This window comes from Danio aesculapii, chromosome 23, assembly GCF_903798145.1.
Source record: "Danio aesculapii chromosome 23, fDanAes4.1, whole genome shotgun sequence".
NCBI classification, from domain to species: domain Eukaryota; kingdom Metazoa; phylum Chordata; class Actinopteri; order Cypriniformes; family Danionidae; genus Danio; species Danio aesculapii.
The window spans coordinates 27,430,146-27,541,914 of NC_079457.1; the positions used below are offsets into that span (position 1 = coordinate 27,430,146).

At 35.2% G+C, this 111,769-nt stretch overlaps 2 protein-coding genes across 3 annotated transcripts; both read right to left on the reverse strand.

The window, feature by feature from the left end:
• Nucleotides 1-3,665: 3,665 nt before the first annotated feature.
• foxp1a (forkhead box P1a) lies at nucleotides 3,666-86,390 on the reverse strand. 2 transcript variants are annotated; one of them, XM_056448938.1, is made up of 17 exons: nucleotides 86,252-86,390; nucleotides 63,116-63,267; nucleotides 51,424-51,522; nucleotides 41,629-41,766; nucleotides 37,994-38,083; nucleotides 37,621-37,744; nucleotides 33,101-33,266; nucleotides 22,504-22,608; nucleotides 18,312-18,399; nucleotides 17,952-18,035; nucleotides 14,639-14,846; nucleotides 12,200-12,276; nucleotides 11,940-12,041; nucleotides 11,739-11,860; nucleotides 11,594-11,657; nucleotides 7,891-8,054; nucleotides 3,666-4,828 (listed from the first exon to the last, which is right to left on the reverse strand). In XM_056448938.1, exons 2-17 carry the CDS (start codon nucleotides 63,251-63,253, stop codon nucleotides 4,684-4,686), a joined length of 1,914 nt encoding a protein of 637 aa, XP_056304913.1. In that variant the 5' UTR covers nucleotides 63,254-63,267; nucleotides 86,252-86,390; the 3' UTR covers nucleotides 3,666-4,683. The 2 variants fall into 2 exon arrangements, with proteins under 2 accessions (XP_056304913.1, XP_056304912.1); XM_056448937.1 differs by having other exon boundaries at nucleotides 37,621-37,747.
• A 3,138-nt stretch (nucleotides 86,391-89,528) lies between these two features.
• Nucleotides 89,529-104,542, reverse strand: eif4e3 (eukaryotic translation initiation factor 4E family member 3). The gene is given in 10 exon segments (XM_056449413.1): nucleotides 89,529-89,575; nucleotides 94,021-94,128; nucleotides 94,131-94,175; nucleotides 94,269-94,335; nucleotides 94,484-94,544; nucleotides 96,861-96,955; nucleotides 99,203-99,244; nucleotides 99,246-99,263; nucleotides 99,265-99,277; nucleotides 104,194-104,542. Coding segments are annotated over 10 exon segments (672 nt in total). The 5' UTR covers nucleotides 104,370-104,542.
• Between the last annotated feature and the right edge of the window lie 7,227 nt (nucleotides 104,543-111,769).

Consider the following 111,769-nt stretch of genomic DNA (forward strand, 5'->3'; position numbering starts at 1 on the left):
AATTACAAGTGGGCGGGACTGCATGTGCAGCCCCGCCCCGATTTCCACTAACCAATGAAATTGCTGGTGGGCGGGACTGAATGTGCAGCTCCGCCCCATATTCAGCCCCGCCCCAATCTGCGGGCTGCAGATGGGTATAGTTGGGAAAAGGTTCCTAAAGGTACAGTATTTACTGTAGAACTGACACCTAGTGGTAGAGCTATGTTTTACTTAATTTATCCAATACCACAAGAACAAGGTGTTATATATATTCAAATAATTTATAGAAATATTTCACCTGGAACCTTCTTCTTAGACATGACCCACACGCTGGTTGCCAAACAAACAAATCGCGATCATGCAAAAAATCATTCAAAACACCTCCACAAATATGATTAATTCTAAAAGCTCAAATATGACAGATAAAAAAAACACAAAAAACGAAATATATAAACAAATTAAAATGTATAATAACCTGAATCACATACATTTAATGTATTGAATAACTGAATGTAATGAATAATATATATATATATATATATATATATATATATATATGAAACAAACTATTTTTTGAATGGTGTACTGTTTCATCGTTTAACAAAAACAGTAAGTTTGGAATATTATAAGTCACATACTTATTCTCATTTATACTTATGAAAATGCATTAAAGATGCTATAAAATGTATAGAAATAATTTGGTTTAAAAACACCCGTATATTCTAGTTTTTACATATATACATACTTATATATGTATATATACACAGACACACACACTATATTGCTGAAAGATTCCATCATCATAAGTGTTCTTTTCTCCAATAAACAAACATGTAGAATTTGTCAAATCTCTTAATACTTTGATTTAGAATTGAATGTGTAACCTTTCCACTATATAATACACATATACACACACATGCTACTGAATTCCTGGCATTGTTAAAAAGGCACCTAAATCTAAAAACAAGATACTTTTTAAATTCATTTCTACTTCAGGTTGTATTTTTTTAAACAAAATTAGAAACTAAATGTGTGTACTATCTGATGCCTTCCTTATTGTACTGTGAGTTGCTTTGAATAAAAGCATCAGTGAAATGACTAAAGGTAAAGGTGTGTGTGAGATATAAGATTTACAACTAATCTTAGAAACAGAAGTGTGTCATTTATTAAATTGTTTTGGTAAAAATATTGTTGAAAATACAGTTTCATCATTAATAAAAAATAAGTTTAGAAAAACACAATCACATCCTGTACTTATTCTCACTTGTCAGGGTTCAATGCTAAGGAGTTTTTTCTACTAGTCCGATCAGGCTAGTGGTTCAGATTTTTACTTGCCCTGCCAAATTTTCACTGGCCCCACAAAATAGCTATTTTTTTAGCCATGTTTTAATTATGTTATATAATATATCTGTGTCAAGGTCAGAACAAAGATCCTCTAAGATTTAAATATTTTTTCACCTTTGCAGATGAGTCTAGACTCTCAATCATTGCACCCAATGGTTTGGAAGTCTATTCAGATTTGGGCCCAAATTCGCAAATATTTCGGTTGGCAGAGAGCTTCAGTTTGTGCCCCAGTTGCCAATATTCATAGATTTTCTCAGCCATTGAATGAGCAGGCATTCTTGCTCTGGCAAGAAAAAGGCATCTTAACGTTTAAAGATCTCTTTGTTGATGGCTGTTTCTTGTCTTTCACCCAATTAGAATTCCGGTTTAAAATTCCCAAAGCCCACTTTTTCAGATTTCTGCAGGTGCGTGACTTTACACGCACCAATTTTCCCTCTTTTCCTGCCCTCCCTGAACATAATCCTATTGATCAACTTTTTACTGATGTTGCAGAACAAAGTGGAACCATTTCTGGTTTATATAGTAAGCTTACATCATTATCATCTACTTCTAGATCTACACAGAGACTCCTGGCAACTAGACCTTTTATTAGTTTGACAGATGAGGACTGGAATAAGGCTATATATAGAATCTATAGATCCTCTATTTGTGCTAGACATAGCCTTATTCAATTTAAAGTGGTACATAGACTTCATCTTTCCAAGGCCAAGCTGGCAAGGATGTATTCCTCTGTTAACCCCATCTGTACAAGATGCAAGCAGTCCCCTGCTACATTAGCCCATATGTTTTGGTCATGTCCCAGATTATCTGAATTTTGGTCAAATATTTTCTTTATCTTACTCCAGAATATTTTGTAAAGATGTTTGTGCAAATCCCTTAACTGCTGTCTTTGATATTGTATATTAAAATTACAATTTGTCAAAAGGTGAATTGGACTGCATTGCCTTCTCTCTTAGCAAGACGCTTGATTTTAATCAATTGGAAGCAATTATTTCCCCTTCTTATAAACAGTGGGCCAATGATGTGTTGCATTTTCTTAGTTTAGAAAAATAAGACTCAATTTAAATGGTTCCGGGTCCAAGTTCACTGCCATGTGGCGTCCTTTCCAAAATTATTTCCAAAGCCAAATGTAACTGTACGTGGACAAAATGATGCTGATGCTGTCAGATTTGCTTGTATTGTTCTGATGTTGTCTTAATTTTTATTTTTTTTTATTTTTCTTTGTTTATATGTGCACAATGTTAAAGCACTATGTTTATATTTATGTTGTGTTGTTAGTTATGTCGATTAATGTAGGTTTTTGACTATATAAATTAAAAAAAGTAAAAAAAAAAGATTTAAATATTTAAAAATTGGTAATAAATGCACTATTTAACATTTGCACATTTAAAGTTTGCACATATTCATTGCACTGATTCACTTATTTGAACTGTACATACCCGCTGCACATGGACATTTGTAATTATATTTATCTATCTGCACACTTCTGCTATTAATAGCATCCTGTACATATATTCATTTATTGTAAATCTGTTCATAGCTAATACAACCTGTATATAATGTTCATAGCACATCCATCTGTAAATATCACCATAGTTTTTCTATAACTGCACTTTATAACTTATACCTATATCCTGCACTTGCTGCTATTGCACTGCTGGTTAGACCGAAACTGCATTTCGTTGCCTTGTACTTGTACATGTGTAATGACAATAAAGTTGAATCTAATCTAAAAAAAAATAATGAGCAAAATTTAAAGTGGTAATGCGGAAATTGCTTGTTCCAAAGAAAAAGGCTCCCAACTTGTCTGCTTTTCCTGGAAACTGACAGCAAACTGTGCAAAACATCACTTCATTTGTGTTGTACCCATGTGAATGTCTGCTTCCAAGACAACAGAAACAGACGTCTTCTTTTAGCCTCAGAATTTGATGCCAAATCTTCATCTTAAAGGCTTAAAAGCACAAACTGGTTCTCAATTCTAAGATTGTATTTGCATGCAATTGACAAATAGTCACAGGCAAATTAAACTTCAGTGACAAGGCATTACCAATCAGACCAGTAACGATCCTGTCAACTGTCCCAAGCGTCTCGCACGCTGGCCCCGGGCCATTGGACAGTCCTTATAGTTGAGCCCTGCTTGTACTTAGGAAAATATATTCAAGATGCTAAACCTACTACGGAAAATGGATTTGTTTGAAAACCCCAATATATACACACTTTAGACAGACAGATGTGCCCTTTACATATGAAACATGTCTACATATCATAAATATATTCTAATAAAAAATATTTATATTTATACAATCTTAATATATTTAGAATAAAACAAAAGACAGCCCATATTTATACAAGAAGAATTTATTAATCATAAGGCCATTTATTCAGAATTATCGAACAAACTGACAGCTGATTTGAAATAGATGTCCCCCATTTTTTGGACATGTGTAATGCAAGTTATTCAGTCAACAATGACGCATTCTTTTCCTTGTCATCAACTATTTTCTCTGTAGCACAATAACAAGTTATCAGATCAAATGTTTTACGGTTTACAATGAAAACTGCTCAAATGTCACGAAGGCGACATTAAATGCATCCTATACTCATCTAGTGAAGACTTATCAAGCCTTGGCCATATCAAAAGCGAGAATGTAAACAGGGTACACAACGTTAAAAACAGCATTCACAATCTTTGGTAACTGTTGATTAATTCTACAACAGAGAAATCAAACCAAGACACAAACTAAAAATTATACTCAAATAAAAAAAGAGATAAATTTGGTTCAGCTTTTGGTGCTATAACTAAATGATTAGGACCTTTTTTGAGACTCTATTTTATAAATGCTTTTGGATAATGGAAATACAGTAACCTTCTGTACAAACGAGAAGAGAGAAAATAAAACTAATCAATTGAGAATAAAAACAAACATTCATCATCAAGTGCTGGTTATAAAAATGTTCCCCTTTGGTATTCGTTTTTATCATGGAAAAAAATAATAAACGAGGTAAAAAAAAATGACAAAGACATTCACGATTTTCCATTCTACCATTAAGCAGCCTGAATTTTAAGGCCACACGTTACCGTCATCAACTAACCCTACAGTATCTGAGGTCATGCGAACTCGCATTTGACTATAAAGAGCTTTTCATTCACAGCTGCGGTGAAGCGGTTTCGTGGAAAGCTGACAAAGAAACGTCTTCTCTTTCAGGTAAAGCGGTTGTTGTCTCGTAGTGTTTCATAAACTAACCTCAGATGACGTGAAGCTGCTGCAGGTCCTTCTCAAACGCGGAGGAGCCCTTTAGTACCAGTGTGCTCAAACGGGTCAATGGGACAATAAATAAGAAGAGCTTGTGTTGTGGAGATCAGCAGTGGAATGCGTGCGGTGATGTGGAGGTGTAGTCGCTGGTGTGGTTGGTGTCTGGACTCTGCTGCTCTTCTGCTTCTGGAGACATGGAGCCGCTGTAGTCCTCTGGCTCCATCTGCTCCTCTTTGATTTGAGAATGATGCCTGTGGAGAGAGACGCAACATGCATACATATGAACAAATTACAAATAAAAAAAAACGTTGTATTGTAAAATATCTACACACGCACAATATGTGTCAATATATTTAGAATACAGAAAACAAACACCATCCTTTTTTTTACATTAAAGGGTCAAAACACTTTTAGGACACATATTTCACTAAAAAGTGAAAATAGGTTGTTTTTGCGTTATTTTGAGCAAATTCGTTCTTGCGGTTTGAAACAAATTTTTGAAGCTGCGTCACGGCGATGAGATCCTTGCGTGTAATCCAGCATGGAGAGTGGATGTCTCTATCTGCGAGTACATCTTAACGTCTCTGAGTGTGCAGCATTAGTTCATGAGAAAGACTTGGTTTAAACCAATCAGTGCACTCTATTCTGAATGAGGTGCAACTTCATTAATATGCACGATAGCTTCTAAGACTGTTTTTACCTGTTACAGTGTTCAGACGGCAGAGAGACGCCACGTTGTGTTGCCAAAACAAGTGGAAGAAGAAGAATTGTCTGGAGACATGGGTCCTCAGTGTTTTGTTTATGAATGTGCTGCAACGAAGGTTTTTGTTTTCATTTTCCCGCTATGAGAGCGCAGCTGGACTCATGTGTGGATTACAGTACATGCCACAGAAATATGTTTGTAAGGAAGATTTTTTACCCGAGAGCTTTTTGCATCTGGAAATGGTGAAATCCGGATTTGCCGCACATCTTCTTTTAAAAATGACACGGCTCCAGTTTGTGTTGATTGTCCTGTCTCTACAGATTTGGTAAGTGTGTGTGATCGGTGGTCTTTGTTTATTCAGATGGCAAAGTTAGTTCGTATCGTCAGCAGTACTCTTTCAGTTTTTAAAGACATACCTTAGTCAAAATGATTTAGTTACTAAGTTAACAGTACGTTAATATCACTGCAATATTATAGTACGATATTATAGACTGAAAGATCCTCTGCAAATGCTGCTCTCCGAATGTAATCATGTAAACACTGCAAGCAAACTATTACCGTCGTGTAGGATTTTCGCTGCATTTTGTGACAGGATAGTCTAAACACACACAGCTTTTTGACACTAAATGCGGAGGTTTTTTTTCTCCCATTCGCCATGCGGTATCAAAGATTGCATTAAAATTACACTCTTGCAGCAATGCCTCGCATCCATCTTTATCACGTGGGGGGCAAGCATTAAGTGGCAATCTGCAGTTAAAAGTCGAAAAATTCATAATTTGGCAAATAATTCGATTACTGTAGTCCACTGTCTTCCCTGCGTCTGTGTTTGTTTTGCCTCTGTGAAAATCAGATCCGTGCTCAAACAGAAACTCCCATTTTTATGCAAAACCTTCCCTCCCCTGACACTCCCACCTAAACACAGCTAGACACACCCACTTTCCTGACCTCTCAAAAAAGGAACATCTCACAATGATATCACAAGCTCTGTGATTGGTCGGCTTGGTAGCGGTGCTTAAGAGCCGCAAGCCTAATGGAGCAAGTGTTTACAATTGTTGAGTCCTGTGAAGAGCTCCAGATGGAAACTTTTGTTTTGTGTTTACCTTATGATTAAAGTCGTTGAGCGTCCGCCGGTTCCTGCCTCATAAGCAAGTTTTAGCTACTTGTACATTAAAATAGCGTTCAGAAAAAATAAAGCACCCACAAAGAAACTTAACACAGAAGAACATAAAAACCTACTGCCAGCTAGCGCTTCAGAAGTGTTATTGCATCATGAGGCACAAGACAGGGGCCATGGGTCACACTGATTACTCGATGCAGATGTATAAATCAGCCTTTAGTGTTGAGTGTTAGAGCTGCCCCATAAGGGGCCGATCACACGAACGTGTTTTTTGCATTGAGAGGTGGCTTTTTTGAATGGTTTACTAACGGCCGTGAGCGCTTTGCTCGCTGCTTATGCGCCCTGTGCACCTCGCGTTTTAACCCCCTGCTGCACCTCACGTTTTTGTCCTTGTGCAACTTGCGCTCGCAGCTGAAAAAAAGTCAACTCTGAGCGCAAATAGTGCGTTACGTCACTCGACTTTTTTTTCATTCTCCAATCAAAGGAAAGCAGACCAAAACAGGCTTGGTCGACTAAGTTTTCAATAATCTATTAGTCGTAGAAAAAAAAAAGTAATTAAGTGGTGCAGTCCACCGGAGTGCACAAGCGCGAACTGAAGCAGCATCGTAGGTGGGCGCTGAGCATGCGTTTACACTCTGCGATGCGCTCGACTCATTTTAAAAGTTGACAGTTGGAAAATCTCAAAGGAAATCGAAAGTGTGTGATCATTATCACTCCATCCCTTCCACATTTACTTCATCAGAGCTTATTTACTTAAGGCCAGGTTCATTGGCAATAAGACAAAACTTCTTCCCAACAACGTAGAGGCAATCTTGTGTTGATTTCTCATAATGTGAAAAAATTCAATTGAAGGGAAAATGACAAATAGAGACGATCAGTTATAATTGGCCATATTTTTGTAACGTTTCTGTGTGGTCTCAGCCTGTATTTTATTTCATTGTTTTAATTAATGGTAGGCTTTTTTTTTGTTTGGCAACTTATTAAAACTAAAACGTATCTTCTATTTATGGTTTAATTTGAAGGTTCATGCCTCATGGCAGTTATTATTGTGCATAAACAGTTTTTTTACCAATGTATAACTTTAAGGTTCTAACATCTTTCCAGTTTTCAACATTATTTCTCTTAAGCCCTTTATGTTTGCTGTATATTAATTGTGTTTAACAAAATTTTCTTTACGTCTTTGACTAACACAAATATTTAATAGCTAAGGAAAGACTTTCCTAATAGCATTATAACCTCTTGGTTTAAGTTCGCTTAAATCTTACACGGTCACAGGTCTTTAAAACACATCCAATGAAAATCTTTCGCTCTGTTTTAGGTTTAAACTTTGCAATGACACCTCTCCAAAAAAAAAAAACCTCAATCAACTATAATCCCAACTTGACATTCCTGATCCTGCGATGTGATTATTGCAGATTCACACATTGCATTATCGATGCTGAAAGGACAAATTGTGCTGCCTTAGTTTGTGTGTTTACGTGCACTAGACTCACAGTGTGGGCAGAGGCGAAAGCTCTAGGCTGGAGTCGCTGTGTGAAGCCTCATCATGGTCGTGAGGGCTTAAGTCCCCAAGCAGAGCTCCAGACAGAGCCTTCAGACTGGACGCTCCCATAGACGCAGAGCCATACAGGGGCAGGCTGCTGTCCACCATCACCGCCTGAACACAAAAACTGGTTTAACATCACGGAGAAACAACAATGGATGCACAAACAATGCTTAAATACACTGTGATTCAAAACTGTGGGCTCAGAAAAGAGACTGATTCCTCCTTTCCACTAAGAGGCGCTGTTCAGTACAGGATGTTTCGATACGGCTCACATTTGCACTTCCAACTGTACCCTTACTTGGTAAACCTGGTGTTCGAGAGAAAGATGCGATCGACGTCATTCTCAGGAAATTGTTTATATATTACATCTTTTGTATGTGCAAGTTTATTATTTCAAATGTAGAAATAGAGAGGAAGTGGCGCTCCTCAAGCTTTCCACATGTTTAGATGCAATTTTTAAATGGCCATGTAAACAACAGTAAAGAACATGAAGCAGATCCTGCTCTTGTTTTTTTTTTGAGCATGGTTCATTGTTCCACTGAGTCATTGTATTATTACAGTGTATTTGACTGTGTATTTAAAAATGAAGCTTTCTGTGTTGTCGCTCTTCTGGCTTGTTGTACGCACAAGTGATGATTCTCTGTAAAACCAATCAGTGTTCAGCAGCGAATTTAGCTCGACCATTTTGAAGTGTTCTGTTGGGCTACAGTAGGTATCCTTACAAAAGGGTGACAAACTAGGGGTACCGTTCACTATTTTGATACTTCTGACGGTGGAAATGAAATAAATGTATATAGTACTCAGTGTTGGATGTAATTAGTTACAAAGTAACTAGTTACTGTAATTAAATGATTTATCCACTGAAAAACTAAAGTAAGGGATTACTTTTGTTTTAGGAAATTTAATTAGTTACTTATAATCAGGGGCAGACGGAATCTGTGGACGTGTTTTGCTATTTCTGTGGAGAATTTTGGTAAAAATCTGCAGAATTATTTTTATTTTTGGAGTATCATAACTAAAACCTAATATGTGAAATAAAAAAGAATATCTTTTTAACTTTTATTTAATGTTTAAAATGCAAATCCAATTAGACCCACTTTATTTGCTAAACAAAGCAAGTCTCTAGATATAATATCTCTACTAAAAGACAGAAAATATTACTGTACAAACTGCACTGTACATAAATCAGATGAACATTTTCATATTAGTCAATAATATTACTGTAATTAATTTAAAAACTGAATAAATATAGATTTACACACATTTACTCGAGTAAATAAACAGAACTTTTGATTTATTTATGGGCTGAAAATCTGCTGAATTCTGCACGCGCAGATTCCGTGTGGGTCTACTTATAATCAGAGATGTATAGTAACGAAGTAGAACTACTTCAGTACTGTACTTAAGTACTAAAAGGCTGTATCTGTACTCTACTGGAGTATTGTTTTTTCTCATACTTCCACTTTTACTTTAGTACATATTTTCGATGAGTTTAACACTTTTACTCCGATAGATTTTTTTTATATGTGTTGCATAGTTACTCGTTACAATTCTCAAAAATGTTACACCTGCATTGAGAGCACTCTAGTTTGTTTTAGACATTGGAAAACCCAGAAATTCCACCTTCAACTCCTTCACTTTTAACTGTTCATGGCAATGAGGAAGAAGACCACCCATGGCCCTATTTAAAGTCCATGTTTGTATTTATCGGAGTGAAAGACAATTCATACAGAATAAAGTGCATATTCTGCCTCCTGAAAGATTGCAAAATAATGGCCTCCAAAAATTCATCGTCGAATTTGAAGAAATAATACTATATAACATAATAATTCAAAATAATATAATACACAAAACACAGCAGTTTGAGCTATCCATAAGCGCTAGATAAGTTAACGTTAGCTACCCGCGGTTCATAGCATGCTGCGATGTTCACCTAAAGTTAACTAGCTGGCTTTGATAAAGGCTGTGACGCTGAATGGTGTTTTTGACCTATCATATAAGTATCTATATTAATCACGTAACCCAAACAAAGATATTTAAAATAAACAAAACAATATGATGCTTTTGACTGATTTCTTTAACAATTACATTACACAATACTTGTGCTTTTACTTTCAGTATTTGAGTAGTGTATTTTAAAATAAACGTCTTGCAATACTTAAGTACAAAAAATGTTGAATACTTTAGTACTTCCACTTAAGTTTGGTGCTTAAAGAGCACTTCTACTTCTCAAGTCTGGATCTCTAGTACTTTATACATCACAGCTTATAATGTGCTTGCCTTAAATACTGTATATAAATTGCTCTGTGTAAATCAATTCAGAGAAGCAGAGTCATTGCATTTTTTTATACAAACATTTGCAGGACAATTCAGTTTTTCAACTGAAGATTTGAATTATCAAGACGATTGCATATGCTTAAGAAATAATTAATTGAGTAGTAAGTGTCAATAGATGGTTTATGTGAAATATGGTATAAAGTAGATTTGAAAAAAAAGTCTGGTTTAACTCAGATTTAAATAATTTAATCTATAATCTAATCTAAACCTCTTCCTATTCAAACACACCTAAATCAAATCATCAGAACATTGGAAGACTCCAAAACCTGAAATGATTGTGTCAGAGAAGGCAGACATCCAAAATATGTACTGTTGGTATGCCTCCAGGAACAGGGTTAATAAACACTACTTTAATATATATGTGTTAAGATTTATAAGGATTTTAAGTAGTATTGAGTCAAGAAATTAAATTGCTTATTGAGTAATTAGGTAACTTTTCAGACAAATTAGAAAAGTAATTTAAATACTATTTTAATCACATAATTAGTAGTTAATTACTTTTTAAAGGTGCTTTTCCAACACTGACTGAACTGTACCCAACCGTACCACACAGTAGAAATGAGCGATGCTATGTTCATCCAGCAAACAGCCATTAAAGTGATCAAAAGAGAATGCTACAAAAGCCTCCATTACAAATAAATGATTTTCTCTTAACACTAGAGCCACCATTGGGTCAAATGTACCCATAGCTACTCTTCAGTTCTTTTTTTCAATGAAACATCCAAGTCCCGCAGCCATTGACTTTTACTAAAATTGTGCTATTTAAAACCTGTTGTTAAAATTAGTCTAGAATAAAATGTAGTAAAATGGAGCATTTATACCTACTAGTGTCAGCAGGTCAAATTTACCTATATTTTAGAAAGCCTTTATTTCCAATGGACGTCATATTAGTTGACAACATGAATTAGTGCCCCATCCTGGGTCGGGCTCAGCAAAACAGCTGACATCAAAAAATAATGATCTTTTGACTCTGGATATAACTTTGTGAAGACAGCGGTATAATACACTGACAAAATAAATGTTTAAGCCACAATAAAGTTACATTTTACCTGTTGGTAGTTTTAGGTATACGACAACTGATAATAAAAGTAGAATAATAGGATCTTATTATGATTTCTGAAGAATCAGGCTGAAATTTTAGCTTTACAACTGAGAAATAAAACATTTTAAAATATTTCACAAAGGGTAACAGTTATTTTATATTCCACAATATTATGAGTAATTTGATTGTATTATTTATTAAATAAATCAAATGATTTATTAACCATACCCTAAAGATCGAATAAGTTTGAGTAATTGAGATGAATCCAGACCTGTAGAGCAGATAGAGCAGGACTCTGACCCAGACTGGACTGGATGTTCTTCACCAGAGGAGAGCTGTAGAAACATCATTAGCATCACTGACTACACAGAAGAATCCCTTCAAATTAAAATTAACTTATGCAAATGTGCGCTTACCCAGTGATCTTCTGTGGCCGTCTTTTCTGAAACTCCAGCTCATCCACAGTCCAAACGGCCCCCTTCACATTCTCCACTCGTACGAAACACTTGTGGAGACTGAGGTTGTGGCGAACTGCATTCTGAGATCATAGGATTAATGAACAAACTGATGCAGGGCACAAAAAACAAAAACATTTCAGACAGGATCTCTTCAGTTACCTTCCACGTCGCTGCATTGCGTCTGAAATACGCAAAAGTTCGAGTAAACCAGTTGTAGATCTCGTTTAGTGTTAGCTGCTTTTCTGGAGACTCCAGAATGGCCTGGAAATAAAAAGAGAGCAAGATAAGCAATTTTTAATAAATGATCAGCTAGCATGTGCCACCTGATGAGAGGTAGAAGTAAATGTTTAGCTAAAATTAATTTCTAAACTCTTATTCTTTATAAAGGATGGTGCAGATATGAGGGATCAGTTTCTTACCTGTCTGATCAAAGCTGCATACGTGAATGGAGGCCTGACCTCAGCACTGAGGTAGAACTCTTTATTCTGAACAATATCTATGAGACACAGAAAAGATGTCAGTTACACACTTATTAAGACACATTTTTTTAAATGGTCTTGAAAATGGGTGAAACATTTTTGACATAATTTTTAGAAAAAAAAGGAAAAGGTTAGTTTGAAGAAATTGTTGACCCAATTATTCAGTCACAAATAAACCTAAAGGTTGCTTGTCATCAATAATTGGTATAACAGGCACAGATGTTACAACCTTCTTCTGAAGAATCAAATTGCTTTTGATCACAGAAATTGATGTTTCCCAAATATAAACTGTTGTGTCAATACTTCTGTGACGGTTTAAAAGTTTATTACAAAGAATGAAACCTTGTGCACACCATGACGATTTTGGCTAGCATACCTCAAGTGATTTACACAAAGAACAAATGTGCAAAATAACTCCGATATCAAAGGTCATCTATTGGTGTCTCCAGAATGTGTCTGTAAAGTTTCAACTTAAAATACACATCAGATAATTTATTATAGCCTCTAGAACATACCCATTTTGGTGTGGGAGTAGATTTACATGGACACCAATACTCTGATTTTAATATGATTAAGACAATACTCTGATCAAGAGTCTACCACGTAAACAGTGATTTTTGATTATCTTAAAGGACCACAGACACAAACTGCGGAGGAAACATTTGTAGGCTGGTGATGCAATGACGTTAATGGATCTATGTGCTATAACATGTAACTGGGAATCATTAATGTAACATTCAAAAAGCTCATGTAAAACTCATGTAAACACTTGAATCATATTATTGCCTTATTCGCCATGTGCGTGTCTGCGTCTCCTGTGTTACATCAGACGTCAGTGATAGAGACAGACACGGATGAAGCTGAAATACAGCTCACTACTCAAAAATACCAAGTAAGTTCATTTCATGAATTTGTGGTGGAGATTTTTCAAGCCTTTCTGATATGATGAGTCTCACACAAATGCCGTTGCAGTACACACACTCACACATTAGCATTTACTGACACCATGTGGCCGTGGTGATTATAGCAGTTAAGAAATACATAGCAATTTTACTGTCTTTATTACTAACATGCTCTGTTTTAAAAAACGTTTTAAACGTATAAAACGTATAATAATCACGGAGAGTTGTTACAAATATTTTAATCCCAGTTTATTTGCAAAAAAAAAAAAAGTTCTCTGGACATGTGTATACATGTTATTATAGAAACATGGCACCTGTCAATCAATTCAGAGGGCGGGGAAAACCGCATTCCTACATCACGTTGCGGTGGGCCTCAAAATCACTGGGATTTGGGTCCTATTTTAACATCAGGAAATTTTAACCTTTTAGACTTGTTGGGTTTATATCACTCCAATATGACTGTGGGCACACTATACATAGAGACAGTTCTGTCCAAATAGCTTACAAGAGTTTATTGTCATCATAGGTGCCCTTTAAATGAATTGACTCAATGAAAAATCAAAAAAGTCAACTTTATGCTTCTGACACACTCTTGTTGCACAGAACAAGAGTGTCACCCTCGTTTTTTTCCTTGTGTATTTACAGACTAAGTTTTCCCACTTCTGTTTAACCTACTCCATTACAGTGCACAAACAACACCTGCTCAAAACTCCTGTGTGCTCAGCTAGATCGTTTTGAGCTTGAGCTTCACCAAGGCTGCATCTGAAATCGCATACTTCCCAACTGTGTATTATGTGAAAAACAGTATGTGATCAGTATGTCTGAATTCAAGCATTTGAAAAACAGTAGGCGAATAGACCTACTACGTTCTGCGAGATTGTATAGTGCACATCCAATGGAGGCTACGCTATCCCATGATGCCACGCGAGAGACTTCATCAATGGGAGTGAAGGCTGCACAATATATCGTTTTAGCATCTGGCCGAATTCATGAAATCGGCCAGATTGGCGAGTACAGATCGAGTCATCAAATGTGATTATTGGCCGATCGAACGGAGCATCCCTATTTGTGCCCTTTGTTTAGTCACAAGGTACTGAAATTCAGTGATAAGTACAAGTCAAAACGTTCCTGGTGTGCACAGGCCCTGAATCGGTTTTATAAGCATGCATTATAAAGGCTCTTTCTGGGTCAAACACACATCTGAATGTAGTTTATCTTCAAACCTTTAATAAACATGTTATTCATGGTCACATTGATTACATTGATGTTTGAATCAATTAATCGTGCAGCTCTACTGCAAATATTTACCAAAATGCTTCTATCAAGTGCATTCAATTCAATAATACAAATCTGAATTATAAACCCATAAAGGTAAACAACTCAAACAGCTCTGCAATGTATTGACAGATAAATAATTAGTGTATGTTTGTTAACAACAGTAACAGTGACATTGACTGTAAGAGGTCAGCAGAGTCACCTTGGTCCATGGCTATGTTGAATTTGTCAGAGTAGCGCTTGCGTATGGGGCCCATGCTGTGCAGGCTGGTGGGGATGATGACGGAGGGCGTCTGAGGGAGCGACGTGAGTGGCGTGGATGGGGCAGTGGCACTCTGGGACAGGCTCATAGATGAAGTGCTCTTGGGAACGGTCGCCTTGGCAAGAGTGAGGTTGGACACCAGATTCACCTAAGAAAAACAAATGACTGTTTGTCACTTGGCCAGGGAAATATGCTGAGAACAGGGCTGTCAATTTAACACTTTAATTAGTTGTGGAAAATATTTAACGCAATTAAAGCATCCGCCTCCAGAGTTGTGCAAGTCATTTTACATTACATACAGTTCACTGTTTGATAAACATGATGCAGGACAACTTGAAGCTGCCTGTAGAATGCAGTTATACAGCTTTAAAATGTTATGATATTGCAGCCAAAATACCCTGTTTGTGTCTTATTTGTATGATATTAAAAAAAGGAATATACAGGGTTCCCACTCTTTCATGAACACCAAATTCAAGGACTTTTAAAATCACTAATAATTTCAAATCAAGCACCTTTGTTATTCACACCCCCAGAATATATGGTGCCATGAAAGTCCATACTGTACTAAACATTTCACTTACACTTAATATTTACATTAAAATGTCATAATGATGATGTCATTTTCAAAAACCTTGACTGTTTTTAAAGTCACATTCAAAGAACTTTAATACAATTAGCTGAATTCAATACTGGTGGTATTCAAATGAGGTTTCTGAAGTATTGATCAAATGCATTATTTGTCAGTAGTTCATTTGTAAGATTTAAATTTAAGACATTTAAAATAAGAATTCCTGTTTTTTTATTACAAATGTTTCAGTACAAATACCATAAACTTTAAATTTAAGCACTTTCAATGACCTATTTTTGTTTATAAGTATTTTCCAGCCCTTGAATTTATATGTCTGGAATTCAAGCACTTTCAAGACGTGTGGGAACACTGAATATAGCATAAGCAATGAGTTCAATATATAACACAAGGAATGTTTTTGTCATGTATACCATGAGTGCAAATGTACTATTTTCTAAACTGTTGAATAAATCCGTAATTTAACATTCTGATATATTAAAAACACGATGCTGTCTGCTTATAAAACATTACCTTTAAAGCCAGTGTTGTGTGTCTCCTTACTAAATGAATCTGCCTTTTAAACTAATCAAACTGTTGTTTACTTCATTGCTTTATGAATAGTCAACCTTCTCATTAGACATTAGCGCCCCCTGTTGGCAGTTTTAGTGTCTCATTTAAAGAATTAAGTTTTTTAAAGGTGCAGTAGGAGATTGTCTTCAGAAATATTTTTTGTTGTGCTGGTTAAAAAGTCTCTTCACAGTCCAATGGTAATAATTAAAGTAAATGATCTAAATGTATGTATATGTATTTTTATATTCTGGGTAAGGCATGAGACTAAAAAAATGTCAAAGAAAAATTAGACAAGCCGTTAATTCCCATTGTTCTGAAAAGTAGCCTAAACTGTCAACTAATGTAGATTTGTACATCTGCACACCCCTGTTCACGCACACAGATCCGCCGTTTGCGCATCTGAGAGAGATAGAGAGAGAGCGTGTGACAGCAGTAAAAACAAATGCTGAATCAACTTTTTAAAATCCTGAATAAATATTGGAGTTACTTTTGCACGCTGGAGGACAACACCATGGCTGAAGTGTTTCTTTTACTATTTTAACCAATCAAAGCTTGTGTAGATGTTGTTACGAATGGGTTAACTTATTTGCACAGAAGTGTTGTTCAGCCACTGAAACCTTCCAGCAAAAGGTCGATGTGACTATTTTCTGTTTCATAAGGGATCTTTTACAGCATTGATAATGTAGATCTTTATTTAGTTTAACAACAAAATGTAAGTAAATAGTGTTATTCCGCCTAGACTGCTTTACTGAGATGAAGTTGGTTTTATATTCACATTGGTTCATTTTTGAACAATGACAACCTGTGATGCTCTCCCTATATTGTTGACCATGCTACTCTGAATATTCGGTCAGAAATAGCATGTAAGTATGGCTTTAGTAGTAAGTGTAATTCCTGCACGCCACTGGCCAAGCACCACAGTCGCTTTAGAACAAAGCGTTTGAGAGAGCGAGACCAACGATTCTTGCATGCATGAAATATTACAAATTGACAAGTTTAGCTTGCTACACAACTAAAAATGTGTTGGATATAATACAGTTTTTAATTGGAAACTGTAGTATTATAAAAGTACTATAACGTTTTCTAAGTGGCCAATGACATGATCTAGTGGGTTATCTACTGTGATCTTTAGGGTGCGTGTTCGTGATTTTAGGAGCCGTTACTTTAGACGACAGGGGAGGGACTATGTTTGCAAAGCTATTATGCTAACGGTTAGCATTTGGGCAGATCACCTACTGTAGAGGTCTGTTGCGGGACCCGACCAGATTTCTTGCAGCGCAGGAATAAATTTCAGAATAAAGCACAGGAGCGGTCGGTAACTGGTGTCATTTTAATGGTAGCGGGCAGTCTAACAGTATTAATTCCGAGCGAGCACGCATCTGCCTGGATGCTGTGTATGTGTGTGTATATGTGTGAATAAAAGAGAGCGTGATGCTGTGTGTCGCTTGTTCGGTGCTGTCTATGTGTGTATGTGTGTAAATGAGAGAGAGAGAGAGAGAGCTTGATGCTGTGTGTCGCTTGCTTGCCTGGAATGCTATAAATCTGTTCATATGTTTCTAAACCCCCCACCCCCACCCCCGTTAGCGGGAACGGTCGCGTCGGGTAGAAAACGGGGCAGACAGCGGGTGAACAAATGCGAAATATATGCGGGAGCGGTCAGGTTCGGACTAAAACCTGGCGGGAGTGGGATTAAAAATTTAGTCCCGCGCAGATCTCTAACCTACTGCACCTTTAAACAAAAAATTATTTCACATTTTCGTATTACGACAGAAAAAAATATTTACTCATTCACTGAAATAAAGAGATAATTCATCCAAAAACCTTAACTTTCTTTTTTTTTAAATTAAAAAGCTATTTTGGAGCTGCAGTAAATGATCTGTAATACTGTATTTCAACATACCTATTAATTAACTCATTTAGTTATTTATACCTAATAAAATGTAATGCTTACTTTTGTAAATGTCCAATTGAAGCTTTTCACATTCATCACAATAATGACATTTTAATCTTGACAGAAGAAGCACAAAATATCTTAAGCTGAATTGAATTAAGTTTAATTTTTGAATAATTTACTACTTTATTTACTAATAACTTGAATGAAGTTTTTTTAATTACCGGTTGAGGGGCTGGTTTGGTCTCAGTAGACTTGACATGAAGGTGGGCCATCATGGCCTGAAGGCGTTCTTTGTCTTTAGCGAGCTGTTTGACAAACACAAACACAACAGAGATGGGCCATTGATAAACCTGGAGCTTTGTGTTGTCTAGTTTTCACGTGCTGGGTTATTTCTTCATGTGTACATACAGCACATACAGAGCAGGAAAAAGATTAGAGCTCAGATTAGAGCAGGATGTTCGACTACATGCAAAGCTGAAAACAAACATTTTTTAAGTCTAATCAGAAATAAATATCAGCAAGAGGAGAACCAGTTTGGGCTGGAGCGAAGGCCGTTGTGCTGAATGTTTGTGAGGCTTTACCTGCAGTTCCAGCTGCTGAACCACCTGCATCTGAACTCGGCACTGCGCAGTGCTCTTGTCGTCCAGAGCGTGTTCACTGTTCAAATGCCTGAACAACACAAGGATGCCGACAGTCAATATACAAAAACGCATAACATGAATGAATAAATCACATTACAAATCCTTTACCTCTTTAATTACCTTCACTACGTGTTCTTAAAGTGACAGTTCATAGGCCTAAAAGTTACATTTTGCTGCTAATCTGTTAACCCTGAAGCCATCTAAGATAACAAATACAGATGATTTTTAGCTGAAACTGTGGTACTTTGATTATAGAATTTAAAACAAGGCATATAAAAAACCTAACATACAAAAAAGGCTCTGGATTCAAGGTAATAAAATAAAAGGATTTATTTTCTTTACCAGATTGACTGATTCGTTTCTTATGACTTCAATGTATCATCAGAAGCCACAGGTAATAATTCTGTTTTGTTTGAATAAATGTTGTTTTCACATTACAATAATAATCAAGGACCAGTTTCAGCTAAACATTTTCTTTGATAATAAAAATATTAATTGAATGCAGATTAATAGATATTTGTTCCATTTTTCCATGAGCTATCCCTAAAGTTGAGTTGTGAGAATTGGAATCTTCTTATCTTGACTGAATCACCACTACACATGTAATGTTATATATACAAATAAACCTGTTCTGGCTTGCCTGAAGTTGACTCTGAAAATAAGTTTTATTTGCAAACACACAATTGGAACCAGGAGAATACAACGACTGCACTGTTAATAGTTTGATTCATTTAAGCAAGAAGGTGGTTTTTACTTCTACTTATTAGTTTAAAAGCTTAGTTCACCCAAAATTTTTCATTATTATTATTTGCTCAAGTTGTTCCAACCCCCTAAGACCTTTGTTCATCTTCAGAATGCAAATGAAGATATTTTAGAGGAAGAGCTCCCTCATCCTCCATAGACAGCAACCATCCCGGCTTGATCAAAACGTCCTCAAACAGACTGTATGCCTTCAATGGTTCAATTTTAAAATGATCAATCTATGAGAATACTGCTGTATATCCCGAATGTCTAACTTCCTCTATTTAAAAAACAAAACACAGGAGCATTTGAGGTACACGACTGCAGCCTGATGCACTCATCATAAACGCGCACCCTATACTGACACTGAGGAGAAAAAGCACTGTTGTATAAATATAAAGTAACCGTTCTTGTGTTATGTCAGCATAAGTGTTCACATAGTTTCACTATCCATTCGTTAAGTTGTAATGCATCCAGCCTCCGGCGCCTACTGCAGCTCCGCACAGGAAGTTTGGCCAGAGGAGAAATGGTCCTGTCCAACTGAGCCTGGTTTCTTATGAGTTTTTTTTTTTCTTCACTTCGTCAATTGGTGAAGTTTGTTCCTTGCCACTGGCTTGCTTGGTTTGGAACTTGTGGAGCTGCGCGTCGATGGATTTACTCTTCAGTGTTTGGACTTTCAGCAGTGAAATTTAAACCACACTGAACTAAACTGCTAAACTGAACATCGACTCTGAAAATGGAACAGACAGTTTAGTTTCAGTTAGCTAAAACTTCTATGTTAACCTATTTTGACACAATCTACATTGTAAAAGCGTTATAGAAATAAACAAACACAACAGCAACACTTATTAAATACTGTTTACGGGTCCAAGCCTCTACTCATTTAAATTGACATAATATTTGTTTTTGACCCCTTTTTGTCCCATCACACATTAAAGTGAATTTTCTATAAAATCATGGTCTCTGGACAAGCTGCATCACAAACACCAATATTTTAATTTATAAAAAATGAATCACTTTCTGGCCATGGGATATTAGGCATGGATATACAGTTGAGGTCAGAGTTATTACCCCCTCTTTGATTTTTTTTTTCTGATATTTTTTCTTCCGTAGAATGTCTTATTTGTTTTATTTCGGCTAGAATAAAAGCAGTTTTACATTTTTTAATAAACATTTTAAGGTAAAATTTTTAGCCCCTTTAAGCTATATATTTTTCGATAGTCTATAGAACAAGCCATCATTATACAATAACTTGCCTAATTACCCTAACCTGCCTAGTTAACCTAATTAACCTAGTTAAGCCTTTAAACGTCACTTTAAGCTGTATAGAAGTGTCTTGAAAAATATCTAGTCAAATATTATTAAACACCATTTAAAAAAATCAGTTATTAGAGATGAGTTATTAAAACTATTATGTTTAGAAATGTGTTGAAAAAAATCTCCCTGTTAAACAGAAATTGGGGAAAAATAAACAGGGAGACTAATAATTCAGGGGGGCTAATAATTCTGACTTCAACTGTATATAAAGCAATCGTGATTTTCGAAGTATTACATCGCTTTGTAAAAGCTTATTATCGCCATTTGTTGAGTCAACCCATACAGTTTGATAGAACACATGGTCCCGTAAGCAGCTTCTCGTGACGTCACACCTACAAAGCAGATATTATGAATGAACCACTGAAGGCATATGGCATGTTTTGATGGGTTTTTATATTTTCCATGACTCTTGCAACAAGTCGAGAATATTGCTGTCTATGAAGGATGGGCGAGCTCTCAAATCTCAGTTCAAATATCTTCATTTGTGTTCCCATGATGCAAGGTCTCAGTTGTTTGGAAAGACATGAGTAATTATTAATATAATAACAATTTTATTATAAAACAAACTGTAATGTACCCTACACCTCATGTGTTCAAAACTATTCTATGATGCTCAAGAAACTTTTTACATTATATTAAATATGGTCGTGCCGCTTAATACTCTTTGATGAATAAAAAACAGAAGAGAACTAAAGTATCAAACTTCAATAAAATTGCAAATGCTTTTTACTACAAATTTAAATCAATTTATATTTATTTATATATACTTTTGGCGATGCGGTGGCGCAGTAGGTAGTGCTGTCGCCTCACAGCAAAAAGGTCAGTGGTTCGAGCCTCAGCTGGGTCAGTTGCCATTTCTATGTGGAGTTTGCATGTTCTCCCCGTGTTCGCATGAGTTTCCTCCGGGTGCTCTGGTTTCCCCCATAGTCCAAAGACATGCGCTATAGGTGAATTGGGTATGCTAAATTGTCCATAGTGTATGTGTGTGAATGTGTGTATGGATGTTTTCCAGTGATGGGTTGCAGCTGGAAGGGCTTCCGCTGCATAAAACATATGCTGGATAAGTTGGCGGTTCATTCCGCTGTGGCAACCCCAGATTAATAAAGCGACTAAGCCGAAAAGAAAATGAATGAATGAATATATACTAATTGAATAAAGCTGATCATTTCTTTCGAACGGTGGTGTGTCAATACTGATCGCTACATTTATAAATTCACCACCACCAAAAATAAATAAATACGTATTTGAATCTGTTGAATAAACTTTTTAAAATTTTTTAAAAGAACCATTTGTAGTCAACAAGACCGTTTAGTACTGAAAACTAGAGGGCGCTGTATTCAAACAAAATCTGTGCAAGTCTTTCATTCAACCGATCAGCTTCTCCAACAAACAAAAACACTAACAATTAAACTGCTCCAATACTCTCCAGCCACTAGATCATGTTCAAGCGTACATCCATGAAATTAGCATTCAATAGTTTTGCATTAGCTATTCCATTATTTTCTTTTTATTGACATACTGGAGCAAAAGCATCATCTGAGGCTGAAAACAGTACACAAAGCCCATTATGAAGCAATAGTTATGAGCATGTTTTTAATAGTGGAGCTGTGACTGAGGCAGGGAACAAAGGCAGTGTTGTGGCAATACACAGGGCGGGGTCTGGGACGGGGAGCAGGGGTCAGGGTCAGTGGAAGGGGCACAGATAAACATCCTCCTGTTGTTTGTTTTGGGAGGGATGGCCAGGATCACCATGGGTACTCTGTTTATCAGTGCACTGAGCTCAACCCTGAGGGGCCCCACGGCTGCACCGCCACAGGGGAGAGAGAAATAGAGAAGGAAACCAAAAGAAAATAAAGAGACATGGGCGGTAGATGCATTTATACAAGGTAGAAAATGGACAACAACAACTAAAAAACATGAAACAAGTAAATAGAGTAAGAGCAACAGACACATAAAAGAAGCTGTAAAAAGGCAGCGGGCGCATTCAGAAATGATAATTAGATTAGGGTTGCATATGGCTGCAACCAGGACAAACAGCGTAATAAAACAAAAAGGATGAGAGCTGGAGACTCACTTGAGGAATGACTGGAAGTCGCCGAAAACAGCGTCGCAGCCTGGCCACTTGCACACGCCGTGGCTGTACAGAGGATGGCTGCTTTGAGGATGATTCTCCTGAGAACTGAAGCCAAAACAGACACTGTAAACACATGGAAATCAGTGATGCTGAGTACATTCTGAAGCTTTTTTTGTGACAACGAAATAATACAGGTTTGCACTGGACAATGTTACTGTCTTGCAGTATGTTGCAACATTGTTTGACCATATACCCCAGCTCAATCCACTCCAGACCAAATCACACTGATTTTTGATCACCAGTATTTGGGACATCTGGGATATAAAAAAAAATTGTCTACAACTATAATGTTTTACCTCAAAAACAACAAAATAGAACAAAAATTAGTAGAAATCTTGAATAAAGTACAGTTGAGGTCAGAATATCACCCGCCTGAATTATTAGCCCCCCTGTTTATTTTTCCCCAATTTCTGTTTAACGGAGAGAAGACTTTTTCAACACGTCTAATCATAATAGTTTTAATAACTCATTTCTAATAACTGATTTATTTGATCTTTGCCATGATGACAGTAAATAATATTTGACTAGATATTTTAAGACACTTCTATACAGCTTAATAGGACATTTAAAGGCTTAACTAGGTTAATTAGGTTAACCAGGCAGGTTAGGGTAATTAAACAAGTTATTGTATATCGATGGTTTGTTCTGTAGACTATCGAAAAAATAATATAGCTTAAAGGGGCTAATAATATTGACCTTAAAATTACTTTTAAAAATTAAACACTGCTTTTTACTCTAGCCGAAACAAAATAAATAAGACTTTCTCCAGAAGAAATAATATTATCAGACATACTGTGAAAATGTGCTTGCTCTGTTAAACATAATTTAGGAAATATTTAAAAAAAGAAAGGAAAATTCAAAGGGAGGCTAATAATTCTGACTTCAACTGTATGTATATTTCTTTAACAAAGTATAAATTTATCTATGATAACATATAGGTTATATGATATTAATTTCAATATTATAAATATACCTATTTTTCAGATTCTGAGTATTTCAAGGAGTGCTCTATAAAGGTTAAAAGTGGTATCACTTTACATTTGAATTTTGGCATTTGTATTCATTGATGTTACCTATAGTGCAACTAACAAAGACCAAAATTAGCGCAAAGCCCCAAAACCACCGTTTCTCAATGTGGTCAGAGATGCTTCTAGGAGATGTGTGATGGAAAACTAAGTTAAGCAAATGCTTGACAGAGATTGAAATTGATACAGCATATTTATACACTCCATTTAGTGTCTCTCACGCGATGATTCGGTTTCAGTTTCAATTCAATTTCAATATGAAGTTTCTTACGACAATATACAATTGAAGTCAAAAATTATTAGTCCCCCTTTGAATTTTTTTGGTCTTTTTTTAAATATTTCCCAAATGTTGTTTAACAGAGCAAAGACATTTTCACAGTATGTCTGATAATAGTTTTCTTCTGGAGAAAGTCTAATTTAATTTCAGCTAGAATAAAAGAAGTTTTGAATTTTTTTAAGTCAAAATTATTAGCCCCTTTAAGCTTTTTTTTTTTTTTTTTTTTGTTTGATAGTCTACAGAACAAACCATCGTTATACAATAACTTGCCTAATTACCCTAACCTGTCTAGTTAACCTAACTAACCTAGTTAAGCCTTTAAATGTCCCTTTAAGCTGTATAGAAGTGTCTTGAAAAATATCTAGTCAAATATTATTTACTGTCATCATGACAAAGATAAAATAAATCAGTTATTAGAAATTAGTTATTAAAACTGTTATGTTTAGAAACAGAAACTGAGGAAAAAAATAAACAGGGGGGCTAATAATTCTGACTTGAACTGTATATGTCGCAATTTATTTGTGAGCCGTTTGGTGATGCACAGCCCTATTCAAAATGGTTTCATAATACATTTTTATTAAAATTTTTATTATTATTTTAGAATTCTTATTACAATAATGCAGCACCACAACTGTAACATAAAAAATAAATTCAGGATTTCATACATGGCAGCATTTGTTGTATTATTCATGTTGAATAACGCAAAATGCTTCAATGTGATAGAAAGCGTTGGATTAAACAAAACTTAACACATTATTGAGTATGTTTACATGAACACCAATAATCCAATTTTAAATACGATTAAGACAATACACTGATGAAGAGTCTACCCTGTAAACAGTGATTTCTGATTATTTTAATTAGACTAAAGTCATAATCGAACTTAACAGAAATGGAATTAAGACATGTGGAGTATGCCGATTTTAGTCGCATTATTGAAGCGCAGTACAGACTTGTAAACATCTCAAATCAAACTATTACCGCTGTTTAGGATTTTGTGACAGGATAGTCTATACACACACGGCTGTTTGACACTAACGTCAGTGAAGGACCACAGATACCTGCATCTCGAAATGCTGAGGTTTTTTTTTTCATACGGCGTGCAGTATCAAATTCTATTAAAACAACACTCCTCTAGCAGTTCCTCGCATCTAATCTCTCGTTTGTCACGGGGGCATGCATAAAAATGTTCCTGAATGAAAGTGAAAGTGCCAAACTGCAGTTAAAGTTGACAAACTAAAAATGAAACACCCGAAATGACATGAAACTCCAGAGAAAATGTGGATAGCGTGGTGACGCAATGACGATAATCGAATTATGTGCTATAACATGTAAAACTGGATCATGAATGGAACATTAAAAAAGCAACTCATGTAAACACAATCATATTATTGTCTTATCAGATCGAGGCAAATAATTTGATTACTGATGTTCATGTAAACGTAGTCATTGTCACATTTTTAAAACCACTAACAGATTTGACAATTAAAGAGTTTTAGCCTAAACCAAACACCACATTGCATGTCTAAAACATTTTCATCATTTTGTTTTTAAAAGTGAATGAGAAAGTCACAATAACAAATAATGATTCTTCTGCTGGTGTATCCTAAACATTTTGTACAATTTAATGATAGCAGAATAATGACATGCCTCTGTTTCCTGCCAGAGGACGTGACATCACTTGAAGCAAGTCACATGAATCATCTATCAGGGCTTTAAAGATTGTTATACCTTTTTATAACCAGTGTAACAGAGTGGACCAGAATGCGGTGACAGACACAAAATCACAAATACTGCAGACACTAAGGGCCCTATCATACACCTGGCCAATATGGCGCAAGACATGTTTGGTGTGATTTGTTGCTATTTTCAGACCAACGCAACCCTAATTTTCCCGTTTTGCACCACGTTGTTTAAATAGCAAATCCATTTGCACCGTTTTGTGGACTCATGGATGTTCTGGTCTAGAAAAGAGGTGTTTTAAAGCGCATTGTTGGCGCGCTGCTATTTTGAGGAACTAAATGGTATAAAGTCCAGCACAGAGCGTATTAGTTGTGCGACTTAAATGCTTACACATTGCTTAATACACACAGGATGTACAACAATATGCAAATATCTTTACAAATGAAAAAGAATTAAAGGATTCAAATGTTACAAAATTATTATTTTCTACATAAATATATAAAAACCACTACCTCTGTGCCTTTTTCATGTCGGGGGGCTTTTTTCAGTTTATTCATGACAATTTGCTTATAATGTTTTTTTGTATTAGTAGTAGTATTATTTATTATATCCATATTTATATTTGTTTTATTAAAAACAAACTTAGATTTGTCTACCGGTCAGGTTTTGGACCATATGGGGCTTGTGTTTGGATATAACCAAGTTTTTTGACCATACTTCGTTATTATTGTTCATTTATTCATTGCTGGAAATTGAATTGGAAATTGAATTAGAATTGAATTTAGAAATAGTTTTGAAGCAAATCTTTGCGCTTAACAACCAAAATAATTACGTAGGCTGATGGATGTCTTCAGTGGAGTGCGTACAACACCGTTACCTTATCCACGAAAGTAAAAGGAGTAAAGTAAAAAATAAAAGTAAAGTAAAAGGGAAAGTAATGAGGAGGAGGAGGCTCGTTCTTTATCCTCGCTGCAGATGGTCTGTTTAACTCATAGTGAAGCGTTCAAATTTGCCACTTACAAATTTCACAGTGTAAATAGCAAATGCACAACGGCGTAACGCAACTGAAGGGAATGTGAGATGAGACTCTGATTGGTTTAAATGCACTTTATCCTCAAAACACACCCATAACTCAATAAGAAAATAAGCACAACCTTGTTAGACCATGCACCGCGACCCAAACCGTATTTTTCCATCCTTAAAATAACAAAAGTAGATTCGGACATGCCCTTAAATGCTTTCGCACCCTGCGCTTTAGACTTTGCACCTAGATAATTAAAATAGAGCCCTAAAGAGAGCCCAAATATCTATTTAACATTGAGTTACAAATATTTCATGATAACTGATCCGGATGAAAGATTCAGAAGGCAGAGACGGTCAAAAATGTGTATGGCAAGAATGCTTTCAAGACCAAATGTCCCTGAATACACACACAGCCATTATTTTTAGAGATATTCAAAATCGCTTCATTATAGCTAAATACGAGTGCTGATTTTCTAATGAAATCTGCAACAAACAGTTTTCCTTTTTATCTTATTTTGGGGTGAAATGTAACCCTGGCAGGAATTTAATCAAATGTTTCTATAGAGGTCCATTCTTCACTTCAGTTCCTGTTGAGAAAGTATCTGAACATGTTTAGGACTTTGTATCAAACAGTGTACTGTTCGAGAAAGCCATGTATTTTTGCACGCTAAAAATGCCAAGAATGCTTTATTTGTTTGGGATCGTGAGAGGTTGTGTCCTTTGACCCATGACCCTCTTTTTTTTCCTCGCCTAAGAGAACCCTGTGTGCCTCTGCCAGCGGATTCCTTCCCTGAGAGAATGCATCGACAGCAGGCATCTTTTCCCTTTCACAGCTTCAACACAAGGCAGATGACTCACTCTCAGCAAATTAAACCAGACTTTGTCATTTCCTTCCTTACAACACCCTGAACAATCAAATAAGCCAGCGCGCAGACACAATACAACAAACATGCATAATGAACGGTTTGTTCTTGCAGATGAAGCTCTGAAGATCCCATCCCAATGTCAAAAACGCTCGCCTCGCAGGAATAAGAGCGCTACAGTAGCATATGGATCAAAATGGAGTGGCAGAGATTTTAAAGGATTGATTACATTTGATCCCTCACTCCATCAGCGTGAGAGTGTGTTTGCGTGTCACTCAGTAAGCCAGAAGGAGAGATGGCGAGACAATGCCCGCATGTTGTGGTCTTCTGGAAGGGGTGAAGGGTTTGTTCTCTGGTGCCAGTGGCTGCACTTAAGGTTTTAGTTGCAGGCGTCTCTCTGGCGGGCAGGAGTTTACATGACACATGAAACTGACCACACAGTCCTTGAGCTCTCACCCTCCACCAGTATCATGCAAACAATCACAGGCGGGCCATAAGAGGCCTGTGCTGACAATACAGACCACATCAATGCAACGCTAGGACACAATGGCACCTACTGTAACCGGAGCGTTTACGATTACCGCTGAAGTGTGGGGTAGTGGTTAAGACTCAGAGTTGGGGAACCAGAAAGTTGCAGGTTTTTGAACCCAAATGCTCTGGTACTGGGTTTACATTAGGGCTTCACGATTAATTGAAATGAAATGGAGATCTTGATTAAGCAATAGTTGCGATTCTCATGCACATCTTGTTGGGGAAACGTGGCTCTGTGATCAATAGTATATATCTCATGCTAAAACTGCAAATAAAAAGCGAATGAAAAATTATTAAAAGTGGTATTTTCACATGCTTTTAGATGTAGCAGCAACACTGAGCCAAAAATCACTGGGAATCGATGCACAGATGTCAAATCGCAAAACCTTTACCTTTGATTTCCAGATAACGTAGATCAAATCATCTGTATATTTTTTGCGTAGCTTGTCAGTGAACTATGGCTCTGTATAGTAAACAGTATAGTTTACTGAAAACAGAAGCAGCTTTACTGACAAAATGCACATGAACATTACCTTCAATTAATTATGCAGAACTAGTTCACACTAGTAATTAGTGTTATAATACTAGAATTGTGGTACCAATTGGTACTGAAATTTTAAAAACATCCATTTTCCCGCTAACACTAGAGCGCGTACTTAAACAATGCTGATTGGCCATTGTGTTTATGTGCTCAACAGAATTGACTGTAATTGGCCATAAAAAACATCAGTTCACTGCTGTTCACCAAGTACAAACACAGATATAAAGGCACTGGAGTTTTTCAAAGTCCCGAAGATCAGTCGACAAATCAATGAATTGCTTGTATGTCAGCTCATTGACAGAACAGCTGATTGACATGACTTGAAATGCTCAAGTGTTCCCGTATCTGTGTTCGCACTTAGTGGCCACAATGGCCAATTAATGGTGTTTAAGAGTGTACTCACACTAGGCATGGTTGACTTGAACAATGCAGAGGCACGATTGTCCCACCACCCCTCTCCCTGCACTCACACTGCATCATTGATGATGTGACTATTCAATTTTAAAGAGAAGCGCTCAGTAGAATGGAGATTGCTTTAGTTATTTACATTTACATTTTACATTTAGTCATTTAGCAGACGCTTTTATCCAAAGCGACTTACAAATGAGGACAAGGAAGCAATTTACACAACTATAAGAGCAGCAGTGAACAAGCGCTATAGACAAGTTTCAGGCGTGTAAAAGTCTAAGAAGCAAAACATTAGTAGAAAGTTTTTTTTTTTTTTTTTTTTTTTAGAGAGAGAGAGAGAGAGAGAAAGAGGGCTCAGTTAGTGGTATAGCCAGAGAGGCAATTGCAGATTAGGAGGAAAAGTGGAGACTAAACAGTTGCGTTTTTAGTCGTTTCTTGAAGACAGCAAGTGACTCGGCTGTTCTGATGTAGTTGGGGAGTTCATTCCACCAACTGGGCAGATTGAATGTGAGAGTTCGGGAAAGTGATTTCTTCCCTCTTTGGGATGGAACAACGAGGCGACGTTCATTCACAGAACGCAAGTTTCTGGAGGGCACATATATCTGCAGAAGTGAGAGCAGATACGAAGGAGCACAGCTAGAGGTCACTTTGTAAGCAAACATCAGAGCTTTGAATTTGATGCGGGCAGCAACTGGAAGCCAGTGCAAACGGGTGAGTAGCGGAGTGACATGTGCTCTTTTGGGTTCATCAAAGACCACTCGTGCAGCTGCGTTCTGAAGCAGCTGAAGAGGTTTGATAGAACTACCTGGTAGCCCGGCTAGCAGAGAGTTGCAATAGTCCAGTTTGGAGAGGACAAGAGCTTGAACAATGAGTTGAGCTGTATGTTCAGATAGGAAGGGTCGGACCTTTCTGATGTTGTAGAGTGCGAATCTGCAAGATCGGGCAGTTCTAGAAATGTGGTCAGAGAAGTTCAGTTGGTCATCAATCGTAACTCCAAGGCTTTTTACCATTATATAGTTATAATGTTTTATACCATTATATAGTTATAATGTTTTGCATTATTTAAAGTCGTTTAATATGCAGTGACACAGTCAAATATTTTGCTAAACAGATCTGCCTACTTTTGATGATTGAAAAATGTCATGGAAGTCATCGTGCTGCACATATCAGGAGGTTTGCTGAAGGTGGCAGCTGACGTGCAGCAGGGGGTTTACATAGATAATCAACTATGACAGTTCGCGTTCATTGAAAAGTAAGAATGATTAATAAATCCATATGAAACAGTCCCTTAAAAGTGACGTCACTTCTTCAGTTTCGCAATCAGGTGCGCTTTGCACTCACACTACAAACATACTGTGCCAAATCCCAACTAAACCGAGCTCTGGCACCTCTTCCAACCGGGCAAGGGCCGATCAACTAAACTCAACTGAGTCGGAGCACTCACACTTGTCAAATGAGCCAGGAAATGGGGGTCAAACATGCCTGGGCAGGGTTTGGATAAGCTAGTGTGAGTACACCCCAAGTATGTGCTCAACAGGGCTCAAATGTTAGCGGGAAATTGACGTTTTTAAAATTTCAGTACCGATTGGTACAGAAATTACAGTATCATGTCAACATTACTAGAGTATTGTTGTTTAAATTAACCATCAATTACTTAATTTGGTGCAAATTTGGTGGTTTTTTTCCCTCGTTGAGATGCTTTGGTTGCTAAGACAGAATATCACCAGTACTGATAACAGATTTCACAGATAATGCATCATCTTCTGAAAATGTTGGCACAGTGTAATGTAAAACTCTCCTCTATTTTTCCCCCATGTACAGTAGTCAACATTGGAATGGACCAAAAAAGTTCTAAGGCAAGAATCTATGTTGTTGAATAGTTTTAGGACAATTTTGATCCACTTCAAATGTTGGCTACTATAGAGTGACATGGCCACTGCGATACTTATTCTACCACTCCTCCACTGTGATTGGATGGCTGGCTCAAAAGTGACATTAATGTGATGTTTTTCTTAAAATGAACTGATCAGCTCCAGGCGCCTGTGAAAACACACCAAACGTGCAGAATGAACTATATGCTCTGAGCCTCCTCACGCTATTTACATTGCTTGCATTGACAACTGAAAAAATATGCTCGCCTGGGGAGAAAACACTTGACTGCATTACATGATGTGTTAAAGGCTCATGTCATTCAGCTATTAAGCCCACTTCATTGTACCTCTCACGGATAAGATTTATTTTTAAATATTTGTAACCTATATATTAGATTGTTACACTACGGTATATAGGTTTATATATTGTAATGTAACAATATAATAATGCTGTCTACAGCGAACAAAGAACAAAGAAGAACAACAACGTGGTTGATAAACTGATGCTCTGTTTCTCCAAGCACAGTTCTGGAGACTTTTTTAAATAAACTCAAGCATGCTCACTTTATATTTCCTCAGATCTGCTGAAAATGTTTTGCACATAAACTGCACATGGCTCAAAATACTGCACATTAATAATGTCCTTGCTTAACCGACCATTAAAAAGGTGTACAAATTGAAATCATCATCAACAGAATTAATCAATTGTCAACAAATCGCTTGCATCCATAGTTCACACATTTACGGAAACGAATTCAAAGCAGTCAACAAACAGCAGCATATTATATAGGCACTGTTCACACAGTCAGTGTTTGTTTGACTGACAACAGTCAAGTGTTTATGACAAACGAGCTCCAGGAACATATAGACAAACAGGTTTACACCTCCGCAAACACGGAGACCGAGGTGTGTTGATGAGTGTATAGGAAGAATGGCCCACAGGGCACACGTCAACATAGCCACAAATGCCTCTCATGACACCTGCCATTTGTCAACAGTTTTCTTTTAATACAATATATTAGGCAACCGCATACAACTCGACTGGTTTGACTGGTCATTACATACTAATGCTAAATTTCAAATATAGCCACAGTTCAGTCTGAAATAATTTCCACTTTTGTCGTAACTAACAGTGATAAGCGGTTTTACTCTAGATTTATGATGATTTTGTTCATTAATAAAACACGAATATAATATAATATAATATAATATAATATAATATAATATAATATAATATAATATAATATAATATAATATAATATAATATAATATAATATAATATAATATAATATAATGCAAAATTTGAAGTAGTAAAACAACATCTACCTATGTTGGACAAAAATGACTGTAAAGTAATAATATCAAATATGAAATGTTTTGTTTATTAGTAATATAATATATTGTAATACAATTTAATATAAAAGAATAATAAAACTAAATAAAACTAAAAATAAAATAAAATAAAATAAAATAAAAATAAAATAAAATAAAATAAAATAAAATAAAATAAAATAAAATAAAATAAAAATAAAATAAAATAAAATAAAATAAAATAAAATAAAATAAAATAAAATAAAATAAAATAAAATAAAATAAAATAAAATTAAATTAAATTAAATTAAATTAAATTAAATTAAATTAAATAAATAAAATAAAATAAAATAAAATAAAATAAAATTAAATGATTGCCAGGCTTTAAAGGATTTTCAATGAACGATATGGGGCAAAGAACCACCAGATGCAAAGCTTTAATGTCCATTGCAGGTTACTAATTTTAAAATTACAGCAACCAAACTGCTCCCACCAGCCCTGTTGCTTTTCTATGGAGGGAGATGTACTAAGAAGCTCATGCAGCTCAGCTTCCCTCGTCCATCTTTACCTTATAGTCTACATTACCCTCCAGCAGTTGTATGCCTACAAATTCATGCTGTTGCTTGATTTTTTTTCTGGGTGGGCTCGGAGGGCTGAGGAGTGGATCTTGTTTTGTTTATTGGAAAGAAAATGGTACAGATGCTGTGACCATTCACATGTAAAATCGATAAAAATTTAAATCACAAAAAAAAATCTGTTACAAAAATGTTTGTATCCATGTCTGTGTGTGTATTATATATCCATAATAAATATATATGATATACACACACACATTTTTTTTGATGTGATTAATTTTAGCTCAGCAATAAATATAATATAAGCATACTTCTTTACCATAATGTATTTTCTAATTACATTTGACAAGTTTTATAGTTACAAAACAGAGTAGAAATAGTAATATTGCAAAATATTACTTAAAATGAATGATTATGATGATGAAGCACCTGTCTCTCCGGATAGGTCTTTGCAGATGGTGCCCATTGGTGCTGGAGTGGTGGTTGAGGGTCTGAGTTTTAGGTGGCGAGGGGGATTTGTCTCCTCTGCTCTTCTCCTCCTGTCGCGCATCGGACGTCTCTTTCCAGAGCTGTTGAAGCTCAGCGGGGATCAGGCCTGAGAATGAGACACTGCCATCGTTAGATCGCTAGACAACTAATAAGAGCTTTATATCTACAATTATTGAGTCTATTTTTAACCAGCCACCAGCCATAATGAGCATTCAGGCCAGCAGTGGCCATCTTGAGAATTGGGGAAAACCCATTTGAGCTGCTCGTGAAATGGGGCAGCGGTACCACTAAAGGCATAACGCCAGCTTCACACAGGATGCATAAAGCAGAAGTGTCTAGTTTATTACCAATGAGTCAAACGCAGAGCAGAAAAATCACAGGCAGCCTTGAAAGTGATGTTTATAATAGTGTCACTTGCACAGGCACAGCTCTTTATAGCGGTTATTAATACTATATGGGATATATAAATATTAAGCACATTGTAAGGTGAGCCACATTAAATCTCTTCCTGCTTTCTTCTCCATTCAAGGATGAAAAAAACACGCGTGTTACATTACTGTGTGACTGTTCTCGATCTTACTCTCTTACACAAGTACCCAGACAGAAAGTGTCATAGGCACTGCATTATGTACAGTATAAATACTGCTGCAGAAAGTTAGCCTCTGGGATTAAATGAGCTTTCTTGATTTTTATTTTCTTTCAAAATGAATATCAGATATTCAGTCCATGTTTTTAAATGATTGTTACGCCTGTCTAACATAAGTGATAAATCATGATTTTATTTTAAGTATTGTTTTTATATTTATTTCAACAAGTTTAAGGAAATATTTTTATTTAGTTCAACTTAATACTAAAATAACAAAAAAAATTGGATTTAAAAGATTAAGAAGAACACAAATATTAACATTTTTAATTTTGTTTAAATAATTTTGAATTAATTTAATCGCATCCAAAATAAGTTTGATTCACATTACATATTTGTGTGTATTATATTTTTTGTAGGTAAAATTTATACACATCCAAAACTAAAATATTTGCATAGACATTTACATTTGTATATAATTTGTGTCATATACTTATATATTCATTTATTTTCTTTTCGGGTTAGTCCCGTTACTAATCCAGGGTCGCCACAGCGGAATGACCTGCCAACTTATCCAGCACATGTTTTGCGCAGAAGATGCCCTTCCAGCCGCAACCCATCTCTGGGAAACATGCATATATATTTTATATGTAAATATAAATATACATTTTCTCAAATATATGCACAAATGTTTTTATTTATACATAAACTAGGGCTGGGCGATTTGGCCTCAAATCAAAATCTCGATTACGATTAATGAACGATTTATTTATTTTTTGCTCTCATGGTTCACTGACAGGTTATGTACTTTACATATGCTCACGTATTACAAGTGAGAGGTATTTAAATGAAGGGTGAACAACAACATTGAACAACTGAAATTAAAACACACATTGCCTAAAAACAACAGTCACTTTTTTTTCTATAAAGAATGAAAATAAATCACTTGTTTTTCATATTAAAAGTAGTTTAAGAGTCTGTTGGGCCTTTTACACAGATCTACTAACTGCCTGTGCCGTTACTTCAATAACAAATGGTGTGAGCGCAGTATTAGAAGTTGAGAGCACATTTATGTAATAAGAGCATGTGAATCTCTTTGCTTGCACACCAATTTCCTCTGTTCGTGCACAAAACTTCTTGCGTGCCCTCAAATATACACTGCTCAAGTGCAGATTATGTTGTGCTCTCTCAAATAAACGCTGCTGAAGTGCGATTTAGTGTGTTTATGTAACAAGTATGTCTCCAACATTCATTAGATTTGCTAGGAATATTTATGTATTTCTCCAATAGACCTACCGAGCGGCATTAATGCGTCCTGAAGTAGAGTGAAACGGAAACCGTGTTCATCTTAACTGAAAGCTTCGCTGTGTTTGCTAGCGTCATGCACCTTACAGTCAGTCACCATGTCACCTTAAAGGGTAAACAAATGATGCACAGCACTACTATGATTACAGAAAAGGTCGCGCTGTTATAATTAACTTACCTTTTAACGCGTTTTGGTGAGATTACATCCCGCTATAAAAAAAAAACAACAACGACGACTGAATGTTTTGAATGAGAAGTAATGCAGCAGTGGCGGGGTGAATGTTGGTGTGGCGCCCCGCCATGGAAGAATGAATGTAGCGGAAACCATGTCCTGTAAATAATATTTTAAACACTGCACTTCTTGGATCTTCTGTAAGCAAATTTTAATGTAAATCATATTTTTACTGTAATGGAAAATATGCCGTCTCAAGGCATCTCTGGCACAGCTCCCAATCATTGTCAAAGTAGCCCAAATGTGACCGCACGAAGCCTGAGCCGGACCATATGTGTGCATTCAACACAGAAGTATAAATCAGCCTTAACCGAGCGAGGTCACATGACTGCACACGCAGTAGGGAAAATAACTGAAAAAATTGACCTGATAAAATGTATAGGTTCTGAGTGTTGATTTCGATAATTTTTCGATTAATTGCCCAGCCCAAACATAAACAATATACACAGTAAACACAAACATAAATATTATTTAACTACAAACTTTATTTTAAATGCGAATAATTTGTATATACAAAAATTAATTTAAAACCTTAATAACATGCACATGCAAAAAAAAACTTGTCACTTTGGCAGTCACCTCTTAAACCCAAGTGTTAGGCTGGGTCTGAAATCGCATACTTCCATACTTTAGTATGATAAAAAACAATATGTGGGCCAAACAGTATATTCGAATTCAAAGAATTGTAAAAACAGTATGCGAAAAGTACCCGGATGACCTACCACTTCCGGCGAGATTCTTAAGTGAGCATCGGCTAGACGCTATGCAGTGCTTCCCACACATAGCCTTCCAAATTAGTGCCACTTTTTTTCCTATTTTTATCATCCTTTTACACTTTTTTTATCCTCCTAATATGGACAAACATCTGCTAGTGATTAAATAGTGGATAATCTACTCTTCTTTACCCATTTCATAATGCTCATTCTGTGTACGCAGTCAACGCACAGACTCATGTCTCATGTGCTCTGCAGACACACAGAGACCCGCACCTTTTTGGGTCCGGCCGGGGTTTCTAAATCTACTAAATTGTCTGGGATTTGGTTTTACTTTCGTTTTCTAAACTGTCATTAATTTTATGCACCGAGTCGTGAGAGAGACATTAAATAATTAATTCTTTAAACTAAACGACTCAGCAAAACTTTACTAAATACTCGGAGAGGACGAAATTATATCTAAATTGGCTGCAGAATATTTGTACACCATAAGAAATGGGTAATTAACTCATTTGTCTTATTTAAGTAGTCTACACGTTTATTCTTGTAATTATGATGATTTTTAGACATATTGTCTGTTTTTATTCCTTTTTTCTGTCATTTATTTTTCATTTGCTGTATATTTTATTAATTTGATGATGTCAATATATTACATATTTTATACATCTAAAATGCTTTGGCAATATTGTACAAAATGTCATGCCAATAAAGCAGCAGATTTGACTTGTCAGTGGGTGCACATGCCTCCTGATTAGCATAAAAGAGAAACAGTGGATTTTTATTTATTTATTTCAACAGTCTTTTTTACTTTAAAAAAGTTTAAACAGATAATAATAAAAATAGTGTTAAAAATCCAATTATGTTTTGTTTGTCGCATCTAGTTAACTATTTATGTGCTGTGAGGAAAAGATGTGTTTCAATCCGGCTACCACTGCAATATATTTCAAAATACGCTACACCATGATGCCTCGCGAGTAAATTCATAAATGGGAGTGAAGCGGCGCAACTCACGTGGGTAGGTCACGTGATCATAACAAAATGGCGGATGTAGTACGTCCGAGTTCCATTCATACTGCTCACATTCATACTGTATAGAAGCTACTTTTCAAGGGGCGTATTCTTAAATTGAAATGCAGTACCTACCGAGTAGTAGGTTTCACACCCAGCCTTAAGTGTTTTTAAAGTTTCTAATGCTCACCAATTCGCTCTGAAATACAATAAACCCTTAAAATTGTGAAATACAATTTTAATTACGATTAAAATGACAAGAAATACGATTTAAATAAATTAATTTTGTATCATAATATATATTCAAATGTAGAACGTTCCTTTTCTATTTTATTAATCTATGCTTTGAAATTGATTCTTATGTTTTGTATAGATATAAGTAAAATTATGAATTCTTTCCAAGTAGAGTTAATTAGGTCATTGTTTAGGAACTTGTATTGATATTGCAATATTGTAATGTCAGTTTTTTTACAATATCATGCTGCCCTACATCTATCTAATCCAATCAAATAGAAACAAATTGTATTTCACAAAATAAAATCAGCCAATTCAAACATAATATCAAAATAAACACACAATTTCAAAACGCAAAACTCTAATAACCTGGATGTGTTCTTACCCTGAGGCAGTGCATTGGCCAGAGCTGACGGGACAGTCAGCAGGCCCTGTCTCTGCAGGTTGAGCAGGTGCTGCTGCTGAACGGAGAGTAACTGTTGCTGTATAGCCATCTGCTGGGCCATCATCTGCTGTGAGGGATACAGAGAGAGACAGACACTTGAGGCTCACAGTACAGTCCCTGCCGGAGCTTTCATTCACTCATAGTATCGTGGCGCAGCCGGCACTTTCACTCAAGTGTGTGAAGCTGCCGCCCCCACAGTGTCTTCACTTGCTCGCAGTCGTGTGAAGCCGTCAGAAGACAGAAATGTGGCATGTACAGACTGCGGAGGACATGGGTAGTGAATGGCTCATGTTGTATATTGTGATGCTGTTACCTCTTTACTTGGTTTCCCAGCATGCTGTTGCTGCAGGAGCTGCAGGTGGAGCTCCTCTTGCTGTTTCTTGTAGAACTCCTGAAGCTGTTGCTGAGGAGAGAAGGATTCAACAACATGTTAACACTAGAAAGCAACGTCAATGAAAGTTAGTTTAAGCATTAGTAAAGGATCATCACATAAGCTCAAAACGAGTTAGTTTAACAACATCTGGCGTCAGTTCTGCCATTACCTTAGTCAACGGATAATGTACGTTTGTCTATTAATCTATTAGAAAATAGACTCACTTTCCTTTCGGCGTCGTCCCTGATTTTATCAGGGGTCGCCACAGTGGAATGAACCACCAGTTATAAGGAAATCAAATAAATGTTTTGTCTAATAAACATTTGTTAAATGATAGCTCAACAAAAAATATTTTGACATCGTGTCCACCAGTGTTTCTCAACCATATTCCTGGAGGACCACCAACATTTTCGATGTCTCCTTAACCAAACACACCTGATTCAGATCATTAGATCATCAGCTCATTAGCAGAGACTGAAAGACCTGTAATGGGTGTGACAAAAGAGACATCCAAAACCTGCAGTGTTGGTGGTCCTCCAGAAACATGGAACTGCTAGTCATTGACTTCCATAGTATTTGTTTTTCCTCCAATGGATGTCAATGGTCATAGGCTTACAGTTCACTTCAAGATGTCTTCAAACTCAAAGGTTTGGAAACACTTATGGCTGTGTAAACTAAATACATTTTTTATTTTTGAAAATGAAATGTCATCACTTTAAGCTCCAAAACTTTATATGAGAACTCTCATGGGTCATGGGTATTGCCTTGGCCAACAGAACTTTTAGGTATAATGTGACACAACCAAACTCATACTGTTTGACGCGTTACTACAAGGTGTTTTATTTACTCCTGTGTTTACTTTTCTGACTTGAATGTGAAAAGAGGCATTGGGGAAAAATAAGGTTGGAAAGCAACAGCTTTTATTTCTGCTATAATAGCCGCAAAACAACATTGCACGCTAGTGATTTATATCAGAAGTGGTACTGTTAAGATGTGTGCTACTTTTTTATTATTTGCCTTTAAATCAAATTGACCCTAAGGACCGCTAAGCCCCACCCTCCTTAGTTACTGTTGATACACCTGTCAAGCTTTCGTGCCTGGCACGTCTATTACGATCTATTACAATATGAATGTGCTGGTGTCAGACATTGCCAGACATTACATTACCATATAATTGGTGATTTGTGGCGAACATATTGGTGAAATATCTGAGAAAGCCAGACAAAAAAAAAGACTGCAGTATGCGTTACAGGTGTATACTCACGACATAATAGGCAACCGATTAGAAAACAATTTAATCAAAATTAAAGCTAGGTTAGCCTAGCCGCCTCATACGCTGACCATTCAACAGCGAAGTTCATGCACAGCAGGAGAGGTGAAATGTAAAAATTATCTAATAATAACAAATTAAACCCTGATTTCAATTTTTTTTGCCAAAAAGCCTGATAGATTAAGTGTTTTGCAATGAAATACAGCATTACTAACCTATGAGGAAACATGCACGGACAGTGCTTCTACATAATTCATTCATAGAAAGAACAGCCAGAAAGGCGAAATTGATGGATTTGTGTCAAATATTAACATCATTGACACATAACAATGTACAGCACCTGTAACTGTCAGTATGTTTGTGTGCTTTTTATACCGTTTCTATTCTAATCTGCAGTTAAGTGGAAAACATAAATACACAGAAATGCAAATCAAAGTATGAATAGCAGAAGTAAACACATAGATTTTCCCTACCAGCAAATATTAATCAGACACCAAATATAAAAGAAGACACTAACCCGAAATAATGACTAAATCTCTAAACAAGGGACGAAAACATTAGTAAACTGTAGCTCTGACATGGCCATGAGGGTTATAAATGACTGAAAAACAGCTGCGGGTGAAGTATATTGATCGCAAGTGCTCAGTTGGTGATCATATCTCGGTTTTGTTCTGTGGATATGTAATTTCTAATATTCGTAGCTTGAAACAGATGGAAATATGACAGCTATTAGTATGACTACTATGGTGAGGGCTTAAACGGAGCAGTGCTCATAATATCGTGCAGAAAAAAAGTAAAAGACAGCTGGGAAACATACCCTGCTTTATATTTTTGTAAGAAACACAGTTTAGATCTGTTCGTCGTGTCGTCTATCACTGAATGTGTCTAGAATATCGAAAACAAAACCAACTTAACGCCGCTCTTTTAGCGCCCCTCACACAGCTAGATCCACGCTGGCATTTCTCCCCTTGGGTTTTAGGTTTTGGAAAGGGAATAAAACTCCACCACCCAGTCCAAACTTTTAGGATACCGGGTGTCAGATTTGCACAATCCACATGCACAACGCTTTGGCTTGTTTCCCTCGCTCGAAAGCTTGACAGACCTCCTGCACGTAGCTACGGTTGCTAAGCCACGATTGGTGTGTGGCAGTTTTCAGGTGTGGCTTAGCGAAGGGTCAATTGTGATTGGCAAAGTTTAAGTTTTGTCTGGCTTCATCACTTTAACAACATGGTCTGTAATATTTATGAATTGTTCTTGTAGCCTGATATGGTGCGTTCATACCAGACACGGATGAATCGTCAAGAGTGAGTGATTTACATGTTAAGTCAATGCAAAGACGCGAATAGACATCCAGCGGCGCATTTCACACGAATGAGGCAGCGCAAATGATGCAATTCACACAACTGAAGCGGTGCAAGTTAATCGTTTTGCAAGTATCGCTCAAGTTGGAAAATCTGAATTTCAGCGGACATTCGTGTTCCGTTAACCAATCATGAACTTGCTCTTGTAGGGGCATGATTACAACATAGTGCCTGTTGTTGGTGTCTTGAGGGGAAATTTCTCTAGAGGAGTTGATGAACTCACAGAGCTGGGTGCACCTCTGAAAGTATCTGGTGGACTCAGACACGGCGTCGAACAAATCTACTTTTTTTTAGCCTTCCTAAAGCACATAAGCACAGCTATTCTCTCAATAAAATCCATGTTAGCCATTTATCAACGAAGCTGGAGTCAGCAATCAAAAAGAAACCCTGTCCATGACGTAGATCCGCATCTATTGTGAAGTGAATTTGACGTGTGAATGAAGTAAACTCAAAATGTTCACGCTTCTATTTACGCACAGATAGCAGGATTTATTCACATGTGCCGCGTCTGGTGTGAACACAGCATTAGAATGCAGTTGATAATAAATGTCTACACCGTAAAAGCAATCTGGTGGAATACTGCACAGTTGTAAATGAGTAGACAAAACAAATTTTAACTTCAGGTGTAAATTGGGGCCACAAGCATCATTCCTTAATATAATAATTTGAAGCAACGTGATGATGATGATGAAATGAAGAAGGTTTCATCCATATTAAACACAGAATCACAATATTAATTGCAGTTCATTTAATATCAATAATTACATGTCAACATCTCATATTCTGTCAATACAATGCAAAATCAAAACAGTCAACTAAATAACTTGTATTGCTACTGTAAAAAGTCTTTTTGAGTAAAAAAAAGAGATTAAAACCACTGCCCTAAGTCCTGCACCAGCCTGCACCAGCCCTGAATAGGAAAACATTGGTGTGTTTGTGTTTACCTGCTGTATCATGAGGGCCTGCTGTTGCTGCAGTAGCAGTTGGAGCTGCTGAGGGCTCAGGACCTGCTGTTGGAGGATCTGCTGCATCTGCTGAGGGGTGATGGCCTGAGGAGTGATCATCCCCGCTGATACAGGCACCTACAGACACACACACACACACGAGCACACACACACACACATACACAATGCTTACATCACTTATCACATCCTACTGGTTTATTAGGTTTGTCATAATGCCAAACCTGTAGTAGGCAACACTAGTGTAACTGAAGGACATCAATGAGATTTATTACATTTAAATCAATTAAATATTTATCAAATAAAAAGTTTTTTTCAATTATTCCGTCTGTACTCAAATAATGATCAAAGAAACAGATTACAAAGATATAAAGTCCCAGCTGATCTAACAGAATAAAATATTCAAATAAACATATACAAACTCAAAAAATATGTAAACACTGCTTGACTTGTTGCAACTGCTCATCATTATTCATTACTTGCAACACAAATATAAAAGTTGTTAAAAAAAATACATTAACACTTAAAGGAAATTTCTCAGACAATAAAATTCACAAAAAAGCTACAGAAAATAATACAAAAAGATAAACAACATTTTAAAGCAGAACGTCTGAGTTATATATTTTTTCAAGACGATATGTTAAAAAATCCTCCAATAATCAGCTTAATTTAAATATAAAAATATATAAACTTTCATAAATTTATAAAAATATATACTAAAATAAATCAAATGTTTTATACAAGATAAAATCTCAAAAAATCTGTAAACTTAAATACAAAATTAAATACAAATATAAAATAAATTAAAATGTTTTATACAAGATAAAAACTCTCATTTATAAACTGTAATCAAAGTTAAATACAAATCTTAATAATATATAATAAAATAAATAAAATAAAATGTTTTATACAAATCCCTAAAAATATATAAACTTTAATAAAAATGAAATACAAATTTAAATACAAAATATCTAATAAAATAAAATATTTAATCAAGAAAAAAATCTCTAAAAATATATAAACTAATAAAATAAAGACAAATTTAAATAAAAATATATAATAAGATAAATAAAATGATTTATACAAGATAAAACATCTAACATATCTAAACTAATAAAAATGTAAAAATTTATAATAAAATAAAATGTTTTATACAAGATAAAACCTCTAAAAATATATAAATTTTAATAAAATTTAAATACAAACAAATGAAAAATATATAATAAAATAAATAAAATCAAATGTTTTATACACGATAAAAATCTCTAAAATAAATTAACTTTAATTAAAAAAAATTTTTTTAAACAAAGATAAAATAAATAAAATAAAATGTTTTATACAAGATAAAATCTTAAGAAATATACAAACGTCAATAAAAATTAAATACAAATTTAAAGAAAATATATATATTCTAAAATAAAATGTTTTATACAAAATAAAATCTCTTTATATTGGAAAAAACAGAAAAGAAAAAAGAAAATCAGTAATGAAGTTTTTAAAGAGAAAAAAAAATTGCGATATAATATTGAAATATTTGCTGATCAAAAAAGTAAAAAAGAACTATTGTTGATGAATAACCAATTCAGTCTTGGCAGAATTTGACAGAAAAGCAGGTCTTAATGTCTCATCAAGCCAAGCCAAGTGCTGTCTATTATTCTTTAATAATGCTGCATATTAAAATTAGCAATACTAGCAACATACAGATTGTTTAAAGGATATTTTGTCAACTATTTTAAGGAGACCAACATAGTTCTTCTGGTTGATTTAATTAAGATGAACAAGACTTGAAACACTTCATCTGCACACCTTGCAACTTTAAAAAGAGAGAGAGAGAGCAAGAAAGAAATCGCAAACTCCAAGAACAAAGCACTTTCCACAAAACCCAATTTCAATTGTCATCCCCAAGGAGAGTAAACACTTTGAAAAACAAGTGAACAGCTAAAAAGAGATACCAGAGTAAGACTGTGCCAGACCTCTGTATATTTTATTGTTTAGACATTCGGGGAATAGTTTCCAAGTCCTCTGGGCCTCAACGGTCAACATCAACAAGACCACATAAACAAATACACAACCAATTTCAAAATAACAAGGCTTACAGTCTTCAATAAAATGCAAGGACGAACCCTTCTGCCTGCAATTGGAAAAACGTCTACGGCAGGCATTCATTTCAGTTATCTCGGTTTAATTTGCCCATAAACCGAGGCAAACAAGCAGTCAAGATTACGAAAGACAAATGCATTATTCATTTGTTGACAGCGGCTCAAAGACTGACATTAAAAATGCTACCGACGAAAACAGAAAAACAAAAATACCCACAACAGAGGCGAGCGTTTTAAATGTAAATGCAGCGGATTCACAATGAGTTAGTCCATGCATCACTTGGCCTCTAGCAATTACCACATCTCAAGCCCAAAACACACACACACACTCACACACAAACACACTGTGGCTGCTTTTAAGATGTTTACAATAAACATAAACAGAATAATTAAAGTCACATTTACGGATTCGTATAAATAATACATGCTGGGAGTACACAGCAACTGTAAAAACAAAACTGGAGATTGCATTTTAATTAAGTCTGCGAAACACAAACAAACACACATTTCCAGTAAAGAAGTCTGTGTTCAGTCTCATATAAACACACTGCTGGACTGAGATACTGACTCTATGAGAGAACAATAACAGCTGACGCTTGTGCTCTCAAGCCTTTCCCATACAATGGGTGTGCGTGTCTGTTGATCATGGCACTAATCCTGAACCAAAGAAGGAAAAAAGCTTCACCCAGAAATGTTCATTTAGACATCTATTTGTATGACTTTCTCTTTTAAGGAACACAAAAAGGAAATATTTCATAGAATATTTGCAGCTTTTTTCCCCCTCGCTCCTGATTACAATACATCAAACCTGGTTCAACACTCGCCTCGTTGGTATTTTTCATTTCAGTGCTTGAATGTCTGTCTTCAAAGTAATTGCTTATGATTTTAAAACAGATGAAAATGCAACTTACTTTACTGCTGAAAGCCACAAAATCAGGCAAAATAGGGATAATAATAATAATTCAAAAGTATGTTTGTAGTACAACTACTCAAACATGATACATCTAAAGCTAGTTTTCACCATCACGCCGAACAGAAAATGGTCACAAATGCATAAATACATTGTTTTTGTTATTTCAATAATCAAGTATGAGAAAAATCCAAAATCTCTAAAAATATATAAACTTTAATCAAAATTAAATACAATTTTAAATATTAAATATTTAATATAACAAATAAAATATAATATTTTATACACAATAAAATCTCTAAAAATAAGTAAACTTTAATAAATAAAATGAAATATTTTATACAAGATAAAATCTCTAAAAATAAGTAAACTTTAATAAATAAAATGAAATATTTAATACAAGATAAAATCTCTAAAAATATATAAACTTTATTAAAAATTAAATACAATTTTAAATATTAAATATTTAATATAACAAATAAAATGAAATATTCTATACACAAAATCTCTAAAAATAAGTAAACTTTAATAAATAAAATGAAATATTTTATACAAGATAAAATCTCTAAAAATAAGTAAACTTTAATCAAAATTAAATACACATTTAAATATAAAATGTATATAATAAAATACAATGTTTTATACAAGATAAAATCTCTAAAAATAAGTAAACTTTAATAAATAAAATGAAATATTTAATACAAGATAAAATCTCTAAAAATATATAAACTTTATTAAAAATTAAATACAATTTTAAATATTAAATATTTAATATAACAAATAAAATGAAATATTTTATACACAATAAAATCTCTAAAAATAAGTAAACTTTAATAAATAAAATGAAATATTTTATACAAGATAAAATCTCTAAAAATAAGTAAACTTTAATCAAAATTAAATACACATTTAAATATAAAATATGCATAATAAAATACAATGTTTTATACAAGATAAAATCTCTTTAAATTGGAAGAAAATAAGAAAAGAAAAAAGAAAATCAGTTATGAAGTTTAAATAGAAAATAGCGATATAATATCGGCATCGGGTTGCCACGGCGGAATGAACCACCAACTTATCCAGCATATTTTAACGTAGCGAATGCCCTTCCAGCTGCAACCCATCTCTGGGAAACATCTCATTCACACTCATACACGATGGACAATTTAGGCTACTCAATTCACCTGTACCGCATGTCTTTGGACTGTGGGGAAAACCGGCGCACCCGGAGGAAACCCATGTAAACGCAGGGAGAACATGTAAACTCCACATAGAAATGCCAACTGACCCAGCCAAGGCTCGAACCAGCGACCTTCTTGCTGTGTAGTGACAGCACTACCTACCGCGCCACTGCATCGCCTATTAAAGATTTCTTTTATACAAATGATGACCATGTTACTTTACATTTTATTGTTCAATTTCTGTACTATTAGATTGCCCAGAAATCCGTAAGAACTGTTTTAACTATTTAACTTTTATTTTTGATTGGTCGTATTTATATAAGCTTGCAATTTGTTATATTTTATGCAGATGCACTGCATATTGATCATCCCAGTCGATCTGAAAGAATAAATCTTTCCAAATAGAGACATTTCAATCAACTGGTGAAATTAGATTCATTTCACAATATATATCGCAGCAAAACAAAATATTGCAATGTCAGATTTTTCCAACATTGTGCAACCTTAATCTTTCATTCATTCATTCATTCATTCATTTTTCTTCGGCTTAGTCTCTTTGTCTCATCAGGGGTCGCAACGGCGGAATGAACTGCCAACTTATCCAGCATGTTTTACAAAGGGGATGCCTTTCCAGTTGCAAACCAGTATGGGAAACACCCATACACTCTCACATGCACAAACATACACTATGGCCAATTCAGTATATGAAATTCGCCTATACCCCATGTCTTTGGAATCGAACAAGCAACATTCTTGCTGTGAGGCAACAGTGCTAATCACTGAGCCACCGTGTCGCCCCCTAATCTTAGAGAAGGACTATTTCAAACACTGGCCTAAAGTTATGAAGTGGTTTGAGAGTGAAAACATGCCGCATAAGCGAACAGCTGTCATCATCACAAAACAATTATCTTAACTCCATTATAGTCTGATTAAATCCATTTGGGTTTTGAACGTGATTTTGCATGGCTTGTCAAGTATACTACGACTCTGTGTAGTAAAGGCTGCTCTATCTAAAAGGCATGTGCTGAAGATATACTAGAACTGGCTTTACTGACAAAATGCGCATTGAAATCACCTAGAAATCACCTAAAATCGCCCAGTCCTAAAGTTGGTTCATCCCGGTAGTAGAAAAGCGGCTTAAGTGCCTGTGAAAATTACACAATATAACATTATTATGTAATTCTACTAAAATATAGAGAATTCTTTATATATATATATATATATATATATATATATATATATATATATATATATATATATATATATATATATATATATATATATATATATATATATATAAAATAGGATATTTATAAAATAGGATATTTGCATAGGATAGCAAGGCGGGAATTGAACTCGGGTCGCCGTGAGCACCGGAGTACATCTGTTGACTCACTAACTACTAGACATAGGACGATAACTGTTTTCAAGGTATATCGTGGTTTGCAAAAGTCAAGGTTTTAAATTTTTCTGCTATACCATTCCTAAGGTGTATGCAAGTTTTTTTTTTAACGTTTTTTTGTTTTTGTTTTTTTTTGGACAACAGTATCTTCAGCAGAAAAGATATCCAAAGACGCCGTTTTAATTCGCAAAGAAATCTATGAAACTAATGAAGACAGCAGAAGTCAAAATGATTCATTTGAATTATTTACCCTGACATATTTATGGTTCCACAATATTATAAATGTTTCTCAAAATGAAATATATTGTTTTCAAAGGGTAAAAAGGGGTTTTGCTTTTTACCCAGACATTTAAAAAGAATATATTTAGAGCAGTAATCACAATACTGTGAAACAGTGATATTTTTATCCAAGGTTATCATCCCGTCAGAATCTTACATCGGCCCATGCCTACTAACCACTACAACACTGGCGCCAACAAAATATAGAGAATTCTAACACTTAATTTATGTCTTTTTTTTTGTCTTCAAAACTATTCTGATGTCAAATTATGAGATAATTATAAAAAAATAATGCAATTCTAACAAGAGGTGTACTTAAGAGACTTTAATACACACAGAAGTGTCATGAATTGCAATTCAAAAAGTGGTAGAAAAATAAATAAATAAAAGGGTTTTGCAACCTAATTTTAATTATACAATTTATTCTTTTTATTTATCTACATTGCAAGAAAAAAAACGTAGTGTTGTTTTCAGTGATGTTGTTCTCATTAAAACCCAAACCCCAGTAAAGCCCTACCGGCTCTTGATTCATTTAGTGTGGGACATGACTGAAATTAATCACTTGTAGTTCAGTAAGTGAGTCAGATTAATTCAGTAAATGTTCCAATTGATTCATTGTCGCTTTCCTGGTTGACTGGGTTTATTTTTGTTTGTTTATTGTTGTTATTATATTTCATTTTGCAAGCTGACAACTCCGCTAAAATATTCTTCTGGCGTAGTACTTTGGATTTAACAACAACACACTGCAAGCCTCCTAAAGTGGTGTAGAAAGCCAGTCCAGTGTATGTAAATTTCTGTTAGTATCATTTGAAGAATATCCATATAAAATTGACTACTGGAGGCTGTGTTTGCTTCCCAATTCTATATCCTGTTGTGTATACATGACCACACCTCAAAAGGAACGATTTTCCATGAAAAATAATGTTTCCTCACAATAATGGTTGACGAATAATAATGTATTCATTATTTAGAATTATTTCAATAAAATCACACTGCATTTTGTCAGACTGTGTCTAAATATGAAAGTATAGATGATTAAGTCTTTGCTTGAAATTATCAGGAACATATAATCTAAGAATGACCATAATTAATAACCCAAATTAAATAAATGGGTAATAACTTATGATAGATGATTATTCAAAAACAGTACAAAATTATGAAATCTACATAAGAAAACAACATCAAAACCAAAATAAATGAATTTACAATGTTTTGCCAATATATGTAAATACATTTTTCAATAGATCTTTAGTGGCAAATCTGGGTGAGGTAGAGGAAAACTGACTGAGTAGTTTTTTTGACCCTAATATAACCTCATACATACTTTTGATAAGACGACCCACTAGTACAGTGATTTTCAACCACTGTGCCGCGGCACACTAGTGTGCCGTGAGAGATCGTCAGGTGTGCCGTGAGAAATAATCCAATGTCACTTTTTTAAAATATAAAATTTTATAAAACATTTATTAATCATTTTCTGCAAATATTATGTCATTGACCGGTGTCCATGCGGTAAAGACTGGGAGGGTAATTTAATATTCGTCCATGTGGCAACACGTAGCTGATTGCCTCGTTCCTCCGAGAGACTTAATGATGCACGTGAGAGGTCGTGGTGACAGTCATGGAAAAGTTTTTAAAAAGGACAACTGCAAACTCTGAATTGGGCTCTATACAAGATTCAGTGAGCTCAAGGCAATATAGTGAAAGCTTTCTTTTGTATGAAAGATTTCAGGTTCACACTGACTGAGTATAAATAAATTGAGAAATTATATTGTAAGTAAATATACTGTTCAGAGTGTAATTTTATAACATTTTTGGTTAGTGGTGTGCTGCAAAATTTTTCCAATGTAAAAAACGTGCCCTGGCTCAAAAAAGGTTGAAAAACACTGCACTAGTAAACATATTTGGGTCCAAAATATCTCTCTCTCACACACACACACACACACAAATCCGAAAAGATGAAAACATGTATTTTGAGGGTCTTAAAACGTGCAAAAATATGTGTCTGCTTGAATTAAAACAGACAAAATGCCTTTAAACTCAAAATTGAAAGATCTCTTCCTGGTTAAAACAGAACTGAATGCATTACGAGGGTAAAGTGTAAACTATACTGATTATATCTCTAAAATCAACACAAACTGCACTTAAATATAAAAAGACAAACATCAGCCTACCAGCGAATGAGATCTTTGCTTGTGCGAGAGTTCCAAAAAGACAAACTACTATGCCTTCGAGTCTCAACACAGAAATATTTGAAATGTCAAAGCCTGAGAAGAACATAAGCATGCCAGCAAATTAATGTAAATATTCTCTCTCGGGGGCATGGTAAGCGCTGATGAGTGTTGTCTCTATGACAACAGACAAGTCCAAACGTTGTTTTGTTGTTGTTATTGTTCTTGCCAGTGTGTCAGAGAACCAACTCCCCATGAGTGAGTACATGTCAACAAGCCATCGCTTCTGAAAACACAAGCCATAAATCAACAGGCTTCAGCAGCCCAAAAACAAATAGAGCCCGTTGTTATTCCCCTTCAATACCTTGAACAATTTTGGTGTGGTTCCCCGCCCAAAGTAAAAATAACATTCTTTCCTGCACTGTGCATCTGGGTAAATATAAATTGCAAAGGCAAGGGGGAAAACACACACACACACACACACACACACACACACACACACACACACACACAAGAGGGGAAATAGGCACAGTTCTGTGAACGTAGCCTTTAAAAGACAAAGAGAAGTAATTCAGGGAATAAAATTACAGCTCAAAGACAGTGAGCCACAAAAATAAGGTCCCAGTGACCATTCAAGGCTTTCAGCCTTATGTCAGATCAAATATCACAGACCTGATGGCCATTCACTTAGTCAGTCACTCCCTCTTTAAGATCAGAAATAGACAACAAAAAAACAAGAGTCAGGAACACTTCCGAAACACAATACTCTACAACAACATCAGCAAATAAACGACACAAAAATCATTTCATTAGAATGAAACCTTCAACAAATTTTTATATATATATGTGTGTGTGTGTGTGTGTGTGTGTGTGTGTGTGTGTGTGTGTGTGTGTGTGTGTGTGTGTGTGAAAAACATATTTAAGGGCAATTAAGGATTGCTCTAAACAACAATAAAAAAAGTTAATTATAAAACCACAGAAAAGGAACATACATGTAATAAACCTCTAACAGAAGTCAAACAGTTTTAAAAAAAACGCAAATATTACATCTCTTCCCCTCACTGACTAAACTACCAAAGCTGATCCCAGTACTCACAGACCTTGATAACTCCATGGGCAGCAGGAACAGAGAGCAGCGGAGAACGTTTGAAGACTAGTGAGAGTGTCAGTATCCTCCTCCTGTTCTTTCAACTAACCAACCCCCGCTGACCAATCCACCAGCCCCTCCAATAACACTCTCACTGGGACATCAAACCTAACAACCCATCCAGTCACGTGGCTCAGCCTGGTAATCCCGCCCAGTGCACTTGCCGTAAAGGCACGTTGACTTGAAGCGCTGATGATCTGAACTCTGGTTTCACCTCGCATTCACATGAGATGCACGTAATAAGCATTCAATTCATGATGAATAAATAAAGGCAGCTGTGCACTGGGTGGCATACAGCGTGTTTGTTTGCGGCTAAAGCTCTACAGCTGTCTAATTCCCCTCAGTAGTGAAGCCTTATCTGTTAACCGACAAGACGGAAAACAGTCGTTTTACAATAGGCTACACACACAATAAAACTAGACTTGTAATCTTCCATCGTAACAATATGTAATAATAAAACACGCCCTCATTGCCCCATCTGTTTATGATCTGTTGAAGGCAGCATAAACAAGTGGGTTTGTTTAATAGTGTAAACAACACTGTCCTCTGGAGGTGTGTGTGTGTGTGTGGTGCGGGTGGAGGCTCTACCTGCGTGTCTGCCTCCTTTTCTGTGCTCTTGGGGGACTTCTCACCACTTGCTTGCTGCTGCTGCCGCTTCTGTTGTTGTTGTTGAGCAACTTGTAGCGCCTGAAGATGCCAAAAAAACAATAACAAGTTCGTGATTGGTTTCTGAGCTGCTCAGCTCTCCCAGGACCACTAACGCTGTTTTCAAGAAGCGCAGATGCATAGGCAACATATTTTAGGGTCTAGATTGTTGATAATGAAATGAAAGCAGTTATTTTTTTGCCTGTTTTTAGTGTTAAACAAAAACAATGTACTCTACATGATGTCATTCCAAACTGTTGTGTGTATGCTTACGCTACCATTCAAACGTTTGGAACGTTATTCAGCAAGGGTGATGCTATATTGATAAAAAGAAATTTACAAAAGCCATTTAAAACAACTGTTATACTTTTTTTTTTTTACCTGTTACCACACAAAAATGAAACTGAACATCCATTTTCAACACTAGCTATGTTTCCATCCAAAGATGCAAATTAAATTGACGTGTAAACCTGGATTATTGCATAAAAGATTTGCGCATAAAGCAATGTTTCCATCTAATGAATCAAAGAAAAAAAATGGTCACTTCCTGATTAACTGGCGGCAAATATCAACAATAAAAAAGGAATTTACAGCGGTAGAAGAAGCTGCGTCAATCTTCTCTTATAACAAAATCACATGACTTTTTTAATGCGCAAACTGGAATTTGTTCGGTAAAAGTGTTTCCGTCGTAGTTTTTATGCGCATCTTTTCTTATCGAATAAAAAGTTTATCCTACTCAGTTATGCGCACATGGTTTTTCTGAGCATTTTTTTAAATTTATGCGCATCTTGGCATTTCCATCAACGATTTTATTAAGCGCATATCCAAAATACGCATAAAAATGTGTGGATGGAAACGTAGCTATTGACAGTACATATTTCTTGAGCATCAAATCAACATATTATTGCCATATGCCCTAAAGTGAAATTGTGCCCTTAAATAAAATTGCCCTTAAGTGAAATTGTATTGTTTACAATTTTTTTTTACGTATACTTTTAGATTACATTTTACGTACATTTTTAGATTACAATTTAAATATAATAGTATTTATTATAAATTCTTTCTAAAACTCTACTTTTTGTATTAGTATTGGGCACCTATAGGGTCTGAGAGTAACGGAATTTCGATTCTCTGTATGTCATGTACATGTGGTTGAATTGACAATAAAGCTGACTTTGACTTTGACATTAGAATAATTTGTAAAGAATTGTGTCACACTGAAGACTAAAGGCTGATTTATACTTCCGTGTCAAGCGCACACGGTGCAACCTTCCTGCGGCTGCATAGTCCTCGCTGACGCACACCTCTCAAAAAATGTAACTACACGTTGTAATGTCGCATATCGCAAGCTCTGTGATTAGTTGGCTTGGTAGCGGTGAATAGTGTGGGCAGGGGTGAGAACCGAGCAAGCCCTATGGAGCGAGTGTTTACAAGTGTCAAGTGCCATGAAGGAGCTCCAAATGGAAACTGTTGTTTTGTGTTTACCTAGCTAGTTTTAGCTACTTGTGCATTAAAGTAGCAGTCAGAAAAAACAACACTCAAAGTAACTCGACACAAGGAACATCATAACCTACTGCCAGCTAGCGTTTCAGAAGTGTTATTGCAGAGCAACAAAAACGTGTAAAGTATAAACGCATGACTACGCACAAGACAGGTGCAAGGCAGGCAGTGGGTCACACTGATTTCTCGACACAGAAGTAGAGACCAGCCTTAAAGTCTGGTACACACCAAGTCGACACCAAACAATTACCGCCAACAAAACTGTGGTTGTCTCTGATTGGCTTGTGTCAGGAAAAAATGCCAATGAACACACCAAACGGTCAAAAGCAGATTGAAACAAGAGTGCAAGTCCTGTGCCTACATGGGTGGATGTGTCTTTCCACACCCGCAGAGGGCAGTAACTGTTTTCTCATTCACAACAAGACCAGAACGCCCGACGCACACATGTAAAGCAGCGTTCAATCACAATAATTGCCACTTTTGAGAGATTCGCTCTGATAATCTAATAATTACAGCGAAATTACAGCTAGTCTATTTGTGTTTCTTCTTGACTTGAACTGTTTACTTGCTAAGTCACTTCACGTTGAATATCACTGCTGAATAACCAACGGTAATAACTGACGTTGTTTCGACATGTTGAATCAGACCAACAAGCACAGATGTTAACCCAACAAGAGGCGACATGTGACACACCAAACCAACTAGCCCAAACTGAGGCACCAACAAAGCTCAAATGATGATCATTAGCTTGGTGTGTCCTAGCCCTAATAGAGAAATGGCTTAAACTAGGGTCTGTGGGTCAAAGTTGGCCTATGGTAACCTTTGGTTTCAATTTTGGTTTCACATTAGATGAAATTAATCCGATTTTGTTTAAATGTACACTGTCACCTGACAATCCAGAGACCTTGGTGAGCAAATCAAGTCAAAAGGCATATTCTGGTTAATAGTATATTCAGCATTGAACTTCACTGTGTTATAAATTTGGTTATGTTTTTATTGCAATAGGTTCTACTGCATTAGGTAATACCATTTAAAGTAATGTTTTCTATTTATTTTAAAATATTATGAAGTAAATTAGGAAATTACCCATGGCAACTTTAATGTTGTATAGTGTGGTATATTTGGCTCTTCATACGAAAAAGTTACGGCCAAGTAAAGCATATGCAAAGTGCTAAGACCTGTGTCTTCCAAAATTTGATTGGTCTTTTATAACTTTTTTTAGCAATCATTCTGCTAGTTATTTAGTTAGTTAGTTAACTTTATTTGTCCCTGTAGAGAAATTTCATTTGCAGCACACACTCATTTCACATTTAGCACATATATAAATAAATCATTTAAAAAAACATTGTACCCCTACTCTAAATAAAAAATACAGTCTACCAGCCATCAACTGCTACTGAGGGAGGAGGAATTAAAAAACTTAATTGCTTACTGTAATATCATATGTATTATTATATGTAATATTATGTTAAAGGAGTTTGTGTTTTCTCCCCGTGTTCATGTGGGTTTCCTCTGGGTGCTCCGGTTTCCCCCACAGTCCAAAGAAATGCGCTATAAGAGAATTGGATGGATAAAATTGGCCATAGAATATGAGTGTCTGTGAATATGAGTGTGTAAGGGTGTTTCCCAGTACTGGGTTGTGGCCGGAAGGGCATCCGCTGCGTAAAACATATGCCCAAATAGTTAGCGGTTCATTCCATTGTGGTGACCCCCGATAAATAAGGGACTAATGAATGAAGATTATGTTAAACAAAAAAAAAAAAACATAATTATTTTGGTAAGTACTGTAGATGCCATTTCATACTAGCAGATTAAATAGTGAGTTACAGCACAAGGAACTCAAGAATCAAAATAATAGATCCCTATGTAGCATTTTTCATCCAGTACAATAAAAAAAGTGAGTTAATACATTTAGGCAAGTAACAATTTTAATTTAATGAACTATCCTTTTGTACAGCACTGCTAAAAATATCAAAGGGAAAGATAGAATGGGCATCGATCTGCGTTTGATTGAAACAATGGTTAATTATTGCGCATGGACCGCAGCCAGAACGCAACTCTCTTGACAAGCCCTCGCAGAACAAATGATGATTGCACAACATTTTTATTTAACAATAACCTGCAAACATCCTGCTACAACAGTCACACACTGAGGATTCAACCTTTGACTCTGTTAACAGTCACAGTCCTATCTATAATGCTATCACACATTCCTCCAAAGACTATTACAAGGTAACATTTGAAAAAACAAAAAGCATAATTCTTGGCATAAGCCTACGGAGCCAGATCAGTCTCAAAAATAATATATTTACAAAATAAAATTCATACATGCACAGCACAATTTACATTTACAAAATCCCATTTGTTCAAAAGACAATTCATAAATTCAACACACAATTTGTGAATTCACAAGTAAAAATCATAAATATTTTTGAATTAATTGGATTCAAGTATATTATGAATTGTTTTGAACTTATGAATTTATATGAACTTATGGATGTGTATTTTTACATCGTGTTTTGAATTTAAGAATTTGTGTATTTATGAAGTATGTTTTGAATTTATTAATTGAATTTGTGTATTTATAAATCATGATTTGAATTTACAATTTGGGTTTGTGTATTCATGAATCGTGTTTTGAATTTACGAATTGGTTTTGTGTATTTATGAATCGTGTTTTGAATTTATGAATTGGATTTGTGTATTTATAAATCTTGATTTGAATTTACAATTTGGGTTTGTGTATTCATGAATCGTGTTTTGAATTTACGAATTCGATTAGTGCATTTTTAAATCGCGTTTTAAATGTAAGAATTGGATTTGTGTATTATTAAATTGTGTTTTGAATTTCCGAATTGGTTTTGTGTATTTTTAAATCATGTTTTGAATTTACAATTTGGGTTTGTGTATTCATGAATCGTGTTTTGAATTTCCGAATTGGTTTTGTGTATTTTTAAATCATGTTTTGAATTTACGAATTTGATTAGTGCATTTTTAAATCGCGTTTTAAATTTAAGAATTGGATTTGTGTATTTTTAAATCGTGTTTTGAATTTACGAATTGGATTTGTGTATTTTTGAATTGTGTTTTGAATTTATGAATTGGATTTGTGTATTTTTAAATCGTGTTTTGAATTTACGAATTGGATTTGTGTATTTTTGAATTGTGTTTTGAATTTATGAATTGGATGTGTATTTAAGAGTTGTGTTTTGAATTTACTAATTGAATTTTTGTATTTTTAAATAGCGTTTTAAATTTACGAATTGGATTTGTGTATTTTTGAATCGTGTTTTGAACTTACGAATTGGATTTTGTAAATGTGACGTGTTGTGAATGTATAAATAATATTTTGTAAATGTATTATTTTTGAGACTGATCTGGCTCCATATGAGTCACTATAAACCAGCTCTTTATTTAATCCAGAACATTATACACCTTCTCAAATGGAAAATACAGTTGTCGGGAAATGCTGACAAAGTAAATACATCAGCTTTGCCAAAGCAACGAGAATTCTCCAAAAGTTGATGAAAGGATGTCTCTCTCACTCTCTGCTGCTTTTGTCTTTTTTTCCCCATTGTGAACTGCTCCAGATAGAAATCAAGGAAAGAAAAATGCAAATAGTGCATGCGAACAATGCGCACAGTGGTGGGGCCATCCTCTCAGATCTGACCTCTTACACCTCTGAAGGGGTCAAACATCTGGCCCTGTGGAACTCCCCTTCTCAAAAAAAGGGTGGAGAGGCGAGCAAACGGATATGGAGGACTTCAATACGAGTGTAAATAGAAAAAGGGAAAGCGGACACATCATGACAGACTAATCCTTGGGAGATGAAAATAACATGGGAAAGCATTTACAGGAGCTTTTTAGAGCCATTGTTGTAATACAGGAACGGTGCACTGAACCCGCAGCTGTCTGGCCAATATTACGCTAATGACATCATACATCTGGAATCTAAACATGGCGCATTTGGGTGATGTGTGGGTACATCTGCATTACTTAGTCATGATTTAGTTTATGTATCTATTTTGTGCACACACAAAGCGCACAGCATAAACAAGTGCAAACTAGGTATGCTCCATTCAATCGGCCGAAGATCGGTATCAGCTGATAATTACATTTAATGATCGATACTCTCCAATATGGGGTGCGTTTCCCAAACAACGACGTAACTCATGGCTGAACAATCATAATGCGGTGCATCATTTTGGAAAAGAACGATGTAGTGACGATGTAGCTGTAACGTAAAACGCCCACAATGATGCTCTAATCGGGGTGGACTAACACTTCTTTCGAAAAAAAAAAACCATAATTTTTTGATGCAAATTATATTGTTTTCCACGCACACGCATTTTAGAAAAATCCAATATTAGTTTTGGTAAATACATGCACTTGTTTTCTATATTAACGAAATGTATGTAAATGGCACATATAGTTTCATATAGGCCTATGTTTCCTTTACAAATATTATTGAGAATATTCCACATTCTATTCTTAAAATCGCTTACAAAAAGCTAGCGTATATATTCTAATCTCATATATAAATAAATAAATAAATAAATAATGAGGCTATTTATTAGGAAATGAAATGTAATATTTATTATTTATTAGGAATAGGCATGGGCCGGTATAAGATTCTGACGGTGAGATAACCTTGGATAAAAATATCACGGTTTCACGGTATTGTGATTACTGCTCTAAAATATGTTCATTTTAAATTTCTGGGTATAAAACAACAACCTTTTTCCCCCTTTGAAAACAATATATTTTATAAACAATATTTGAAAACAATTTATATTTTGGAACAGTAAACATGTCAGGCTAAATAATTCAAATGAATCATTGAATCATTCTGCTGTCTTCATTTGTTTCGAAAACAGATTTCTTTACAATTTAAAATGGCATCTTTGGATATTTTTTCTGCTGGAGATACTGTTGTCCTAAAAAACAAACAAAAAAATGTAAATAAAAAAATATTACACATACCTTAGGAACGGTACTACAGAAATTACTTTGGTATTTTATTACTTTGGCAGTTTTAAAACCTTGACTTTTCCAAACCACGATATACCTTGAAAACTTGAATACTTTAATAATAATAATAATAATAAAAATAAAAATAAAATAATAATAATAATAATAACAATAATGATTATGATGATGATTATTAATAATAATAATAATAATAATAATCAGGATGATGATGACGATCAACATTAATATTAATATTAATATTAAAATTAATATTAATATTAATATTAATATTAATATTAATATTAATATTAATAATGATGATGACGATTATTATTATTAATAATAATCATAATAATAATAATTATAATAATAATGATTATGATGATGATGATGATTATTAATAATAGTAATAATAATAATAATAAAAATAATAACAATAATAATAATAATAAAAATAATAATAGTAACAACAATAATAATAATAATAATAATAATAGTAATAATAATAATAGTAATAATAATAAGGATGATGATGATGATGACGATTATTATTATTATTAATAATAATAATAATAGTAATAATAATAATAATAATAATAATAAGGATGATGATGATGATGACGATTATTATTATTATTAATAATAATAATAATAGTAATAATAATAATAATAATAATAATAAGGATGATGATGATGACAATTTTTATTATTATTATTATTATTATTATTATTAATAATAATAATAATAATAATAGTAATAATAATAATAATAATAATAAGGATGATGATGATGACAATTTTTATTATTATTATTATTATTATTATTATTATTATTATTATTATTAATAATAATAATAATAATAATAGTAATAATAATAATAATAATAATAATAATAATAATAAGGATGATGATGATGACAATTTTTATTATTATTATTATTATTATTATTATTATTATTAATAATAATAATAATAATAATAATAATAATAATAATAATAATAATAATAATAATAAGTAGGCTATTGTTTATTTATTTTTTTATTTATTTTAATAGTTTACTTTTACAATCTGAAACATGGAAACCACTACAAAAATTTGCTAACCAACAGGCCCATGGCATATACAGTATAGATACTTAATAAATAACCAACTATAAATTAAAAGCATTAATGTATGCTATGTTTTTTGTTTTCACAAGCTTTAGAGACAAAGTAAATTCCGCTTTTAAATAATAGGTCACCAATAACTTTTATCATGAGCCACGGCTGTGTTCAAAATGTCATAAGCGCACTGTGAAGGGAGCGCAATTGTCAACATGAAGATCGCTAAAGCTGAACTGTAAAAATACTTTGAAAGCAAATTACATCTAAGAGAGCTGACTTTAATGTTGTTGTTTTTTTTATTATACTGAGTTCAAATGTTGGAACTTTTTAAATGAATAGGTAATGGGGGGATAACTGGGAATAGAATACAACCAGGAACTATGCTTTTAACTACAGCTTTAGAGGTGTAGTTGCTAGCGTACAAGTTTGCGAAGCAGTTTGCAAATGTACGTTGGAACGATGGATTTGAAAACACCAAATCAACGAACTATGTTTGTAAAGACGGAACTTGCGACCTTAGTTGGCTAACCATGGTTTTCGGAAACGCACCCCTGGCCGATCTGATCGCAAATGTTTGTTTATACCTTTACAAGCAGAAGAAGATGCATGTGTGCACCTGGGTTAAACATACAGCAGCTACTGCATGTAGTCATTCAGGCCTTTTTACATAAAAGAACGGGGAGTTCTGTGTTTTTGACAACATTCCAAGTTTACTAAAAACTGGCAGGAAATATTAGATGAATTAAAAAACCTTTAAAATGATCTTTTTTAACATTATCATTTTATAATATAAATCGTATAATTAATTTATTGCAATAAACAGTAGTTCATAAGCCTATGTCCTGTTAGTAAGTATGTAATGGATTTATAGGTGTGCATTTTCACTTTTACATCTGGTTTATACTTCTGCGTCGAGTGATTGGCGTGACCCAGGGTGCATGCAATGCGTGTAGTCGTGCATTTATGCTTCTGTGCGCTGTTTGTGTTGCTTTGCAATAACACATCCGAAACACTAACTGGTAGTAAGTATATGTTCCTCTGTGCCGAGTTTCTTCGTGGGTGTTTTGTTTTTTCTGAACGCTACCTTAAATGTACAAGTGGCTCAAACTCACTCATTTTGAGGCGGGAATTGGTGGACGTGCAACAACTTTTATCATAAAACATCAGTTTCCATTCAGAGCTCCTTCATGGGACTCCACACATTGTAAACACTCAATCCATCGGGCTCGCGCGGCTCTTACCTCCACCCACACTCATCAGTGCTACCAAGCCGACCAATCACAGAGCTTGCGGGTAGTCAAATTTTTTTGAGAGGTGCGCGTCAGCGACGCCGACAGCCACAGCGAGGGCTATGCGACCATGCATAGGCTGCGCCAGAACATACGCGTCTGCTTGACGCAAAAGTACGTTAAATCGTGATTCACATTTTAGTCAGAATTGTGCAGCCCTAGGAGGGGATACACTATGTCCCACCCTCTCTTCGTTTCTCAGTTGAGATTACCTCAAACAATGAATAAAAATGCATATTTCAAAGCACTTCATGGGACTTTTATTTTATTTTATTATAGTTATTTTCTTAGTTCCAGTTTTGGCTTTGGTACTGACCATTTTAATGAATATACACTTATTGTATAGCATCCTACAGAAAGTATTCATTTAAAAGAGAGATCTGCTAGATGTACTCATTTATGTTGGGCCATGTACATACATGAAGGCATGCATGAAGATTTTTAGTGACAATAAGACTTGAGAGATTGCTATTTTTGACTTGTCAATGATTTAAAGGAATAAGTCAGGGGTGTGACACACAATTGCTCAATTTTCCTAATAAGCAGCAAAGCTATTGTGTAACAAATGTTGACATACCAATAAAAACTGAGAATGCATTTCCTAGAACACTTTCAACACGTCAGACTCATGTGAGGCTTGGTCTCTGCACCGATTTCATCATTTGTTTCCGATTCAGTATCAATTTAATTCAATATATTTTCATCTGTGCATGATGACAGTGCATAAAAACGGCTCGCTGATTCAAAATTCTGTTAACTTTTTTGTCTTTCTAGATTTATCTTTAAGTCTTATTCATCTTCTGAAAAGGCAGATTTAATAGAATTTTTTTACACAATCAAAAGCACATACATAAAGCAGATCAGATGGTTTAAAGCGTTTTATTCCTCAAGTGATATGGATTAAACGGCTGGATTTTTAATGATTATTTTAATGATGTTATAATGAAGCTTTTTTCGATACTGTTATGAACAGGCTGGTAATTTCACATTCTAAGAGTTCACATGCCTCATAGAATTATAGTAATATTACATAACATCTTAGGCTCATTAAATTAACATTCATTTTCCTTCGGCTTAGTCCATTTTTTATGAGGGGTCACCACAGCGCAATGAACCGGCAACTACTCCGGCATATGTTTTACGCAGCGGATGCTCTTCCAGCTGCAACCCAGTACCAGGAAACACCTAGGCTTGCACAATTAATAAATTTTAAACCAAAATTGCGATTTGAAAAGCTCAGATTATTTTGATTATAATTATGGCGAGGGATGCGAGCACCTGCTTGCGGACCTTTGAACAGCTTGCGTGAGGTTTCCTCTCCTCTCTTGGCTGTTACAGTGATTCTTGTGGGATGTGTCCACACACACAAGCGTGTTACTCCACCGCGTCTACCACGGATCAGCTGTAATAATCGCACATTATAGACTGTATCTGCGTCACTCATCGGGTGAATAACGCCAGAGCTGTGCTAACCATTAGAGCCAATCGCAGCCCTTTCTGTTGAGTGCGGGGACACAATGACCAATCACAGGTGTTTATGAAATTATTTGGCAACGCTCAAAAAGCAAGCGGGATAATATTTACATTGATTTATTTGCTATAAATGCTCATGTTGTTCTTGAGCATGTACTTGCACTTAAGTTTTGTATTAAATATATAAAATATTATATAAATATATTTATAAATTATACATTTTAATACAAGAATTCTTGTGCTGTGAAGTAAAATCTAAAATTGTGTATGGAAAGCATGGTCAATGCACTGTGAATGTTATGAAAAATGCAACAATCTAAATGTAAATGTTTTAAAGGTTTTACACTGTATATCTATATCTAAGACTTTATATATAATTTATTTAATTGAATGGATAATACTGTAGTTATTGCCTTAATTTGTCATGACAACTAACAACTTTATTGGATGAAATGATTTTAAATAAACAGTAGCATAGTGTAGCGTACTTTGTGATTATGCTTGGTCTTTCTTTGGTGCTGTTAAAACCACCACATCAAACCTGTAACTTTCTATGAAATTATAGTAAATCGCATTTTAAATCGGAAATCTCCAGTTTGATCAGATAAATCGAAATTCGATCTTTTTCTCCAAATCATGCAGCCCTAGAAACACCCATACACCCCCGCACTCACACTCATACACTAAAGCCAATTTATTAATTCAGTTCACTTATAGTGCGTGTCTTTGGACTGTGGGGAAAACCGAAGCACCCAAATGAATCCCACTTGAACACACGAAGAACATGCAAATCACACAGAAATGCCCACTGGCCCAGCCGGGACTCGAACCAGCAACCTTCTTGCTAACAAGTGAGCCACGGTTAAAGTAACATTTGTTTACATTTAACATTGCAATTTCACAGACTTGATAAACCTGTAATGCTGTTCAAATTTAACTTTAAGCAAGGAGCCCAAGGAACTGAGAAGTTAAAATGCTGAAAATAAATAAGGAAAATTGTATCTTCATGAAACTGATGAACAATCAAATATTTCTGATGTTTTTTTATTTTTAAAAATCTAGATGTAGTCACAATGCACAAAAAAATCAGCTTATGGTACACTGCAAAAAAGCTGGGTTCCACACACTTGATATGTGTTGAGACAACATAAAGAAATTAGGTTAACTTATTCGTTTTTAACATTGGACGTAAAACAATTAAGTTCTCGCAATAAAACCCTCAAGAATTGTGTTGTTTCAGCTTATTTTATATAAGTAGTTTGAACAAACAGCAAACGTCACTTTTTAAGTGTACATACCTGTGTTTGTTGGGTCTGCGTTGTAGCTGACGGCGATGAAGACGTTTCACTGTTTAGTCTCTTCTCGTTTTCTGAGCTCTGACCTTCCTGCCCAGTTGGACTGCTATTGGTTGTTTGATCGGTCTTGGACTCCTGCATGTCGATATGACAACCTGCGATACAGTAGAGGAAAACTAAGACAGCTGCCAGCAAAACAAAATTACCCCTGACATTGAAGTGTATGCTTTGCAAAGCCTTTTCCTTTATCTTTTTTCCTTCTTCCCAAACATAAGCCCACAGACTAGATCATGACAAAACATGCGTGCCAGCAGAGTTGACATCATAACACAACATTTGTGTTTGTACTGCTCACAAACACGGTGGCTGCATTATAAACAAACCGTTCTGAGAATTAAGGATTTGATGCCAACAGGCATGTCGATAACTGACTTCGCTCAATAAAAGCAAATCGTACATTATGCTGCGCTGACACTAAATTAAGCTTCTTCTATTAGAGGATAATAACAATGTTCTATTTTTTTTTTTTGTTAGGGGTTTTCACCTTTATTTTGATAGGACAGTGGAGATTTACAGACAGGAAAGTATGGGGAGCAGAGAGAGGGGAAGGGCCGGTAAAGGACCTTGAGTCGGGAATTGAACTCGGGTCGCCGTGAGCACCTCAGTGCCATGTGTCGACGCTCTAACCAATAGACTATTGGTGCCAACGATCATGTTCTATTTATTTATTTTTTTAATAGAATATACAAAAGGTACACAATTTGAGATGATACAAATACAAAGAAAATGAAACAATAACAAAAATACAAAAAACAACAAAAATACAGTCAAATACTGGCAGGTGCATGTGTGTGTGTGTGTGTGTGCGCACATGTAAAGGTAACTTGGTAAACAGGTCCGAGTACATACAAAAGGAACAATAACAGTCACTAAATGAAGCAAGTAACATTATATATATATATATATATATATAATGTTACTTGCTTCATTTAGTGACTGTTATTGTTCCTTTTGTATATATATAAAAAAGGGGGAAAAAATCTGATAGAAAGAAACCAGTCAGTGATAAGGAGCGACAACAATGCTAGTGAAATAATGATAGTAATAATGACAGTAAACAAGCAAGAAAGGACAACAGTAATAATCATTAACAACAACCACTATAATAATAATAATAATAATAATAATAAAATAAATCCCAAGTACTACACCAACTACTACTACTACTACTACAGAGTGTTTTTAATGCTACAACTATTAATAGATCATGTTCTATTTTAAGAAAACAGCATTTGAGCAAGATCAGAAAGATATCATCAGAATATGCGGACAGAATAAAAAAAAACTACAATTTATGCACTTTGTATTTGGTAAAAAGCCTGATATCAGTTTTGCCTTGAACAATCAATATCCTACGTCTTCCTTAAAGCCAGCAAACATCTGTGTGAAACAGCCTGATCACATCAGCGTGTTTACAAAAAACTGACACGTACAAAGACAACATTCCTCACAGCCTGATACAATCAGCAAAGAGAAAGAGCATTAACTCTACTTCACTTTCAGTATCGGGGTGCTGATGCTACTTTATTAACTAGGGCTCCTAATGAGTTCACTTAAATGTTGTGATACACTGATTATTAATCTTATCATCTTGGCTTGAACTTAAAATTCAATTAAAAGGAATTTTTCTTTTGTAAATCTTTACGTATTTATGCCTTAAAACGTAAGGCTCAATGCATGAGGCAGTGAAAAAAAAATAGATACTATAGATAGTGCTACTACTACTGATTTGCCATCATAGTTATGACATTGTGCTGCATATGTGATACATCGCTACTTGTTTGAACTGCACACCTGACAGAGCATGTATCAGTGATATTCAAAAGCAAAGACAGCGCTGCGTGAGTTTTACATGACAACTATACAGCACAGTTTTTAGTTTGTTTTTGCAGCTCTTTGAAACAAACCACAAATTAAACTCCATTAAAGCCAAAGGAAACAGTGGTGTTAAACTTCACAATGCTAATGCACGGTAAATATAGGTAAAACATTGTGTAACCAGAATCAGGTCTAAAACCACAGGCGGAAAAAATAGGAATTTGATGTTATTAACGTACTGAATATGTTAAATGTGTAATATAACTGCTGTTTTTGTTAATAAGTCTTATTAGTTGTGCAGCTTTATTTGTACTAAATGTCTGTAGGTTTGTTTTTATTAAAAATGTGATAGAATGCATCAAGATAGGCTACCACTTTTTTACTATGGTAGTGAGGTTGTTACAAAGTGCTTGTGGATACCATGATTTACAAATGTAGACTATGAGATGAGACTGTTAAATCTTTTAACAATTTTTTAAAAATAATTTTTAACTGATTTTATTAAGAAAATACATTTATATACAGTTGAAGTCTGAATTATTAGCCCCTCTGTAATTATTATTTTTTTTCCCAAATGATGTTTAATAGAGCAAGGAAATGCTATGTCTGATAATATTTTTTCTTCTGTGGAAAGTCTTATTTGCTTTATTTCGGCTAGAATAAAAGTAGTTTTTAATTTATGACCCAAAATGATTAGCCCCTTTAACCAATTTTTTTTTCGACTGTCTTTATACAGACAAACCATCGTTATACAATAACTTGCCTAATTACCTTAACCTGCCTAGTTAACCTAATTAACCTAGTTAAGCCTTTAAATGACACTAAGCTGTATAGAAGTGTCTTAAAAATATCTAGTCAAATATTATTTACTGTCATCATGGCAAAGATAAAGTAAATCAGTTATTAGAAATGAGTTATTAAAACTATTATGTTTAGAAATGTGCTGAAAAAAATCTGACCTTTAAACAGAAATTAGGGAAAAATAAACAGGGGGGCTAATAATTCAGAGGGGCTAATAAATCTGAATTTAACTGTATGTCTCTCAGCCCACAATAATCTCAACACAAGCTAGGATTACGTTAATTTATAGGAGACAAAACTTATGATATTATTAAAACCAAATCAGGAATTGGTGCCACCGGCTCTAGAGCTGAAGTGCTTTCACACCTGCCTCATTTAGTTCAGTACCTTAGTTTGTTTGTCTTTTTGGTTCTTTTGGTTCTTTGGGCAGATGGGAAAGTGGAAATCGTTCTTAAAAAGGTGATCTCGGTACCCTTTCAAATAAACACTCTAGTGGTTTGTTTGGGGTGAGAACGTGAACCAACCTCAAACGGACTAGGGCTGCACGATATTAGAAAATCTAACATTGCAATATTTTTTATTTTTGTGATATATTTGAGTATATTGCGATATGAATACACTGTGACATGATATCTCTATTTGAAAAAAAAAAGTATAATGTTGGATCAATTGGGATGATTCTGCAGTGGGTGTGCATCTCCATAAAATTTTTCTGTATTTGCATGTGTTGCGAGTATTTTCATGCACAACAATCTATAAATGCAGTCAAGAAAAAGATACAATTGAAATTAAGTGTTTTATCATTTCTCGAGTCTATTAATATTCAAGTACAGCAACTGAATGATAAATGAATTATAAAAATAATTCAATAAAATTTATTCAAATGTAAGGTCGCAAATGGTACCGCTTCCTATACCTGAATGTTTTTATAATTATTATACAAACAGAGGCATCAAAAACACATGCAAATAAATTATAATACAAACTTAACATTGCATATCCTGCGATGTGACTAATGCCAATGATCACATTGCGATACCGATGCTTAAATGCTAGATTGTGCAGCCCCTACAACTGACCCAAATGCAAAAAGTACTTTGCTTTTCTGGACTAAATCAGCTGCTATAGTCAGCAACGACATGCACTCAGGGATAAGATTTTTTTTTGACAATTTACCGTAATAATGGCAGGTCGCAGACAAACGTGTTATGAGTAGGCCCACACGGAATCTGCGCGCGCAGAATTACACAGATTTCCGCTGATTTCTATAGCGGATTTCTATAGTGATTTCTATTTCTATGATGTCTTTTAGTAGATATATTATATAATGAGACTTGCTTTGCTTACCAAAAAAAGTGGATCTATTTGGATTTGCATTGTAAACATTAAATAAAAGTTAAAATGTATTACATTTTATTTCATATATTAAGGTTTTAGTTATGATACTCCAAAAATAATTCAGCATAAATCCGCAGATTTTTAACACAATTCTGCGCAAAAAAAAAGCAAAAAATGTCAGCAGATTCTGTCTGGCCCTAGTTATGAGGAAGTCCATACTGCCTGCTGACTTTTCCTCTGCTCTGTTTACGTTGCACACTTTTCTATCGCATTAATTCTGACCATTCAAAATGCAGTTCTGGAAATTCATCTAGCCAACGACTACTTTTTGGTTCGTTTTAACTAGTTCAGTTCAGAGCAGTCGGTCTAGTGTGAAACGGAACCAAAATGGCTGAAAAATGCTACAATATATCATTTTTTTATCTTAGCGGACCAAAGGAAACACTACAGGTGTGAAAGCCCCTAGGTGGCACAGGTACCAATCCTGTCAAATGTTAATCTGAAGCCAGTCCCCAGTATGTGTTCAGTGTTTACGCATGTGCATGACAGTAACACACATAAAAAAATTAAAATAAATGAATAAAATAATTAAAAACAATTCACAATATTAACTTTACACAGAGACAAAGACCTGCACTCTGAAATCCTTTTTCAGGCCTCTAAAATGAGGTTGTGTGTAAATAATTAGCTAAAAAATGCAAATAAATAAAAAAATTAATTACCCAGTTCTTAGCTTCATGTGCACACCCATCTATTTTTTAATATTCAATTGCTTTAAGCAAATATTTACATATGAAAATGGCATTAAGGAATAACTAAAACTGTACGTTATTTAAAATGTATCAAATAATATTCAAAATGAAAGCACATAATTGGTAGCGACAGGTTCAGCTTAAAATAAACCAATGCAGCTGTGTGGGCTATGCGTTTGAAAAATTATGTTTTCAGAGAGTTCTCTTATCCTTAGGATGGTAAGAAACCAATGCAAAGCACATTTTTGGTCGTATAAAAACTGAAGTCGCATAAAAATATAGATCTAAACTTTAGAAAACCTCATTTCTTTAAGCCCTAAGTGCTCATATAGCTCTCCCTATACAGGCTGCACATATTTTCTGGTTACTACATAGTTAAACTCTCTCCCACACAAGGAAGCAGGGGCCGATATTTGTTAAATAACTGATTGCCACCATGACTACAGTAAACACTGGGGCCCTGGGTTTGCTGTTTATTAACAAACACATCTTCCTTTTGGAGCAATTTAACATTAACCAGGTGGTACGATCTGCAGATCTGGCAGGTGCCATAATACACAGGGAGGGCCTTATGTAAACAGCTGGGAAGGGCGGGGGAACGGCTCAAAAAGCAACACAGCTAGAGTAAACAGCGAAGAAAATCTCTAGACAAACAAGCAACCCCTCTCCTGACATGAATGTGAACCAGAACAGAGCTCGTGGGATTTGAGTGCTTGTTATTTAGTGCTGCTAACACAGCCGCTGCCTGTTTCGGCTGGCAGAGACACTGTTTTATTTTCACTGAGAATGAAGGACAAATTTCTGATTGGTTTGAGCTTGTGTACAGTGTTGCGGTCCATGAAATTACTAGAATGGAAAATATGGACCAATCATGAATTGAGTGATAAGTAATCTTTTCTAAGAGTAAAACTAAAGGTGAACTGATGCAAAGAATTAAAAACAAATCATTGTCATATGCTGCCTAATGGGCGGAGTCACAATAGCAATAGCACAACATGCTTTGTGTGAACTACACTGTCACTCATTTAAATTAGGATTATCTAACAAGACATCCTAATTGGTCCAAAGGTTTATTTATGTTATAAAACATTAGAACGATACTGCACTGTAAACAAAAGCACACGACTTTGCTAGGGGAAAAATCCTTTAACCTTAAACGCCAAATTTAAAGAAAGTCCATTTTAATGTTTGTAAATTTGACAGATATGGAAATAAACCTTCTAGTGACATGGCAAGCTTAAATGCCTGATACATTATAAGGGCAGGGTTTCAGATTGGTTCAAAAATAGTTTTGTTTTGCTGGTTGCAAGCTTCTTCACATGTCAATAGCATTCCTTAAATTAAGTTGTATTCATATAAATGTATTCATATTGTCTGTAGAAGATAATTATTCAATAAAAATGTTTGGTTTCAATCGTTACAATAGGCTGTCCTATCTGCTTGTCAAGATGTAGATTTGCACACCTTTGCGCACCCTGTTCATGCAGACAGGTCACATCATTAGTGGATTCCCACTATGCTAATCGACGACCCAAGTCTCCATCGAAAAAGTTGAAAATGGCAGCAGTCTTCCAAAAATGCTCCCCTTAGCATTATTTTAAGGGGCTGATCACACCAAATGTCCTCTTCGGTTCTGAAAATGCAACATGTCACTCTCTTTGTGCTGGAGCGCATGACATCAGGAGTCTTTTCCTCATAGAGAAGGCTTTTTTTCCAATTGCAGCTGCACAGAGCACTCCATAAAAATAGGTATGGGATGATAACCGGTTTCATGGTTTACTGTGACTTGAAAAAGTTTAAAATTCTGTTATACCGTTCCTGCAGTGTATGCAAGTTATTGTAAAAGACAATTGGATTTATTTATTTTTTCAGGACAACAGTATCTCCAGCAGCAAAGGACCATCCACATCAAAAGCTACTGGTCAGCCCATAATTCAGCAAATATAAAAAAAAAAAACGCTTTTACTTTAATCGGTTTATTTCATATGCAACAAAAAGTTGTTGTTTTTAGCCAGACATTAAAAAAATAACATATTTTACAGTAGTAATCACAATATAATGATACCGTGATATTTTTATCCAAGGTTATCATATCATCAGAATCGTATCCCTAGTCAAAAACATGAGGCACAGCAAGTGATTTAAAATAAACAGTGCACAAAATGCTTGCGTTCTTTTGTTTTGGATGAGCTATGGGTTTGGCCAGTGATTATGAAGGGTAGGCAGGGTCTTTAGCTTTAGCAACTGCTAGCCTCACTAAAAATCACTTACCTTACCCTTTAAATGAAACCAAAGAACAAACTTTTTTTACAATGAAAATTTTGAAGAAATCAAGGACAAAACCATGTTTGGATTGAGTTTGCCTTTGTGAACTATTTGGAAAAGTTAGCTGGTAAACGCCTCTGAATTACTATTGGTCCAAGGCAATTAATTAAAATAGTTAGGTTCTATGATGCTCAGCCTGCTTTCACATGGAAATCATCTCAAATTACTGCCAAATGTCCATAAGAACAAATTCTGATTTAGACACATTTAAACCTGCTTTCACTGAAGTCATCTATTGTTAAAAGTGATAGAAACAAACATGTCATAGCAGGAGCTCATGCATGTTGAACATATGCATATCACTATGATCAGATGCTTTCTGAACAGTTCTTTTCTCAAAAATACCATTAAATACGAATTTCTAGTGAGCAAATTGTGCAACATGCCATATAAAAATTCATCTGTTGCTACTTTTGTTTCATTATGTCCTTAAATAAGTTGCTTACTGTGTTGCCTAAAGTCATGGAAGCTTAGCTCAACTGATCAATCAGCACACAAGGCCAGAACTACAATTCATTTCGGGGGGGAAAAAGGCACTTGTAGCAAAGTAAATGCACTTCATTGATCACAGAGAAGGAAATCTGGAGCAAAAAGGCATGTAATGTATATCGCTCAAATATCCGGCTTCGGATAAACAGCTGAAAGTACATTAGGGGCATGAAAAGCATGACAAATATGTACTGAAACTTACAGTGTACATACTTAGTGCATTACAATGTAATGCAACCTGTTCACAAATGTGGGAAAAAAGTGGCCTTCATATGAATCATGTGCAAATCTGAAAGTTGTCATTCTATCATAGTCCGCCAACAGGCATGTTTGCTGTAAATAGATGTGTTAGAAATAACTACAAAATGCCAATCCAAACCAGTATTGGCCTGTTTGCCTGTTTATAAAGAAACGCTAATGCAAGTTTGTTTGGGTTAAACGCTCGTACATTGTCAGACACATGAAAGAGAACAAAAGCTCGTCAACACTGTAACTGCTGAAGAATGTTTTGTGCGTGTTTATTTGACTTACACTGGCATCGCTCTATTTGCACAGATGATAAGCCTTCATCTCATGAACGTTCCTCTGCATTCCTAATGCCTCATTTTCCCATAGACACAAACTTTAGCCGACAAGCAACACAAACATGAGGATTTTAGGGGAGAGGTGAAGCCTCAGAGGACTTCAACTGTCAGGAAGAGAAAACATACACCAACCTGAAGGAATGCCTTTGAAGTCTCAACGAGGAGATATTGATACATAACACAAATAGAGAGGAAAGCAAAGCCATAAATGCACACTCGCAAGCTCTGAATGCAATGCTAGCTTTTAGACTCGGAGGTGCTTAATGTGATGCAGGATCAAGACGTGGCTCTTAAACTGAATTAGACTAATCGAGTTAGTATGAACGTCAACCAAAAAGGTTGTTTGTTGTGTAATTATGACCAGGTCTGTTTATTACCCATAATGCAATTGAACATTCAACCGGGCAATTAATATGCCCAGGCACGTCTGTCTAATGTTGTTTACTTCTAGGTATTGATCGCATATTAATCAATTCACTAGACCAAATAATGATATAAAGTAAACAAATTCATCAGACTCAGTCTACCTATTAATTCTCTATAATAGCACGTATCTGCGCGCTTTTCACCTTAGCAACAGAAAATGAAAACCAGCTCATCGATAGAAAGCCTCAGGCTACTCACTTACAGAAAATGACACCGAACATGAAAATAAAGTCTGATTTTAAAAACAAGTAAACACCTTGTGCACCGTCTAGCAATTTCAGTCAATAATAAATAAATATTTGAATAAGGGATGCAATATGTGCAAGAAAGAAGAGAGCTTGTATTACAGAAAGATTCCTACACTTGTATCCATCATCAAATTTCCTAAATAGGACACTATTAAATAGAACAGAAGTACACTGCTGTTCAAATGCAATTCATTTCATTAAGCTAAATATATCTTTCATGCTGATGGGTTGTCATTGTTTTTTGTGTATGTGAGATCACAATAGTTTCTCTCAAATAAAACCATAAAATGCTGAAGCTCATGTGTTCATGTCCCCATAACAAAACACAATCTATTTGTTTCTCACAGATTCACAGAACAGCTTAATATCTACATACACCAATTCATAGAACGATATTGGAAGAGCCCTGCCCACACTAGGCATGGGACGATAACCGTTTTCAAGGTATACCGTGGTTTGGAAAAATGAAGATTTTAAAACCGCCAAAATTTTCTACCGTTTTACGAATTATACTGTTCCTGTGGTACAGTACGAGTACGATTTTTTTTTTATGTTTTTTTTTTTTTTGTCTCCAGCAAAAGATATCCAAAGATTCCGTTTTAAATTGTAAGGAAGTCTGCTTTTGAAAATAATGAAGACAGCAGAAGTCAATGATTCTTTTGAATTATTTAGCATGACATGTTTACCGTCCCAAACTATTTTAAATGTTTTTCAAAATAAAATATATTGTGTTCAAAGGGGGAAAAGTTGTAGTTTTTTTACATTTAAAAAGAATATATTTTAGAGCAGTAATCACAATACTGTGAAGCCGTGTTATTTTTATCCAAGGTTATAATACCGTCAGAATCATATACCGGCTCATGTCTAGCCCATACTCATCACCGCTACCAAACCGACCAATCACAGATCTTGCAATATGTATTGTCACTATGTGTAGTTACATTATTTTTAGAGTTGCCAGACTTTGGATTGTGGACTTGATGCAGAAGTACATATTGGCCTTTATCAGCAATAATTTTGATTTATTAGTCCAAAATTTGCCAACTTCTATGACATTTTGCATTACACATAAATTTCCTTTCAAGATTGGATTAATTCATTCACATTCTCCACAGAAATCAAATAGTGACCAACCAAAAGTACCTTCCTATAAGGTCCACCAATATTTAGGGTGTACTCACACTAGGCTAGGCGAACCGTGCCCAGGCATGTTTGACCCCCATTATCCGGTTCGTTTGACAAGTGTGAGTGCTCCGAATTGGACCCAGGCGTGGTTCAGTTGTCCGACCCTGACCCGGTTGGAAGATATGTGCCAGAACATGGTTGGTAGGGCCTTGGCGAGGTACGCTTGTAGTGTGAGTGCAAAGCGCGCCTGAGCATGATACTGAAGACACGACATCACTTTTAAGGAACTGTTTCATGTGGATATATTAATCATTCTTACTTGTCAATGAATGCAAACTGTCATAGTTTACTAAAGATGCAAATCCCTCACTGCACATCAGCTGCCGCTGTTCAGTGGATCTGCTCAGCAAAAGATTTGACTGTGTGTCACTGCTAATCAAATGACTTAAAATAATACAAAACAATACAACTAAAGCAATCTTCACTGTACCAAGAGAGAGCGATTATCTTCTGTTAAACTGAGCAGTCACATCATCGATGACATAAGCGTGCTCAGGCTCGGAAGGTAAAATTGCTGGCTGAAGGGAGGAGGGACAATCACGCCCTGGCATGGTTCAAGACAACCGTGCATAGTGTGAGTACACCCTTAGTTATACCATAACTGAAAAAAAAAATTATTCCAAAGTATTAATATATTAGCAATTAAAAATAACTTTCCAAAAAACATATGGGTATAACTGATAAGGATAAACTTTTTATTTGATAAGAAAAAAATGAGCATAAACTACGACGGAAACACTTTTACCGAACAAATTCCAGGATGCGCATTAAAAAAAGTCATGTGATTTTGTTATAAGAGATCATGTGATTATAAAAATGTATAAGAATGGACAAACAGCAGGCTGAGCACATTGTAAAACATGTGAAATGTTGTTTTGGTCATTCTAAAACGCCTTAACTGTTTCAGCATTAGTGTTATTATATTAAAAATTACCTCCAGAACTGTCGAGAGCGTCTGTGCCTCACATTGACATTGTCTTTTATTAAATGACGAAAGGATTCACTCAGCTTCTTCTACCACAGCAAATTCCATTTTTACTCTTGATATTTGGTGCCAGTTAATCAGGAAGGGACGATTTTTTCTCTTTGACTCATAGGATGGAAACACTGCTTTGTTCGCATGTCTTTTATGCGATAATACAGTTTTGCGCATGAATTTAGTTTGCATCTTTAGATGGAAACATGACTACTGGCATTCAATGTTTGACTGTTTGACTTTTAAAAATTATTTTTTTAATATTCTGTTTCCGCAGTAAAAAGTCTGTCAGGCCTGGTCTGGAACAACATGAGGATGAATAAATGATGACAATTTATCATTTTGGGTGAACTTTATTCCTTAAAGAAAAGCAAGCAAATAAACAACAAAATCCTTACCAGCAACATCATGAAGCAACAGCTTATTGTGCCTGTACAAACCTGTTTTGCAGGGCTAAATAAACACCGCTCATCATGATGTTTATTATAATTATGTACGTTGTGTACTCCATTCACAACAGACACTTCATTACAACTAATCCGGTTTAAAGGTGATTACTGAACATCAAACTGTGTAAATGGCTAAAAAAGCCCATCGGAAGTTCATTCAACTGAGTTTTGGCATCCAGACAGGGCTGATAGCAGAAAGAAGAGGCTAATGGCACTTTGTAGTAGGCTATAGCATGGTGTCTGGATGCATGGGTCTATTTTTAGAGAGGTTTCTGAGATAATGGAAGAGACAGCCCTCATAGAATATCACATTTCATAGCTGGGCTGCGAACACATGACAAATTATGCAGATACACAAAACCACACTGTACGGATGCGAGCCAAGTAAAAGATAGGCAGGCTGCATCAGTGAAATTACAGGGCTAGACAATATTATCTTGAAAATGTGTGACATGCTTAGTACAGAGCAGTTTGCTATAGTGCCTGCTTTCCATTCAGGTGTACTACTATGTAAATACACTTTACTGAGATGGAAATGATGCGGTTTCTACTGAGAGACTGAACATGAGGACGATGAGAAGCCTTGTCAAATATTAGACTGAGTTCATTCAAAGTTTTTAAACTTTACTAACTGTGTGCAAAGCCAAGGCTGCAAAGCAAATGTTTTGGAAGAGGACTCAAGAAGATGAGCAGTTAAGATCTTGTGTTTAATTAGATTATTCTACTTTTGGCTTGTAGTTTTAAAGTTGACTTATTTTAAATAATGCATTAGAGAAGAGCTGTGAATGAGAAAACCTATCCTTGTTTTTGCAAAACAATATTATGAATGAGCACAACTGAATATCCAAAAATGAACAAAATTAAAGAATACACAACCATAAAAACAAAGAGAACATTGCATTGTTTTAACATGTTTAACAAAGAAATGTCTTGAAAACAACAGTGTTCTGTAAAAATGTTATTTGGAAATTATATTGGAATTGCTTTAAATTCAGGGCTAGAGAGAGATCTAGCTTTAAAACAGTTCACAGTGCTTCATTGGTTTGCAGTATTGTGCAGAAGTTCACTTTCATTCCTAGTCCAGGTTTGCAGAACTCAAACCTCGAGCTTCCATGTATCTTGTAATGGTGACATATGATTTTGTTGTGATAAGTGGCTATACATCACATTACTGCCACCATGTCTTTATTTCTTAGTGATTCTCAAGCCTCGGTCACACTGCACTTTTTGCCCCAGAGACTTCCATTCATAAACATGCGAATACGGCAGACTGAAAACACAAGCTTGTGCGACAACTTTCACATGTCACTGCTAGGCATGAGCCGGTATATGATTCTGACGGTATTATAACCTTGGATAAAAATATCACGGCTTCACAGTATTGTGATTACTGCTCTAAAATATATTCTTTTTAAATGTAAAAAAAACTACAACTTTTCCCCCTTTGAACACAATATATTTTATTTTGAAAAACATTTAAAATAGTTTGGGACAGTAAACATGTCAGGCTAAATAATTCAAAAGAATCATTGACTTCTGCTGTCTTCATTATTTTCAAAAGCAGACTTCCTTACAATTTAAAACGGAATCTTTGGATATCTTTTGCTGGAGACAAAAAAAAAAAAAAAACAATCGTACACATACTGTACCTTAGGAACGAGTTAAATTATTTTGAACCAGTAAACATGTCAGGCTAAACAATGAAAAGTCTTACTTAGTTTCAAAAACACTGATTTCTTTACAGATTAAAATTGTCCTAAAAAAACAACAAAAAAATATATATAAATTAAAAAAAATAATAATTAAAAAAAAAAAAGTAAATAAAAACTCTTACACATACCTTAGAAACGGTATTACAGAAAATTTTGGCGGTTTTAAAACCTCGACTTTTCCAAATTGCGCTATACCTTGAAAACAGTTATCATCCCATGCCTAGTCACTGCATTACAAATTTCAAGTTTGGTGAACTCTGACCTGCAAAATCGCATCATGTGATTGCATGAGACCAATAGATCAAAGCATGACCTCTCTTTACAGAAATTTTAAATATGGAGCAATCGCTTGCTTTATTAATAAATAATCATATTGTAATATCACGCACCTTTTCACAGCGCCATACAACAGAATTTTGAATGCTCAAACTCTAGTGTGACCTCAGCTTATAGCCATTGGAATCTTTTTGGCTTAAGACTTCTGGTCTCATTCACTTTTAGATGTTAAAAACGGCTCATTATGCTGCTTGATTTTCTTATTGCATTATATTGTTTGTAGAGTAACCAGTGTGTATATTGTTTGTAGAGTAAGTAGTTTGAACGTTGTCTACCGTTTTTTATTTCTAGTCATTTCCCATAGGCAACTGAATCAGAAGTTCTAAAACAATCACAAAAACAAGCACATTTCAGCACTGAAGAATAAGGTCAATACACCAGACGAAAAGTGCAGTGCAGCATCTATGACAACTCAAGGTATTGATTTGTGGTGCAATACCATAAATTTGAACAGCGTCCTGAAACCAGTAACACAACGGACAAGAAGTGTACAGCTTTGTCACATCTTTAAAATTCTGTGCAATTGCAGTGCACTGCTCTCTGGGGTTTTGTGCTCAAAGCACCCGCTGACTGCCTGGAGCTCAGACACGTGCATATGCTGCAGCGCATGACAGAATGTGTGTGTGTGGTCACGTGATGTGCGTTTTCAGCGGTATCTTCCTAGTAGGGGTGTCAAAATTAATTGTTTCTTCGGTGCACCGTGATGCAGACACAGACGATTCGGTATCGGTTCAGTAATAATCATAACCGGTTATTATGTACTGATGTCATTTATCTCATATGCGCTCTGTTGCGAGGGAGGTGAGCGTGGGTATTTACAACACTACAGGCGCCGACTACTTAAAAATTTCACTGTGTGTGTTTTCTGGAAAGTCTTTCACTGGCACTTACAGCAGAAGCCCCTATTTCTCTGCGATTGAGGGAATGAAAGTGAACTCCATTTCTCTCTCTCACACACTGTGGCCCATTTCACCTGCTGGCGTGACTTCCTCTCGGCTGCTGGAGGGACTTTCTCCCCTCTCTTTTCCTCTCGGCTGTATGCATTCCCGCGGCTGTACCTATGCATTGTCGCGGGACCCGACCAGATTTCATGCGGCGCGGGAATAAATTTCCTAATAAAGCTCGCGAGCGGGCGGTAACTCTGGTGTAATTTTAACAGGAGTGGGCGGTCTCACAATATCGCTCCCGAGCGAGCGAGCAAGCATGTGTTTGTTTGGTGCTGTCTATGTTTGTGTATGTGTGTGAATGAGAGACAGTGTGGTGCTGTGTGTCCATGTGTGTGTGTGTTTATACAGACAGCTTGTTATAGCCACCCCCCAAAATACAACACTGTGTATGGAAAGCATCGTCAATGCACCGTGATGCACCGAAATATCGAATTGAACCGAATCGATGGCATGATAATCGGAACTGAACCGTGAGACCCTATTACTTCACACCTCTACCTCCTAGGGCTTGCGTGTGCACATATGTGGACAGCACATTTTAGCTCTTAAGTGGCTATTTAATATACTTTGAATGTTTTATATTTTGTTACAGACATACAGTGTCATCCTGCAACTGTTTTGCAGCATACGTCCAAAACACTATTTTTAACTGTCCAAAATGGGAAAAAAAGTTTTTTACTCTGATAGAATTTTTTTTTACTTGCTTTGACTTTGTTAAATATGCATTAAAACTATTTTCAGGAAAAAGTGTTTTATGTAAATTTGGACCACAAGTTCACATATACGAACATCAATTTTTTCTAAAAGTACATCATATCACAACATGATACTTAGGTTTTTATTCCAATTAGGTTCTAATAAGGCCAAATAGCAAAGAGAAATAAAACATGCATGTAAAAAAACACCTTGGGCCTTAAGAGATTGAAGTGTAGAAAGAGGGTTTTTCAGAAATGCTAGATGAAACGGCAGTATGGATGTGGATCGTTTTCGTTCTAAAATTATGTTCTAAATAACTCAGACTTATTAGTGTAAACGGGCCCTAAGTGTGTATTTTTCACAAGGGGGTTGGTGACGGGGGTGGGGCTCAGCATTGTGATGTCTATCGGCCATCGGCGATGGAATCGTCTATTGACCCAACCCTAATTTTATATCACAGCCTCTTGCGATTAGCTAATCACAAAGTTTCAAATCACGATTGGGATTTGATTTCGACTAATCGCACAGCCCTAGTATACAGTTATGTTTGGCTTTTGAAACATTATTTAAAATATGTGACTAAAAAAATAGCTATTAACTTTTTTTTTTGGTGGGGCCAGTGACAATTTTAGCAGGGCAAGTAAAAATCTAAATCGGGCCAGTAAAAAAAATCCTTAACGTTGAACCCAGAGTATGAACAGATATTGTGAGACCTGATGCTCAACAGCAAAATGTAAAAACGAAAGAGCCAAAAAAACTCCTGACGAAACGTAATTCCAACATCAACCTCATGCAAACAATTCATAAACTAAAACAAGTCTGCAGCGTCCGCTTCTCTACAGATCACATCAGTGGTGCACAAAGTGCTCAAACTCTCCAGGATGGCAAACACAGATAGCACGACCACACTTTACTGTTCCGGAGTATTTGAATAGGTGTGCGAGTCAGTTGAGATAGGGCAGAAAAGTTATCACTATTTCCATATAGATTACACTGATAAAACAGTGAAGCCACTCTTTCTCCACTCTTCAGCAACACCTTTCCAGTCCGCAAAGTAAACTCGTGCTTATTTACCACTGATTACTATGCAGACGTTACGAGCTGATAGTTTCGTTTGCATAATAAAATAACCCACACAGACGACTAAGCTCATTCACTACGCCAAATGCTAACGGGAAACGACAGTGACTGCACAAAGCTAACCAAGAACAAACTTGTCACACTGGCCAAGCCGAGCAACCCAGCCATTACGTTTCCTCACCACAACAAAGTGAGCTCAGTGTTCACACACTCATCTGAAACCCCTTCACCTGAGGGGAAACCCTAGGTGATGCCAGAATTTAAGAAAGGGGAAATGGAATCTAAAACTCCCACCTAAAAAGGAAATATCTGTCACCTTCATCTATGCATCCAACGCCTCTTAGTGCCACACGTGCCGCTTCCTCGGAAAGAACAAACCTTTTTCGACTTACTCCTACATTGTCTCATGCTCGTGGCACTCCCTTCAACTATCACACCGTTTGTCTCACAAGCGCAATAGAGCAATTTAGGTACTATAGCTTGTTGTTTCTTCGGCAGACAGCCATCACTGTCTGAGTATGATGTGTCGTAAAGGTGTTTATCTTGACGTGTCTAGAAAAACGTTAATCATTAATCAGGTTATGGCATTGACATTAAAGGTTCCTGAGCATCTTGTTTACTGTATAACAGGAGGTGGGGGAGGTTATGTCATTAAGAATTCAGACATCAATTTTGCGCAAGTCATTAAGGGTGTTATTGCAGAAGCATGGTGAAACCTGTCAATTAAGGCTGGGAGACATGACAAAAATCTCATATCACAATAGTAGTCATTTCATACACTAATATCAGTATATGTTTCTGTCAATTTAATCAGTTAATATTGACCAGATGTTTTTTTTTTTGACATTTTAAATATCAAATATGTGTTCATTGCTCTCATTCATATTTGATTATTTTTCTCACTTTTATGTAGAAATTCTGGGCAAATGTTTGATTAATAATGCAGAAATACAAAATAAATATTATTGAAATATAAAATGCATTATTACAAGCCCAAAATACCACTAAATGAAATACAAAATGTAAACATAGTAAACAATTTTCAAATTTGCAACTTTCTCACCTGGGCTGAATGATATTGGAAAAATCTGATACTGCGATATTTTATTTTTCTGTGACATGGGATATTTAAAATATTTTTATTTATTAAATATTATGATATGGGATATTTTCATAAGATGAATAGAATAGAACTGTTTGATGGTTTTCTATGGAGTCTAACAGTATTCAGGTACAGAGAGTGAATAAACCCACTAGAAAAAAAGCTTTTCTTACCTTGATGATTTGTCTCGTTTCTAGTACAAATATCTAAACACTTTTACATCAAGTAAAAATATTGTTTTGTTTTCAACTTTTCTTTAAATGGTTCCTTTTCAAGTTTTTCCTTAAAACAACCAAAACTATTTGTCAGTGGGGCAAGTAAAATAATCTTGTTTTCCCTTTGAAATGTAGATATTTGGATAAGAAACAAGTCATAAATTCTAAATAAGAAAACCTTTTTTTTTTTTTTTTGCATAAATCATATAAATTCTGTATAAATACAATAATTAAATACAATTCTGTAGCTCATGGTCAAGTATAATTCAGATTCAACATTGCAAGTATTGCAATGTGATTATTGCAGATGCACACATTGTGATATCGATTAGGGCTGCACAATATATTGTTTCAGCATCGATATCGCAATGTGAGCATTTGCAATAGTCACATCGCAGGATCTGCAATGTTGAGTCTGGATTATAATAGATACATGCAACTATTTATTAAGGCCTATGACTGTATTTAGGCTTAAGAAATTGTTCCGTTTGTAACTTTAATAATGATTAATTTATCACTGTTTACACATACAACATTTGATTATTTAATTACTATATACCTGAATAGTGTTAAGACTCCATGGTAAACAATAAAATATTGTTTATTTTATTTTATTTATTTTATCTATAATTTTAGATTGTCGATTACAGAATCATACCAATCTAAAATAATAAATATCTCCAAATAGAGATATCTGAGTCATCTGGTGAAATTGTGATCATATCGAAATATATCGCAGAATAAAAAAATATCGCTGTTGGATTTTTCTAGTTTCGTGCAGACCTAATATCGATGCTGGAACGATATATTGCGCAGCCCTCTTCTCACCGTACTTTTATTCACAATTCTGCCTGCACCCAGACTGCGGTCATTCAAATGATAAACAGTTTAGGTAAAGGTTTTACTGGAAACAATGTATTTTGCAACACCACAAAATAAACGATAAAGCACAATATGAAATGATCCGACTTTTTATTTCATCCATGTGATGTGTATCATCATAATGCACAGCCCTATTGTCAATTGATGCCTCATTTAGTCAGACACAAAGAGATATGGATTGAAAAGGGCAGCGTGCTGTACATAAACACTACTTTGATGGACAGTAACTCTTTATCAATAATGCAGTTGTGAAACACAAGACAGGTCATCACAGGTTTGCCAGCAACATGACGAAAAATGCCTGGAGCAGAAAGATATGAAAGAACAACGTACTATGATACACGTGGTTTCCCAAACAGGGGGTTCCTGTGGTGTTAAAGGGGGGGTTGTGAGCTGACACAGCTAGAAAAAACTTTTTAAAAAATGATGCTGAACAAATAAAAGGCTAATGAAACAAACTATATTTGCTAACATTTTAACTGTGGTGTATGAAAGAAGACTATGTAATCTACCGTAAGTTTTAATTATGGATGAACAATATATTGTTTTAAGCATCGCAATGTGTGTTTTTGCAATATTCACATCGCAGGATTAGATTATTTATTAAAGCTTAAAAGATTAAGATTTTATTAAATATAATTATTTCTACAGCGATAACCATGCGTTTTTACATTTGATTGTACAATTTCTGTCCCTAAAAAACTATTAGACTCTGCAGAAAATCATAAAGCACTGTTTATTTATTTATTTTTGCTTAATAATTATTTATGCAGATGCACTGCATAGAAAAAGACAAAAAAAACACTAAACTAATGAAATCTTTTCAAATAGAGCCATTTAAATAATCTGGTGAAATTTTGTACATATTGTAATAATATATCACAGCAAAACAAAATATCACAATGTCAGATTTGTTCAATATCACGCAGTTCTAATTTTAATTGTAAGAAATCGGCTAATGGGGGTTTACCCATCTTCCAGGTTTTGATTTAACAAGTTGTGATGTGGCAAATGATGACATGTCTTTGTCTTATAACTATATATGAGGCTGTGTCCTTATTCTGTGAAGACATTTCACTTAATTATTAAAGACAGCATGCATTCATTCCTTATGAAACATTTTTTTAATTGATCGATTCATCAAGCCATAAATTTCCATCCAAATGCCAATGTCTTTAAGAAAAGACACAAATGTGTTTCATTCATTGTATGAGTGTAATTGGTCTTTATAGCTCCTTGACAGTTCAAAATATGCCACAAAAGTTTTAAAAAACAAAGCAGTGGGGTAAAACTTGATCATTTTCAGTGCAGTTATTAAACAGTTAACTTTACAAACAAAGGAGAATTTACATTCATTTTTTTGTGTGTGTGTTGGTCAACTGCAGTGTGCATTTGTGGGAAGCTTTGACGCTCTTAACTCAATGCACTCTCCTCCACTTTACATAATTGGCAATATGTACTTGTTTTTTAAACTTTTTTTAAAAAAGTTATTTAAAAAAGTTCTGGATCTTACAAACTAATGGCAACGCACAGGTGTTTCTCTTCAACAGTTCAAAACAAATGCAATAAATCACATCCATAATAAAGGTACCTGACGCATCTCAGGTCTCTTGAAGTGAATCGATTCAGTTTTGTAAGAAAAAAATCCATATTTTAAAGATGGAGCAGTATGTAAGTTTGACACCAAGTGGTTGAACTAGGTATTGCATCCCTGGTTCAAAAAAACAGCGCAGTTTGCCAGACTGAGGACCAACAGGAGCGAGTCTGACGATCAATCCTAAAGGCTAATTTAAACTATATTCTATATAAAAGCAACGGCACGCAATAGAGGGAAAACTTTTCATATTAAAATGAGTTTTTGTTCAAACCAACACCTAGAACTGATATATTAGAAACGGCTTCTATTTCTCACAGGTAAACAACAGAAAACTGACAATGATCACCTCAGGTACACCTCATGTGCTTTATTCAGTGTTAAATGTTAATAATGTGAGTTTGAATGCCATTTTACATGACATTCATTGCCATACTACTGAAAGCAGCCGCAGATAGTTCAACCTCAGATCTTGAAAAAAAAAAATATTAAACCATTTGAAATTGAACTTTGGAACCGTTCTTTAAACTTTAGACTCAAAACTAACACAGATCAAGGATTCAGTGTGTGCATTTAATAATGTTAAAGAGGTTTAATATGTATTAATTAGATTATAAACCTTACCATTTCATTGGAGTGCAGTAAGTGCACTATTCTGTGCTTCTGAATGGCTTTAATTTAAATTTAAATTTCTTTATTTTAATATCTGGTGCAAACAGCCAAATTGCTAATCTCTGCGTATCTCTTCACGAAGCATGTTGTCAGGACACGGGGTTACAATTTGACCTGCTCACCTAATGTTTACGCTCGTAATATTTGTATTATTTTCTAATTAATAACCCCATGTAAAACTCTGAATCTGCGTCTCATTTTGGAGTCTGCTACTGTCCACCAGAGGTCGCATTTCAGTCACAGATGCACACTTTGAGAGCCTTTCTGAATGAATTACGCAGTTTTCCACCAAGGCCAACCAGGGTGCTGAAAGTGGCTAAAGTGGCATTGGGCGAGCTAAAAGAACCAAAACAAAGACAGGCATTCCGGCACATAACTCATATTTTCAAAGCAGAATACCCAACTTCAGCATTATTTTTCAGATAAACAAGAACGTTCACTTAGCATGTTTCTTAAATATCTGCAAACATATTATGGTATTGTTATGCTTTAGAAGACTCAAGAACTTACATACAGCACATTTAAACATAAACAGTTTTGTGTAACGTCCACATACTGTCATACTTGTATTCGTGAGAGACTGGCTTTTTGGTGCATGACATGGCACATGCACTGTTGAGACTAACGTGGTTTATTCAGCCCCTGCACCCATGTGAGACACTTTATATTGTAGATGGATGTGCTTTATTGGACAAACCTAGACTTTGCCACTGTAGATCGCGAAAGAGCAGATTTTTTTTTATGACTCAGATTGGATTTGACTAAACTAGAAAGTTCTACAAGTCAAAAAAATGTTTAAAGTGAGAGTTCACCCAAAATGAAAATTCTGTCATCACTTACCCACCATTGACTCTTTCCAAACCTGTTTAACTTTCTTTTTTCAGTAAAACACAAAAGACGACATTCTGAAGAAAGCTGGAAACTTGTAACCACTGACTTCCATAGTATTTGTTCTTCCTGCTATCAAAGTCAATGGTTTTCAGCTTTCTTCAGAACGTCTTTTGCATTTATTTAAAAAATAAGGGTTTAGAACCACTAGAGGGGAAATATTAAACTTTCATTTTTGTCTTCATCTTTTATATAACCTTTAATTATCCCTTCAGATTTCAGGTGGCATCTCAAGGAGATATTTAAAGCTAAAGGCTGATTTAAAAAAAAGGTTTGTGACTCTACACTATTGAATACCTGTAGTGATGAATGGGCAGATATTTACAATGGAGCATAAACTGAGAAACCAGATCCCAAGGGCAGTAACACCTGGTTTAAGAACAGACGACTCGAGTCAAAAAGGCAAAATGGGATGCCTGTAAAGTGCTCCAACAAATGATTAACTGAGTTGTAAACGCTCAGAGGCAAAAAGGAGAAATGAAACCTGTCAAGAGGCGTTGCTTTGTTTTGTTTGTTGTTTCAACAACTTGGAAATCAAACAGTGAAGCTGAAGGAGAACTTTTTAACACTATAGTACACTCATGAAGATTAATGAAAGCATGTCTTGAAATAGTGGCTGTGAAAACCACAGATATATATATATATATATATATATATATATATATATATATATATATATATATATATATATATATAGTAGGCACTAGGATGTAAGACACAGTAACAGTAACATCTATATCAGACGATGAATGAGACACAACTCTTGTTTAAACCTGCTGACCAGAATCAAGACAGTTGAGATTTACACTCAATTGAATGGTGGTTAACTAATGGCAACAAATAAACAAACATAAATAAAGTGCTTGCAAAAAAATATGGTAAAAAGGTCAAGTGTATCCGGGCGGTTGAAAAAAAAATGTACCAAGATAGTAAATTTCAAAATTTGTATAAACTATTAAATTAATTATATAATTTATTTCTTATTTGTAGGCCTAAGATACATTTCAGCATCTGGTGAATTGTGTGTTTCTAATGTATTTTGAATTGATGTCTTATTTCTTATATGTAAAATATTAGTCTAATAATGTACATATTTGTGTGGATTGTATATGTGTGTGTATAGGTACAGTATGCATTTACGTCTTTAGCTTCGCATCATGTCAAATGGTTTAATAAAAGAATAGTGCAGTTATGTCTTTAGACGTGATTTACGACAGACTGCATGCAGTGTCCTGAAGTTACTCAGGCTGTTTTTGTTCTCCACATGAACTGAGCCAAAGGCACATGTTGGCCAGCTAACACTGCCATGAGAGGTTTAAATAGTATCTTACGGAAATTACTCGGTGTTATTAAAGCCACCGACTTTGTTCAAAACAAATTACCTGTAATAAAATTCCAAATAAATGCCGATAAAAGTGTGAAGACCTTTGAATTAGCTGCTCCTCCTGTCTGCTCCCCAGTGCTGCCGTTAGTTATGATAAGGCTAATAACTAGCAAATCTATCTCGCATGTAAATTAGGGATAAACACAGAGAAAGGAAATGTGATATACGCAATGAACTCACCTGGGATGAAGCGGTTTCTCAACAGACAGAAATGAAAACTTTAACAGCGACCGCGGAACGAACTTTCGCGAGCTGGAAGGCGCAGTGTGTCGGTCTCCCATGAAGCTCGCGCAGCACCGCGCTGGCCGCCACACCGCCGCGTGCAGCACAATGTAAACAACAGTATCCGTCCGCGTTGCGCGTACCGGGAACTACTTTACAGACCGCGGGAATAGATAGCAATTATGCGCGATTGTTTACAGCAAGCGTTGAACTATAAATGATAAAGAAAATGAAATGTATTAAAGTCATACAGAATGACTAAAGTCATATCAAAACGACGTTTTGGGGAGAGTTTTTAGAGAACATCATATGCGAAGAAGTGACGTCACGTCCACCTGCTGAGGGCTGAAGTGATTCGTCGGAATACGCGCTGTTACTACGGCAAGCCTTTTTAACATTTAATCTGTAAATGAAACCGAACTAGTACCTTTTTATGTCACTAGTACCTTTTTAAGTTTACTTTAGAAATTGGTATAATTTCCAATAGGTAGTTTTTAATTACAAGCGCTTAATTTTAGTGTTTGCTTACTTTATAGACCAGTCATACAATAACGTTAAATTAATAAAAAAAACTGATTTGATTAGTGAGGCAGGCATTGTTGCTAGTCAAACATTTAGAAAATGTATAAGTTTCGTAATTTTTTGTACCGAATAAAAGGTATACAGAGGTTGTATTTGTCCCTATTCTATTTGGTTTGAAATGTAGTCGTAGTGGAGTCTAATCAGTATTTATTAGAAGCTATCAACAACAGAACTATTAACAACAATATAATAAACACGAGCAGCTTGAATAAACCACTTAAGACTCCAGAAAATAAAAATAAGAACTTATTTTAGAGGAAAAAGACAAGTGAATGCAGGATGCTAGAAATTAGGTTGAAATGAGCGCCATCTAGCGAAGAATAAATACTTCACTGAATGCAACTTCAAAAGGATAGTTCACCAAAAAACGAATATTTACTTACTATTACTATTTACTTTCCTCTGTTGAACACCAAAGAAAATAGTTTGAAGAAAGCTAATAGAAAAAAACAAATACTATATAAGTCAACGGTTACAGATTCCCATCTTTAAAATATCTTTAGTGTTCAACAGAAGAAAGAAACTAAATGTTTAGAAACACTTAAGCGTGAGTTAATAGGTGAGTAAACTTAAGGTTTTGGGTAAACTATCCCTTTAAACTTCATGAATCCATTTTAAACAGTAATATTAATGAAAGTAACCGCAACACTCATAATTTTGAATTCTGCTTCGTATTTATTCAATATTTCAAAACCTATAAGCAAAAGAAAAGAAAGAAAATTAATATTTTAACTGATTAAATACATTAAACATTCTATGAGTGAAACCCTGGGAGAACACAAGGCACCGTTCCAGAAGATTGACAATCAGTTTGAGGTTTCGGATCCTGATTGGGAGCCTGGAAAAACTGACACGAATGCTTCACAAACAAATAAATCCACCTCAGTACTCGCGTCTCAGTTACAGGTAGGAAAAGGCTGAAATATGAAAGGTCAGCTGCATGTACAGGTTACGTTGCACAATTCCTGCTCACATCAAGGACGAACTCATAATTGTGCTTCTTAGTGCATTAGACCTGGTTCATGATGCAGGTCATTGGGCTTAAGTTTCCGACTTGACAAACCACAACAAAATCCACACAGCATCAAGATGTGAGCTGCAAGTGAGACAAACTCGAATTTAACTCAGAAGCCATGTGCAGATCTCAGACGACGATGAATTACAACACAGGAGAACAGAAAAGATCTCTCTTTGGTACTGAAAAACTAAAAATATAAACGCTCTGATGATTACACAGATCATTTTCAGTTTCATATTTTGACAATATCTACACTAGCTCCCCTCGATGCACACATATATCCATCCATTCAAGCGCAACAAAACAAACTACAATAATGAGCACTCTGAAACAAGACACAGTGTGATTATAGCGAATAAAAAGGCAGTTAGGAGCAAATGCATAAGTTACAAAAATAATAATAATTCTGGCGATGATGAAAATATTAAGCTACTCTGACAAAGACAAGACACGCATGGGGTTACAGTTAATAACACATTAAACAGAATGCTGGATATCATTCACAACGCAGTAACCAAAACACAAAAGACGTTTGACAGTGCTGTGACGCCATTCTAAAACAGCTTTCATATATGTAAAACACTACAAGAGGAGGTCTGGATTAGCGCTGGGCAATGACTGTAGATTAAATGGCATCCAAAATAAAGGCTTGTATTTACATAATATATGTGTATTTTTTCACGTATACACGTACGTATATATTTTATAATTATTTAGACATAAAACATATGTTTATGTGATAAAAAATATATATAAATTTAAATATTTACGTAAATAATTTAGATTTGTTGTTGTATTTTGTATGCGTTTGTATTTATATACACATATATATTGTGTAAAAGCACATTTTTATTTTGGATGCGATTAAATCGTGATTGATCATTTCCCAGCACTAGTCTTCTAAAGCATAAAAGCAAAGCCGTTTTACCCTTGGGATTTTGTTTAAATTAAATATTCGATTTGGGTGAAAACAAGGAATTGCATATGCACTTTGCTGTATACTCGCGGTTCTAACCAAGATTGTGTTCCACCCACTTACATTTGCTCTGAAATTATTAATAACCTCCAAGCCAAAGAGATTTTTTTCTGAAGATGTGCAATACATTTGCATAAAAGTTAGTTCCTAGAAACAGATTAGACTTAGCCTTGAACTTCTTTTTGTCGCCTAAGGTTATGTCTAATGCGCGCCTAAGAAAAAAAAGAGCCCTAAGATTTTATTCCTAATGGACGTTCTAATTCTTTAAATGAAATTGTCTAACACAACGAGTATATACTTTGACAAGCAGCAACCGTCACTATACTGCACATTTGATCAGTAATCCTAGAAAAAGAGGAGAAAAACTAGAACAATTGGCAACATCGCTCTGTTGTGATGGTTTATATTACATATGCTACTTGCTAGTTCATTAATATTGCCTAATATCTGGTATGAACAAACTCCTCAGGAAAAAGCACGGAGGGATCATCTGCAATGCTTAAAACTTAAAAACAGGGCTGTAACATTCTCTACGATATGAAACAATTGCAAAACCCAAGAGTTCTGTTCGCCCAGGAGGGATTTTTCTGTTCCGCTTTCAGTCCATTTTCTAGGATCAGTCCAAAAACAGGGTAGATGCGGTAAATGTGCAAAGCTTGCTAATGTCTTGAGCGACCACCTTCAAATGCATGGTGCTCCTCGTGTGCTGAAAGAAAAACACAAAGCATTAAATCATTTTGAACAATTCTGTGATGTAAAACTGATAATATTCTTATATCCTCTTAAGGCCCAAGGTGTTTTTACATGCACTTTTTTTTCTCTGTGTTATTTGGGTTTATTGCAACCTAATAAGAATAAAATCTAAGTATCACCTTTTGATATGATGTACTTTTAGAGAAAAATGATGTCCATATATGTGGAACTCATAGTCCGAATTTACATAAAACACTTTTGACCTGAATGTTTTTAATGAATATACAACATAGAATTTTTTTTTGAACTTGCTTTGACTATCAGAGTAAAAACATTTTTTTTTCCTATTTTGGACAGTTAAAAATAGGGTTTGGGACACATTTCATATGCTGCAAAATAGTTGCAGGATGACACTATGTCTGTAACAAAATATAAAACATTCAAAGTATTTTAAAAAGCCACTTAAGAGCTAAAGCTCAAGCCCTAGGAGGATAAACTTGTTTAAAACTCAAATTGATGCATACATTTATTTCATTTCAAAGAAAGCCCCATTACGTCGGGTTCAGATTGCTACTGTATATACAGTATTGACATGATTTTCGCAAGATTCATTTGACGTAGAGTGTCATGGCAATTTGTACATAATGGCACTGGGACTAAAGTTGGGTACCTCAGTAGCTGGTGCTAATTAAAGGGAAAGTTCACCCAAAATGAAAAGTACCTCATAGTTTACTCTTCTGGTTTTAAACCTTTGAGTTTTTTTCTTCTGTTGAACACAAAAGAAGAATGTTGGTTTCTGGTACCCAACATTGACTTCCAGAGTAGGGAAAATGGCAATGGATGCCAGCTACCAGCAATCTTCAAAATATCTTCTTTTGTGTTCAATGTGAAGAAATAAACTTATAAAGATTTGAAACAAACAAGTAAAGGGTGAGTAAATAATGACCGTTTTCATTTTTGGGTGAACTATTCCTTTAAATGCCTGAGCTATTTGATTTATATATATATATATATATATATATATATATATATATATATATATATATATATATATATATATATATATATATATATATATATATATATATATATATATACACATTCAATCTGCCCAGTTGGTGGAATGAACTCCCTAACTACATCAGAACAGCAGAGTCACTTGCTGTCTTCAAGAAACGACTAAAAACGCAACTGTTTAGTCTCCACTTTCCTTCCTAATCTGCAACTGCCTCTCTGGCTATACCACTAACTGTGCCCTCTCTCTCTCTCCAAAAAAAAAAAAAAAAAAAAAAAAATTACTAATGCTTTGCTTCTTAGACTTTACACACCTGAAACTTGTCTATAGCACTTGTTCACTGCTGCTCTTATAGTTGTGTAAATTGCTTCCTTGTCCTCATTTGTAAGTCGCTTTGGATAAAAGCGTCTGCTAAATGACTAAATGTAAATGTATATATATATATATATATATATATATATATATATATATATATATATATATATATATATATATATATATATATATATATATATATATTATGATTTATATATATGAGCTGGAAGTAGAAGATTGGAAATACGCTTTTTATATATATATATATATATATATATATATATATATTTTTTTTTTTTTTTTTTTTTTTTTTTTTTTTTTAATTGATTTATTTTTTTTTATTTATGGACACCTTACATAGTCCATAAAACAGTGATTATACAATAAAATAAATATATTAATTAACATAAACATCTGCCTGAACAGCTACGTTTTTAGACAAGATTACAGGCATAACTGTAGCTAATCCTATGCATTTTAAAAAATAGGGTTAGTGTGTTGACATATAACACTGAGGTGCTCATGTCGACCTGAGTTCGCTTCCTAGATCAAGGTGCTTTGCCAATCCTTCCCCTTTATCAGCTCCTATTAGCATTTCCTCTCTGCACTCCACTGTCTAATCAATAAATTTCAAAAACCTAAAAGTGTAAACAGTGTAAACAGCACCGAAAAACATTAATTTGTAGGGTTCCCACTTTAAGCCAAATTCAAATTCCCCAATTTTCCCTGAATAAAAAGCAGAAATTCCGTGATCTAGAATTAAAAACAGGCAGCTGTTGTGTTGAGGAGTCCTTACAGAATTTTGAGATTCTACAATTGTTGAATTTAATTCAAAATTAAGTAAATGACTCAAAAAGAGCTTGCCAATTATCTGTGGATTTTTGGCCAGCATTGACACTTTCTTTATATCAAATAACATTATATTGAAGCAATAGTCCACACATTAGTTATATAGTTTTTTTGTCTAGTCCTCCATGATGATTTTCATTACATCTGTGATGCCCACCAAAAAGAGCACACTAGCTTTCAAACATGGTGAAACAAAAGACAGATGATGGTAGCTGGGGGACAGGCGACGCTAGGTGGAATTATACACTACCTGACAATAGTCTTGTCGCCTATCCAAGTTTTAGAAACTACATATAATAACTTGACTTCTAGTTGATTATTCTGAAATGGAAAAGAAAGCATTCTTGCAGGACTCCCAGAGTTCATCAAGATTTTGGATTCATCTTCCATGCCTCCTCCATCTTACCCCAGACATGCTCAACAATGTTCATTTCTGGTGACTGGGCTGGCCAATCCTGGAGCACCTTGACCTTCTTTGCTTCCAGGAACTTTGACGTGAAGGCTGAAGTATGAAAAGGAGCGGTATCCTGCTGAAGAATTTGCCCTCTCATGTGGTTTGTAATGTAATGGTCAGCACAAATATCTTTATACCTCAGGTTGTTGATGGTGCCATCCACTCCGCTATGGGGTGTCAATCCTCCCATTTTTCCCGGGATTCTGCCGTATTTTACAGTTCTATACCGCTATCATCCCGTAAAGGTATTTTCCCGTATTTTCAGTCATTCTCTGAAGGGTGGCAAATAAACATTAAAATAGCCGAGCGCAACTCACACCACCGAACCACCAGGGGCCGCCTCTTGCTCTTAATAGTGAGTCTGTTCTGTGCTTTCGCTTTGTTTAGTCATGGCAACACTTTGAAATAAATCTAAAAACGGCGACATTCCCTTCTTCTTCGATACAGGGGCCGTCCCCTTCATATGCAATCATCAAAACAGTGCATGACTGTCAGCTGATGTGCTTCCTAGTGATAAATAGACGCTGTTTCCCAAACGGATTCTGTACTCGTGATTTCAAGCGGAGTGAAAGTCTGGGTTTTGGGTGCGTATTTAAACAGACATACACATAATTAACAATAATCTAAAGATGTCAATCTTGGTGGGTTTTTTTTTTCCCAAATACAACTAATTTCGTCCTAAATGAGCATAAAAAGTTAGTAAAGCAATCGAGTGCTTCCATTATAACGTTAGATCTGTGAATTTTTAAAGTGACACCTGTTATTTAATGTAATCAAACAAAAAAATAAATAAATAAGAGATTCTTTCGTTGCTCTTTAATCAGAATGTGTGAGTTATACAGTGAAGAAACGGCTAATGAGATTTGATAGCTTGATTCTAATTCATTATAATAGCTATTAATTTAAATAAGCTGAACTTTTTGCTAATGTATTTGCTGCTAATGTATACTATTTATTTTTTCTTTTGTAAATAATAATAATAATAATAATAATAATAATAATAATAATAATAAAACATATTACTGACCGTTTAACGGTTTATTTACAATGAAACAGCTCCAAATGAACATATTTAGTAATTTGGGGGATTTGTTTAAGGGGGGGGGGGGGGGGGGGGGGGGGGTCCCTTATTATGGTGGGCATATCCCTTATTTTCATATCCCAATGTCGACAGGTATGCACTCCACAGATCTCTTGCATGCCCCCATACTGAATGTAGCCCCAAACCATGACTTTTCCTTCACCAAACTTGACTGATTTCTTTGAGAATCTTGGGTCCATGCGGGTTCCAATAGGTCTTCTGCAGTATATGTGATGATTAGGACGCAGTTCAACAGATGATTCATCTGAAAAAAATCTACCTTCTGCCACTTTTCCAAATGATCAACTAGAAGTCAAGTTATTATTTGTTGCTCTTACAACTGGAATCCACGAAAAGACTTTTGTCAGAAAAAAAAAGTTTGTGAAGGTATTTTGACTAGACACGTCGCTTGTGAAGCCATTGTTCCTTTATGTTTTTTTTTTTCCCAAAAGTCAAACACTTGTTCCTGATGACATCATACATATTTTTAAAGACAGTGATAATTTATCAGCGAGTCAGAAATGGTTCTTGTAAAATCTAAGAATTTACAAGTCAAAATTGTGTGATCTGACACAGTCGAGTTTTATAACAGACAAAAACAGTGTAGTGTGAACCAGACATAACACTATGTCAAACAAAAATGAAAGCTAGTAGAGTTTTATAGGAAATAATGTTGTAAGAATAAACAATATACTCTAAGCACAGACAGTGCAACATACTGTGAGTAGAATGTAAACCACTTACGTTTATAAAATACTGCTTTAAAAGATATCTGTGGAAGAAGTTTCGTAGATTCTTCCTAAACGTTTGCCTCATTGGCAAAAGAGGCGTTTCCATTCCAGACCTGAACACATCTTCCCGCTCTCTCACACTGACACTTACTCCAACCACTTCATCCTCTGCAAAAAATACAGAAATGACATTTATTATTGGTTAATGTCATATTTTACAAATAACCCACATAATTTACGAAGACTTATTTCCACACTCACCTGATGCACAATAATCTGTGAACTGTTCACCAATAGTAGCCAATAGCAGTTCTTTCCAGACAGCTAACTGATTGATAAAAGAAAAAAATGACAATCAGGCAGACAAAGTACACCGAAAAAATAACTATTTGTGTGGTGTGAAAATGTTGTGTTTACATTACGCAGGCTTTAGACCTTAACACAGACATCATTATGAAATAACTCTGCAGACTTACTGTGCTCTCCTTTGGCACTTTCATTTTCCAAACACCTCCCTTTGCATTGCTTTCCTCCTCCCTGCGTTCATGTTAAAATAAAACATAAATAAATCTTTTTTTTTGCAAAACTGGCACCCAAAATACACTTGGTGCTGCTTATTCTCAAAAGACAAATTATTGTTAGGATGTTGAGGTCTGTTAGATATAAAATCTTTCATTTTTTTGATGGTACCCAAGGCTGTTTTTATTGGAACATACAGAACAAAAGATACAAAGAGTATCTTTGTAAAAAAAATAAAAATAAATACTTTTAGATACTAGATACTAACAATCGCTACATTTTGTTAAACCGTTAAGACTGATCTTTTGTTAAGATGAATGCAATTTAATTTGTATTCAGTTATCATTACTTAAAACCTTATAATAAGGAAATATTAACATTATAAATTAATTACATGAATGGAAGATTCAAGAAACAAAGTGCTACAGTACATAAAGCTTTTTTGTGTGCGTGCGTGCGTGACATGATGAGTCTGTTAAGAATGACTGATCACTGAATCACTGAAAGTGATTTCATACAACAATTCAATAAACAAAAGGATATAGGGCTGCATGATATTGAAAAAACCTGACATTTCGATATTTTGTTTTTCTGATATATACAGTTGAAGTCAGAATTATTAACCCCCCTGAACTATTAGTTTATTTTTTCCCCAGTTTCTGTTTAACGGAGAGAAGATTTTTTCAACACATTTCTAAACATAATAGTTTTAATAACTCATTTTCTAATAACTGATTTATTTATCTTTGCCATGATGACAGTAAATAATATGTTACTAGGAAATGTTTTAGACGCTTCTATACAGCTTTAAGTGACATTTAAAAGCTTAACTAGGCAGGTAATAGGCCGTAATTAGGCAAGCTATTGTATAACGATGGTTTGTTCTGTAGACAGTCTGGAAAAAAATGAGCTTAAAGAGGCTAATAATTTTGACCTTAAAATGGTGGATAAAAAATTACAACACTGCTTTTATTCTAGCCGAAATAAACAAATAAGACTTTCACCAGAAGAAAAATATTATCTGACATACTGTGAAAATTTCCTTGCTCTGTGACACATAATTTAGGAAATACTTAAAAAGAAAAAAATGGAGGCTAATAATTCTGACTTCAACTGTGAATTATAATCATAATTTCGCAAGATGAATTAAATAACTTTTTGGGAAGAATTTATAATTTGACATTGACAGGGATTGTACTAAACAATAATATAATAATCAAACTACAGGCATAATTTCATACAACAGAGAAAAGATACTAATTAAATTCACAGTGCTTTATGGTTTTCTTGAGAGTCTTACAGTATTGAGCTACAGAAATAAAATATTGAAATGTAAATTAACACTGTAACCAGTAGTCAACATTTCAAATTGATCAAAACCTTTATCAAAGTTGTCTTAACACTATTCAACAACACCCACCCATGTCTTAGAACAATGTTGAAATGCAATGTTTGACCAACTTCAAATGCTGACTACTGTAGTCTCTATTGACGAAACAATTACAAATACAATTCATCTATGTTAAAGCTACAAATTTATTGTGCCCCAATGGTTTAAATTTACTTGAAATGCTACATAGCTATAATGTTTAAAAAAAAAAAAACTGTCACCCTATTAGCGTTAAACTTTGCATATGCTTTAACTTTGTTTTCTGGTTGATTATAATCCCAACTTGATATTGCAGATGCTGCGATGCGACTATTACAAATTCGCACATTGCGATATCGATGCTGAAACCATACTTTGTACAGCCCTAATACTTACAAGCAACTACAAATAACTCTAACGCACTTACTTACATTCGACAGAAGGTTTAAATGAGCATTAATAATACTTCTAGCAACCAGTAAGAAAACTGTAACTCAAAAGTGGCTACAACTCGAACCCCCTACAAAATCTGAATGGTTGGATATCATATCATGTTCAAAATATAGAGAGGGTGGCTTTTTCTTTAAAATTACTAACAGACAAATACCCCAATATTTGGAGAAATAGATTGTACTTATGCCTTGACACAGTGTAAACTGATTTTTATATGCATGTTAATGTGACCTGTAAACTGACCAGTCAACTTTTAATTTAAGTTCCTGTGTTATTGTTTGGCTTTTATTATGTGTATTTGTATCTTACTTAGAAAAAAATTAAAATAAAAATAAAAATAAAAATAAAGTATTAAAAAAGAAGTTTAAATGGGATCATTAGAATAAAATGTGCTAGACATGTTTTTGTAACATTAATACCCGTCTTGATCACTTAATATTTTAATACATTCTTGTTGAATATGAGGGAAAAAAAGATTTGTATTTATTTATTTAACATAAAACCACACTTACCATAGTGGTCTTCTTTCTCCTCGCATTAAGTGGTAGCTACACCTCAGAGGGAGGCAGGACACAGGAGGGATGTTGTTGTACACACTCCAAAAACTCTTCATGTGATGAAAAACATGTGAACACAAATCAGTCACAAATATTTTGCCCCAACATTTAAACGCTATACTCGGTTTCTAAAATGTTCAAGATAATTAAAAACGGTTACTGCGCATTATAATGTAATGCTTTTTTATTCCGTTTTATACTGTGATGTACATCAGATTGAAACCTAAAATGATAAAAAAAAAAATGTAGGGTGGTGCATGATTTCGTACTGAAGGGTTTTATTATTAAGAGAAAACTAAATCAAAAACTACCTAGCTATGTGTGGAAAAAGTGTTTGCCCCTAAACCTAATAAATGGTTGGGCACCCTTAGCACCAACACACTAAATTAAGCATCTTTGATAACTTGCAATGAGCCTGTTACAGCACTGTGGAAGGAATTTTGGCCCACTTATTCTTTGCGAATTGTTGTAATTCAGCCACATTTTTAAGGTTATGCCACAGCCTCTCAATTGGATTCAGGTCAGGACTTTGACTAGGCCACTCCAAAGTCTCAATTTGGGGTTTTTTTAGCCATTCAGAAGTGGACTTGCTGGTGTCCTTTGGATCATTGTTCTACTGCAGAATCCAAGTTTGCTTCAGCTTGAGGTGACTAACAGATGCCCGGACATTCTCCTTCAGGATCTATTTGGTACACAGGAGAACTCATGGTTCATTTCTCACAACACGCTTTCCAGGTCATGAAGCAGCAAAACAAAAATGCCCCAGACCATCACACTACCACCAACACATTTTACTGTTGGCATCATGTTCTTTTTCTGAAATGTGGTGTTACTTTTACACCACCACATAATGGGGAGACACCCTTTCAAAAAGTTTTTTTTTTTATTGTCTTGCCAGTCCACAGTGTATTTTCCCAAAAGTCTTGGGGTTGATAAAAATGTTTTCTAGCAAAATCAGACGAGTCTTTATGTCTGTTTTGCTCAGCAGTGGTGGTTTTCATCTTGGAATTCCATTTTGAACACTCACCCTACCTGAGGCAAGTGAGGCCTGCAGTTCTCTGATGTTGGGTCATTTGTGAGTCTTGAATGAGTTGTCACTGCACTCTTGGGGTAATATTAGTCGGTTATCCACTCCTGGGAAGGTTGTCCACTCTTCCATGCTTTTGCCATTCAGCCAATTGTTGTAATTCAGCCACATTGAAGGGTTTTTGAGCATGAACCACCTTTTTAAGGTTATGCAACAGCATGCAACTTGGATTCAGGTCAGGACTTCGACTAGGCCACTCCAAAGTCTCAATTTGGTTTTTCTTTAGCCATTCAGAAGTGGACTTGCTGGTGTCCTTTGGATCATTGTTCTACTGGAGAATCCAAGTTTGCTTCAGCTGAGGTCACTAACAGATGCCCTGACATTCTCCTTCAGGATTATTTTGGAACACCAGGAGAATTCATGGTTCCATTTATCACAATAATGTGGGGTTGTACATAATGGCTTTCACTATGGTTTGTTACAGTCCCAAAGCTTTAGAAATGGCTTTATAACCTTTTCCAGATTGGAAGACATCAATTACTTTCTCATTTGTCTTTGAATTTCTTTGGATCTTTCATGATGTCTAGCTTTTGAGGATCTTTTGGTCTACTTCACCATTTCAGGTAGGTGTCATTTAAGTGATTTCTTGATTGCTAACAGGTGTGGCAGTAATCAGGCCTGGGTGTAGCTAGAGAAATTGAACTCAGGTAAGATAAACCAGATTTAAGTTATGTTTTACCCAGGGAGGTTGGAGGGGGCAAACACTTTTTCACACATGGTTATGTAATTTTGCATTTTGTTTTCCTTAATAATAAAACCATCATTTAAAAAACTGCATTATGTGTTTAGTCGTGTTATCTTTGACTATTATCAAAATTTGTTTGATGTTCTGACAAATTAAAATGAGACAAACGTTTCAGAAGACAATGCAAAGAAATAAGAAATCAGTAAGGGGCAAACATTTTGTCACACCACTGTACATATAAAAATAAGAAGAGTAAATTTTGATTTAATTCAAACTTTAAACAAATCTAAACCTATTTTAAATTAAACAAAATTATCAGTTATCCTAAAATAGCATATTAGCATATTTACAATTTGTACTTGACATGGACTTGAAAAAAATAATATAATAAAAATAAAAACTCTGAAATTACACCACACCTTCATTAACAAAGTAGTCTTTCAAGTTGATCAGGCACAACATATATATGGGCCCACAAAACAACAACACAAAAAAAGGCAATTAAAAGTTGACAGCAGCACTTACCTGTACAGTGTGGACGGTATATATCTTTTTCAGATTTGATTCAACACTCTGCTGCCGTTGTAACCTGGTAATGACCTGGAAAAAAAGAAGAAGAAAACGCTCTATACTGTTGATTACGGTTTATTAAAATAAAATTCTAATTCAGCCAAAAATAAAAACTCTGTCATTATTTATGCTCCCTCATATCATCTCTAAACCTGTATGACATCCTGTCATCTATGGAAGAATAATGAATCAATGAACAATGCAATCAAAACTGTGGTCAGGAAAATGAAAGTGAAAGAGAACTGTGCCATTAAGCTTTAAAATGGTTGGATGGTGTGATGTACTTTGCTTTTTTTGTAGCTTGACATCCATACAATATGTGATCTGTGACAAGTTTTCTCAATTACCAAAATAAACAATTACCCCAAATAATAACATTATTTTCATTTTTTGGGTGAATACTATCTCATAAAACAAGACATACACATGAAGACATAATCTTAGCACATTAACAATATGTCATAAATAGATGATTCATAATTTAGTTCAGCCCAAAGTGGCAATTTACTCATTATCTAGTTGTTCCAAACCCTAATGAGTTTCATTATTCTGTTGAACACAAAAGAAGATATTTTGAAGAAAGCTGAAATCATCAGTCATCTATAGGAAAAATAAACACTATGGAGGTCAATGGTTACAAGTTTCCATCATTCTTCAAAATATTTATAACAGAAGAAAGAAACTCAAACAGCTTTGAAATGAGTGAAGGGTTTGTAAATGACAGAATTTTCAGTTTTCAGTGAACTATCCCTTTCAATATGGAGACAGATCAGTCTCAAAAATAAAACATTTACTAAAAACAATTCATACATTCACAGCACAATTTACATTTACAAAATCTAATTTGTAAGTTCAAAACACAATTCATAATCAACACACAATTTGTGAATTCACAAGTAAAAATCATAAATATTTTCATCGAATTAATTAGATTTAAGTATATTATGAATCGTGTTTGGAATTCACGAATAGTATTTGTGTATTTATGAATCGTGTTTGGAATTCACGAATAGTATTTGTGTATTTATGAATCGTGTTATGAATTCACGAATAGTATTTGTGCATTTATGAATCGTGTTTTGAATTCACGAATTGGATTTGTGCATTTATGAATCGTGTTTTGAATTCACGAATAGTATTTGTGTATTTATGAATCGTGTTTTGAATTCACGAATTGGATTTGTGCATTTATGAATCGTGTTTTGAATTCACGAATAGTATTTGTGTATTTATGAATCGTGTTTTGAATTCACGAATAGTATTTGTGTATTTATGAATCGTGTTTGAATTCACGAATAGTATTTGTGCATTTATGAATCGTGTTTTGAATTCACGAATAGTATTTGTGTATTTATGAATCGTGTTTTAAATTCACAAATGGGATTTGTGCATTTATGAATTGGATTTGTGTATTTATGAATCGTGTTTTGAAATCTCGAATTGGATTTGTGCATTTATGAATCGTGTTTTGAATTCACGAATTGGATTTGTGCATTTATGAATCGTGTTTTGAATTCACGAATAGTATTTGTGTATTTATAAATCGTGTTTTGAATTCACGAATAGTATTTGTGTATTTATGAATCGTGTTTTGAATTCACGAATAGTATTTGTGTATTTATGAATCGTGTTTTGAATTTACGAATTGGATTTGTGCATTTATGAATCGTGTTTTGAATTCACGAATAGGATTTGTGCATTTATGAATCGTGTTTTTGAACTTACAAATTGGATTTGTGCAGAGGCGGACTGGCCATCTGGCAGACCGGGCAGTTTCCCGACGTACTTTTTGGGGCCGGGCTGATCATCTTTTTATGATCTGATCGGCCCATAAAACGCTTAGCAGACTGTCGTGTTTTTCTGCATAATTAATTATGCTGTGATCTGTGACGCTCTGAAAGTAAGATGTTTCGTTTTCGAACAGATCGGCCCATGTGACGTTATCTGCAGCCCATTGGTTCTTTTATTTATTGACATTGGGCTGACCCAATCACAAACTTTCATTTTGGGCTCTGTGTAAGAGTGCAACGTCGGTATGTATTTGTCAAAATAGTCGAGAGTCAAGCCTGTTTCTCACCCCACACACGCGTATGGAGAGCAGAAGCAGCGAGCAGGTATTTTGAGTCTGCAGCAAGCAGCGGATCGACAACTGTTCCACAGATCAATATATTTCCTGTCTATTCTATCTAGTTACCTATCTGTCTATATAAATACACTTTTTATTTTGACTTTTCATCTGCACCAAGGCCAGTGGCAACTTCCTCCTATGCTGTATCCTTAACATGCAAGTCTTTATTTTACTAATTATTTATATCATAAAGAACTGTATGTGTCTCAAGCTCTATGAGAAGTGTCATTCATGTATTTAAGTTACAATAATATTTTTACAATATGGTTATAATGATATTTATAGATTACCATACTAGTTTGCAACTTAAGCAAAACTAATACTATTTTTTTACATTTAGTTTAATAAATTAACAAATATTTGTTGCAATTTTTTAATTGTTTAAGTTCATTTGATTGACTATCTGCAACCTTTAAGCTATGCTTGATGTTTCATTGTTGAGTTAAACATTTTTAAGGGTCTCTGACACACTGCTTTTATTATTTAACTTTATTTTGTTAATCAACATATTTGTGCGCATCAGCAAGCAGTTTTTGTTGTTCATTTTTAGGCTCTCAAAACACACAGGCACAAACAAGATGGACGTTCCAGCGTGAATTATAATTTTATTATATTAAAAAATATTTAATATTTAATAAGTTTTTAATTTGTCAACTCTCATTATTTCCTATAATTATATTCCTATAATGGGCTTTTGTGCTTTTATAAAATGGGAGTTGGTAAACATATTCAAGTGCATGCACAGATGGGGAGCTACTGGGCCACTCTGTCCCGAAATGCCAGTGCAGATTTTTTGTCCCAGTCCAGCCTGGATTTGTGTATTATGAATTGTGTTTTAACTTAGAAATTGGATTTGTGAATTTATGAGTCGTGTTTTGAATTTACGAATTGCATTTGTGTATTTATGAATCGTGTTTTGAATTCACGAATTGGATTTGTGTATTTTTGAATCGTTTTTTTGAATTTACGAATTGGATTTGTGTATTTTTGAATCGTGTTTTGAATTTACGAATTGGATTTGTGTATTTTTGAATCGTGTTTTGAACTTACAAATTTGATATGTGAATTTTTGAATCGTGTTTTGAATTTACGAATTGGATTTGTGTATTTATGAGTCATGTTTTGAACTTACAAATTTGATTTGTGAATTTTTGAATCGTGTTTTGAATTTACGAATTGGATTTGTGTATTTTTGAATCGTGTTTTGAATTTCCGAATTGGATTTGTGTATTTATGAATCGTGTTTTGAATTTACGAATTGGATTTGTGAATTTATGAGTCATGTTTTGAATTTACGAATTGGATTTGTGTATTTTTGAATCGTGTTTTGAATTTACGAATTTGATTTGTGTATTTATGAATCGTGTTTTGATTTTACGAATTGGATTTGTTTATTTTTGAATCGTGTTTTGAATTTATGAATTGGATTTGTGTATTTTTGAATCGTGTTTTGAATTTACGAATTGGATTTGTGTATTTATGAGTCATGTTTTGAACTTACAAATTTGATTTGTGAATTTTTGAATTGTGTTTTGAACTTACAAATTGGATTTGTGCATTTATGAATCTTGTTTTGAGTTTACAAAATGGATTTGTGTATTGACGAACTGTGTTTTGAACTTAAAAATTGGATTTTGTAAATGTGAATTGTGTTGTGAATGTATGAATAATATTTTGTAAATGTATTATTTTTGAGATTGATCTGGCTCCATATTTCAAAGGATTATCTTCCATCTCATGTCAAGTGCAGTTCGGTGCTTGTGATCATGATACGAGACAATACACAAGCATTTCACAATCTAAATGGCATCAAATGTCAGTCGGACAGTAAACAGGACTTCAACCCTTTAGAAAATTATTACCAAAATAACCACAGAGAGAGTTTTGCGGAAGAGAAACTTTACAGAGGGGAAAAAAAACTCCTTTAAAAAAAAAAAAAAAAAAAAAGGTTTGCTGCATGGTTGGATGGATGGATAGACGGATAGACAGATAGATAGATGTAAGAATGTCAAGTTTAGCTTCAGTTTATTCATCCCTCAGGAAATTTGAGTGGAAATATAGCTGACCAAGAACCTTATTGTAGATTGATTTGCTTACATTTGATCATTTAACTTATAGTTGAAAATAGTTAGACCAAAAAAATGCATTTATGCAGATTATCTGGCCTACAAAATGATCCTAATCAATATTAAATTATGAGTTCTTTCCAAATTGAGCTATTCAAGTCATCTGGTGAAATAATTATATCCATTTGGCAATAAATATTGCAGAAAAACAAAATATTTGTTGATTTTTCCAATATCGTGCAGCTCCAATAGATAGATAGATAGATAGATAGATAGATAGATAGATAGATAGATAGATAGATAGATAGTGAATGCAACTTAGAGGCAGTCATGTTACAGTATCAAAAGTTTGTTCTCACTGACGGTCATTGACATTTTAATATCACAAACAAAACTAAATGAGCTCATGACAAAGCCTGGAGGTACACCTTTACCATAACACAGCGTTTAAATGATTACAGAGATTTAGAAACTACGTGATATCCGATATTAAATAACAACCATGACCTACAGGTGACTCGACCTACTTTAGCAAGTTATTATATCAGCTCTGCGTTATGACGCTTGTAAAACTCACAAACATTAATTCACGCGATTGAATCATCTAACATCGTTAGATATGCTCGTTCACAGCATAAAAATAGTAGTGTTATCTATTAAAAATGAGATATATAAAAAACGGGCCTTTGTTCCGGGCATGTGAATACAGAATCTAATATCTGTAACTACATTAACATGATAAATCAGCCTACCGATCGAGCCAGAAGGTCCAGGGCGAGTGTAGCGGCAATGAGGTGCCATCCTCGACGTGGTTGGTGATGTTCTCCAGCTCTCTTTCGTCGATGTGGATGTCGTTTTCCGTAGAGCTCACTGGGCTGCTTTGTCTCGCCGTGTTCAGCTGCAGGTTTGGGGCTGCAGGAACCGCCATTTTTTGCTTTATTGGAGCTTATCGATATGCAATTGTGTTGCTGGGAGATCTATATTAATCTCCACATGCAAAATTGGCAGATTATTGATGCTGACTCATTTGCCGTTCGGCCGGCTAGACTTGCCGCGTCACCGACACAACAACAACAACAGAGACGGACAGAGGAGGTTGAAGTCAGGCACAGCTCCCTCTGACTTAACCACTCTTCAAAATAAAAGCCTACAGACGCGTTTTAATGTAAAAACGTTTTTATTATTACGCTACGAAAAGTGTTAATATTATGTTACACTCGTGAAACTAAAGACAAATATCTTAATTAGTTTTTTTTTTTTTTTAAGTCCGTGTGAAATAAAAATGTGCAATATTTATTTTGCTAGCACACATTGTTATTTTTTTAGGTGACCAAATAATCCGTGCAAGTTAATCCATTGAAAAATATATAGTTTTGGTAATCTTCCCGAAGTGGTGGTCCTTCTTTCTTGACATCAGTTTGACGGCTCAGTTTGACACAATATTCATAACCACGCCCCTCCTACCTTAGCCCCGCCTCAACTCAGTATTCCCTTTCAGCAAAGAACGTGGATGGAAGTACATCAACATACTTAAACAAAAGTCTCAGCAACTTCTGGTTCATGGGGCCTATAAAACATAGAATGTTTTGTTTTACCTCATCCTTTACATGTTTTAACTAAGCTTGACTCTGTGTGTCTTATTTGTATTGTAATGTATGTTCTATGTCTTTCAGGAGATATTAATTCTCCTGCCAAGCATTTGTTAACCCTATTCTTATGGCATGCCAGTTGAAATAAAAGTTTAATACAACAAATACAAAAAAAACTACAACAAATATTAAAAATTAAAGTTCCCAAGAAATCAAAAACTAACCATATGATTTTGTTAGCTCACATTGCTAGTTTTGTAGTGAACAATTCATCTTTGCATGTCATAAAAAAGAGTGCCCTTCTAATCTTTAATTGAAATCTGCAAATGCACTTTTTAACAATTGGGCTTGGCTAAGACGCTTAAACACGCCCCTACAACTGTCAGTTTTGACAACAAACAAAAATGGTCAGGAGGAGGAGTCTGTTAGGTTGTAATAACTCTCCTCAAACCCATTTCCCCATCTTTCTGATTTCCCCATCTTTCTGAATGAAATGCCTACTTTACTACATCCAATCAGCTCGCAGTAGACAAAGGAAGCCACACCCACTGTTTTCTCATTTAAAATTCCATTTCTCTAGAAACTGCATCATAAGCTTCAGGTTCATGTGGACTTTAAAGTGAAAGTCAGTGCTAGTGAAAGTTGCTGCAGAATTTAATTTCAGTATGATGACAGTACTAACTACGAAAATAACAGTATATGAGTGTCATTAGGCATATTTTAGTCATCAAACCGACATCATCAGAGAAGGACTGTCATTGGAAAGCAAAAGCAAATTATCCGATTTTAATTGAGGATTACCAAACAAACAGTACTTTTCAGTGGTTAAATCGATTGATTAATTGTTTCTTAAGAATAACAAAGTCATTCATTCATTGATTTTATTCATTTTCATCTGCTTTTCCGGGGCCGGATCACAGGGCCAGCAGTCTCAGGACAGAACCCCAGACTTCCCTATCCCCAGACACTTCCTCCAGCTCCTCCGGGGGGATCACGAGGTGTTCTCAGGCCAGCCGAGAGACATCAGCAAGAGACCAGCGTGTCCTGGGTCTTCCCCGAGGCCTCCTCTTGGTGGGACATGCCTGTAACACCTCCCTAGGTAGGCGTCCAGGAGACATTCAAAACCCGAGCCACCTTAGCTGACTTCTCTTGATGTGGAAGAGCAGCGGTTCTACTCTGAGCTCCTCCCGGGTGTCAGAGCTCCTCAACCTATCTATAAGGGTGAGCCCTACCACCCTGCGAAGGGACTCATTTTAGCCGCTTGTATCCGAAATCTTGTCCTTTCAGTCATGACCCAAAGCTCATGACCATAGGTGAGAGTAGGAACGTAGATTGGCCGGTAAATCAAGAGCTTTGCATTTCAGCTGAGCTACTTCTTTACCACAATGGACCAGTGCATCAACCAACATTACTGCTGCCGATGTACTGATCCGCCTGTCAATCTCATGTTCCATCCTTCCCTCACTCGTGAACAAAACCCCAAGATACTTGAACTCCTCCACCTGGGGTAAGGACTTTCCTCCAACCTGGAGATGGCAAACCACCTTTTTCCAGTGGAGCACCATGGCCTCGGACTTGGAGGTGCTGATTCTCATCCCAGCCGCGTCACACTCGGCAGCAAACCACCCCAGTGCATGCTGACGGTCCATGTTCGATGAAGCCAACAGAACAACATCGTCTGCGAATAATAGAGATGAAATCCTGTGGTCCCCGAACCAGACCCCCTCCAGCTCAAGGCTGCGCTTAGAAATTCTGTTCATAAAAATTCTGAACAGAATTGATGACAAAGTGCATGATGTGGAATAACAAAGTGTGGCAGCAAAATTTGTATATTTTGTAAAACATTGTAAATTTTAATTTCATGCAGACTTAGTATAATATATAGTATGATATAGTGCAAAAAAATCGTATAGGCCTATTGAAAATACGTTTTAAAAAAGGCCTGACGTCAATTTTTTTATATATGGAATAGTGAGATGAGGCTTAATGTTTACATTCGTAACTATACATAATTACACTTCATCAAGGTGTTTTCAAAATTTTGACATAGGGATATTTTAAAATGTATGAAATAATTTAAAATAGCTATATCCTTTTCAAATATTAATCTGTAAAAAAAGAAAAAAAAAACACTTAATGGAAACTTTTATTATGAATATGAGTTGCTGTTATTACTTGGGTTTCTTTAAAGTTCAAATGCAATAAAAATATTTTATATAAAACAACGAAGGCATTTGTTTTGGTCATTTGTTAGTTTAAGGCAGTCACATTGCTAAATGTGGCTAAACCAATTTTTATTCATTTTGTAGCTGTCACTGTATTCAGAATGTTATAGATTCCTCAATCGAGCACAACTTCTTTTAATGTAATATATTTAGATTTGATTTAATCATGTGAAGTCAGTGCTTTGGTTTCACTATGGAAGACATTGGGAACTAGCACTGCAATAAACCAGCCAGCTCTGCATTCAGATGTCTTACCAACTTGGTAAATTATATTTTCAGAGCATTATAGCTGCAAAAAAATGACTAGTTCAAACCAAACACAGAGGGTGAACAGGACACTGTGTAGTATCAACATTAGCTCTCCAATTTAAGGGTCTGTGGGGTGAGGTTATGAGAAACAGAAACAAAGATGTCAATTTTACCCCTTTTTCAAGATTTAATATAAGTCTTTTGTGTCTCGAGAATGTGTCTGTAAAGTTTCAGCTCAAATCACCCATCCGATTATTTATTAAACCTTTCAGAGTGTTAGAATTTTCTGCTCTGAACACACTAGCTGTTTTTGTTGTCTGTGCCTTTAATGCTAGTTCTCCCCGCCCACCGTTCCTACGTGCCTGTCAGAGTGTGCCTCAATCTCCGCCTCAGCTGCGTCAGATAAACAGCACAGTGACAGACATGAAGGAAGCAGATCTCATGTAACGTTTGTGAGAAATACTAAAATAAGGACTTTCTCAATGATTATTTAATGTATTTGTTGTGGAGTTAATTCAAGCCTAATTCAAGCATTGAGTTACACACAATGTCATTACAAAGTTTACGCACACGCACACACACACACACACACAGCATGTGCATTTAACTTTGCAATGTTTTTTTATGGCAAATGTGACAGGATACGCTTTAATATCCACTGCTGAATGGATATTTGTTATGTTAATGTAAAAAATAAACCTAATTTAATGTCTACAAACCAGGATTGACATGTCTTCTTTTATAATTGTTCTGACCGCACTCCTACATCACGTTGTGGTCATCTTCAAAATGGGAGGGATTTGGATCCTATTTTAACGTCAGGAAATAAAAAAAATTTAAAAAGGGACTTATTGTGTTTCTATCACTTCAATATGACTGTGGACACACTATACCTACACACAGTTCTGTTCAAACAGCTTACAAAGGATGATTTTCATTATAGGTGCCCTTTAAATTTGAGCTGGAAGGTTATGGATTTAGTATGCAAACAGTTTGGGCGTAGAGTCTTATCCATCAATGAGGTAATCTATATCTAGGTAATCGAAGATCTTAAAGCAGCTGTGTGCATCAATGTTAAAGTCATAATCAAAAGTAGCAAGAGATCATTTCTTCTTTGTGATGTACATCTGAATGAAAAAAATATTACTTTATGGCAGGATTTTAAAATGTGGTTGATCTGAAAAGGGGTGTCAAGTGGACCAAATGAATACTGTAACCAGAGAATTTATTGTTTTTAAATTGCATGGTTCAGTTATGACATGTGAATAATAAAACAAAACAAACAAAAAACAAAACATGGAGGGAAAAAATGCATCAATGAAGCATTAACAATTAGATCTAAAACCCGAATATCCATTTCATGTTCACTTTAAAGGGTTAGTTCACCCAACAATGAAAACGATGTTATTAATTACTTCCCTCGTGTTATTCCAAACACCTGAGACCTTAGTTCATCTTCAGAACACAAATGAAATATTTTAGGTGAAATCTGAGAGCTCCCTCACCCTCCATAGACAGCAATGTTCAAGACTTGTTTGAAGTCCAGAAAAAAAATAAAATAATATTATTTACTGTGGATCAAAATGGCCCTAAAATTATTAAAAAACACTTGCTCTTGTTGTCAATTTTGAAAAACAATTTTTTGATGACTACTGTATATCCTGGATGCCTATGAGTGACTTCCTCTGTTTGAAACAAGCACAGGCACATCCAAGGTAGCACGTCAGCACCGTTCTCAGGAATGTGCCCCCTATACTGACACTAAAGAGATGAAACTGTTAAAGGAAGTCATACAAATTGTATAACTTGACAACCTGATTGGGCTACTTAAACACTCCACTTTTTTTAAAATAGGAATTTTCTAATCCATTTAGCTGATCTCCAGGTATGACAGGGACATTTTTAGCTTAGCTTAGCATAGTTTATTGAATCTGATTAGACCATTAGCATCTTGCTCAAATAAAAAAATAAATAAATAAATGAATTTTCTCATTTAAAAAGTGACTCTTCTGTAAACTCTCATTCTGGTGTTGTAAACAAGAAACTTGTTAATGCCATACCATGGCTGCAGTACCCGAAAATAGTCCCCAGCTAGGTAGCTAGGTAAAAACTCTACATTATTTCATTGTGCCTGCTGCAGCCACACTACGAGCGACTCGCAGTGGAAAAGCGGCAAGCGAACATTTATTTCAATAGAGAGCAAGCGACTTCCGGCGGCCTACGCCTACGCGAGCAGCAGCGACTGTTGACCAGGTGGGCGTGCCCTAGTGGTGCAACAAAGTTGAAAATCCTTCAACTTTATGCAGAGTGACGTTCTTGAGCGACAGCCAATAGGAGCACCAGTAGAGCTCACATGATTCTCTCTCAGCTCGCTCAGAGGCCGATTGTATTATCCATGCTGTAGACCTACAAACCCTGTGTTTGCAGCAGGTCGCCACAATTGTTAGTCAAGCATAATTATTCATCGAAATTCGAGATGCTGATGGACTAATCCAAGTTGTTCTGCCAGACCCAGAAATCAACTGAATGGAATCAAAAAATGGTTACTGCTGAACTCTGAATCGTATCTTTAAGAGAGTTTCTCAACCACATTCCTGAAGGACCACCAACACTGTGTTTTGGACGCCTCCTTTGTCTGTCACACCCATTACAGGTCTTTCAGTCTCTGCGAATGAGCTGATCTAAATCAAGTGTGTTTGGTTAAGGAGACATGCGTTCTTTAGCGATCTTGCGTTCTCGTTTAACGTCATCATCAAATGCCAAAGTTCAGTTCCAGAACTCAAGACCGCAAGAACGGAGGACACATTAAAGTTCCTGGATGCGTTCTTGATATCGAGGATGCGCCAATGCACACTTGAGAGCAAAATTTGCTCGAGAAGTCCCAGAAGTCATTGCAGCTGAATAAAGGAGGTGTGAAGCGCAGCATATTATATGGATTTAGTTCAGAGATATAACTTATTTGTCTCAGGAGTTTCCCTAAATGAGACTGTGAAAGTTAACACTACCATGAAAATCTTTATGAAGGTATAAACACATTAAGGGTGTTTATTTGCTAAAATTTGTATTACAATTTGTTTTATTTGCATTGTGCAACGTATATTTGTATGCTTTTTATGCATACACAATGAAAAGGGGGGAAAAAAATGAATCGCTGTATGGATGCTGTAATGTTTAAATAATTTTCCGTTATAAACGTGTGACCATCCGGACGAATACAGAATCTCATTTTTCACAGGATGCATTCTCTGTTCTCGCGGTCTCCTGTGTTCGTTCTTCTGAGGTAACTTGGCAAAAGAGGTCTCCATGAGAACACAAGTCCGTTCTCAGTGTTCTTGGAATTGAGAAACAGCCATGAAAAATGTGCAAAACTGGTGGTCCTCCAGAAACGTGGTTGAGAAACACTGCTTTAAAACATATGTTTGAGTTTTGGTATTTCTCTGGACTTCAAACAGAAACATTGCTGTCTATGGAGGATGACAGAGCGCTCTTATTTCACCTAAAACAGTGTTTCTCAACCATGTTCCTGGGGAACCACCAGCTCTTTTTCCATGTCTCCCAAACCAAACACACCCGATTAAGATCAGCAGCTCATTAGCAGAGACTGGAAGTTTTTATTATTCTGTTTTTATTATTCCTGAGGTTTCCATAATCCTGGACCAGGCCGTACCTGAGCAGCTGCTGTGGGGGTCATGGAGGAGTGGAGAGCATGAGACTGATTCCTGTAAGGCCCCAGTGACAGACAAGTCTTCGCATTGATACTGAAGGGCAAGCCTGTACACCAGCTGGTGACCTCTCCTACTGCAGCTTCTCCACGATGGACATCCAGCTTTCTCAAGCCTCCGGTGCTAAGACTGCAGCTCTGCACAAAAAGTTTTGTCATAGAAGAAATGGTCGTGCCCAACTCAGCCTGGTTTCTCTCAAAGATTTTTTTTGTCCTTCACTTCGTCATTTGGTGAAGTTTGTTCCTCGTTGCTGTCGCCACTGGCTTGCTTGGTTCGGGACTTGTGAAGCTGCGCATCGATGGATTTGCTCTTCAGTGTTTGAACTTTCAGCAGTGAAAATTAAACCACACTGAACTGAACTAAACTAAACTGAACTGACAGTTGCAATTCACCATAATCTTTTATGTGAGACTGCTTTGACAATCTACATTGTAAAATAGCTACAGAAATAAAGATGAATTGAATTGGAAGACCTTCAATGGGTATGACAGAGAAAGGAGACATCCAAAACGTGCAGTGTTGGTGGTCCTCCAGGAACATGGT

What these genes read in the sequence shown, in the direction of transcription:
- foxp1a (XM_056448937.1), bottom strand. Translation starts at nt 63,253, where the DNA reads ATGCAGGAGTCCAAGACCGATCAAACAACCAATAGCAGTCCAACTGGG. An exon ending in CGCAGACCCAACAAACACAG is followed by an intron (nt 51,523 to 63,115) that starts GTATGTACACTT and finishes TGGCATCTTCAG; the next exon opens with GCGCTACAAGTTGCTCAACA. An exon ending in ATGCAGCTTTGATCAGACAG is followed by an intron (nt 12,042 to 12,199) that starts GTAAGAAACTGA and finishes TTTTATTTCCAG; the next exon opens with GCCATTCTGGAGTCTCCAGA.